Source organism: Phascolarctos cinereus, unplaced genomic scaffold, assembly GCF_003287225.1.
Source record: "Phascolarctos cinereus isolate Bilbo 61053 unplaced genomic scaffold, phaCin_HiC Scaffold_4;HRSCAF=312, whole genome shotgun sequence".
Taxonomy (NCBI): domain Eukaryota; kingdom Metazoa; phylum Chordata; class Mammalia; order Diprotodontia; family Phascolarctidae; genus Phascolarctos; species Phascolarctos cinereus.
In genome coordinates, this window is record NW_027555847.1 from 350,448,352 (window position 1) to 350,565,406 (window position 117,055).

At 38.7% G+C, this 117,055-nt stretch overlaps 1 protein-coding gene across 4 annotated transcripts; it reads left to right on the forward strand.

Annotated features, from left to right (window-relative positions):
* The first annotated feature begins 4,327 nt into the window (after positions 1-4,327).
* MROH2B (maestro heat like repeat family member 2B) lies at positions 4,328-91,883 on the forward strand. Of its 4 annotated transcripts, XM_020996294.2 has the most exons (42): positions 4,328-4,925; positions 7,651-7,712; positions 14,629-14,739; positions 14,885-15,044; positions 16,160-16,258; positions 17,574-17,725; positions 18,677-18,820; positions 19,405-19,497; positions 19,592-19,661; positions 27,707-27,820; positions 29,751-29,824; positions 31,319-31,441; positions 32,464-32,577; positions 39,194-39,347; positions 39,530-39,570; positions 41,394-41,535; positions 42,803-42,846; positions 45,914-46,021; positions 47,838-47,954; positions 49,497-49,604; positions 56,172-56,324; positions 57,846-57,872; positions 58,200-58,322; positions 58,702-58,781; positions 59,581-59,716; positions 60,232-60,327; positions 61,013-61,102; positions 61,492-61,612; positions 63,437-63,534; positions 68,378-68,530; positions 71,561-71,718; positions 74,884-75,010; positions 75,582-75,769; positions 78,360-78,500; positions 79,399-79,513; positions 80,918-81,064; positions 81,322-81,504; positions 85,460-85,615; positions 85,971-86,105; positions 86,735-86,837; positions 89,067-89,132; positions 91,377-91,883. In XM_020996294.2, the coding sequence occupies exons 1-42, from the start codon at positions 4,898-4,900 to the stop codon at positions 91,481-91,483; spliced, it is 4,761 nt and encodes a 1,586-aa protein (XP_020851953.1). In that variant the 5' UTR covers positions 4,328-4,897; the 3' UTR covers positions 91,484-91,883. The 4 variants fall into 4 exon arrangements, with proteins under 4 accessions (XP_020851953.1, XP_020851960.1, XP_020851971.1 ...); XM_020996301.2 differs by lacking the exon at positions 58,200-58,322; XM_020996312.2 differs by lacking the exon at positions 68,378-68,530 and having other exon boundaries at positions 4,329-4,925; positions 91,377-91,882.
* Positions 91,884-117,055: the final 25,172 nt, after the last annotated feature.

The following is a 117,055-nucleotide window of genomic DNA, read 5'->3' on the forward strand; positions in this document are numbered from 1 at the left end:
TGTTCTAGAGATGAGGCTATACAAAGGCTTGAACATACTGAGATCTTTGCTCACACTCACAGGTACAGGTCCATGTCCATTTCATCTCTAAGTAGATGTTACCTATCCCACAGATGTAGACTGTGTCTATATTTTCTGGACTAAAAGTCATTGTTTTAGGAGAAATATTATTATTATTAAAGCAATATTTCCTGGAGAGGGAGTAATCCAAAGGCAGGAGAAGAATCTCAGCAGTGGGCATGGGGTTTGGGCAGAGCCACTTGGAGTACACCGAGTTAGGCAGCTCAGTCCAGGGTCTTGTGTTTTGGGAGACTCTACCCACAATGAGTGCCTGGCTAATAGTAAGTGCTTTAAAAAATGCTTGGGTCCCCCCTTCCGTTTTTAGAAAAAAGAGACAGAAAACTTTAAGAAACCTAACAAAGAGAAAAGAAGAAGAAAGATTTTACTTAGCAATGGAACAGAAGGAGGAAGAGAGGTAAAGAGTTAGATAACCAGATAAAACAAAGTAAAAGAAATTAATGTTAGGAAAACTTTAAAGCTGGGAGAAAGGTAACAAAGTAGGGAGGATTTGAGGGTTAAAGGAAGGTAACTGGTAGCTATAGGGTTGCCTTAAAGTAGTTAAGCTAAAATAACTAGAAAGATAAAAAGTACTATCTTTGCAGAAAAAGGGAAATAATCAAAATCAGAAAATAAAATGACATATGGAAGAATATGTAAACCTAACTCATACTTTTAAATGTGAGTGGATGAAACAATAACAAAAAAAGAATGACAAATTGGATATAAAAACAAAACCCAACAATCTGTTGCTTACAAGAAATATGTATAAAAAGCAAAGACATACGCAGAATAAAAATGAGGGAATGGAACAAAATTATTATTCATCAAGTGAATCCAAGAAAGCAGAAGTTGCAATCGACAAAGCAAAAACAAAAATTAAAGTACTCCCCATGTTCTTAGTTTTTCCCCTAGCTTGGGACTTTTACCTAATATTAATTTCTTTGTCTTTCATCAAGTTATCTAACTCTTCCCCTCAGTTTCAAAATCTCATCTTCCTTTTCTCTCCAACTTCTTTTGTTAAGGTTTTTTTGTCTTTTTTTTAAAGAGGGCAAAAAAAAAATCAGATAAACAAGGAAACTTCATTACACTAAAAGAAACCATAGACAACAAGCCAATATCAATATTAAGCTTATAAGTTCCAAATGCACCTAAATTTATAAATGAAAAATTAAATGAATTATATTTGGTATATATACATTTACATATGCACACAAATACAATGTACGTAACTAATCATAACCTATATGTGCACAACTATGTACTCATATACATGTATGTACAAGTATAAATGTGTATATATGTGCTGTATGAATATGTGTGTGTGCGTATACAATTTAAAATTTTTTTGTTTTACAGTTAGCTGTAACTTCAGAAGGAAAGTCCATGGGGTCAGAGTTCCAGCCTTGGAGTCAGGAGGACCTGAGTTCAAATCCAACCTCAGACACTTGACACTTATTAGCTGTGCGACCTTGGGCAAGTCATTTAACCCCAATTGCCTCACCAAAAAAGCATTTAAAAAAGGAAGGAAAGTCCTTATTCTTTCAACCTTTTTGGAATATCATTCTTATTATGTACCAGTACACTTTTCTGCCTTGGAAAATAGAGTAAACTGACCAGGAAGGATAGCAGGGCTATCGTTGAGTACCAATTTTCATTGTTCTTTACTGTAGGTAGCTCACACTGAGGTGTGGCTAAAGCAGATATGGAACTAAGGCAGAATACCTCCTCTGCTTAGGTCATACCCTGGCATTTGAAAGAGTGAAAAAAGTAGTGCCAACATAACTCTTGGTGAAATGCCTCTTTTTCTTCAAAGACAGGCACAAGGGGGAAGGAATCTCTTCTACTTGAGGATTCAGGTTAAAGTTTTACCGAACTGTAAGTTTCTTTAATATTTTTCCATCTCTTTTTTATCTAATAGTTCATGAACAGATTTATAGGGGGGAAAAAGTCATTTTGATGAAACTATCTGGTTTTAAAGTTCTCTGGTTTTAAAGTTATGTGTAAAATACATTATGAAAGCTTTTGGGGAAATGTCTAGCATTTCCAAAAATTTTTCATGTCTGATTTGTGGTTGTTTCTTGTTTTGTTGTTTAATATTCTGTTGTCTCTTAACCCTATAAATAGGTAAAAGGAGAACCCCAGAAATAAATATCATCATTAGCACTATATATTGAAATAAGAAAATAATCTTTCATTGATAATAGTATATTCCTTTTTGTTAAGTCTTAGAATTTGATACGTGCCACATACTAAAACAGAGAAAAAAAAATAAAACCTTTATTCTTCTAGTCTGGTAACATTGTAAACACTAGGAAATGGATGTGGCAAAGAAGCTAAAAAGAACTCTGATAGAGTCCTAATAATATTTACAATTCAGAAGATGAGGAGGGGGTGGAAAACCCATATGCAAAGTTAAATTTTAAAAAGAGAAATGGATGAATGAATACATTTTGAAAGGATATGTTATTTCTTGGCTTGAAAAATAAATCATATATAATATACATATATTTATTTATATAATTTAGGGGAGGCATTGTGGCATAGTGGATAGAGAATTGGCACAGAGCCAAGAAGACCTGTGTTCAAATCCTGACTCTATATGTATTGACTATTTAATACTGGCAAGTCATTTTAGTGGTCTAGACAACTCTCTAAGATTAAGTTGCAGAATAAATTTCAATCTGCATTGGTAGGCAAATTTCCTAGTCAACACTTCCCTGATCAGTGAAATTACAGGTCCTGCCTCTGTTCTAATAAATTGATAATAACCACAACAATGACAACAAAATTAATGTTATATATGTTCATTTCATATTATATTGTAATGTGTTATATTTTATTGTAAATGTAACTATATCTAAATTTAGATATATAATTTCTTTGTCAGGACAACTAAACATATTTTTTTCTAAACAGAGTCAATAAAAAGCCATATGGTAGACAGATTTGCGATGCAGTAATATTACAAATAACAACTTGTGCACGAAAAAGGGGCACCAAAAGATAGCATTCAGGTAGACCAGATAAAAGAGGTAGACTAGTCATGCAGTAAAAGCAAGGGATGAACAAATCTGGTTGGTACACAGACTGGAATATTGAGAGACTTTGAGGAAGGTTTCTAGCACTTTGGGTAAATACCCAAGTGGAGGACTCATAGGACATGGTCAAGAATCAAACTGAATGAGAAGGTGTGACAACCTACATTAGTAGAAGGGTACTCACAATGATGAAGTATTAATTCATTGATGAACTAACATAGTCAGTGTAATTAAGAAGGCTCTACCAAATAGCTGCCTTTCTGCTGTCTAAAGTAGATGAACTCTGCATGTATAGTCAGTCAAAAAATGACCATTTGTCAACCTTCCCAAAGTTGCTATGAGATATATCATAATAAGTACATAAATTGGTAGCTTTCTTTTTGTTGATTCCTATTACAGACACAGCGTTGATTCAAAAGTCTTAAAATTTCTAAGGAAAGATTACAGATGGACTCTGTCTTACCTCATTAGGGATAAGCAGCACAGAGTCCTCTAAATTTATTTCCAGACACTCTTTGACATATGCATTTCACAACTGGCTCCCTAACCATAGAAAAGAAATATGGTGGGTAGAGAAGGCAAAGGGAAGTTGCTTTCCAATTATCCTTTAGTTAACTGTCCAATCCTTAATTCTTCACTGGATGGTTCAAGGTAAGGAACTAGACCCAGGGACCCGAGAAAGAATCTGACCTATTGCCATTGATCATCTTCTAGACTAGATGTTATCATGTAATTGACTCTCATAATACAAGAGTACAATAGTTAAGTAGAAGTATACTGTCTCTTTGTCCATCAGAAAAACTTCTGGAGGCCATTGAGGCCCTTAGGGGATCACAGCATATGAGAGTGGCTGCCTCCTCCTCCCCCCCCCCGTAAACTTATCCTCTCTTTCCAAACCCAGTCCTGTGGATGGCCCTCTACTACCCTCTTCCAAACCTTATCACTCAGGCATGCAACTCAAGCAACTGGAGGAAATTATGAATGGGCAAGTGTTGTGGCCAGAAGTGGGGCTATAACCATCTCTAGGGCCAACAAATGAAAGAGACAAAGACCAAAAAAGTATGACAGGGGAAGCCAAGAGGCTGACTGGGAACAAGGGCTGGGAGTAGAGTTAGGGCTAAAGGGCTGGGATATTAAGGGGTTATCATAGTAAGATTAGAAACAAGGCCAAGGGACAGTCACTGAGAGATCCGGGGAGTGGACTTTCCACTGTGCTGTCAGTTACACATTCCTCTCAACTGACCACCCTAGAAATTCTATTCCCACTGAGCAGGTTGTGGGACAGTCACCAAGTAGAACAACTACAAGACCACCAGAGAGGCTGCCCGAACACTCAAGCCAGGAAAAACAATCACAGAAAATGATCCCCAAACCAAGTTGTGTCTAATCTCTCTCTGTTTTCACTCGATTAATGGACACAGGCTCAAGGAGAAGAGCTCCTTTGTCTTGTGCCCTGGGTCCAAGACCCACTCTCTACACTATTATCGTCTTCTCTGGATGCTGTAGTCTCCACTAACGGGACAACGCAAGGTGAAATGCAGCCATTTTGTTGGTCAGCAGCAGCTCAGAAGCAAGATGTCTTAGTGGTACCATCCAGTAACACTTTCTTCTCCAGCAACCACATCCCAGATGGACCTTAGTGTCAACCAAGTGGAGACAGGTCTTACTGTTAGAAAATATTGTGAGCAATTTGTGAGAAACTTGTGAACCTGCTTTTTTTGATTCTTTAACCTAATCATTTGTGTTTAAAAAAGCTGCCTCTGGATTCAAGTAAAAAGGGGACAGTGAAACAACCAGATATGGCCAGCATCATGGAGGAAACTGGAGGTGGGGAACTCATCTTCTGAGACATATCTCTCTTGTGTGTGTGCTTGTGTGTGTGTGTGTGTGTGTGTGTGTGTGTGTGTGAGAGAGAGAGAGAGAGAGAGAGAGAGAGAGAGAGAGAGAGAGAGAGAGAGAGAGAAACAGACAGACAGACAAAGGGAAAAACTGAGAGAGAGGTGGGAAGGAGAGGGGAGAGGAGAGAATGTTCTGAGCCTTAAATGTTTTAATAGATTATGTGCTAAAGGGAGGTTGAGTACACAACTTTCCTCCTTTTGCTCCAACACCTAGACTGTTGTTGATTTGTATGCAACCTTAAATACTTCAGGCACTGTTTGGGGCTTTCTTCCAGCACTACCTCTTTAAAGGTTTGCAGCCCACTGGAGTGTCAAGTGGTTAATTTTTTTTAAAGGAAAATTTCTGATCTCATTTTAACTATTCATGTCTCCCCTGGAGATAACTACATAAGGGAGAGAGTATTCAGAAGGTTTTTAAAGTAGCGAGTAGAGAGGGATTTTAAAGAAGAAAGAAATTATATAGTCAAAATAATTATGAATGTTCCAAACCAGTGGGTCAGTTTCCACCCTGATTCTCCCTGAAATATATGGCATGCAGAAAGAGAAAACAGTTTTTCAACCAGTACATTGTTAGAAGAAAATATGAAAAGAGAACGTGAAAAAAAACACTGGTCCACCTTGAGGAAGTGTGTACCTGGTTTAAGTAGCTGTGGAAATTAACTCTAAATGAAAACTAGAAACCTATCTTTCTATCCGAAAAAGAGCATCTCTTCTCCCTAGGGAAAGGGTCCTTCTTAATGAGATATGTGAAGGACTTTGGGGACAGCGGATTTTGAAAATAAATTGTTTAAACCAGATTTTAAGCAAAAATATACTTCCTACCTCCAGTCCTTCATGCTTCATCGGGGGGAAAAGATCTACCCGGTCTCTACTCCTCCCTTAATTCATAAAACAGTGCCTGGCTCTAGATTTAATCCCTAGTTCTTTTGTTAGAAATTTCCCCCTAAGAATGACTTAAGAAGAACTTCATCATCACCAGGCACCCCACTTCTTTACACTTAAACTGAAGTTGTAAGTAAAATGACACTTCTGCTTTGTAATGCATTAATTAGCCTCTACAATTCCTCCTGGCTTCCAAATGACAAAATTACTTTTATGTTATTTACATAATTGCTAAGCTTAAATGTATGTTTTTTTTTAAGATGTTCAATATTGTATAGAAGGTTCCAGTTTCAGAAAACTAGTAAATTAACGAATGATCATTTGCTTCCCAGAAAGCAAATTATTAGATTCCTTTAAAAAGTGAACTTCCCTACAAAACTCGATCCGTGATTTGATTAATCCACAACCTAAAGGGACATATCTATTGTACACAAGGAAGTCCAGCCATATCATTGTGCAATGGCAGTCATGAATTTTATATCTCTTGGGTGAATTATATATCTTGAACAAAAAGAAATGTGTTAGAAATTTTATTGTCTCCATTGATTAATCTACCTTCCTTCGGGACCAATAAGGACCAGCCTTAAAGATAGCTAGAAGAGGCCTATGTGGTCTGATATTAATGGTTTCTTTAAGGGGGTTCCTTGTCTCCAAATACTTCTCTTAACAGGCATCCCAGTGCCTGAAATTCCAACATTAGAGATTTATTCCTTTGGTCATTGAAGGTTATCTAGTCTTCCAGAATATTGTACTAAGACAGTAATATCCATAGAGAGTTTATACATTAAGCTATTATCTACTAACATCAATGATGATTGGTTGATAGCCAGAGGAGAGCAAGAAGCTACGGGAACAAGACACAGAAGAGGTGCCTGGGCAGAAGTTGAGAGCGGGGAAGAGATGATGAAGGAATTATATTAAAAGGGGGAGCTGGGAGATGGCCAGAGATAATTTTACTCATTTTTCTTAAGGATAACTATGACTAGGACTAAAGTAGTCAGGGATAAAGCTATGGACAGAAGAAGGAAAGATCCCATGGGGTGTCAGTTTTAGCGCCTTTTGAATGTAGGAATAAGGAGAAATGAGTAGCCACTTATTTGCCCAATGGATAGAAATTGAGTACCTTGTCTATTCTTTTTTTTTGGAGGGAGGGGCAGGGGAAGGCAATCAGGGTTAAGTGACTTACCCAGGGTGACACAGCTAGTAAGTATCTGAGACTGGATTTGAACTCAGGTCCCCCTTTCTCCAGGGTCAATGCTCTATCCTCTGCACCACGTAACTGTCTGTACCTTTTCGGTTCTTATCCTGGATACCTTGACTTATAAATTGCATATCCCCCAAGTGGCCTCATGACGTAGTAGATCCAGAGCAGTTCTTGACATCAAAAGGCTTAGTTCAAATGTCTCTAGCACACACCAGCTGTGTGACTATGGACAAATCATTTAAATTTTCAGTTCCTCAGGTTATGCCCCAAGACTATGCTTGGAGGTGTGCTTCTGATCCGAATTGTTGAAGGGAGCTTCAGAACTAAAAGTTCCCTGCACTAATGAAATCACGGGTCTACACCAATATGTATCTTCATTATTATGCTGTGAGCTCTTTGAAGGCACAGACTATGTCATAACTACTTTTCCTGGTATACCTATCACACAGATCATAACTTTAACAAATATTTGTCAAACTGTTTGCCAGATTTAAATAAAAATTTCATAATGATTATCCCTGGAACATTTCAGCAGAGATCTCAGTGTTTGCTTTTGGTTACATTGCAGGAATTTCCAAAGATATTCACCTCACTCTTGGTATGCTGGACAAGGAAGACGATGAAGGCAAGGTATGGTAAATTTACAAAACCATACAATTGTAGAATCATGGATTTAGAGCTGGCTGATACCTTAGAGATTATTTGGTGAAAAAAAGAAGAAAAGAAAAAGAAAACCTTCATTCTACAGATAAAGGAATGGAAATTTACAGAGAAATGCATCCTTGTTCACAGTTTTCAGATCTGTTGTAGAATTTCACACCATTCCTTTTTTGCCCAGGCACTGTAATTTCTTTCCAACTTCCATTTATCTCCAGATTAGTTATACTTCACATGATACTATTTTTTCCATGAAATAACAGCTTTAATAGAAATCTTAATTATATTTAAATTGCATTTAATGATATTTTAACAATCATAGAATCCAGTTGTCTTCAGAATTAGTGCAAAGGGCATCCTTTTCAGTGCCATTATTTGATGTCCTATTTCAAACCACCAAATTCATGCTCCAATTGGTCCCTCATCACAATGTTGAGGTGCTCTTGAGTTTTCAGAAGTGTGGCCAGTGGAACATAAGCTCTAGTATGTCTTATCAAGGTGGAAAAGATTGAATATGCAACTGGCAATGGCCAAGTTTAGATACAGGCTCACCAGCAAAAAAACTGCCCATCAGATGGTGGTTATTTTATTTATTTTTAACTGCAACTCATGAAACAATTAATAGAGAAGCTTTTGTCTTCTTAGAAGGAAAAAGTACCCACACTGAAAAAAATCGCAGATCTTTTGAGGCATGGAAGTATGTGAACTGTTGAGGCGCTGAAGTGTGTGAAAACTATATTCTGTGATGATTAAAATATGATTAAATGTAAAATTAAGACTTCCATTGAAGGTGTTTATGGCAGGAAATGGGAGAATAAGCCAATCTTATAAATAAGTCAAATTGGAGCCTCTTAAGTTTTGTAATTTAAAACGCTACTGGGAAGGTCCCAAAATATCTTCTTACATGGGCTTGTTGTAAATCTCACCATTAGACGTTCATTACTTTGGGTCTGCAGGTCAGTCCAGAATCCAAGAGACCCTTCTTCAATCCTTCAAAGTATTCATGATTTCATTCATTGATGTAAACATTCCCTCTGTCCATTAGTAGAGATTACAACTCTTGTAACTCTTGCCCTGTTGTCCTGGGTGATTCTGGACCATGTCCTGCCATAGGTCTGCTGCAAAGTATTTAATATTTCATGGCTACTAGTGTATCACCCAGACTGTTCCTATGTTTTCCCGGGCTCTAATAGACCCACTTCTCTTCCTAGTCCTGGATGATGTCTCTTACACCAGAGGCATTACTGCACAGTGGGTAGAGGCCTGGCCTAAGAGTCAGGGTGACCAGGTTCAGACACCTCCTGAATATGTGATCCTGGAAATGTCATAGAACATGTCAGTCCTCCAGGAAACTAAGGCTCTAAGTTGTAGAAGAGAACGCTGCATGGCTGAAATCTCAAATCTCAACTACTTCTTGTATAAAAAGTGTTGAAAATGCAATTTATTTCTCCATTGTTCTTTGGGTAACCTGCAACTTTCCTTCTTCTGAGCTGGTGGTATCACAAGACTCATAACTATATAGCATCATAAGAGGAATATTTTTGCTTAAAAAGATAGATTTCTGTTTTGAGGAGCAGGTTGAGATCATTAAAAACACTGCGCAATTTAGGCTATCCAGGCTTCTTTCTTTATCTTACTCAATTCTAAGACCAGCTTCTTATTCATCTTCAGAGTCTGGTTGAGGCATATATACTACAGATGGGATAACTAAATGTATTGACCATTCAATTGCATGTGATAGTCTCAACAACACATTTGCTTTTTCTTATATGAGTTGTTAGGTTGATCTCTCTTGTATAATCACAGATCTCATTGAGGAGGCCCTGTAATGTCTAGGGACTTGATAACAATTATCATAATGCTGTCCACAAAAAAGAAAATCATCTGGAAAACTTCAACAGTCAGATGCCCTTCATTGCAATGGTGAAAACTCTGGCAAGCATATATCTGCCTGAATTATGCCTCAATAACTAGGAGGTTATTGAATGGAATGATCTTTGTAGTTGGATTTATTAAATAATCTTACATGATCTCAGTGTCAGCATTAAGTAATGTTGGAGGAGAACCTTTAGAGCTGTATTTTGCTCTACCAAGTCAAATGCTTTTGGAGCATGAGGGTAATTAAAAAATAAGGAATGGACTTTCGTATTCTGTCTCTCTTTTAGTCAATGGTGTGACCATGAACGTGTTATCTGCTATAAGGGATTATTTGTAAACATCTGCCTATCGCCCTCCTCATATTTTTGTCACCAATATCCTAGATACATTTGTAGATCATTCTTATAAAGAATATTATATTAAGATGAGAAATAATGAATATGAATTAGTAGTTATGGATGTCCTCTTTGGCATATTTTTAGAATAATGATGTATAGTCTAGTTTCCCCCATTCTGCTAGTATCTTCACCTCCCTAAGATATTATATAAAATGAACACTCAATGATTTCACATTTGTATTGTCTCTAATATGGAATTCATCTGTGTACTTCAACTGTTTCTCCCAGTTTCATCATCTTGTATGCTTTTTTTTCTCTCTGATATTTTAGAGTTGAAATATAGGTGCTGCACTGTCATTAATGATGAAAATATATCATTATAGGATCAATGGCATATAGGATCAATCTGTTCTATTTTTCACTTATTTGTCTTCCTGACAGCTTCATCTATGAATGCTTCTCTTGAAATAGTGTGGCTTAACTGGTTCTCCTGCAAAGCTTTCTGATGACTTGTTTTTGCCACCTTTGACTGTATTATGAGGCAATATTGCTTGTAATCTTCTACCATTCTCTTTAGTAATGGTTAATAAATAAGTTTGTATACAAAACTAGTTTTGTCTTTGACTGCTATATGTCTCTTGAGTCCATTGTCCCATTCTTGGGTGAGACTGACAGAGCTGAGGCCCCTGCACCATTGGCTGTCTGAAATCACTATCTTCTTTTTTGGGTTCTCTTCTGCTACCTCTGGCTCTGTGATCCCAGTCCACCCTTTTCCCACATAGTTCACATTGTGGGATCACACCATGATCACTTTCTTCTGAATCAAATCTATGATTTTGTGCTGAAAAGAGGACCCACTATGGTTGCTCCTTAGATTTTTAATCAGAACTTGGCCTGGACTTCATTGGGCATCTTTGTTCAAGTAGTTGTTGGGAGAGCTGGACTACAGTATTTCCTCCTATTCTACCATCTTGGCTGGTCTCCGTATTTCTCTATTTAGTCAGTTTGCTGACTAAGGTGGTTTCTGGACAATTTTGACCTCCTTTTGTGGAAACTATTTTATATCCGTTAAGCCCATACAGGTAGCAGTGAAATCCAGATAATTATCTTTGCATTTTGCCATTTCCATTGCATTTAGTATTTATTTAGGTTTAAATTATTGCAATTTTACAAAATATCTTCTTCTTATCTTTATACTTTATTCTAATTTGATGTTGATATTTACTTTTGTTCTAATTGATGATTTGACTACAACTAATACTGATGCAATTCCCACACCAGAAACTAATAGCTTCTCATCCATTAAGATGCAGTCACTCATTTTTTGAATTATCATTTGGTGCTTGCCGTGATTATCACCTCCTGATGTTTTTCTTAAAGAAAGTAGTTGTGATACATTGGTTTGAAACTTCTGAGTTCTCTACAAGTCTTTGGTCACTTTGTTTTCTTAAACCCAAACCATATTTTCCAATGTACTTTTCAATATCCTCCCCTGTACCTATTTTCACTCTGAGTGTCATTATATTTTGACTTGGTTTAAAGGATCTTAACACATGCTTGATAGAATTTTCTACTTCTAACAAAGATGTTAGCACAACAGCACTACTTCTCTTGGCTGGATTTCTTGCTTATCCTCACCTTGAGCACTTTAAGACAAGGTGACCTAGTATGCCATAAAATGATATTTCTTAACGTCTTTGGGCACATAATAGGAGCAAGTTCATCAATTCCTTTGCTTTTATCTACATAATGAGAAACTGTCAGTTATCTTTCCATTTGGTTGCATTTTTTGTCTTCTGATTTTGTTTATCAGAATAATGTCAACAGTGATGCAGTTACTTCTTCAAACAGTATGTCAGTTAGTTGATCATTGGAGAAAGATCTCAAATTTTTAATGCCAATAATGAAATTTTGGATACCAACAATTAAGTTAATATTTATTTATTGTTGTTGAGTTGTTTTCAATAATGTCTGACTCTTTGTGATCCCGGTTAGGGTTTTCTTGGCAAAGATACCAAAGTGGTTTGCCATTTCCTTCTCCAGCTCATTTTACAGATGAGGAAACTGAGGCAAATAGAGTTAAATGACTTGCTTAAAATCACACAGCTAGTGTCTGAAGTCAGATTTCAACTCAGGAAAATGAGTCTTCCTGACTTCAGACTCCTATCCACTGTGCCACCTAGCTACCCTTAAAAAGTATGTCATTCCAATTCCAAAGGACTTATGATGAAAAATGCTATCCATCCCCAGAGAAAGAACTGATGGTATCTGAATACAGATCGAAGCACAAATTTTTACTTTATTTTTCCTGAGGGTTATTTTTTTGGTTTATGTTTTCTTTCATAACACGACTACTATGTAAATGTTTTGCACAACTACACATGTATAATTGCTTGCCTTCTCAATAGGAGTGGGGAGGTGGGGAGGAAAGAAGGGAGAGAATATGGAACTCAAAGTTTTAAAAACAAATGTTAAAAATTGTTTTTACATGTAATTGGGGAAAAATAAAATCCCAAATAAATAAATAAAGTTTTAAGTGTGTCATTCTTAGCACTCTGTGCCCTATTTCCACCACTCCGTTTTTATTACAGAAGCATAAGGGAGACACATGAGATTATGACATTCTCTACTTCTTTTGTTCCATGGTTTGTCATGGTGAAAAATTCATCACCCAGTGGCCCACCTACTGGTGATGAGCCTCTTTGTCTTTAGCCAGATTGGTCCTCAGACTTTCGACTCAATGTCATGGCATTAGGACTGCACTGGAAACTAATGTGGTGGACCCAGCCACAGCTTTAACATCACTAACATAGTCTTCAGTGATTCCAGCTCACCTCCACACTATTAGGCATCAGAGTAGGATTTTATGGAGGAAACTTCCCTATTAAATGTTAAACACTCCTGAATGGGGGGGGAAAAAACCAGACTTTTCCGCAAAGATGGACTTTGCTTACTTCACAGGTTTGCCTTGAATAAATAAGCTGGGTGATGGGGTGGTGGATAGAGGGGCAGAGCAGAAAGAAAAATGATTCTCCTTGTATGAATATGTATAGTGAAAGTGACTAGTCCTCTGTGGTCTTTTCCCAGCAGCCTTAGTACTGAAAGTCCAATCTTCAGTGTCTGTTCATTGTTACTTCAACACATCTTCTTTACACCTCCAGGAAAACTGAACAAATTGAGGATAAGAATAAAACCAAGAGAACTGCTTCAAAGCAGTAACCACATCTACAAACCATCCCAGGCCACCTAGCCTGAAATATGTCTGAGAGATATAACCCTTAATAAACTTGTTGCAGCACTCACCAGCCCTTTCACTAAACTTACCTCTCAAAGAAAGTTTAATAAACAGAAACTTAGCATTAACATTGGTGCAAAGACCAAGCGTCAGCTTGTTTATGCTTATTCACATTCATTGATATCATGTTATAATCTCATTAACTAGTCATTTCTTAATTGAAAAAGCTTGCTCTCCTCCCCTGTAGAATATAAGCATCTAAAGGGCAGATTGTTTTGGTTTTGCTCTGGTATCCCCAGGACCTATGGTTTCTCAGGGACACTTGAGAAGTGTTCATTGAATTTAATTAAATTGAATTGAATTGATACCTATACTAGGAGCCTTATTCACACCTCAGGTCAATTAAAAAGAATTCCCTGAAGAATACAAAAGTTTAACTTTTATCAGCCCCACTCTTGTTTAATAAAAGTGGAAAAAATCCTTTGGCTACATGGCATAATACCCCAAAATTCTGTTCTGCTCCTTCAAATATCCCTCCTTAGAGGAGGCTTTCTGACTGGTTTACATATCATTTCAGTCTTGATTTAAATCTATTAACATTTCTCTATCAAAGAGACTTTTATATTTCCACATTGCTGACACATGTTTAGGTAAAAGCTCTTGTCTATTAATTGAATATAAAACTGAATTTACTGTGGAAAATGCTGAAAAATCACAAAGATTTTTGTGGTTTTTCTGGCTTCTATTTTGTAGGAAATCTAAAGTTTGTCATTTTTATGTTTTCAGTACTTCCCATCCTAACTAGGGCCTGAGTCACATTCTGAAAATAAGCTAGTTTCTTTGGGTGGCATTAACTAAGCTCTAGTAAGCATTAAATATTTGTTGTTAAAAGTTCTCTGTTGGGTCTTGGGTTGAGAGAGAGGGAACACTACCAGCCCACTGGGAAGCCATTTAAGATCATAGGATTTAGGAACTATAAAGGAACTTAAGGACTACCTATAGATCCATCAATCAATTCACAAACATTTATTAAGCACTTACTGGCTAAGTGCACAGCTAGATGGTGTAGTGACGGAGTGCTGGGCCTGGAATCAGGAGGACCCAAGTTCAAATCTGTCCTCAGACACTCACTAGCTGTGTGACCCTGGGCAAGTCACTTAACCATGTTTGCCTCAGTTTCCTCATCTGTAAAATGAGCTGGAGAAGGAAATGGCAAACCATTCTGGTATCTTTGCCAAGAAAATCCAAGTGAGGTCTCCCAATCTACAAATATAAGCTATTGGTTCCTAAGAATATGTCAAGGAAGCAATAGAAACCTGAGAGTATTTTTTCTGGTGGAGATCAATAAGCATTGTTATCCATATCTTGGTTCTGAATGTCATCTGAATCTTACGATTTTGCACTACTAGTTTCTGTTTTCATGCTTGTGTGTTCACAGGAAGACATTTATAGTAGTCTTGCTACCGTTATCCAGAATAATGACAACTTGAATCATCTCGCTATTCAAAGGATGATTTTTCACGCCTCCAAGGACGTGAGGAACAATGATGTGAGTGTGGTGCCTGTACCTCCTAAGAATGTTGGAAGGATCCACTCAGATAAAATAAGTAGCGTCTCTGTAAGCCCTAGTGTTAACATGGAGCTGTAAGATACTATCTCTCTCATCATGGCCATCAATGATGGTTATTTCACAGGCCTCAAGAGAAATGAGAATGTTAGCTGGGGAGGTCTTAGTGTCTCTTGCTGACCATGATTTCAACTCTGTGATGGATGAAATACAAAGACACTTCAAGATCATGGAGCTCCCAGATGAATTCACTGTCCTCGCCCTGGCTGAACTGGCCACCAGTCACGGTATAGTCCTTCTGCCAGTCTTGCTATCTGGTTGTTGGCAAAGATGAGGAAATGATACTTTCTCTAGGAAATACCCCAAACTAAACTAATTACCAGTAGCTCAGGTACCTTACCATGCCCCAATCCCCAGCAGGGATAGCAAACTATGTGTAAAAGTAGAAAGAAAAATCTGCTTCCATGTTATAGTATAAGATGCTAGGATAGAGATGTTCCATGCTGCCCTTTATGTATAAAGATGACAGTGCTAATACATCATCAATAAGGTATGCAGATTTTCATTGGACAAGTACTGAGGATATATTTTCTGAACTGATTCCTTGATTCTCTCTATCTGGCCAAGTTCCAGTGGTGTGTATTTGCAAAGTAGCTGGCTAGGGCTGGAAGCACTTACATGTCATAGTGGATAGTGCTAACCCTGAAGTCTGGAAGGCCTGGGTTCAAATACTGCCTCTGAAACATCCGAGATAGGTGATGTTGATCAAATCACTTAATCTCCCAAGCCTCAGTTTCCTCATCTGTAAAGTGAGGATAAAGATACCTATAGCACTTCCACATAGAGCTGTAGTGAGGCTCAAACACTTTGTGCACTTCAAAGTGCTTTGTCATTGCCAATTATCATTACTACCACAGAATAAAACAAAGCTCACTACCTTACACCACAATCAAGCTAACAACCTAACCCTTATTAACATGGCCCACTGACCAATGGAGCCAATCGTCCGTGAACTAACAATCCTCACTTCATTTAATCAAGAACAGGCCACCCAAGAAGAGGCAGAGAAGTAGCTTTCACGTACGTCTGCAAAGTCTGGGGCCCTAGCTTAGGACTTTTTTGAATTTGTGCAAAATACACACCTGGTGTACCAGATGTAGCTAAGGTCCAATTCATTCTCTAATTAGAGAATGGCATGAAGAGGCTCAGGTAGAGAATCCAAGGGAGTCAGCAGTTAAACTCTTCTGCCCTCTCTTCCAATCCATCCTCCACTAGTCCCTCCTGTACCAGAAACGATGTTGCTAACACCTTCCTGATATTAACAGAATACTCAGGTCCAGGGAGAATAACGTGAAGAACCATCCATTGGAAGAAGGTAATGTCTTTGATCTCTTCTCTGCAGTATCTGAGAGCATACCATTCATGACTATGACCTTACTCACCATGCAAACCATGGTAAAGTTAGCTGAAGAAGAAAAGATGAAGAACGCATTCTGTATCGGTGAGTATTTCCTCAGCTTCCTTCTTATTTAATAAAATCTCATAAGATACACAGGTTTTTTTCTTCTTCTGAGTAACAGGAATGGAAGAGTTTATATTTATTTTTAGTAAAAATTATAATCTTCTATTGCTCACCTTTACACTCTCTGCCATCCCTCATCCCTCAGTTTGACCACAAAACATTTTTATCATTATAGTTACAGAAATCAAGTGGGTTTACAAATTTAGATTGAACTCCGTATCCAGCTCAGAATCTGGCCATTTGACAAAAATAATTAACTTACACAGATATGATACTAGGATATTCAAGTGCAAATTTTACTCCTTTCTCTAGCTGTGGTCAAAAGTGGCAATTCTGGATGCCTGAGTAGTATAAGTGAATTAGTATAAGGAGAATTCTAGCTATCTTCAAGGCTAGAAAAAGTAGTTAGTCATTCTCCAACTCTACTGAGAATAAGACAGGTCATGGGCCCAAGTTTAGAAGAGTATATGTGGTTTTGTCAAACGGCCAGATTCAGTTGCCATTAAAATAACTAAGATGATACAAGAGGAGGATTTACAAAGATCCTTTCTGATTTTTCTAAAGGAAACTTTCCAGGGTGAACTCTGATCCTAATGTGAATTAGTCACAGTCAATAAATAAAGTTTTTTAAGCACTTACTGTGTGTCAGCCATTGTGTTAAGAGCTGGGGAAATATAGAAAGCACAAAACAGTCCCTGCCCTCAGAGAACTTACAATCTAATGGAGGAAAGACAACACGAAAAAGGAGGAGGGAACAGGAAGGGAACCTGGATCTAGAGCTTGATGAAGTCCTACAGCTGGGGTAGGAAATTATCTGAGAAAATATGAATTACAGAGTGGCATCTTGCAGATCAAATGAGTTTCTAGAGATGTTGGAAGCAAGTGATTTTGCAATAAGTAACTACTGCTCAACATTATTATTGAGCAAAAACTCAAAGAAAACAAGACTCAAAGAAATTAGGTTTCATGCTGAATGAAAATCAGCCAGGACAGTTAATATTCTTTACCTTGCCTTTCTTTTACTATTTCATGGGAATCTATGTTTGGAGGTGAACGTCCATGTGTTAGCTATCAATTGTCTTTTATGTTTGCTAGTGGCTGGAGAGAGCCCTTATTAATAAATAAAGAAGGTGCTAAATGCCAATTTGATGGCCCTAAATGTTACCTTTGCAGCCCATGATCTTTTTAAAGCCATTTGTTGCATTTATTTATTTATGATCAGTTCTCTTCCTCCCTCTACCCACTTTTTTTTAACCCTTCCTGATTTGTTTCTAATTCTCTCTTTGAAACACAGCCCTTGAGACCTTCAGTAAGGCCATTTTCAAATATATCAACCACTGGGAAGAATTTCCTTATCCTAAAATGAATGCCAATCGGCTCTCTGATAAGATCTACATGCTTTTTCGGTTCATAATGGACAAGTGGACAACCAACATGACCTATGAAGTAAGTAGGAGATGTAAAGTGGCTTTAACCCTACTTTTCAGCAGCATGACCTAGTTTCCTTGTCCTTCTATGATGCTATCTACCAGTGTTCAATTCCATTCAGAAGGTATGAGGTTTGCTTTATTAATTACACCAATTTCTTCATTTTTCCTTCTGTTGTATTTGCTATAATTTGGTCTGAGTAATGAACCAGACATAACATAATGACAGTAATACATCAGTTAAAGGAAGCTCCAGCCATTTAAACCCAGGTTTGAGAGGATGTACTTGTTCAACCTACACATGCTTAATTTTGTTTAATTGCTGTAAAATCTTTGAAGAAAACTTAATTATATCTTATGAAGTCATCTAGTTACAGTACTTCTATACTTTTTCTCCTTTTATATTAGAAATAATGAGAATCTATATGGGAGTGTTGTCTCTTCATCTATTTTTCACACTTTAAGTCATCAAATAAGTTCATTGGGACATCTTGGGCTCTTTTCACACATGAACAGAAACATTTCCTTTATTTCCCCTTGGGAACATGAAGAAAAAAATATCTTTTTAAAATATAACTATAAAAAATGGAATGTCTGGTAAAATTTCAATTATGATTTTATATAATGCCAGGGATAATGATCAAAATATTCATTTGTAAATTATTTTATACATAGCACTTATATTTTGAGTTTACAACAATATTTTCTTCCTTTGCTAACCCCTCTACACTATCTCCAATTATATAAAGGACCTAGCCTAAGCATTATTTTAAAAGTCATATGCTCTTCTCTGATTGGGTCAAGATAATGACCTCTGATTTCACTGGCCACAGATATCAAGGAAGAATGATAGAGGTTGAGTTTTGGAGCCATGAAGTCTTATGAGGGCTGTAAAAAAAAAAAAGTTGTGTCCATTTAGAGGAACAGAATAACTAAGCATTAGACATTTTTCTTATCCCTATTTTTACAGACCAACCAAGCAATTGTCAAGGCTCACGGCCCAGCAGTGGCCCTCTTACTTCACCGGGAAGACCTCCAGGAGTTTGCTTTGCACCATGTGCCTTGGCTCTTAAAGCAATATAAGGATGTTGAAACAAATTTCTATGTCATTCAGGTAGGTCAGGAGTTAGTCTCTGAAGGAATAAGTTCTAAGATCCACCCACAGACCATACTGAGAAGTAAGGGGTGGCATTGTTGGAGTGGTACAGTTTTTGAGAAATCACACTGAATTTAAAGGCAAATAGCCTGCACCTGTATTATGGCTCCACCACTTACTCTATGACCTTGGAAAGTCATTCACCCTCTCTAGATTTCAATTTCCTTATCTATTAAATCAGGACATTGGACCATATTTCTCACTTTAAAAAAAAAACTAATGTTCTAGCGATTGAAAAACATTTTGGACAGTTGTATTTAAGATGAATACAAGAGGTGAAGCTAGGTGACAGAGATGTTCAGTTCCCTTATGTGGTCTTTATCTGAGGCTGCTAAGGGGGGGGAAAATATTCTGGAAATGACCAGAAGGAGCAAGCACAATCCCTACACCCCAAGAGGGTTATGTGTGTCTGTGCCTACCAAAATGATATTAATACACTGTCATAGGTTATATTCCTGTTCCACATACATCTGCCAGGTAACCTGTCTGAGCAACTTCCACCTTAAGAAGTTCTGGGTAAATATGAGTCATTATTATTTCAGAGTCTAAAACAACTATTGGCTGCAGCCAAACTTTATGAAGTCTACATTCCAAAGAACATAAAAAGGACCATCTTTACTGTCTTACACCAACAGGTAAGAAGTAGATGTGTGTTTTTATTTCTCTAGCAGTATTGCTTTCCACTACCACCCCACTTCCATTTCATAATTGTGCCTCTCCATTCTACAGCTCTGTGGCATCTCAGAGCCTAAAGCTAAGGAAAATGAAAATGAAGCTGTGCAGTGTTTCCTCATTCTAGGTAAGAAGAATATCTGGTAGAAAGCAGAGTGCCAGGTACTTGGTATAAATGGGCCCCAGTGAATCCTCAATAAAAATGTTGACTGATGGTGATGAAGAAAACACTGGCAGGCACATGACTAACTTCTTTTCACTTATTACTGTCTTGACTCCTTTGGATTCCTTCTTATCTTCTTCCATGATGCCAATAGTTCTCTCCAAAGCAACTCCTCATTTGTTCAGTGCTTGCTTCAGACCTTCATAACCAACCCAACCCCACCCAAGAGGTGAACACCTCCAACCTGAACAGGGGGCCTTCTACCACATGCCTGAAAAAGTGTTCCTCCAACCTCTGCTCAGAAGCTTTCTTTTATGGGAAGCTCACTACCTGTCAAGTCAGCCCATTCTACAGTTGAGCAGCTCTAAAGGTTATGGAATTTTTGCTTACAGTAATATGAAATCTGCTTCTCAGTGACTTCCACCAAAGACCTCTTCCATATGGAATCCCTTCAAATATTTGGTAATAACACAATCCCCCTAAGTCTTCTATTCACCAGGTTAAACAAATACAATTTCTCAAAAGAGAATTCATTTAATATCAATTTCAGTCATCTCATTATCTCAGATGTCCTTATTGGATATTCTCACATTTGTTAGTATCTTTCCTAAAACATAGCACTAAGACCTGGACACTAAGTATATCCTGACCAGGGCAGAGTACAGACATACTACAGTTTCCCTTTTTCTGAGTGCCCTGTTTCTATAATGCAACCTAAAGTTTCATTTGAATTTTTGGTTGCTATTATTCAACTTTGTTGATCAATACTGAGTTTTCAATCAAATCAAACCATGAAATCCTTTTCACAGTAACTGTTGTCTAGGCATCCTTTTCACATTCTGTTCTTCCATAGACGACTCTTTGAATTAAAGTGTAGGACCTCATATTCATCCTAGTCTCATTTCACATTATTGGAATCAGCCTATTGTTCTAATTTAATTAGTTTTTTCCCTTAATTCTGTTGTACATATTAACATTTCTTTTTAGCTTCTAGTAATATGCATACTTGGGAAGCACACCATCCATACTATCTTCCAAGTCACTGGAAAAATCTCTCAGTGCCCTATTAGTTTTATATGAAGTATAAAGGCATTTCTCTGATGGAATTGGAAAAGTAGCTTGCCATTGGCTAACAAAAGTATGTCTGTGCCCCTAATAGCCTTTATTTTTTTTCAATTAAAAATCCAATTTCTCTCCCTCTACTTGGCCCACAGTGGGAGGTAGGGGACAGAAGGAAACCTATAACAAATATGGATAGTTAAGTAAAACAAATTCTGGCATTGGCCATGTCCAAAAAATATATGTCTTATTGTGTACCCTGAGTTCATCATTTCTGTCAGGAGGTGAGTAGCATGCTTCATCATGGATCACCTGGAATCATGGTAGGCCATTGTGTTGATCAGAGTTCTTAAATATTTCAAAGTTCTTTGTCTTTACAATATAATTATTATAGAAATTGTTTTAGTTCTGTTTACTTCATTCTGCAAAGCACAAATCTTACCAATTTCTCTTCCATTATAGTCATATGCTGTAATTTGTTCAGCCATTCCCCAGTTAACATGGACACACTTAGTTTCCAGTTCTCCATCACCACAAAAAGAGCTGTAATGCATATTTTTGTCCACGTGTAGCTTCTTTTCATTTTTCCTTTATTTGGGGGCACCTAGACGCAGCATGAACTTCAAATTTGCTTTCCAGAATGAATGTCTGAACCAAATTCATAGCTTTGCCTATAGTGAATTAATGTTCCTGTCCTTCTAACATTTATCATTTTCCTTTTTTTGTCAGCTTTGCTAATGTGGTAGGTATGAAATAGCTTAGATTTATTCCTAGGAAAGCTCTTGGTTCATCTTTTTTGACTGAAAATTATCAAACTGGCCATCCTTAGAGGCAGTCAAGATAGTTGAAGCAGGAAGCAGCTTGTGTGTCTATCAGAAGGCAGCAGAAGAAAGGGAGCACTCTTTTCTCCTCCTCCCCCAATCCATCAGTCATGGCATCTCACAAAAGAACTACTCATTCAATAGGAGTCACTGAATCCAGCAAGAGACAGAAAGTAAAGAACACTCCAAAGAGTGTTGATTCCTGGTAGCAGAAAAGAGAACCAACTGTGGAAAACATGAGAAATAAAAAGACTTTGGGGTGCTGAAGTGAGAGGGGTGACTTGCTTTAGCCACATGTATTCCCAACATTTGGGCCTAACTTCCAGGGCAGTTTACATTCCTACTTTTCCCAGTGACATTGTGTGCATATGTGAAAGCATCTCAGGAAAGGTCTTTACTTTGAACTGATTGTATCTAGTGGATGACTAAAAAAGGTCAGCACACTGGTCAGTGCTCGTGAGCTGTAGTTTCAGGAGTCTAGATCCAGAAAGAACCTATGAACCGGAAGTAGAAACTACCCTCTGAAAACACAGTCAACCCTCAGAGGAATCCAACCTGAAAAACTGTGAGTGCTGAGTTGTGGGGGACGGAAATAGCTCGCAGAAGCAATGCTATACATGTATACCCTTCTATAGCTTGTGAATCACACAACTCATCTGATACCTGAAACTCCAAGTTTAACTCTTTGTCCAAACTGTCTATCCTTTCCTAGTCAACCCTAACTCCCATTATCATCACGATTAAACTTCCATTCCAGATAAACTAGTCCGCTTTTCCCTGAACATCACCCATTCATTCCTACTTTCACTTTTGCCATACTGTTCCATCCTAAAATCCCAAGCAAATGTGCTGCCTTTTGAAATGCTATGCTGCTCCTTCAAACCAAAGTTGAAGTCCTCCCTCTTGCTTTAAGCAGGACTCCAGCTACTTTGGTACACACTGTGTGTCTCTGAATTCCAATAGGATCCTATCCTGTTTTACCATTGAATGACATAATTACCTCCTTATCTATTTGACTTAGGTATTTCCTATCTCCCCAATGAATTAATAACGTAACATCCTTGAAGAGCTAGGAACATCTCTCATACCATGGGTTTTTTTTTTTTATTCTCTGTTGGGACTATTGTAGGCTCTCAAAAGGAAAGAATATAGAGGTCATGTGATCTAACCTACTTCATAAAAAAAATCTCATCTATAATACAATTGACAAATGGTCATCCAACACTTATTTAAATTCTTTCAGTAACATGGCATTCACTACCCCTGAGGGTCTTCCCCTCCCGGACTGATTTTTTTTACTAAATAAAAGAGGCCATTCTCCACCTCATTTTTTACCTAGCCTTAATCACTGAATGGGCATTGCCTCAGTCAAACTGAGACCTGTTAAAGACCTTAGCTTAAAAAGGCCAACGCCTCTCACTGCATCCAGGGCCATCTCTAGTCATCCTGATCTATGTCTCGCCACTGGACCCAGATGGCTCCAGAAGAGAAAGTGAGGCTGGTGACTTTGCAGAGCCCTCCCTCACTTAAATCCAATTCACTTGCATGTCGTGCCATCACCTCCCTGATGTCACAGTCCTCTTTGAGAATGAAGGACGAACAACTCACTTCTTTGTGAAACTCTTCATTCCTTTTTTGAAAATATTTAGGTGTTGGGGCAACTACGTGGTGCAGTGGATAGAGCACCAGCCCTGAAATCAGGAGGACCTGAGTTCAAATCCGGACTCAGACCAAACACTTGACACTTACTAGCTGTGCGACCCTGGGCAAGTCACTTAACCCCAATTACCTAAAAAAAATTTAAAAAGGAAAAAAAGAAAATATTTAGGTGTTGGGAAGTTTTTCCTCACATCTACCATAAATCTTCCTCCTTATAACTTCCACTCACTGATCTTTGTCCTGAAACCTTACAAAAGAGTCAGTCCTTCTTCCATTAGACAGCCCTTTAAATATTAAAGGGCAGTAATTATGTTCTATGCTTGCCTTTCTCCACAATAAATATCTCCAAAGTTTGTCAACCTTTCTTCTTTTAACACAGTTTTGAGTCCCTTTATCATCATGATTGGCTTCCTCTGGATGTATTCCAGTTAGTTAACAACTACTTTAAAATGTGGCACCCAGAGCTGAATGAACACAATATTCCAAATGTGATCTGATTAGTGGACAGCGCTACAAAATCACAGCCGCCTCTGTTTTGGATACTGTAATTCTATTAATGTAGCCTAAGTTTTCATAAGCATTTTTGATAACCATATTACACTGCTGACTGATACTGAGCTTTCAATCAGATCAAATCCTTAAGACTTTAAACCAGGTCATTCCATCCTGTGCAGTGTCTTCTAAAAATAATGTGTAGGATTTTAGATCTTTCTCCAATAAATTTCATCTTATTAGATGTGACACATTGTTTCAGCCCATTGAAGTCTTTTGGGATCCTGATTCTGAATTCCATTTAATTAACTATCTCTCCCAGCTTTGTGTCATATGCAAAGTTGATAAGCATGTCACATCTTCCTCTAAATCATTGATAAAAAATCATGAGCAGGACAGAATAAAGGACAGAGCCCAAAGTGTGCCACTAGAGATGTCCCTTCAGGTTGGCATCAATTCATTAAAGTTACGGTCTGAGTAGAGTTGAGTAGTTATTCAACAAGATACAAGTACACTCAGTTGTACTATTATCTAGTCTACATTTCTTCATCTTGTACACAAGAATATTAGAAAATAATTTGTCAAATGCCTTGCTGAAATCCAGATATGTTTTATTGGTAATAATCCTTTCATCTTCCAGTCTGCTATCTCTAAACAAAAACAAATAGGCAAATGAATTAATAAATACATAAATAAAAGGAGATATTAATTTGCTATTACTTTTTTTATGAACCTATTTAGTTCTTAGTTTTTACTTTTCCCCCTTCTTAGTCCTTGCAGATAATACATTTTATGATCTATTATGGAATATTTCTAGGTATTTATGTCAAACTCATTGGTCTATTCTATATTTTTTCACTTTTAAATAATTGAGACAATATTTGTTCATCTCTAACACCTCTTATATTTTCAAAAATTCCTCAATGACTATCAAGAGCAGTTATTATATCTGCAAATTTTCTTCTTAGATTGGGCTATCATTCATTGGTAAGGTAGTGTTATATAGTGAACCAGGTGCCAGCCTTCATGTTCAGAAGTGCTGGGGTTAAGTCCCACCACTGACACATGGTGGCTGTGTGACCCCAGAGAAGACACTTAACTTCTCAACACCCTGGGATGCTCTCTAAGATTGTACCTCAAGGAGAACTTTTAGATCTTCATTGGTAAAATAAGTCTCCTTTTTGGGAGTTCCCTACATCAATGAAATAAAAGATAAGCACAAATATAATCATTGCCATCACTTATGCTATCTTCTGGGCTTTAATTTCCTCTTAACCATGTTGTTTTCACCCTTTTCAAATTGGAAGTCATTCTTCTCAATAGAGAAAACAGAAACGAAATAGAAATTGAAGAGTTGTACTTTGTGCCAAACATCATGTCACCTTCCTCAAGTTATGGGGCTGTCCTTTCTTTATTCTTCTTTCTCTGAAAATAAACTTAAAAGTCCCTATTGTTTCTTTTGGCATTTTTTTCAGGCCTCAGCTTGTTCTAGGCATTAGTCTTCTGGAAACCCTTCTTACAAACCCATCCCTCAATTTTGAATTTGTCCTTGGTTTAAAATCTGAGCTCATTGGTGGCCTCCTTATGAAACCACACATCTTGTAGTTTTTTTTCTTCTTTTTCTTCCTCATTACGGTAGGTAGCAATTACATTAGAAGAATTTTGTTTCAAAGGGCCTTTCATCCCTCTTCATCAAGTTTTCTTTTTAGAGTTTGAAGCCATGAAATCATGTCTCTTACTTCTCTGAACTTTTTGAAATTTCTTTTCCTAAAGGAGAAGGATATTTAATTGATTCTAAGCAATCTGCTGGGAAAGACAGGGTGGAATGGGATCACTTGCATGCATAAGAGTATAAGTGTAGCCAGTCCTGAAAAGAGTGGGCAGGGAAGCTGTGTTATCCAAAGGGAATCAGGTCTCAGTGAGTACAGGAAAAGGGAAGGGGTAAGAAAGTAAGAATTTTAAGATAGAAGCAAGTTTGTTTTTTTTTTTTAAGCTATAAAGCAGGCATCCCAGAGAGCACAGTGGGAGGGATAGGCAGATTTGGAATGCGGTTTGTGGGGTTGGGGGAGGGATAGTTGTATTGAGGATAGAAGGAAGGGAGTGGGCAGTGGAGGGGGCCATAGAATAGTATTTGTACAACGATAGATGGGGGTTCAAAGTCACTGGAATGAGTAGGATGTGATGGGGTGGCAGTATGTTAATTACTGAAGATTAAATTCTGATAGGTTATCATCATCCCTAAAGGAGTAGGTATGGAGGTGGAGCAGGTTGGTAGTGCAGAGTGAGCAGTGAGGCTGGACATTCTCATGATATAGAGGTTGCAGTCAGGGTCTTCACTAATCATTGTCAGCCTCAAAGTGGAGGTGTCCCTAAGCATCAGGCAACTGGTCTATAACTAAAAGGGGAGGGGGGAAACGGTGTGGGGAGAATACCCATGTAGGAGCAAGGCAAACCAGTGTGTTGTGGGAAGAGAAAATGAGAGGTAGGTAATGGAATGGTTGGCTCAAGCAAGGCACCTCCCTCAAAAAATTGGTTAAATAGGTTGATAATGCCTCAAATGAACACTACATCTTATTTTTCTATGTTTCATGGAAAAGAAAACATAATGCTAAGGGCTCAGTATGATAGGTAGATAGTCCTGGTCACATAACTAGTTAGGACCGGGTTTGTATAAGTGTTAAGTATACTTTTCAAGTTGAGTTGAATCGAATCCTGCTTCTCTATCCATCCAGCTTTAACCACAGCTCTCACATCCTTCTTCAAAACGCACATGCTTACTTGTGACCTTAAAAACACTCGGATGGAGGGCAGCCAGGTGGCACAATGAGCTCTGGCCTTGGAGTCAGGAGGACCTGAGTTCAAACCCAGCCTCAGACACATAACACTCACTAGCTGTATGACCTTGGGCAAGTCACTTAACCCTGATCGCCTCACCAAAAAGCAAAAACAAAAACAAAAAACACTCCAGTGGCTCCAAAAGAATCCAGTGAATTGCATATTGTTTTTTCATAGGCAGCTTGATGACTTTTAACTTCTGTCCCCAAATCTTTGGCCAACGATACTGACAGGTGGGGTGAAGGCACCCTGGTTGACTGCTTCGTTATAGTCTGGGGATGAGAGCCACGCCCGCACAATATCAGTCCAGTGAGAGAAGTACATAATAAATTCCTTCCTTCCTCTCTGGCTCTTCCATCAGTCAGTGGAAGGATGAATGTACCCTTACTGGGAGCAAAGTATTGTTTTGATTGTTTTCTTTGTAACCACCAGAACACCACTAAGCAGAGGTTGGAGGTGGGAATGGAAACCCAACATGGTCCCGATGACTCTGCGATATTAAAGAAATTGTGATTCAATGTGACAAAATTACTGGGAAAGGAACAATGCTTATTCTGTGCAGCCTTAAATGGAAGAACGAGGAGATTGGAGGAAAATGTGGGCTGAACAAAAGACAAAGCCTCCTAATAATGAGATTCTCCGGACGTGGAATAATAAGCTGCTAGAAGACTCTGGCAGGCATCTGGCAGAGGCTGGGTTGACAGTGGCTGCAGATGTTGTGGGCAGAATTTCTGCCTTGGCAAAGAACACCGACTTTGGAATCAAGTGCCCTCTGTATGAAACTTTTGTATCTTATCACTACACCTTTCTCATCTTGTTTCCTCCTCCTGATAAATGGAGTCAAAGTCCTGAGAACAAATTTTGCCTTGGACTCTTAATAGCTATATGTTGCTTTAGAGGTTGTGTTTAGAGGTCCCTTTGACCTCTAAATCTGTGATCCTATGAACTAAGTAATCTGTAAGATCCTTTCCAGCCATAAATTCCTTTATTTCAGAGGTAACTTCTGATTCTGATTCTGTAATTTTTGCTCACCATAATGCCACAATCTGGGATTTTGTTTTGGTTATCTGCTCTTTTCTTCATATGGATAATTTGATATGAGGTGAAGTTCTCACTGACCCCAGGATTCCTCCCCTCCTACAGTGCATTCCAACACAGCAGACCTGCTGGAATTTTTTGAAGAACAAGTGAAAATTAGCGACGAGAACATCCGAGTGAGAACATTCTCTTTTTTAAGATCTGCCATCTATACTGATGGTAAGTAAGAGAAAATTGAAATTTGAAAGGCTTCTTTTAGTTCCAGAAGCTTGCCACAAAGCCTAACATACTCCCTTATATTCTTTTCCATTGAGACAAGGACTTATTTTTATCATTTCATGACTCTAATGTTATTGAGCTTCTAATTCTTGGCTTCTTCAAAACATACATTTTCATTTCACTTTTTCTTCTATCACATTCATGGAAAATTGTTAGTTTGAATAGCTAGCGAGAGCTTTGCTTTTCCTTCGTAAAGACCTATTTTCTTTTAGAAACCATTCGTCTCTCCCACTCACTTCCTGACCCCCTGACCACTGACTCCCTTCCCTACATCAAGACAACTGCAGAGCCTGCTACTTCCCCACCCCATTCCCCAAGCAAGTGTAATGGTTACCAGCACCTGCTGACCACTCCACCACACAAAGATCCAACCATGTCCTCTGCATGTCTGTATGATGCATTTCCATTTGCAAAGAATGGTTTTCAAAGCAGATGTGGGATTTTCACAAGTCTGAGCATCAATTGTTTGTTGACATCCCCACTGGCATACACCAGCTGAAAAAAAAATTGCTGCCACTGCTACAGCTGATTACAAATCATTAAATAACTTTTAGTTAACTGTTTTCAAAGCACTTTTACATATAGTATCTAGTTGAATTGTCATAACAGCTCTTGGAGGAAGGCAGGATTTTTATCTCTGTTTCACAGATGATGATACTGAGGTTCAGAGAAACTTCCCGAGAGCCCACACTTGAGTGAGATCTAGAAATGGAGGTGATGAAGAATGTTAAATGTTAAACAAAGTACTTTATATTTGATCTTGGAGCCAAATTGGGAGTCAGGTTTTCATATAAGCTGGTCATGCACTGAAGCATAGGATTAGAATTCAGAAGGACAGAACATTAGAGAAATAGGTAGAACAAAAGAGGATGAAAAAAAAGGAAAGGAAGGGAAAAAAATCTTTTTTTTTTGCTTTTAGGCAATTGGAGTGAAGTGACTTGCCCAGGGTCACACAGCTAGTAAATGTCAAGTATTTGGTCTGAGGCTGGATTTGAACTCAGGTCCTCCTGACTTCAGGGCCAGTGCTCTATTCACTGAGCCACCTAGCTGCCCCTGAAAAAAAATCTTTTAAGCATTTAATACAATGGGGAGTGCAAATAGCCAGTACCAAGCAAAGTCAGGGGTAGCAGTGTGATTGTTTAAAGAATTAAATAAGAGGGGGCATCTAGGTAGCACAATGGATAGAGCACTCGCCCTGGATTCAGGAGGACCTGAGTTCAAATCTAGCCTCAGACACATAACACTTACTAGCTGTGTGACCCTAGGCAAGTCACTTAACCCCCATTGCCCAATTAAAAACAAAACAAATAAAGAATTAAATAAGAACCAAATTATATTCAAATGAACAGATCAGGTGCAGACTATAAAGTAACCCCCTTTCCCCCAAAAAAACAGCTGAATGAGATGGCATTAGGGGACTGTGTATGATTTGGGGCTGGACTTTAGAGTCACTGAAAAGACAAGGGGCTAAAAGTTCTTCCAATTGCAGCCTATTTATTGCTGAGAAATTAAGCATAAGTCATATATTTAAAATCACTGTAGTATATAGTTACGGGAGCTTAAATAAAATTAACCACTAAGAGGAACCCAAAAGAATAAAAGCAGTCACATCACCAAGCAGCACCTCCTAACATGCATCTATGATACCACACTTCAAAGAGATTAAGAGAAATTGAGAATGGGTTCAAAAGAGAACAACCAAAAGAAGTAAAGAATTGGGCAACTAAAGCTAGAGAAGATGGCAGTAACAAATATTACTTTTGGTTTAGAAAAAGAGACTGTGATTATTTTCAAATCTCTGAGTTCTCTTGAGTCGCAGAATAGTTTAGGCTTCTACTTACTAGTGCCTCCCTGTCTTTGTGTTTTTCAGAGCCCAAATTGAGGGATTATATTACTATGATTGAAAGGACAGTCAAACTCGTCATGGATGATTACAGTGTAAAAGTAAGAGGTTGGATGGGATATTTTGTTTGCTTATCAGAAGAGAAATGCATGAAATGGTCATGAGACTCTGAACTGTAAATGAGAATGACAAAAAGAAGTGTCAGAAGCACAGTGCCCAAAATGCAATTCACCTTTTTCTTAAAAAAAAAAACACTCCATAAAACTTAAATTCTATAGAGAAGAAACGGACCTCAGAAGGAAACATGATAGGATACATTTGGATTAATCGTATCACTGAGTCATTTCAATTGTTAATAAATTGCCTACTACTTTTCCTAACACATGTTCAGAATTTGGTTCAGAAGTAAGTACTGAAGAAATCTCTGAAAATGAGACTTTAAAATTTCCTCCTTAATACTTAGTAAAGAAACTTTTGTTCTTTGTTCTTATGGTAAATAGAATAAAGTACCTCGTGAATAGGAGGTGCTCAAATAGTGGCTTGATGGCTGAAGACCTTAACTGTAGAAAATATAAGGCCTTATACTAGGTCACGTTAGGTAAAAGTAGTACATCAACCCCCACCCCCACCCCAGATTACCTATGCACCAAAATTCTTCTGAGAGCCTTTAGCAGCCAGTTTCTTCCTGGTATATGGTGACTGCTTTTAAAACAATCATAGATAGTCCACAAACAGTTATTGTTTCATTGACTCCACACAGTGGTCAGGCATAGTGAGTAGCCAGATTATGTTTCACGGAATAAAGATCAAAGAGAGTTCTTGGGGAGAATTTGGGACCAAAAGAAAACTCATTGAATCTTTAAAGGCAAAGCTGATCCAAGGAAAAATTGTAAGGTATAGGATACTATCCCAGCTCCTCTTTCTATGCATAGCATTCTTATGCTGCTCACTGCAGTATCCTAGCTGGCCTTGCCCTCCCTTGTCGGTGTCCTATGCTCAAATATTCTCCTGCTGTCCTCCAATGAAGTGCTCAGATTTCAACTGGTTGAGAGGAAAGCATCCAGATAAACTAATTCACTATTATGTAGTAAATGTCTGATAAGATTTGAGCATGCTACTACTACTTTAAGCATTTGTAAAGAAGAGGCAATATTTTATCCTGCAAAGCAGGTGTTTTCTAGTCATAGAATTCCAGATGATATGGCAAAGGGAATTGGCATTGAGGGATACAAAGAGGGCCTGCTGTCAAATAGCATTCTAATGAGGGTAAAGCATGTGATACACAAAGCAGATGAAAGTAGGGGACCAGAGGGACCAGGAAAGGGCTTCTATAGCAGACAGACTTTGAGTTAGGTCTTGTTGGAATCCAGAGAAGCCAGGAGGTAGAGGTGAGGAGAAAGAGCATTCCAGGTATGAAGGACAACCAAAAAGGGATTGAGATGACTTATAGAGGGTCATGTTTGAGGAATAGGAAGTAGTATTTTCTCACTATCTACATTACTTTTGAAGAATACTTTGAGTCATTCAAGAAAGTAAAAGAAATCAAGTCTTGTCCCATCCAACATCGTAAATTGTGTATGTTTCCATTACTCTAGGTGAGGATTTCTACTCTCCTCCTCATCCAGAGCATGTGTGACAAGGGCTACCTGGAAGCAAGTGAAGGGTGGGAACTGATTGAATACATCTTCTTCCAGTTTGCATTTTCCAGATGGAATTTGGTAGGATTCCGAGTGCTGTGGTTTCAGTTTATTAGTGGGCCAGAACTCATTACAATGACTGATTCATCATTTATGACTGAATCTCCTCACCCCCCAAAAAGAAACATCTCAATGAAATAACTGAAGCTTACTGTAAGCTCTCTGAGATTACAATTGGACCCTGGCTGACTGACAATTCTGTGGTCTAGTGCTGTGTAAGAAAGACTATAGACAAAATAGTTTGAATTCAGATGTTTCTCTGTCTCAATAAAAACTATTTTCTTTTATTCTCTAATGTCTTTTCGCCACACAAACAAAAAATCACGAAATCCACGTCCTTGAGTGGACAGATTGATACAATCTTCTAGGCAATTATAAGAAAAAGATCAGACATAGCTAAGCTTCCTGAGTGTGCAACACCCACTTCTTCTGGCCTCATCAGTTTGAGCATCAGAGAGAATGGTGTGTGTGTGTGTGTGTGTGTGTGTGTGTGTGTGTGTGTGTATATATACATATATACATATATATGTGTGTGTGTGTGTATGTATATGTGTATATATATATATATATATATGTGTGTGTGTGTGTGTATACATATATAGAGATATAGATATAGATGTAATTGAATCACTTCTCTATGCCCAATTTTTTATTATATGGTAAATCTCCTAAGGCTAATGATTTGTCAGGGATATCATAAGAGGAATTCATTCTTCAGGTTGGACTAGATGACCTCCCAAGTCCCTTTCAATTCTGGGATACAATAATTCTCTCATTCTGTGGAGAAATGCCACAAAATTTCCAATACAGAAGGCTCAGCATAAAAAGGCATATATCAGATAATGATATAATTTTTTAGCCAAGTGGGGATCAGGCACTGGGGACGAGGTTCTATATCTACAAAAGCATCCATGACTCTTCAACTTTTTCAAACCTAGTCTAAATTCTTGACCAAGTATATCCTCTACCAAAGCTTTGCCAAAGTGAAAGACATTTTAAAGGATCTGATTCTTAGCAAGTGACCAGTTTTATCTTTATTAAAGGTGGATCCAGAAAAGTCCACCATCCAGGAGAACTTAATGGCAGAAAATTCTGTCCTAGAAACGGCCCTCAAAGTCCTACAGGGATTGGACCCACTAGTTAATGGAATGCCTCAAGTAAGTAATCTCTCATTGTTGTCCTTGGGCTAGAAATTAAACTTTTTTTGGTGGGCAAATCCCTTTTGTGTGGACTGAGCTGTTATGGACAGTTCAACTCATCTGGAGATATATAAACACTTTCATCATCTATCTGGTGAGCCATAATCTGAGTTCCTATCATGACGTAAGCGGTCACATTGATGTTGGAATCTTGGATCTGATTTTAAAGTGAATAAAAGTAGCTTAGTCACCTAATTTACCTTAGTCCCCAAACCCTTCTTAGCCTTCTTTGAGTCCTTCCCATTTTCAGGCTTTCTCCTTCCCTTACTTACCTTATCTAGATCCTTCTCATTGTTGCCTATAGATAACTGATCTACTAATTTGACAAACTGCAGTTACCCATTTAATCAAAATAGATATTAATTGGCAATAGAGGATTCATTCATTCAATATTTCAGCATTTCTTTTTGTGTATAACATTCTTCAGGGTTCTTTGAATCTCTTCTCTCTTTCACTCCAAAATTTCTTGAAAAAAGTAGGTCAACACCTAATGTCTCCACTTTCTCACCATTCTTCAGCCTACTCTAATCTACCTTCCCTCTCCACACTCCATTAAGGCTGTTCTCTCTAATAGCACTTTCCAGCCATCATTGGACCATGCCTCCTATACTTAGACTACCTAATCTCCTCTTTCTCCCTACTGGGACCATGAGCTGTGCTCTTGGAACCATCTTGGGCTCTAATTGGTGAGCTCTCACCTTATCTTCCCTGAAGCCAGGCCTCCACCTCATTGCCCAGCCATCATGTTCCTGTGTGCATACTGCACCTCCCCCTTCCCATCTTCACTTTATGTGCTATCTTCCTTCCAAACTCCTTGATGTCAAAAAATGACTTATTTACATGAATTTGTATCCTAGCTCTTAGCACAATGCCTGACACAATCAGAAATTAATAAATGTTTCACCTATGTGATATCATCAGTAATCCTTTCATTGACCAGAACATTTGATACTGTATAATGCTCCTCCTTACCCATACTCTGTACTCTCTGGCTTCCCTAAGAATGTGTTCTCCAATTTCTCCTTCTGCTCTTTCTCTGCCTTTTTCACTGGCTCTTCCTCTTCTTCCTCCTCCTGGCTCTTTGAAATTTCCTAACGTTGTGCTCCTGTAAACACGACTATCTGTACCTGATCAAAAATCCCTTCCACATTTCCTCTCATCAAGTGGTCATTCAGCCTTCCCTAACAGATCTTGAGTGAAGGGAAACCCACTCCGAAGGCACTCTATTCCACTTGGGAATAGCTTTAATTATTATGATTTTTTCCCATACATGAAGCCTAATTTGCCTTTCTGAAACTTTCATCCACTGATCCTAGTTTGTAGCCCTCCTACTACTCCAAGACAGCTATTAGACCTCCCCTGAGTCTTCTATAATCCAGGCTAAGCCTCCTCATTTCCATCAGATGATTCTCATATTGCATGATCTTGAGCCTCTTCTCCATTCTTTAGCTTCTGAACACTCTTCACCTTATCAATAGAACTAAACATAGTTGAACAAGGGCAGAATACTATAGACCTACCAGTTCCTTCATAGTGGATGCAATGTTTCTTTTAATGAAGCCTGAGAGAGTATTAGCATTTCTCACTGCCATATCACACTGTGGAGACATTATGACCTTGTGTTCACCAATATTGCAGGGATTTTTTTTTCTCAGATGAAAAGTTGTCTACTCCCTACTTGTTCAGATGTACTTAGAAAGTTTACATTCAGCCCTATTAAATTTAACATTATTAGATTTGGTCCAAGGTTGTAGTTCAGGGGTGGGGAACCTATGACCTCAAGGCCACATGTAGCCCTCTAGGTCCTCAAGTTCAGCTCTTTGACTGAATCCAAACTTCACAGAATAAATCCCCTTAACAAAAGGATTTGTTCTGTAAAACTTGGACGCGGTCAAAAGGCTGCACCCAAAGATCTAGAAGGCCACATGTGGCCTCAAGGCTGTAGGTTGCTCACCTTGGTTCTAGTCAGTCAAACTATTTTTAGAATCTTATTCTGGCATCCAATGTGTTCCTCATAGCTCATGTAATTTGCAAACTTGATTAGCATGCCATTCTTCATTCAAATATTTATTAAAGTATACTAAATAAGGAAGGAACTGATCTTTGGATTATTTCCCTCAAGATGTGCTTCCATGTGAACTTCAAGTTATTAATAATTAATCTCTTGGTCCGATTATTCAACAAGGTCTGAATCTACGTAAGTGTGCCATCAGCTAACCCACATGTCTCCATCTTGTCCATAAGAGTATCATGAGAGACTTTTTAAAATTCCTGGCTGAAATTATAACTACAGAATTCTACTTCTCTACAAGTCTAATAAGCCTGTCAAATAAAGAAAATGAAGCCAGTCTGCTATGACTTGTTCCTGATGAATCCATACTGGTCCCTTTTGTTCACAGCTCCCTCTTCTAGATGTTCACTAACCATCTGTTTGATAATACATCCTAGAATTTTACCAGGAATCCAAGTAATGCCTACTGGGATAGAGTTAACAAGTTGCATTTTCTTCCCTCCTTTTTTTTTTTTAAAGTTGTGGCATTTGCCCTTTTCTGATCTGTAGTATCTATCTTTTTAAAATAATGTCTGTTTTTTTTATTTTTCTGACCTTGATAAACATGAGCTTTTCCCTATAAAAAGACTAGCAAAGAACACATATGAAATCATGAATCTCTATTAATACAGCTTGCATTTTCAAAATGCTTTCACAAATTCAACATGCTAGTTTCAAAGCTGTCCTGTTTGTCTGTGTCTCTTCCTGAGCTTCCTGTTCTCACCACCTGTGTACAAAAAAGAAAAGGAAAGGAAAAAGAAGGCTTCAACAACTTCCCTTTTTTGGCATCAGTATTGTTAGTACCTCTCACATACATCTACCCTTCCTCTCCCTCCCCCCCCCAAAAAAAAAAACTTCAGAAAAAATAAATGCACTGAAGCAAAACAAAACAGTGAGACTAGAAAAGGATGGACAAATTGAAATATTGCAGGAGCAAAATCAATAGGATTTGTGCTACTGACTGGCTAATGAAGGAAAGGGGAAAAGTAGAAACAAAAGACAGCTGCAAAGTTTCAAGCTTCAAGACCCAAGTCCCTTTTTTTCTATGAATCCTTCTCAAGTCACTGAGACCATAATTATATAGCCTTCCTCTGAACTCCTGTAGCGCTTATTATGTATGACCCTCATTTGGCTCTTAGCATGTGTGGTGCTACTGTCAGAATTCTGGCCATTGCTTCTGGAGGTTTTAGGCCCTCAAAAGGCCAAAACAAAAATCAAAGAAAGTGAAGATTTTTACCTCTGCAGCTGGGACTGATCCATATTTTGGTAAGTGACTTCAAAAATTGCCAGAGTTATATAGGATGTCTTGCAGAAACGTAATCAGAGTATTTTGCTCTGTTTTCTAACACTGTTTACAGGTTTGTGGGTAGATAAGGAGAATTCCCACTCCCAGAGGGACAAAATTCACCTGTATATTGTGAATATTTTCCTGGTGATGTTTTAGATGGCTCAAAATAATGGAATACTACAGTCTCAGAAGGCTAAAAATTGCAAGTACCCTAAGGAGAGGGAGAGATCTATGTTGGGTATACATAGGTTGCAATATATAACAATGATGACTTGTATATAAGATGTGGCATGAAAGATATTACCAAGGACCTCCAGCAAGAAAGTAAAGGATAGCATGAACAATAAAGGATAGATAGTCCAAGAGTTATAATAGTAGCCACAATGTATATATTTGTGGATAAGAATCCTATTGGATATGAAGGTATGGATGGGCTGTTGATGAAATCAAATCCTTTAGATTATTAAAATATTCCATATTTCTGTACAACAAAAAGGATGTAGACATTCCTACATTCTCTAGGAATTTGTTGTAACTTTACTTGACAGAATCTGACACAAATTTGCTAAATGAAATATTTGTAAAATTCTAATTAAGCTTTTTTTCCCATTGAGCAAATATTTCTCTTTTAAAAAAAAACACCTCTAGAGGCAGCTAGGTGGTGCAGTGGATAGAACTCCAGCCTTGGAGTCAGGAAGACCTGAGTTCAAATCTGGGTTAGACATTTGACACTTACTAGCTGTGTGACCCTGGGCAAGTCACTTAGCCCCAATTGCCTCACCAAAACAAAACAAAACAAACAAACAAAAAAACAAACCCAAAACTCTTCCAAATGTGTTTTATTTATTTTTTTCCTCTTATTTATTTATTTTTAAAGAACATTACAAAAGCAGCCAATTTTGGAGGGTCTGATAGGAGATCAGAATATTTTAGGAACATTTTCACCCATTGTTTTCCAATGTGGCTCATACTGAAAAATATGCTTCAAAACTTTAATTTAAACAATTAGGGTAATATGACTGTTTGCAACATGGACTATTTTCAAATAACCCATATATTTGCAGTTATCATTATCTTTGAAACATTTCTTGATTCCCTTGCATCACTTTCATTTCTTTTCTCAAATTTTCTTTCATCTCTTTTATTTGATTTTTAAAATCCTTTTTGAGTTTTTCCAAGAGTTCTTTTTGGTCCTGAGACCAATTCACATTTTTCTTTGAGACTTTACACGTAGCTTTTTGACATTGTTTTTTTTCTGAGTTTGTGTTTTGAGCCTCCTCCATCACCATAGTAACTTTTTTTTTGTTTTTTGCTCATTTTTCCAGCCTATTTTGTGACTTTTAATTTTATGTCAAAGTTGGGCTCTGCTCCTGGGATGTAAGGGGCACTATCCCAAGTTTCTTACACTGGAGGAATGGGGCCTTGCCCCTAGCCTGCTGTGTGAAAGGCACAGGGCATTGTCTTCACCTGCCCTAAGGCTCGGATCCCCATAGCTGGCTTGCTGAGGTATGGTTTGCTACTGACTTGCCTGGACAACACCTGAACTGGATTGCCCTCTCCTTTTACCTGAGTGAGACAGACCTTTCATGCTGACCTTATGAGTTATCTTGAGCAAGAAAATGTTTTCACCCCATCTTTTTGTTGGTTCTACAACTCCAGAATTCATTTTGAGGGATTATTTTATAGTTGTTTGGAGTTGAATTTGAGAGAGTTCAGGTCAGTTCCTGCCTTATTCCACCATCCTGGCTCCACCCTTTGCTTTGAAACATTTCTTAGGTACTTTCCTTTTGGTATGCAATTCTGTGAGAACAAGGAGTGTGTCTCTCTCTTTTTTTTTAATTTATTTTCTTTTTTTTTTTTAATCATGTGTTTTTAAAACTATGGGTTACAAATTTTCTCCTTTCCTCCCTCCCCACCCCCCCCATTGAAAAGGCAAACATCTCAATACAGGTTATAGATGTGTAGTCATGCAAAACACTTCCATAGTCGTATTGTGAAAAACTAAGTATATTTCCCTTCATCCTATCTTACCCCCCATTTATTCTATTCTCTCTTTTGACCCTGTCACTCCTCAGAAGTGTTTGCTTCTGATTATCCTCTCCCCAAATATGCTCTCCCCTCTGTCAACCTCCTGCTTTCTTGTCCCCTTCCCCCCCTTATTTCCCTGTAGGGTAAGATAGATTTCCATACCCCATTGTGTATGTTATTCCCAAGGAGTGTGTCTCTTATACTTTATGCTTGAAACAATAATTTAATATGGGCCTAATATGCAAGGTACTAGCCTTGGTAGTAAAAGAATTAGAAAAATAAGTGAACAATCTAAGCTCAAAGGGTTAATTCAATCAACAATCACTTACTGAGGATGGCTGTTACTGTTACATATTTATGTCAATTCCCTGTATGTTTTGACTAACAGACCTTTACCGGTGATTTTCCCACTCTCACATTTCTTTTCTGATTTTATCCTCACTGATCATCTGAGATTAAAATTTTTAAAAAATCAGAGCAGTCTGTGTTGGAAGTGTTGTGGGAAGATAAATGTACTGATGCACTTTAACTGTTCTGGGTTTCGGTTTGGTAGAAATGCGAATAAAAGTGACTAAATTGTCTATACATCCCCAAATATCTGAAAACTATAAATAAATGACCACACTATAAAAATGTTCCAAATCACTTATGGTAAGTGAAACGCAAATTAAAACAACTTTTAAGTTTTACCTCACTCCATCCAAATCTATGTTTTAAAAGGATTATTTTCTTAAGTGGAAGGGATGGAGAGAGACTAGAAGAGTCTAGAAGCAGGGAGCCTAGGTAAGAACTATAGTGATCCAGATTCAAAGTTCAGCGCGAAACAATGAGACACTGGACTACATTGATAGCTGTGGGGAAGTGAGAAAGGAAAGAACTCTTGGAGAGACAAGAATTGTCTAGACACTGATCTATAAGCTATGGAAGACAGGAAACAGAGGAAGTCCAAATGAATACAATGTTGAAGGTCTGGATAGAACAAGTTGTGTATTTGAACTTTCATAGTTTTTTCCAGAGACCTAGGCTAAGCTGACATTCAAGGTTCCTAACCTGTAGAGCTGAGAGATCCCCTTGGGGCCATCAAGAGAGCGACAAAGGCAGAAAAAAGTGAATGCTAATGAAGCTTTCCAACAGGAAAGGAAGCAAACCATAGAGACAAATGGAAAAGTATAGCCTAGCCTTGATCTCTTGCACTATTTTTTCTACAGGTGCTATGGCCCAAACTCCTGACTTTTGTGGTGCCAACAGAATATACTGGAGTTCTGCCCTATCTGTTTAATATCCTTAGGATCCTGCTGATGGCAGAGGAGAAGAAGCAGAAAGTTGATGAGTCAACAGCTCTTGTCATCTCTGCTGGACCAGGTTTGTACTTAAAACACACACACACAGACACACATACCTTCTATTTGCCTCTTCATAGATACATCCCAAGAAAGAGCATGGTTCTTTCATGTTATCCAACTAAATTCAAGAGAAAACATGCTCTGAATGTAATCAGAATCATCCCTGTCCCTCTAATACTACTATTTAATTTCTCTTTCTAGTGAAACTTCCGTCAGCCCAACAGCTGCTGGCCAGACTTTTGGTGAGTGCAGTTTAACAAAGGAGGGGAGGAACGGGTGGGGAAAACACTGGAATGAAGGTCCAGGAAGTGACTTTAAATCCCAGGTCTGTTGCTTATACGATGTATGGGAGACCTTGGGGAAATCATTTAACCTTTCTAGGCATTCATTTGTTCCCTTGAAAAAGGAAGGAATAGAATTAGATGGTCTCTAATATCTCTTTCAGTTTTAAAAATATGACTTCACGATCCTACATGGATATAGGCCTTTGTACCAAATTGGTTCTGTTTGGTGTTACATAAATAGAGTTGTCATTTGTACCAATAACACTGATTAAGAATTATTGTTTCTATAGCCTAGTCAGGAGTGACAGGATCTTTCTCTCATCTACTTATTTAGGTTTACCTATAATAAATTAAGTTGCTCCACATAAATCTTACTTCAGGGTTTCATCATGGTGACCCTGGGGTTACAAAGGCTATGGCCAGTGGAGTGCAAACCCTGGCAGGTGCCACCAAACTTGAAAGGCTTTGCTTCAGGGCCTTGTGATAGAGTATGAGCTTGGCATTTTTGTACCCAGCTAGCTGAACCTAGATAAGCTAGGCTTATCACTAGAGGATTGCCATCAAGAGGGGAATGGGTGCAATCACGATAGCTCATGAAGACTTTCTCCTAAGGCCTAGATTTGAATCTGTAGAGAGAGGTTCCACGTCAATGAAATCACAAATCCTTGAAGTGATATGAAGCATTAGTGAACAGTATAGGATGACTACTAAAATAAATCAGTTAAGAACTCCAGTCATGCAGTGGCTAATCATATCTCCAGAAGACTGATGGTGAAAAATGAGACCTACTCCTGACAGGTGACAGGTTCAAGATGCAGAATGGGACATATTTTGGGACACAGCCAACGTGGGAATTTGCTTTACCAAGCTATACATATTTATTGCAAGTTTTTTTTTTTTGTACTGTGGTTGTCAGAAGGAAGTGAGAGAGGAAGGGAACAAGCATTTATTAAGCATCTACCATTTGCCAGACACTAAGCTAAGTGCTTTACAAATATTATCTCATTTTATCCTCACAACAACCTTATGAAATAAGTATTATTATTATTATTATTATTATTCCCATTTTATGGTTGAGGACACTGAGGCAGATAGAGGTTAAGTGCCTTGCCCAGGGTCACACAGCTAAAAAATTGCTAAGACTGGGTTTGAACTCAGATATTCCTGACTCCAGGCCCAGTATGGGGGCAAAGGGGTAAAGAGTGAAAGAAAGAGAAAATGCATTATTATTAGTTGAAAAAATAAAATAAAAATTCCAAAAACAAAGTAAATCAGTATCTGCCCAAGCTGTTGGCTGGTTCCCCAGTGCTGCTGGTCAGCTCTCCCGTTGAAGGATGTGTTTTCTGTTATATATCTAGCATTGATTTCTCAGATGCCCTTTTTCAAGCATGAAAGTAGATATGTGATGATGACCCCCAGAGTAATTCACATTTGCATTTTTCCTTTTTTGATCCTAGTAATTCAAATCAATTCAAAAATACTTTTAAGGAAAACTCTGTGCTAGGCACTAGGAATATAAAATCAAAAAGGAAAAAAAAAATTCCTGCCTTCACATTGCCTATATCCTACTAGAAACTTTCATAGTCCTATTGGGAGGGGAAAAGAAAGGAAGGTGAAACTAGATTGTTAATTGGTTGATCTTTCTCCTTTGAGTAATTCCTTGGCAAGAGGAAAGATCAGACATTAGGATTTAGGAGAATACAAAATAGAATTTATGACGAAAAGCAGATGGACGTGCTAGAAGAGAACCATTATAACCGTTTTCTTTTTCCCCTCTGTAGGTGATTGCTGTCCTGGCCAGTGAGGGCCTACCATGCGGGACTGCAGCAGTAGGTCTTTTAAAGAACCTGTCCAGTATAATCCATCCCAACCTGACAGAACTGTGGAAAGAACTCATCCCTGATCTGCTTCTCCCTTTGGGAGGTACAAAGGAAGTGGGGTCAGATTCACTTTCAAAGAAAAAAGAACCCAAAAGAATTCAGCATCATGTGCTGAACTCTAAAATAATCTTATTACTTTTAGATAATAATATCACTGGATTTTTATGTGAGTTGAATGAATCCAATTGTTTCTTCTAATGGTTCCACATTTCTCTTTCCCTGGGGATAAGTTGCCTATTCACAGGAAGGGAAAGAGGTCTGTATTTCTACTGTTTTCTTCTGGATTTGCGGGACTCTTGATTTCAGCAATCCAGGAAGTGGTAATTGAAGGAGACAGGTAGAAGCCATGGTTTTAAGAAAGCACTCCTATCATGATGCAGATAACAGGGTCATTTTTATGGTCCACAGAGAAAATAAGAAAGGAAATAAGAAACCATGGGTTGTGATATGGATAGAGGTTCTCTTTCCACCTGGCCAGCATTTCAAAATTTGCCAAATTGATATTATTTGAGAAGTTGTTCTTAAGCAAGGAGGAAGGTGTAGAATGAATGACAGTATTCACTGGGTGAAGTTGCCTGGCTAGTCAAGGCCCCTTCCACTTCCACCAGAGGAAAGAATAGGGACAAATAGACATAAAAAGACAAAATGGCTCATGATTCCATAAGTGTAGTTCCTGAGCACCGAAAGAATTTTACGAACCCCTATTTGTATCCATAACAAACTTACTAATGATAGATGTATTCAAAGGTGCCGTAAGGTCAGCTTACTTTAGAATACTGCATTTACAAAAGGCTCCAGATACACTGGTCCTAGAAAAAAGAGATCCAATCCCCTTCAAAGAAACCCCCCCTTCAGGGCATGAATTTTAACGTAGAAATAGCCGCATTCCCTTTCATTGACTTTTATAACAGGTTTTTTCCCCTGAGTTTAGGTTGAATTTTAAAAAAAAGAACCATAAATACTGCAAAATATAAATGAAATTTTCATGCGCCCAGTTATGACAACATTCAAAAAGTTACCCAAGTCAGTATGGAATCCTGACAAAACCGGACAAATCCGGATTGGGTTTCCTGGGTACTGTGGTGTGATCCAGATCAAGATAAAAGGAGACCGAGGTTAAGTCACAAACTGTGTCAAAAACTACGTCCTTCCTTTATCCTTTGTTGTAACATCAACATCTAAGTTTCCCCTAAGTATGAGCTACCTTCCGTAGATAGAAATAAACCACTATGGAGGGACATTGGAAATTGTGAATCTGCTCTAATTGTGATTACATTGCAGTCATTGATTGAATCAACTTCTTTTTCTAGGAGACTGTTATAAAGTCACACTGTGGGAGGAAATGTTGCTGGAGGTAAGTGGGGTTTGGCTTTTAGTTAGAATGCCAGAGATTTTCAGGTGAAATCAGGTAGAGATTAATATTTACACAAGAGAATTCAAATCCAAAGGGCAAAAAGTGGGGTAAACTCCCATCTAAAAAATGTAATTCCATAGAATGTGACCTCAAGTCTTTCACAGAATTTTATATTTGAAAGGACCCCAAAAAATTATTTAGTCTGATGAATCAAGAATCTTCTCTACCCACAAGGTGTTCAAGCAGAACAAGTCTAATCTCTGCTGCGTACAACAGTCTTTCAAAATACCTGAAAAAAGCTATGGTGCCCATGTAAGGAATTTCTTCTTTAGCTTAAACATATCCCGATCTTTTGGCCTTGTGTGGCATGATTCCAGAACCATTTTTGGCACTAGCAGTTCTACCTTTTTGTGTCCTTCCTAAAATAGGACACTTACAAATGAACAGAGTATTATTGCCCATGCAGTCTGACCAAGGCAGAGTACTAAGAGACAATTGCCTTCCTGCACCTGGCCACTCTGCCTCTCTGAAAGCAACTTCACATCTCGCTAGCTTGCGTGGAGATCCTATCACACTGTCAGTTCATATTGACTTTGGGGTCTACTTGTTTGCTGAAGGATTCTCTCAGTTGACACAGAGTTACACAATTTGTACATCAAGCTACAACCTTCACATTGATAAAGTGAGTGAGAACTTTGAAGTTAAATGTCAATTCACTCTCTCTATACCTTTGTTATGTTTTTCCTCTTTGTTTTCTAGGTTTCTCCTCCTTACATACATATTCTTCATCCATTCACATAAAGAAAGGAAATGGGTTCAAACACTTTATGATAAACAAATGTATGTGTATACATGTATATATGCATACATACATCAAACATAATGTGCATGTGTGTGTGTATACATATATATTATATATGTATACACACACACACACACACACACACACACACACATATACAGCAGCTAGGTGGTGCAATGGATAGAATGACAGGCCTGAAGTCAGGAAGACTCATTGTTCTGAGTTCAAATGTGCTTCTGATACTTACTGTGACCCTAGACCCGTCCTTAACTCTGTTTGCCTCAGGTTCCTCATCTGTAAAACGAACGAGAGAAGGAGATGCAAACCACTCCAATATCTTTGCCAAGAAAAGCCCCAAAGGGGTCACAGAGTTGGACATGACTGAAAACAACTGAACAGCAATAACCAAGAAGTGTTTGTGTGTGTGTGTCTGTGTGTGTAAAATAGGGAATGCAAATACAAAAATGAGGCAGTTCTTTTCCCTAAAGGAGCTTAAACTCTTACTTTTAACTAATTCTCTACTGTACCCAAAAACCAAGAAGCACAGAAAATCACAAATCCAAACTCCTTACACAGAATCTTCCTCTCTCAAGCACAATTCTCAAAACGGCGTTTTGGAAGAATAGAATAGACCAAGAATGACATCCAAATCATGACAGTATGTTTGACTGCTGACAGCAGGAGGATGTTGTGTCTAAAACAGATGTGATGATTCTGTGGCAGGTCAAGAGAGGATTCTCACCTCTAACCTTCTTCTACTCAGCCTATGGGGTCTAAAAATGGCTCTGTAGCCTCCATGACCAGATATATGATGTATCCAGTCAATGTGTCCTTCATTTCTATCCTCTTTCTTCCTTTATGCAAAATTCCAGCCCTGCTTTCCCTAGAGACAGATATTCTATCATAAAGGGAGCATTTTTGCCAGACATTTTCTCTTTTTAATCTTCTTAGTAAATAACTTTCCTTTTTCTTAACGGTCTATAAATAGCTTCCTCAGCAAGTTATCATCCTAAACTGTTCATGAACAATCTCCATAGACCATCTTTCCTCTCCCCTACTTAGAAGATCCATAGAGTAGAGGATTTTCATCTGCAAATAGCCCCACTACCTTTCATTTTATAACAGGTTTCTTTTTTTCTGAGTTTAGATTGAATTATTTTAAAAGGAAGGATCATAGATTTTGAAAAATACAAATGGGATTTTCTTACCCTAAATGAGACAAGAGGTAAACTCTTTTGAGAGGAAGCATTGTTTTGTTTTTGTCTTTTTTATACCTAGCACCTAATATAATTCATGACAAATGCAGGATCATTGAACTGAATTATGCTGTGAATGAACGAATAGATGGCATTTATTAATCACTTACTGTGTGTCAAGTACTGTGATAGGCACTGGGAATATAAATACAAAAGTAGGACATACGAAGTTACACTTTAATGGGGGAGAGGACACACGTAGGAGAGTAGTGGTCAGGGAAAGCTGGTATGGTCTGGGAAGTCATAAATAGAACAGGGCAGTTATTATTAGATGAGTAATGAGGACTTTTTTTCCTTTATTTTTCTTCAGGTTTTGTGTGTATGTGTGCTTTCTTTTGCAACATGGCTAATATGAAAATAGGTTCCACATGACCACATGTATAATCAGTATCATATTGCTTGTTTTCTCAAGAGATGGGGGAGGAGCAGGAGGGAGAATATTTGGAACTCAAAATTTTTAAAAATGAATGAAAAAACTGCATGTAATTGGGAAATATTTAACATATGTATTTTAAAAGGTGAATAATGAGGTCTCTAATTGGTGAGTGAAGTTATTTATATAAAGTGCTTAGTAAGCCTTGGAGCACTATATAAATGTTTGCTATTACTATTGTGATTCAAAACTTTTTCTTCCTTTTACGTGTTTAAAAAAACTGATCTCAAGAAATACATTTTCCCAAACTTATTTCCAACTTTGATAAAATTCAACTTGATTTTGAAATTAAATTGGGCACTGTTTCTAATCCATTTGCCAACCTGTCCCAAAAGAAGCACATTCACGATGAGGTCTCCTTTTCATTTTTGTCCTCTCTATATGAAACCAAGTCTTACCAGGGAAAAGTCTGGGAAACGAGCAGAAGAGCTACAAAGTGACAGTTTCTTTCTCTAGGATTATTTATATCTCTCATTTCTTATATTTGTAATTTTTAAAACCAGAGGTACCAGAAAAATGAAAATAGCCCACAGCAATAAACATTGCCTTATTTCCAACGTTGGCTTCCTTTAACAGATTCTAAGGGAATCTTTATGGAAGATCAATGATAAAAATTGGAGTATTCAGCTGACCCATGAATTCATCCAACAGATGGGAGCCTATTACAACACCTCACTTGAGAAGGTCAGTTCTCAACTAAAATTCCCAAATTAGCCCCTGATGTTAGCAAGCTAGCATTCGAGAAAAGTAGTTGCAATGGGACCTAGCATTTTATTTAGAATGTAAAATTATTGCTTACGGTTATCTACTGTCAAAACTGAAAATAAAACTCTTCTTGATGACAACCTCTGTTCTTCATCATTCTAATTTAAGGTAGCTCATTCTCAGATTTAGATGGGCCAATTGAAATAAATTCGTAGACTCTTAGACCTAGGAAAAAAAACAAAGAAGCCATCAAGTTGAGTCCTGGGTATCCAAGAACACCTGTGCCTAAACTATCTTAGGTTCTGTATCCACTGCATTACTGAAAAATTCCATCGAAGAGTATTTCCTAAACTCCATAAGTGTTCCTGTGAGGAACCATGCTCTGTGAAGGTTTCTGAGAGGCAACATGGTATAATGGATAGGGCACTAGACTTAGAGTCAGGGAGACCTAGGTGTCAAGCCTTGCTTTTGACACTTACTAGCTATATAATGCTGAGCAAGTCATTTGACTTGTCTATGCCTCAGTTTTCTTACTTGTGCAATAAGAGGGGGTGATCTCTAAGTTCCCTTTCAGTTCTAAATCTATGATTCTTCATCCTATGAAGGTCTTCTGCATCTCTAACCTCATCAAGAAAATAACTTTTTAATCTATGGTAGGACTTTTTTTTTTTTTAGTGAGGCAGCTGTGGTTGTGACTTGCCCAGAGTTACACAGCTAGGAAGTATTATGTGTCTGAGTCTGGATTTGAACTCAGGTCTTCCTGAATCCAGGACCAGTGCTCTATTCACTGTGCCACCTAGCTACCCCTAAAACTACAACTTTTTTTTTTATTTAGGCAATTGGGGTTAAGTGACTTGCCCAGGGTCACACAGCTAGTTAAGTGTCAAGTGTTTGGTCTGAGGCCAGATTTGAACTCAGGTCCTCCTGACTTCAGGGCCAGTGCTCTATCCACTGCGCCACCTAGCTGCAATGACAGGACCTTATTAACAAAGGACAAATCTTTCTTTGGTTTCTTATGCCCTAGCTCTGAATACTTCATGGCCTCTGGTAGAAGGGAAAAAGAAAACTTGGCTTCTTTCCCTCCAGAAACTTGCAGAAGCAGCTGGGACAAAGCTAGGAACAGGCTGAAGCAGATGGGGTAGATGAAACCATTACCTTCAAACTTGCAGTCATTTCTAAAGGGGGATTTTTCCCCCCTTTTTAGGAAGAGTATTTCATATCATTTCCTCACTCTCAATTGCTCCTCTGCTATGGACTTTTCCCTCAGCAATGTCTATCATTATAATGAGAGAGATGATTTGCAAAACAGAGAGATGGTTTCCATGTGGCACATACTAGACTCTACCACCACTTCCTGACATTTCCAGCTGCCTTATTCCTCTTCCTGGGTAGAGATGGATGTGGAGCTGTCTATAGTCATATATGATCATCAAGGCTAAAGTAACCAAAATCTCTCCTGTCTCAAATTAGGCTCACATTCCTATTTTTACTTGTCCTCAGTAAAGATGGAGAACAGCTGGTAAAAATTCTGCTTAAAACGATCCTATCATCAAACATGTATTAAGTTAAACCACAGACTTCTCTTCAAACAATCATTCCAACTCTTTGCTTTTCCTCTGACAACCTTTTTTATCCTCAAAAATGATTATATCCCCCACCTTCTTCCAAAAATATATTAGAGGTGGTTTACAGAGCTAAAATAAAGCAAGTAAAGGCATAAGGAGAACAGAACAACAATTAAAAGGCACAAAAGCATTTGTCTTCCTGATGCTTGTCTTTCCTCCCCCCCCCCCAGAAATTCCTTTGGAAGGCTCTGGGAACCACATTATCATGCTGCCAGGATGCGAACTTTGTAACTGCCCAGCTGAAGTGCTTCTTACTCAATGCCAGCCATCTGGGGGACCAGAGAGAGGTAAGGAACCTTCTTTCTCTGCCCCCCCACACCTTATTTTTGTGGGTTTGAGTCATATCTTCCAAACCTCTCACTGAAATGACAATAAAGTCTTATGCTTCCAGCTATCATACATTAAGTAATTTTCTAGGAAACTGAAGTATACCACTTTGCACAAAATTTTTCATGGATAACATTCTAAAAAGGTATCGCTTATCTTTCTGTGTTCATAGGATATAGTTATCAGCAGTATCTCAATCATTCAATCCTTATGAAAAGAATTATTATCCTTTATTGTAATATAGTGATGCCTTTAAGGATTGATGAAGTTTGGAGAACTCTTCTCCATCAAATGCACCCCATCCCTAACCCCCACCCCAGGTAATAGGCTTTTTGTATCTGCTTTTTCGTAGATTTTTTCCCCTGCTTCCTCTTTTACTAATAGACTGCCAGCTCTTACTTTTTACTGTGGTCAGTGTACCTGTCTACAGCAGAACCCCACCTAATCTGCTTGTACTAATCTCCTGAGTTGTGAAGCCAGATAATCAAGCTTTTAAAATTGTGAAGTAAATGGTCTCTGCTTTCAAGGAGCTTGCACTAATTTTTATACTAATGACATTTAATTTTTTTTTTGTTCTGAACTTAGACATCAAATAAAATGAGTATTTTCATAAACATAGTAGAATGATAAGAGAGTTGTACATGAAAGTGCAGATTTCTAGTACGTATAGTTTGCTTTTCTGTTTAAGTATATAAAAGCTTTCAAAGCTGCCCTGTTTCTTCCTGGCCTTCCTTCTTATCTCCGCTTTAAATATATATCAATGCCTCATTGACCCTGTTTTCTTTATTTTTTTTTCTTTTTCTCTCCTTTCCCCTTTTTTTCAGTACTATTCTTATCCTTCCTTGCCCCCCCACCCACTCCAGCCCCCAATGGAAAACAACAAAAAAAAAAGAAAAAGAAAAAAACAACCAAAAACACCAAAAACACTTAAATCAAACATAAATAGGTGAACAGGGCACATTGTCATTTCAGCTGTGTCTGAACATTTCTGTCTTATTCTGCCCCTGAGTCCATTACCTCTCTGGAAAGAGCTGGTTAGCATGCTTCATCACCAGTCCCCTGGAATCATGATTGAAAGAATGTGAATTCTAATAGAGAGGACATTCAAGTGGTGGCCAGGAAAAGACAAGTGGAATGAGAGGGCAGTCCATTGACATGGCCTCTCCACAGGCCATGGTAATGTTGACCTGATCATATTTTTGGAGAGAACCAGGAAAGAAAAGGGTCAGAATAAATAGGAAGCTGCATAGTCCCAGGGAGTTCAGAGCTGAGTATATTGGGTCCTTCTGATATGGTCTTCAGAGGTCCTATTTAGAGGGTAGAATGGCAGCAGCAGGGGGGGAAATGGTCAGGATGAGGATGAATCAGCAGTGTCCAGGGGAATTCAGAGATGAGTGCAAAAAGACTTATCAAGTGTAAAAAGGAAACTACCAGCCTCCCAAGCATAAAATCTGGTATGCATTACGTTAAAAAAAAAATATTCTGTGATTCTCAATTTCTAGGGGACTGTTTCTGTTCTGGGATATTGTGCCAAGAATCATATGGATATTGTTTTAAAGGTTCTTAAAATGTTTCAAGTGGATCAGAAGTCCTTCTCAAGTCGCTGTAAGGTAAAAGACACAATTTTCCTTTAAACTGCTTTGTAATGCCAGGCATAAACCATAACTGTTTCCTTAGGCTAACATCTAAGTCCTTATACCATGTCAGAGACATAGCCAAAAACACAGACTTGGAAATGAGAATGGGAAGTGGGAAGCTGTGCATATTTTTTATTAGTCTCTCTCATTTACACTTGTGGTCAAGATAGGGGAATATAAAATGATACTGTCAAGTAGATTGGTAGCCAGTTAAATGATCTAAGTCAAAGTGCTTTGACTGATGAATCACTGTTACCTAGAGCAGGAATTCTTACCTGGGATCCATGAACTTGTGGCTTTTAAAAAATTTTTTTGATAATTATATTTCAATAAAAAATTATTTCCTTGATAATTCCATGTATTTTATTTTTATGCATTTAAAATCATTCTGAGAAAGGATCCATAGGTTTCACCTGACTGCCAAAGGGGTCCATGATGCCAAAAAAGCTAAGAATCTCTGACCTAGACAGAAGCTTCTAGGGATTTATTATAATACTCTAGCTTTTTGTTTGTTTGTTTGTTTACTTATTCCTTGCAAGAAGGCATAGGTGACATACAGTTGAGACTTGTGGATAATGTGAAGCTGGGAAATAGGCTTAATTCATTGAATGACAGAATAAATATCCCAAAATACCTCAATAAGTTGGAAAAATAGGCCAAAGCTGTTGTAGAAATCTCAAGTATTGCACTTCAAAAAGCCAAAGTGTGAGTACAGAATAGTGGAAATATGGCTAGATAGAGTTCCTATTAAAAAAAAAAAGGACATCTGGGTTTGAATTGACTGCAAACTAATGGGAATTAGCATTGTGAAATTAATACAATCATAGTCTATATAAATAGAAGTCTAACGTAAGGAAGGAAATATTCCTATTGTATTCTATTTTGGCCAGTATGTATCTCTTTAGTATTGCATTAATTTCTGAGCACCATATTTCAGGAGGGAAGAAGTCAAGGAGGAGATTGTATCAGACTTCTTCCTTGTTTTGGCCATGACACCAAAGATCCCTGGACTTCAAATTTCCTCACTTGCAAAAGTAAACAATTGGACTAAATGGCCTCTATAGTGATTTCCAGATCTATGCATGAAACACTGTAATTTTCTAAGAACTGAATATGTTTACCCTTTATAAGAGAAGCCTTAAATGGGAAACCAGAGCTGTCTTCAAATTCTTGAAGGATAGTTATATGAAAAAGAGAACCATAAAGTAGAAAAAGTCAGGATGATGTAATAGAAAATCTCTATGGCAGCTGAGCAGAAGAGGGATTGAAGTAGAGACAGACTTAAAGAAGGAAGACCAATTAGGAGGCTACCTCAGCAGTCCAGGGGACAAGTTATGAGAGCCTGAACTAGGCTTGTGGCTGTGAAAGTAGAGAAAAGGTGTTACAGACCAGGGCATGGGTGGAATTGGGGGGAAGCTCTGGTTAATCTTCCATACCACCAACAGGGGTTATTGTGAGCCGAGAAGCTGTAGAGTACCATAGGTTCCCAAAGTGGGCAATACTGTCCCCCTGGGAGGGCACTGGAATGATCAGGGTGGGGAGTGGGGTGGTAGTATCCTTGGGTACAATTGGGGGGGCAGCATTGAGTAAAAATAAGGGGTCAGTGGAAGCATAAGGAAAGAAGAGAAGATAAAATTTTGAAAAACCTTTTGTACATGTTTCATTAGTTATGTAACAGTTAAAGTCATAGTGATTACACTATTTTTTCCAAATAAACACACAAAATTCAAGTTGTATGCAATCAGTGGTCAAGTACGCTGACAGGTCTTAACAAGCACGTGTTAGCAGAAAAGCACATAATACATTTGTTGGGAAGTCCAGCATGCATTAACAGGAATATGTGCGTGTAATGACTTGTTTACATTACAATACTATCCGGTTACATGATGCAATATTGCATCATCAAAATGTCAATGCAGGAAAAAAATCCATAAATTTACAATAAAGTATTGAAGTTAAGATGTATCATTTTTTAAAAACATATTACATATCTTTTGAAATGATACAAAAAGCTAAAGTGTTAAAGAAAGTAGATTTTGGGGGGTGGGGGGCACCGAGTGATTTTTTTTTAAAGGGGATGGTACACCAATCAAGTTTGGGAACCTCTGGAATAGACCTAGTTCGAGTTAACTCTGCCTTAGAGCTAACTTTGACTTAGAATCAGAAAACAACAATGTCCATTTTCGTCACTCCTGTCTGACATAGCATTAGGAATGCCTGCATTAGCAATAAGACAAGAAAATGAAATTGAGGGAATAAGCATGGGTAAGAAAGAAGGAAAATTATCTCTCTTTTAAGATGACATGATGGAGTACTTTAAAAAGCCCTAAAGATTCAACTAAAAAGTAACAAACAATAACTTTAGTAAACTTACTGGATATAAAATGTGATGGTTGGTTTGACTATGTATTGCCCACATAGCTTATGTGTGTTGACATGGGTCAGTCTTTCTAAATGTGGATTGTAAGGAGACATGAATAGATACCATTAGCATCTGTTTCCTGCAAGGAGGGAAAGAAGATTAGTGCCAAAAGCTTGCTACTCTGATCTCCTCAGAGAGAGTGAGTACTGGACTAGAATTATGTCTGTCATCTCCTCTAAGTATTGTTAGTGTAGGGAAAGTAATTTTAAAGTTCAAACTGAACTCCTGATCACTATCACTTAAAGAGGAAGGAGTACTCTAAGTTACATACCCAATACTTGACTCCCTTGATACCAAGTGCCAGTTCCACAAAGAAAACACAAAGCAAATAAATGTATTTATCCAAACCAATAACAATCAGAAATCAGAGAATATATGCAAATGATAATATACCCAAACAATACACAGAGAGAATGAATTCTCCTACTGGGAATGGAATATCTCAGCTCAATCAGGACAAGAATCTCAGATCTGACCCACAGGGAAATACCCCAAATTCTCTACCGCAGTAGACTGGGGATGAGGACATGATCAAGATGCAGGTTCCTCTACATGTCAGCTTATTCCTAGATTACTAGGGTCTGTCTGTTTCTGTCTGTCTCTGTCTCTGTCTCTCTGTCTCTCTCTCCCCCTCTCTCTCCAGGGAATTCTCCCTGAAGAGAATGTGTCTAGAACTAGGTCATCTCTTTGGATGCCAGAAACCAACCAAAGCTGAAGATATCTCCTCTCCCAAGCTCTCCCCAACTCCATCCCTCAAGCCATAAGGTGCAGGGTGACGTGGTCAAACATGTGCTTCACGGAGATCATTCTGATGCAGAATGGAGGATGAACTAGAGTGGAGAGAGACTTGTGCCATGGGGAAAAAAATCAGTAAGCCATTATAATAGTCTAGATTTGAGACGATGAGGGCCTACACCAGGATGGCCAGCAGGATCAAAGAAGAGAAGGAGGCACAGAGGAGAGCAGCTATGAAAAGAAAAGTATCAGGCCTTGGCAACAGATTAGAAAAGGGGAGGAAGAGAGGGTGAGGAGTTGAGGATGAAAAGAACCTCAGTTGAGAACCTAGGTGAGTGGGAAGATGGTGAAAACCTCAAAAGTAATAGGGAAATTAGGAGGAAAAGAAGGTTTGGAGGGAAAGATAACATACAGAAGCAAATGTATCTAGTACTCTAATATTTAAAAATCACAAAACTCAGCTACTAGGATAAGGACTTACTATTTGGCGAAGACTGCTGGGAAAATTAAGCAGCAATATTAAAGAAATTATAATTATAAGAACACCTCAGACCATATATCAAGACAAACTCCATTTGGATACATGACCTAAATATAAAAGGCCATATGACAAATGAATTAGAGAAACATGGCAGAGAACATTGTGACCAAACAAGAGACAGAAAATGTCACGAAAGATAAAATGGATATATTTTTTACAAATAAATCCAATAGTAAAATTACAGAAAATTGAATTATAATCAAGATTAAAAAAGAAACAACAAAATATTTGTAGAAAATTTCTCTGATAAAATTGTGGTTTCTAAGGTATATTGAGAACTGAGTCAAATTTATAAGAATAAAGGCCATTCCCAATCAATAAACAGTCCAAGGCGGCTGTTGTGCTGTTCTATGATAGGTCGCTCTCAAGGAAAAAAAAAAACAGGTTATTTGTAGCCACATCAAAAAATGTTCCAAATCACTACTATTTAGAAAAATGAAAATTAAAGCAATATTGAGATTCTGCTTCATACCTATCTGACTGGCAAAGATGACAATAAAGAAAACAATAAACACTTGAGGGTCTCTGCAGAGAAAGTGGCACATTGATGCACTGTTGGTGGACCTGTGAATGGGTGTAATCATTCTGAAAGCAATTTGGAATTATACACAAAATGTTATTAAACAGTGCACACCCTTTGACCCAACCATACCACTATTAGTTCTACATTGAAAAGAGATCAAAAAAATAGGAAAAGATCTTATATGTACAAGAACATGTGTCTCATGTTTCTCTGTAAATGCTTGTAATGTAAAAACAAAACATATCAATACTTTTTAAAAGTTTTTTTAATCCAATTGTTGTAAACAATGTAAACAATGTTATAAACATGTAATGTCCTTCCCATTAAAATATAGTTCCTTGTAGGTAGGGACATTTTTTTTTTTAGCCCTTCTTTGTAATAACACTTAACATGGTACCTGGCACATAGTTAAGTGTTTAATAAATGCTTGTTAACTAACTTGGCTGGCTGACTGTTGAAGGACAGAGCTTTGAGGTATACCAATGCATAGGAGGAAGCACATGGATGATGGTCCAGCAAAAATTAAAAAAAAAACAATAGAAAAATATTTTAAAGCCACCACCAAAAACCAAACAAACTCCAAAACAAAAACCCTGAGAAGCAAGGGGCAAATAGATAAGGGGAGTACCAAGAGAAAGTAATGTCCCCAAAAATTCAGAGAGAAGTGAGGATTCAGTAGAAAGGAGGGTAATTAAGTGTCAGAACCTGCAGAGATCAATAATCATGGCTAAGAGAAGAGTACTGGATTTAGCAATAAGAATATTGTTGTTAACTTTAAAGAGAGCAGTTTAAGTTGAGTGGTGGGATCTGAATCCAGATTGCAGAGGGTTGAGAATAGCATGGAATGTAAAATAGGATCTTCGTGTCAGCTATTATTAGCAAGGATCAATGGTCTGAAAATACAAGAGGCCCCTCTAGGTTTACTACAAGGAAGAATGTCCTGATGCAAGTGCTGCCAATTTGGAATGGATGGCCTCAGGGAGTAGCAGTATGTTTCCACCACCTAAGGTATTCAGATAGGAAATAAAAGACTACTTAATGGCAAATAGAAGCGAGGAAGCCTCTAACGTTCCTTGTAAATTTTGGATTACAGCACCTTAGTGTTTTGGTATAGTCATAATTTCACCAAGGTGGGTACTCCCTCCACCAATGCAGATCAAAGTCCTCCATACTATCTCATCCTATGCTATATTTGTCCATTTCTTTCCAGACAGACTCCACAGAGGGTCCGCTTAATCTACTGGAGGCCTTTCTCTTCATCTTTTAACATCCATGAACTCTACACTTGAGTGAAACTACCCTACTCTCCATGTTCTATTTTCCTGCTGTCTTCTTTTGTGACATTTCCCAGAGTATCCGCCCTGCTTTTCTTAAAATTCCTCTTTATCCTTTAAACCCAACTCACATCCATCATATTTTGTGCCATCTTCCCTGATATCTTTATTGGGTGATGAGTATCTCACTTAGGCCTCAATGCAGCATTTTGGTTTGCACTTGATTAATGCACTAATGTACTTTCTTTAAAAGTTTCATTTTATAGTTATCTCTCTGCGCTTCTTATTCTCCTACCAGTCTATAAGACCCTTGAGGGTAGGAATTGCTTCTTATTTAAATGTTGCTTCCCATCCACTGCCTAGCACACTGTAGGCACTTAGACACAAATATCTGTTTGATTGAATTCTCTTATTTGCAATAGGAGAAGCTACTCCTCTCTTTTCCAATCATAGGTATCATAAAATATACTACTGAGGAAGCTTCCCCTTATAAAAAAAATGGTTGGTAACATGTGTAACCTGTTTATGCCCACCATTTATCTTTCTATTGTCCAGTGGGTTATTTGTCTTTTTTTTTTGCTAGTGTTCCAAACGCTGGTATTTTCCCACTTATATGGAATTATGTTATATGGATGTTATATGGAATTATGTGACAAATAATGAATTTTCCCTTCTTCTCTACTATTAATACTAATAAAGAAAGCCTAAAGGAGATTGGTATGTGTCTGTCTTTTTCTGAGCTTCTCAGGAACTACGAAGCCCACTTAAATATGCATACCACTTTCAAGACCTCTCTGGTGAAAAGGGTTTCAAGTGTCCCAATTAGTATAATTCTCATTATTAATTACCACGTATTAAGTGTATACAAACTACCTAACCTTGAATAGGTGCTATAAATAGGAGGATAATGTTTATACTACCTCAACTCTTCTTGGGGGAACTTTTATAGTTAGCAGGAAATGGGGATTTCTAAATTAGAAAATAGTCTGAGAAAAAAGAAATTGACTCAGTGATCTTTTTCATATTTCCCCTTCCTAATGTTTAGTCTATCTTGTACGGAAAGAAGGCATTGACCAAGATTGACCTTATAGCAATTTATGGATGTGTGGCTCTCCAATCTCCTAAAAGACAACTTCTCCCTATTGTGGAAAAAGACATTGTGATCCCGGTCCTGAATCTCTACACTTCCAGCTGTCAGGTAACAACCAGCAACATCAGTATGCTTATGGGGGTCTAATTCAGGGTTTTGCCCAGTGAGGTTCAAGGAACCATGTGGGTCTTCAGTTCCCAGGCATTCCTTAGAGTCAAAAAGGAGGATTACTCAGGCTATGACTCCTGATGGCTCAGCCTCATGAAAATTGGGATAAAGAAGCTACATGAATGGGGAAAATGCTCTGTAAGAAAGGTTGGAGGCTTACTGAAGTCCTTCAAAACCCAGGTTTCTTTATGATGTTGTCCCAAAGGAATTTGGCACACATTGCTCCAATTTTACTCTGACCTCAGCACTTAACGTGTGTATATAATTCCCTCAGCAATGAGTCTTTTACTGATATGTCTTATATTGTGGGGGATTTTTTGCTTAACATTATAGTCTTCCATATCTTGTCCACCCAACTCCATTATAAGGTCCTCGAGGACAAAAACTTTATCTTATTCCTCACAGCATAAGCACAATGTACTAATCACTATTTATGTGCTGATTTTTTGGTGTATGATGAAAAAGTGAAAATATAGATATAATAAATATTACTTGAAAAATATGGAAGGAAAAAGTTGATATGTTGCATGAAATTTATCCCTGCTAAAACCATGGCCTACCACACACACACACACACACACACACACACACACACACACTGAAAAAATCCAGCTTAAATTTTATAACCATCAATAATACTGGAGTCAGGGTAGCTAGGTAGCGCAGGGGATAGAGCACCAGCCCTGGAGTCAGGAGGACCTGAATTCAAATCTAACCTTAGACATTTGACACTCACTAGCTATGTGACCCTGGGCAAGTTACTTAACCCCAGCTGCCTCCAAAAATAAAAAATACTGGATTTATCCCTCCCCCATCGTCTATAGTCCTATAGCTTTAAAAAAAATTACCTGCCAGAAAGTCATCCTTTATAACAAAAAAAAAATTGAACAACACCAACTCATTAACCAAGTCTAACTTTATACACACTATTCCATAACCATAGACCATACCACCACTTCTACAAAGAAGTCAGGAAAGTACATGCTCATTTCTCTTCTTCAGGACAATGCTAGGTCATTGTAATTTTATAGCTTTGGTTTTATTTGTTTCTCTTTTGTTCATTTACCAATTGCATTAAATTTCACAAACTTCCAGCTCCATTTTTCTTCCCACAGAGCATTACCCTTTCCCCCCCATTATCAGAAATAGTTTTTTAAACTAATCATATGGCACCAAAACCCAAAGGCTCACACTTGTAATTTGACTCTGAACTATGACATTCTTAGAGTAGTTCTCTAACTTGCATTTCACTGGTTAGTGAGTCAAGGATTACCCTGAGAAGTATATTTAACCCTTGATACTTTGGCTCTCAAGATTCCAAATTAGAGAGAATTGAGAAAAGCCACTGATAACATAGAATGATGCTTTGGTGTTCCCTATCAGGAACTATCAGGAGCTAGTTTCAAGAAGACTTGATTATTCCATAACCAGTCATTTTTTCCTTTCTCTTTGACTTTTCAGATACTGGGAATTACTGTTTTAAACAAGGTGAGTTGTAATTCAATGCTTTTGCTGTTCTATCTATGTTAGGATCTGCTATAAAAAAAATTAGATACCATCTTGATTTGGCTCCCAACAATAGGATCAGCAATTAGGGATGTCTCCTATTTTGGAGCCATGGAACTTAAGGCTTCACAATTTTTCATTCAGTAGATTTGAAAGTTGAACTCTTCTATGTAGAAGCAAGGCAAAGAACCTAAAACATGAAAGGGGTGGGTTGGATTTTCTTGGGATAGACATCAAAGGTATCTTTTATATCCAGCACCTCATTACAGGCATCTCATTTATCACACATAATGCTTCATTTCCCTTTAGAACATGGATCTGCAAATGAGCTTCACAAAAAGTATCACTGAAATTTGTATTGCTATTCAGGACACTGAAGAACTACTAAATTTTAATTTAACCCATAAGGAAGTGCTCCTTGGATACATACTGGTGAGTGTACAAAGGTGCACTGGACAATCTCTTTGATTTTTGTTTGTTGTGGCTCTTGTTTCTGTTTAACCAGAGTTCAGGGTTTCAACAAATATGAAATAATGAAACTGATCAGCCTCACAGGAGGAAAGGGGGAAGGGAATAAGTATTTGTTAAGTGTTCGCTATGTTCCAGACACCGTGCTTAGAGCTTTACAAATATTATCTCATTTGATGAGGTAGCCAGTGCCTCATTAGCTCCACCAATATGTTCTCCTTGAGGCTGCAAGGAGGCAGCAGCACCTGGGAGACCAAGATAGTTGAAGTAAGAATCAAAGGGATGAGTCCCCCCCTAAAAATAATTCTTTATGCTCCATTTCACCTCTTTGCTTGTGTTTCAGGATTTAATCAGAGAAGAACCTCTAGATTCCTTAGCTAGCCCGATCCGTTGGAAAGCATTAATTGCTATTCGATGCCTAAGGTATAGAGCTTACTCTTACTGCTCTTGTCCTCCTTCCTTATCCCAGATCAGTGGGTTGCTTGTTAGCCCTGGCCAAAAATAATAAATAATAATAATAACAATAATAAAAATAAACAGAATCTCATAAAAGTGATTTGGATAGGAAACTGCTTCTCTTTCCAAAAGGGTAACCAACTAAATGTATGGGAGAATTATCAAGAAGCAAACAGCTGGTCAGAAGAGTCAGCTTTAATGAAATACAGAGTACAAATACACATTCTTTATAGGGTTTGCCTGGGAGTAAGCTTTAATCTTCTAGGTTAAAAGATGTTTGTCCTGTTCACATTCCTTTAGATTAGCTTCAACACCTTCTGCTTACCTAAAAAAGGAAAACTAGTCTGAACTTTATCATTCATTATATACACGCATTCATTAATTACCTGCAGCATCCATAACACTAGTGTAAGCACAAAACAAATAGGGATCCTTGTTCCCAAGATTGTATAATCTAATCTTTAATGCAACACAAAAGTGTACAAAGGTGAGAAAATTAGCCGTTAAAGAAATAAAGCTGTGACAAAAATGTGTTAAGGAATGCAAAAGGATTCGGTGTAACCCTCTCTTCAGTATCATCTGAGGTCTCTCCCCAGTTTATATATTTACTCCTGTCCTTAGAACTTCCTTCCCCATCCCCACCCATAAGAAAATACATCTTCTTCTTAGGATCAGGGCACTGACTCTTGTAAACCATTTACCCCATCTTCCTGCTTTCAGTGATTGCTAGTCTGACGTGCGTCCGCCTCCATCTTTCTCATTTCAGCAAACTGAAGCCTCAGTTACCCCTAAATGACAACCTAAATATTCTTGAAGAAAGCCTTCAGAGTCTCATTCTCCTTCCCCATCTAACTCAAATCATAGAAGACGGACAGACTTCTGAGGACAAAGCGCACATCCACGTATGAAGGAAGGAGGAATGGGTTCCCAAGCCAGGACAATAGTATCATTGGCTTGATCCTGGAAGGGACCTGAGAAATCTTCTAGTTCAGGGGTTCTTCATCTTTTCTGTGTCAATAGCTCCTTTGTCAGTCTGGGGGAGATTCTGAACCTCTGCTCAGAATAATGTTTCTAAATTCATAAAATAAAATACAGAGGATTAAAAGAAAATTAATTACATTAAAATACAATTATCAAAGTTTAAAAAAAACTTCATGGATCCCAGGTTAAGAACCTCTGCTTTCTATTTCAGCCTCATTCTCTTACAAAAGAAGAAACTGAGACCCAGAAAGATTAGGTGACTTGCCCAAAATCATACAGATAGTAAATTGAAGAACCGGTATTTGAACCCAAGTCTTCCAGCTATAATTCCAGCAGTCTTGCTTTTATAATCTTTAGCATTCTCTGAAAATGGTAATACAGTTAATACAGTTGTCTTAGCTCAAGCTGAGCCTCACAGACTCATTTCTGGTTTCAGTTTCTCTATGGAAGATCCATGGATGCCCTCGGGAAACTCATGAGAACTCTGGTGTGGAATAACTGGGACCCGGAAGAATGTCAAGAAATGTTTAATGTAAGTTGGCCCCATTGGAATTGATGGCTATTCTCTTTCATTTGCTTTCTGACTCTCCACTTACTATCCAAAATCTATTCCACTCCCTTCTGGTCCCTCTCTGTCCAACTCCCTTTTATCTCTACCTATTTCACACCACCTATTTCACAGGCTTCTCTCACTTGTAGGAAAAGGGAAAAATAACATCCCCCTCCTTTCATATGATATCACTGCTCCTGCCACTCACTCATCTGTCCAACAAGCATTTATTAAACCCCTATTTCATGCTCAGCATGATGTTTCGTGTTGCATATAATGGATGATAAAGGGGAAGTAAACAACACTGTCCTTTCTCAATTCTCACAACCTATAATAGAAGATAACACATTTGTACAAAGAACAATTACTGTCAGCCTCAACCTTCTCCCTCCAGTAACAGATAGTTCCTTTCACATGCACAAAAAAAAATAATGAAGAATACTCAGAACTTAACAATGCTGAGCTTTTTCCCAATGGCCACAGTTAGAGAGAGGGCAAGGCCAGGGGAGACAGGGGGAAAACAGAGACACGCAGAGAGACAGAGAGACAGTGGCACACAGAGAGGAAGACAGAGAAATGGGAAGACAGAGAAACAGAGAGGCAGAGTTCTGTGATGAAGAAAACTAAAACTAAAAAAGGTACTTCTTTTTTGCTTAATTACCAATAGCTTTTGCGAATCTGGCTTCTTTCATCAAAAGAATGGGAAAGAGAAAGAGCCTTGCAGATCTGTTCAAAGGTGTTGACCAATAGCAATGAAGTAAGTATCCTAGTCTGTTTTAGATGAATGAATCTGAAGAAAACTTAACCTAAAGCCTTTAGGAAAACATAAAATGCTTTTCCAGTTTGTTTATTTTTTTCAAATCTCTATTCCCAAAGGAAATAATTTTTTACTGAAGAGAGGATTTCCTTAAACTCATGAGTCCAAGAATGACAAACACAGAATGAGATGACCCTCCCCATGGACCTTCAATGGTTTCTGCTATGATAGGGAACCACTAACCTCTTTTTAAGTGAAAATTTGCATCTCATTTTAGTCCTTGGGGTTTGTGGGAAAGGAGTGGAATTAAATGTGATGTCCAGGGTATGATGGAATGTCATTTCTCCTGTGTGAGAAATCTTGAGGTTATTGTTGTTCTTTTTCTATAGTCACCAGAGAGACTTAAAATTGGCCCTCTTCTTGGACTTTTTGCACCTCACTGCTGTGACACCCTGCCCACCAACCGTCTCTGGGCTGCTGATGCTGTTATTGGTCTGTTATTTCTCAAAGGTGAGAGGAAAGTCGTGAGGGATCCGCTTGACAAAAAGACTATCGCCTTTCTTCTGCTGTTAAATATTCTTTCTCTCCGCCTCCTCTCCCTTCTCCTTCTTTCTCTTCCTAACAAAGCATTGTAAATTACTACTAATATACATTAAATATTATAAGTTTCAAATTAAAGTACAGTACAGCTGGCCATATTATCATAACTCTCTCTGCTACACGGTTTTGTTTAATAGAAAATTGCACTACTTTTCAAAGGTTAAATGCATTTCAAAGTTGAATATGGAAAAAAAAATCTTTGTGGGTTCTTTTTACCTGAATAGCATGACCCTACACAAATATTGCTGAGTGTAGGCAAAGAAACTCTGTCTGAATGGAGCAAAGTACAGCACTGGACAGAGGCCAGATGTAGAATCCAACATCCAAGTAGAGCTTTCTATTGAGTCTGGCCATACTAAAGAGAAAGGTCTCCTACTTACAACTTCTTAATATATATTGGAATGTGCATATTGCACCATTTATTTAGACCAAAAAGTGAGGAACTGGGGGAAAACACCAGTTTCTCCATTTAATTGAAATCTCACACTGTATATGTGTGTGTATATATACACACATATACATATATTTACATATACACGTACATATATAAATGCACACACACATACATGTATGTATCATTATCCAATGACATATATATATGTGTGTGTATATATATATATGTGTGTGTGTGTGTGTGTGTGTGTGTGTGTGTGTGTGTATATATATATGGGGAAGATGTGAAATTTCAATTAGAATATATTTCAATTTATAGATATAATATATACATATGTGATTATGTATATATATAGGTATATACACATGAATATATGTTTATGTGTGTGTGTGTGTATATATATATATATATATATATATATATATATATATATAGAGAGAGAGAGAGAGAGAGAGAGAGAGAGAGAGAGAGAGAGAGAGAGTGTGAGAGAGAGAAAGTAAATTTCTGGCACACAAATGGAAAGGACAAACACCAGTGATCTATCCAAGTGGTGGTGATCACTCAGAGGTATTGATGTTCTAAGCTGAGAGGTGTTGGAGATGACTGAAGAGTAAAAGAGGATAAACAGACAAGATTCAAAATTTCCTTGGGAAATAAGGCTATTATTAATTGAAGAAATAGTTTTTCTAAGTCATGAAAAAAAAAAGGAGAAGAGAAATAAACCAGTGAATGACATAGCAGAGAGGGACATTTGAGGGACTCATCAGGAAGAAAGTTGAAATCTCAGTTGGTCTTGACTAGAGTAGAGTATTTTGATCAGCTCATATTTCAGATAAGTTGGCAAGGTACTAACTTGCTTTGTGGGGTGTGTGTGTGTGTGTGTGTGTGTGTGTGTGTGTGTGTGTATTTCTGGGAAACCAGTCTCAGAATGACCTTTGCCTACTTATCTAATGCTTTCAAAACAGGTCTCATGTGTGCCACTGTGTTCAATAGAGACTACAAGCACAAAAACCAGCCCTAAGTTGAGATGCCAAAGTCTTGCTACAGCTGACATATTGGGAAATCATATTATGAGTAGTCCTTCTAGCCCCATGGGTTCTTAACTTGGGGTCCATGAATTTGGGTTTTTTTAATATTCTAATAACTGTATAACAACATAATTGGTTTCCCTAGCAATTCAAGGTATTTTATTTTATGCATCTAAAAATATGATTCTGGGAAGGAGTTGGTAAGCTTCACCAGACTGCCAAGGGGGAACATGACACACACAAAAAAAGGTTAAGAACTCTTCTAACTTAACAGACTCTGTTCTGATCTAGTTTTTCCTCTGGTGATTTTAGATGTGCCCCAGGAAATGGAGAAACTAAGGCAGCTGCAGGAAGGACTGCAGTCTACTGATAGCCAAGTCCAGCTCTGGATTGCATCTAATATGGCGAAGGTAACTTTGGGGGAGGAATGGAGCTAGAGAACAAAGGGAACTCTTTCTTAGCTCACAAGATACTTCTTTCACCCACAGTCATTTTTAAGTTGTGCCTCTGAATGACCTAGAACACAGCTTTATTAGTAATTGTCCCACAACTCTAAATGATCCACTGGATTAAGAGGGATTACTGCGCTGCCCACCAACACATGAAAGCAAAATTCATTCATTCTACAAATATTTATTATATGCCTATTATATGTAAGACAAAATGCTAAGTGCTATGACATAAAGACAAAAATAAAAGTTTCTTCACTCAAAAAGCCTACATTCTACCCAGGTAGCCAGTAGAGAGGATATATAGTTCACACAAAACCAAATAAAGACAAAGTAATAGAGATAAAGTAATTTTAAGAAGGAAAGAATCCTAATAACTAGAGGGACAAAGAAAGGCTTTATATATAATATAGATTCTGACCTGTGCTTTTAACAAAGCTACAAATTTAAAGAGGCACAGGAACCCCAATAGTGGGAACCATTTATATGAAGGCATAAAGAGAGAGGATGAGATGTCAGGTATAGGAAACAGCCAAAAGGCCACAAAGAAGGTAAATATAAAGATTAGATGGCCCTCAGGGGTTAAATGCTGTAAAAAATTGATATGTGTCCAGACCAGTGAGCAAATATCATGATAAACAAAAAGTGATAAAGTATGGGAGGGACATATTGAATTATTTAACTGTTGAATACAATGGAATACTTTTTTAAATTCAATTTTATTTTCAGTTCCAAATCTCTCCCTCTCTCTCTACATTCTCCACCCATTGAGAAAGCAAGAAAAACAAAACCCATTATAAATATGTATAGTACTGCAAAATAATATTCCACATTAGCCATGTCTCCCTCTCCCATAGAAGGGAAGAGAAAACAAAGAAAGAAAAATATGCTTCAGTCTGCACTCTGAGTCTATCAGCTCTCTATCCCAGTGTGGATAGCTTGTTTCATCATAGGCCCTTTTGAGTTGTTGTGGGTCATTGTGTTGATCAGTCACTAAGCTTTTCAGAGTTGATTCTCTTTACAATATTGCTATTATTGTAAAAATTGTTTTCCTGATTCTGCTCAATTCACTTTGTATCAGTTTAGATAAGTCTTCTCAGGTTTTTCTGAAACCATCGCTTTCATCATTTCTTATAGCACAATAGCATTCCATTACATTCATATGCCATAACTCGTTCAGCCATTCCCTGATTGATGAACATCTCCTTAGTTTCCAATTCTTTACCACCACAAAAAGAGCTGCTATAAATATTTTTGTATATATGGGTCTTTTTCCTCTTTCTTTGATCTTTTTAGGGTGTTAGCAATACCTTTCATACCTTTGGGAGCACAGTTTCAAATTGCTTTCCAGAATGGTTAGACTAATTCACAACTCCACTGACAGTGTGCTTATTTTCCCATATCCCCTCCAACAGTTGTAATTTTCCTTTTTTGTCATTTTAGCCAATCTGATGGATATGAAGTGGTATCTTAGAGTTGTTTTCATTTGCATTTCTCAAATTATTAGTGATTTAGAAAATTTTTCGTATGGCTATTGATAGATTTGGTATCTTCCTCTGAAAACTGCCTGTTCATATCCTTTGACCACTTATTAATTAAGGAATGGCTCTTAAATCCTGGGATACTATTCCTGCTTAAATCTATAAAAGATCATCTGGATGAAGGGTGGGGAACCTGAGGTCTCTAGGTTTGGATTCAGTCAAAGGGCCACACTTGAGGACCTGGAGGGCCACATGTGGCCTTGAGGCTGCAGGTTCCCCACGCCTGATCTAGATATTTATAAACTAACAGCCCCTTGCCTAGAGGCAGTCAGGCTTGAAAAGAACTTTTTTTATCATTAAAATCGCTGTTTGGGAACAGCTAGGTGGTACAGTGGATAAAGTACTGGCCCTGGAGTCAGGGGGACCTGAGTTCAAATTTGGCCTCAGACACTTACTAGCTGTGTGACCCTGGGTAAGTCACTTAACCCCAATTGCCTCATCAAAAAAAAGAACAAACAAAAAAATAGCTGGTTGTGGATATCATCACCCTCTTAGTTTCACACTTCTTCCATCCGTAAAATTCAAGGATCAGACACCATGACCATTAAGGTCTCTTCCAGCTCTAAATCTACGATTCTCTGATCCTCTAGAAAGTTGCTTGGAATTATATTGAGACAGAGCAGAGAGGTGGCACAGTGGATAGAGCACCGGCCCTGGATTCAGAAGGACCTGAATTCAAATCCAGACTCAGACACATAACACTTACTAGCTGTGTGACCCTGGGCAAGTCACTTAACCCCATTGCCTAAAACAACAACAACAACAACAAAAAAAGGAATTATATTGAGATATTTCCCTGTCCCTACTCCTAACCCAGTGTTAAATGCCAACTCCTCAGAACCTGTTTCTTCATCTATAAAACTTGCCAAAAAAAATACTCCACCCTACAAGTCATACAAGTGATTTAGGGAATAAGCATTTTTTTTTTTTGCTTTTTGCTAGGCAATCGGGGTTAAGGGACTTGCCCAGGGTCACACAGCTAGTGAGTGTCAAGTGTCTGAGGCCAGATTTGAACTCAGGTCCTCCTGACTCCAAGGCTGGAGCTCTATCCACTGCACCAATGTGCTGCCCTGGGAGCAAGCATTCTTCAATGTCCTCTGCACACACAATTCAGCAGTGTAACTGCTTTAGTCTTGACTGGTTAATGATTGTCACAAACACTGAAGGAGAGTTCTAGGTGGCATAGTGGATAGAATGCTAGACTTGGAATCATGAAAACCTTCGTTCAAATCTTTCTCAGACGCTTACTACCTATGTAACTCTGGCCCAGTCACTGAACCTTTCACAGCCTCAGGTTTCTTCTCTGTAAAATTGAAATGAAAACAATAATCTCTAACTCCCAGGGTTGTTGTGAATATCAAATGAGATGATATGTTAATTGCTTTTCAAGCCATAAAGAGCTATGTAAATGCTAATGCAAAGATGGGGTGAAAACCACTCTTAAAAATGTCTTCAATTTTTATTATTAGACAGGATAAAGTTAAAGTTATCAACCTTCAGTAATCAAACCGCATATTTTACTAGGTGTCCTCAGTTCTCCTAAAAAAATTTTGTCCCATCTCTAGTATTGCCTAGTTGGAAATGGCTCCTGAAAGCTTCACAGGATTCTGCTTTCATCTGCCAAGACAAGATCTTAGACCAAAGAACCCATAAACATATTCCTCTGGTCCATATGGAATATACAATATCCAATCTGTCACTTTTCTATTTTATTGGATTGTTCAATCCATTCATACTTAAAGTTATGAGAGTAAGGTTTTTGTTTTCTTCCATTTATGTCTACTTTTTTCAAAATTAGAATATATTTTTGTTTGTCTTCCTTTGTGAAGACAATACTTCAACTCTATTTTTTGCTTAATCTACTTTAGACCAAACCTATTCCCATTGGCTCTTTCCCCCTCACCTTCAAGTCCCACCCTCTCTTGTTTGTCTCCTGTTTCCCTATTTTGGAGTATTTTAATTTAATAATTCCATTTATTTTCCCTCTAATCTAGTTATTTATTTCCCTTTTTTCCTCTCAGCTAAATTGTCAAGTAAAATCCCACTTTTTATCCTCCCCTTTAACTTATTTTACTTATTAGATTTTTTTTTATTTCTGTTTTTTTTTTCTGAAAAGGGATTTATTTCTCTCATTCTCTTAATTATTTCTCTTCTCTTTCTGTCTACTCCATCTATTTTTATTCTTTGATTCATGGTTGTTATACTTATTTATTCTTTCTTTAATCTCTCAATTCTGCTTAGAATTAAAGCTACCAAAGTATTTATTTTGAGTTCCCTCTTCTAAACAGTTTATATGTTATTGCCTTATAGCTCTTGCCCCTTTTTCCTTTCCAGAGGAGAGAGGCAGAAATGTTCCTGTGTCCCTGATTATGCAACTCTTTACTACCCACTGCCCTCTCCATGATCATTTCTTCCCATTTGCCATTAAATATCTCTGTGCCCATGCCTTCCAACCCTCTATCAGTTACCTCCAGGAGCTCTGATTCTCTTTCTGAGAAAAGATGTGGTCCATGAAAACATAACATTATCTTAGAGGCAGAGGTCTCTTTTTAAACATCAAATCCCTCCAGATTATATCCATTGTTAAGAACCCCATCCTTCCCTCCCATTATAGAATGTATCTCTCCCCTTATGGAATATACAGTAGCTATAAATGTTAAAAACCACCCTCCTCAGCCTTGTTAGCCTTCAATAAATCTGAGCTTATATCAGAGCATGATGTGGTAGATACAGTAAGTGCTAGATTTGGAGACAGAAGGCCTCTACCTTGAAGCCAGTCTCTGCCATGTACTGCTGTGTTGCCTTGGATATATTATTTTAACATCTCTGGATTTCACTTTCCCCGTCTCTAAAACAAGGGGGTAGACTAAATGACCTTCCACCCCTCTTTGATTGTGTGAAAAGCTACTTAGAAAAATCACCTGTAATTGAGGGATATCTGCCAATCCTTTCATTGCTCCAAACCTTGAACCAGAAACCAATTACCTTGAACCTCAGTTTCCTCATCTATAAAATGAATGTAATAATGCCCTGTTTTTTCCAGCCCTTTTATGAGAATCAAAGGGTATACTGTGTCCAAAATACCTTTTTAAGTTTCAAAGTACTATATATAATATATGTATATATATATACATTTATATACATTTATACATTTTACATTCGTAAAAATCAAATAAATGTTAAAAAAAAAAGCAATGTCAAATTGAATCTAGGGAGAAAGCATGATTAATAACACCAATCAATATCTCTGTCTGAAATGCTAGATTGTTAGCAAATACATACCCAGTGAAGAAATCCAAGCATTTCTAGAAGAATCACTAGGTGGTATGGAGAACCTCAACCCTGAGTGTTCAAAGGCATGTGGTGTGTGGGTAATCACTATCCTAAAGGAACAAGGAGCTGCCTTGGAAAAAGAGGTAAGCCTGAAAGATGTTGTGAGAGAAGGGCAGGGGAGAGTGGTGGTAAGGAGGAAGAGAAGTAAGGTGAGGAGAAAGGGGTGGAGGGAGAAGGGGGTGAAGGGAAAAGAGAGTGGGGGGAGAAGCATAGGGAAATGGATGTGGATTTAGGAAGACAGGTCAAAGCCCACCTCTGATACTTAGTAACTGTGTAACTCTGAGGAAATTGTTTCACTTCTTTGTGCCTCAGTTTCCTCATCTGTAAAATGAGAAGTTTGAATTTAGCTCCATGATCTCTTCCAGCAATAAATTTATGATTGTATAATCTTTGCCTAGGCACAATATTGTTAATACACAAATTGTTCTGGTTCTGCTCACTTCACTTTGCATCAGTTCATATAAGTCTTCCCAGGTTTTTCTGAAACCATCACCCTCATCATTTCTTACAGCACAATAGCATTTCCTCACACTCATATTCCATAACTTGTTCAACCATTCCACCAATCGATGAGTATCCCCTCAGTTACCAATTCTTTGCCATCACAAAAAGAGCTGCTATAAGTATTTTTGTACATATAAGTCCTTTTTCTCTTTCTTTGATCTCTTTGGGGTATAGACCTACTAGCAGTATCACTGGGTCAAAAGATATGTTCAGTTTCACACCTTTTGGGGCATAATTCCAAATTGCCCTCCAGAATGATTGGGCTAGTTTGCAGCCACACCCCAACCCCAACAATACAACAGTGTGCCTATTTTCCCACATCCCCACCAGCACTTGTCATTTTTCTTTTTTGTCATCTTAGCTAATCTGATGAGTGTAAAGTAGTTGGTTAGAGTTGCTTTTATTTACATTTCTCTGATTATTAGTGATTTAGACCATTTTTTCATATGGCTATTAATAGTTTTTACTTCATTCTCTTAAAACTATCTATTCATATACTTTGACTATTCATTGGGAAACTACTCTTATTCTTATAAATTTGACTCAGTTCTCTATATATTTGAAACATGAAACCTTTATCATAGAAACTTGCTGCACATTTTTTCCCAATTTCCTGCTTTTCTTCTGATTTCACCTGCATTGGTTTTGTTTGTGGAAAACCATTTCTGAGGTAATCAAAAATTGTCCATTTGACTTCCTGGGAACCCTCCTATCTGTAGTCCTGAACTCTTCCCCTATCTGGGGTAGTTCTGACAGGAAATTTCTTCCATGCTCCACTTATTTACTTATGATATAACTCTTTATATCTAAATGTCTCTCTAAACCATTTTGTCTAATCTAAACCATTTTGTATAAGCTAATTATATCTAACCTAAACCATTTTGAACTTATCCTGGTATACAGTGTGAGATGTTGAGGTATGCCTAGTTTCTGCCAGACTACTTTCAGGAAGACTGTTTTGATGCAGATTTGAAAAGGTTTGGGATGCCAATGTCCAGTATGAAGAAATATGGAACTCCCAAGACAGTAAAGAAAGCTAGCTTTATTGAGGAAAGATATAAAATGAAGGGCAATCAAAGTGAAAGATGGAAACAGATTAGGTCCACTGGAGTCCTGGGTGGAATTAAGTACCCTGATGGATCCCTGGAAGGACTGGGCAATCTCTCCCAAATCTGTAGTCTGATAGATTTTTATGGGGTTCTTAACCTGGGTCTAGCAGCACCAGGCACTGGGAGAAGGGAACAAGGAGCACAGACCTGAGGACTGGAGTTAATTCATAGAAGTGATAAAAAGGGAAGACCACTCCCCCAGGGGAACTGGAGGCTAGAAGAAGGAGCTTTGGGTCATTACTGCTGGTCTTATTCTGACAGAATGACTCAGTTTCCCAGTCAGGGAGTTTTGAGCTTTCCTGGGGCTTCCAAGAGGGAAATCAAGAAGAGAAAAAATATAGATAGAGAAAGGACTGGGGAGGCTACTATATTCCTTCCAGTGAACTGGACCTTTTTGGAAGAAGCAGCTTCTCACAGCTTCTCAAATGAAAAGTCATCCAATAATTGGCAGAAGAAGAGTGGGAGTGATTGTGGACTCTTTCTTCAGGGATAGCCAGGCAGCTACTTGTTGACCTAATGGAAACAACAGAGAGGTCTGCTGTCATCTGGAGAACGCACCTGACACAGGACAGAGAGAATTCTAAGAACTAGCAAACCTGAAAGCCGTCACCCTCTTCTGGTGATTCATAGTAGCAGTGGCAGCTGGCTTCCAGACACTCCCTCCATCTCTCTCAGTCATTCACTTGAATCATGAACCCAGCTTTTATTCTCACCCCCACACCTCTGTGCACAGTCTACCTCTAATGAGATCCTAGCCTCCATGGCAAGGGGAAAATAACACCGTCCCTTTACCTTAAAGGCATCATTTCTTGGCATCTGCCAGAGGCTCACATAACCAGACACCGAGGACTTTTTCCTGACAGTAGAAAACATCTCCAATTCCCAGCTATATACATACATAAACAGTGATTATTATTCGGAAGTGAGGCATAATCTGTAAATCCATCTTGAGCTTTAAGATCCCTAAAGATGTTTCCTTTACTTGGCACTAAAAAGAAGAAATACCAAGTAAAAAAGTAAGGTATTTGAGGACAGACAAGCCCTTCACTATGTCCAAGTACCATCCTAAAACCAGACAAATGAGATTTGAGATGGGAATGACCAAAAAAGTGCCAAAGGTAAGCATGACATAACAACTATCCCCCAAAGCTAGCTACGGACAACAGTCATCACAGATGATTTGACAAGAATGTTACAATAAAGTGAACTTGCATTCAAGAACCTTGCAAAGAATAGTGGGGGTTTTGGTGGGTCACAATCTCAGTTACTGTTACTTCAGATATATTTGTCTGGAGTGCAAATTGTTTGTTCAAGAAGAAGGCTCATCACTGAGAAATATACCTACCATACGTATGGATAACTCTCATTATTAACCAGTTATAGATTATTGGACCCAGAAAATGGATGGGACTTTCAGAAGCTCAGCAGTTTTTCATTATTTATATACAAAAATTACATTCATAAAAAAGTAGTAATTAGTTTTATTTTTTTTCCTTGCAGTTGTTGAATATCTTGAGCTCAATTTATCATCACATGCCCATCCTCAGACTTAAGAAGCAAAACTTCAATTTTGTTCTACAGGCTGTCACCCAGTTAGCAAATTTCCACCTCAAGGAAATTGTTTGCAATCTCCTGAATAAGCCTCTACCCTTTGATAGGTAGGTATTAGTTGACACCTGTCCTTCTGTCCTAGTAGGGGGCCTCTATCTCCCCAGGATTAAAAAAAAATGAGTAAATTATTTGAGAAAAGGCAAATAACAATAGATACAAAATATGGGAAAGCTTCTCAGTAATTAGAAGGAAAATATCTCATCTGAATTATTGATATGCATGCTTATTAGATGAGATATAATGTAATATAAAAATATATCCTGAGATTTATCTTCAGCAGTTTGTATTTCTCCTCTTTCATAGTGTCATGCTTGATAAAGATTTTTGTCATAAAATCTTAGGATTAGGAGTGACCTCATGATTCATCTAGTCCAACTCCTTCCTGAAGCCTTCCACAACATTGCCAAACAGATGACCATCTTGCCTTCCTATGATGGAGAACTGGTGCCTCCTAAGGCAGATCATGCCACTTTTGAACAGTTGGGAATTGAATGGTTTTTTTAATTGCTAGGAAGTTCTTCTTGTTTTGAGCTGGGATTTGTCCTTCTATACCTTGAACTGTGGGTGTCATCCTTGCCACCCCAGAAATACAACCAATAATCTAGTAAGCATTCACTATTTACCAAGTGCTTGGTATACAAATGAAAGCAAAAAACACAAAACAAAACCCAAAACCAGTCCCTTCCTTACAGGAGCTTATATTCTAATGGAGCAGAGAATATGTAAATTGGTAGTTATATATAAGATATGGAGAGATTAAATAAAAGGTAATCAGAAAGGGGAAGGCACCAGCACCTGGGGGACTAGAAAGGGTTTCTTGCAGATGGTGAGATTTCCATTTAATCTGAGAAGAAGCCAAGAAATCAATAGGCGGAGATGATGGGGCAAAGCATTCCAAGAAATTTAGATAGCTAATGCAAAGACAGAGAGGTGGGAAATGGAGAGTTATGTTTGAGGAAAAGCAGGAGGATCATAGAGTGCATAGGAGAAGTAAGAGGACTGGAAAGAAGGGAAGGAGTCAGATTATAAAGAGCTTTAAATGACAAACAGAGGAGTTTATATTTCATCCTGGAGTCACTGAGAGGCAGTCGGTCACTGGAGCTCATTGAACAGGGAGATGATGTGGTCAGAATGACACCTTTTTAAAAATTACCTTGGTAACTGAGTGGAAAATAGATTCAGAATGGGAAAAGACCATCCTACAACCGTTAGGTTAGAAGTCAGAAGGCTATTGCAATAGTCTAGAAGGGTAATGAGGGCCTAAATTATGGTGGTAGCTATATGAATAGAAAGAAGGGGAAATATGTGAGAGATGTTGCAAAGATAGAAATGAAAAAAATGTGGAAACATTGGATCTATGGGACGAATAAGAGGTGAAATGAAAGTCAGGAAGAGAAGAAGGTTTAGGGAAAAGAATAGTGCATTCTATTTTGGACATGTTGAATTTAAGATGCCTATGGGAAATCCAGTTCAAGATTTGCAACAAACAGTTGGTGATTCATAATTATACCTCGAGAGAGACTAAGTGTGGACATATAGACCTGGTAATCATTTCTTGTCTTATTAATAAATAATGATCCTTGGGAGTACTCTGGCAGGTTGAATAAAAATCCTCAGTATCTCCCATGTGAAGAGCATGGTCCATCTCTCTCCTCAAAATGTCATTAATAAATTATACGTATCCTTTGACTGGGTGATAACATGACTGGGCTTGCACACCAAGGAGATTAAAGAAGAAAAGATTCTATATTCACAAAAATATGTATAGCAGCTCTTTTTTAGTGGCAAAGAACTGGAAAATAAGGAGGTGTCCATCAATTGGGGAATGGTTGAACAAATTATGGTACAGTCAATCTTCAACATTCGCACACCTAACTTTTGTGACTTTGAGCATTTGTGTGATTTCATTAGTAATCTCATTTTCACATTGGCAACTATGTACATTTGTGGCTATGTAGGAAAAAAATAAGAGGCGTAATGTGCACAAGTTTATGAAGTGGTAGGTATACTACTAGACATTTCACTAGTCTTGTTCACTTTACTGTTTTAGAGTAAAAAGCTACCTGTGCATTTGTTGCATATTTTCATTGTTTGCCTTTAAAACTCAAATTCTGTGTTGCAGTCATACCCCCAAATCACAGTGCAAATCCTTTGGCTTTTAAGGTAATGTCGAGACCTCACCAGTCTCAACATCTTCCAAAAGCAGCAATTAAAGTCCCAGCAACTTCTTCCTTGGTCTTCAGAGGGTGGCCAAGGTAGAGAGGTTTATAGCAATACAGGACAATGCCCTCACACCACCATCTGACACAATAAAAAGTAAGATTCAGGTTTAAAAATGTTTTATTTAGTTTTAAGAACAGTATTTGCTGTATAATATTTATGATACTGAAGGTTTCATGTGTGTGAAAAGTGAATAGTCTGAAATCAATGTTGTTTTTACTGAGATGTTAGCACAGAAGATTATGGAATTTTAGGGAATTACTATTGAGAAAAATGTTTTACTTGTCACCAGTTTTACTTTGTGTACTACATCTTATGGGATATTTCAGGATTACCGTGTTAAGAAACATGCATATTATCAGAATTAATGTTTTATAATAAAGATAGGTACACAGAAAAGTGTATTTTTAGCAATCTCTAGTGAAAGCTTAAAGTTTTTGGTGGTCATAGGAACCTAACGCCCATTTCCCATAGGTTCAGTGTATCAATATTTGCATTTTTGACTTTACACCATTTTCTAGGAACATTACTCCTGAGAAAGTTGAGGATTGACTATATATATTTATACAGCAGAATACTATTATACCATAAGAAATAAAAGAGGACCCTGAAAAGTCTTATATGGATTGATGCAGAATGAAGTGAGCAGAACCAGAACTACCTGTATTATAACATCAAAAAAATTTAAAGGCTTATGAATTCTTATTAATGAGATAATTAATCATGATTCCAGAGGACCAATGATGAATATTACCTACCTCCTAACAGAGAAGTGATAAATATATGGAATGATACACATATTGGCCAATATAGAAATTAATTTTGTTTGACTGTGCTTATATATTACGAGAGCTTGGTTTTTCTTCACCTTTCCTCAGGGGAAAGTGGGAAGGAATTAAAAAAATAAAAAACTAGATAATTTTTAAAGGTAATCAGCAACTTAATGGTAGGTTTTATGGTACTCATGGATTTTCCCTTCCTCACAATTCTAGGGACATAAAAGCACTGTGGAAGGCGCTGGCTGAGGATAGTTCCCTCAATTCTCAACTCTTAAGAGCCTTAATAGATAAACTGGAGAATGGGCTGGAGAATGACGCAGCAGAATCAGAGACAATTGCAGTAAGTTAGACTACTGGTCACGAAGTTGAATGAGTACCCAAGCTCAATCACCTCCCCAGTCCTGTCTACTTGAAACTTCTTGTTATTCGTACCCTTTCTCAAGAGCCGATCTGATTTCAGCATCAACGTCTATGGAACAAGTGCAGCAGTAATTTTGTCTGATGATTCACTTAGACAAAGTCCCCTCACAATTCCAATTGAGAAGTCAATTTCTCCATCAGACCAAAGAAAGCCTATGTGTTCTGCTTCATCTACAACCCTATTTTAAAAGCAAACAAACAATGATGACAGCAATGGCAACCTCAAAAACCTTTCACTTTTCAAAATTTCGAGGAATGGGAAGAACCCCTGCTGGTATTGATTAGACTATTTTCAGGAAAAAAAAAACTACAAAAAGGCTACCTTAGTTAAGAGTTTTTAGCCTGAGATGAACATGAAGGGCATAGAGAGGTCTGAAGATCAAGTCAGAAAGTGTCAAAAGCCTTTCATAAGTAGGATAAGTTGTTCTTTTCCCCAAAATTTCCCAGAATTCACCGACCTCTTGACAAGGGGATTCTTTCTCTCCCCATAGGTCGCCTGTGCTATATATGAGGTGGTATCAACAGAAGTACATATCAGGGAGTCATATGCCAAGCTTTTCTACCTGCTTTTGAAGCTCATTAGCTGCACATTGGGTCAGAAAATGCCAACCTCAACCTTGAGTGAGAAAAAGAAGGTCTTGCCACAGGGACAGAAACATCAGGAGGTGGATCCTTGCAGGTAAATGACAAATATGTGTGTGGGGGGGTTCCTATAAACTGCTTTCATCACATCATAGGATCATGAGATTAAGAGCTTGAAGGGATTTTAGAAATGAATCACCCAACTCATCCAATCCCCTCATTTTACGGATGAAGAACTAGAAGCTTACTCTGCCTATACTGGCCCAAAGTCACATAGGCTGTCAATAGCACAAATCCAACTCAAACACAAGCCTTCTGATGACAAACTTGCTCTTTCCAGGATACTAGATGATAATCTTGTCTCTGTCGTGGAATAGAACAAATATAAGGGCCTGTCCATTTAGGAGGCAGATTAGTCATGACCTCAGTGGTTCACCATGAGGGACCAGATGCCCTATCCATACCATCTTTCCCATTCATCCCTCTCTAGCCTCCCACACAGCCACCAATCTAATTCAAGGCCTCATTGTCTCTTGCCTAAACTACCATCATCACTTCCTAGTGGTTTTTCCTGTCTGTGCCCTCTCCATTCTAGCCTCCACACAGTTGCCACCACCTCCAGCTGTATGGCAGCTCCACTGACTGCTTTAATCCTGTCTTTGTCTCCCCAGTGCCCAGCACAATGCTTTATACATAATAAGTACTTCGTAAATTTGTGTGAAATTGGCTGGGACTTCGTAATCTCAGGCTATAATTTTTCTTCATATGCCTGGTTGGCGACATAGAAACCTGGCAGAGAAGAAGAAATGATCAAAAAGTGCTAGATTTTTTAGAGGGAAAGAGAACAGTGCATGGTCTCTGACTATCTCTGTCCATGTGAGTTGGTACAGTAGATGTTCCTCAGGGGACCCTCATCTCTACTTCAGGACTTATAAGGCACATGGTCCTGCAATAAGTGGAAACATTGGTAGTGGCTATTATTGCTCCCTTCTGTTCCCCCACCCCTATCCCCTGCTCCAGGAGTGCTCATTCACCAAAGGACATAGTTCTCTCCAGACGAAGAGGTGTCTGACCCTTTGAGAGAGATGGATTCTGGGTGCCAGCTACAATACACTCTTTCTGTGCCCAGGAGTGGAAACAGCACTGGTTACAGGGTCAAAACGCTGAAGTTCAAATCCCATCTTGATCATTTACTACTTTTGTGTTCTCAGCCAGGTCACTTATATTCCCTGGCCTTCATTTACCTCATCTGTAAAATGAAGGGGTTGGACTAGATGACCTCTGAGGTCCTTTGCACCCCTAAATCTATGATACTACAATCCTATCACCCAGTGAATTTGTTTCACGTCTGCAGAAGCTGCTGTTGTTTCATGCTAGTCATATTCCCTTTGCGAGGGTTTACTTTGGTGTTTCGTTGTGTCCCAAGAAGAGAGAATGATCCCCAAGCAAGGCTTGCATTCCAGTCTTAAGCCCTAGTGACCATCCTATCCACATTACAGTGCTACCTTGCCTTTTATATAGAGGAAGATATAGATATATATACATACATATATATACATACATGTATATACACATACATACAAATACATGTGTATGCATATATGTATATATGGAGATATATTGGATTTTTCTTTACCTTATGCTTCTAATTGAATAGATCCTAGTAACCATTTGTCTTTACTAATTACTAACAAGAGTTACGACATCCTACGTATACAATAATAGCTAGCATTTATATAGTGTCTACTATGTGCCAGGCACTATGCTAAGCACTTTACATGTTATTTCACTTGATCCTTATGACAGCCCTGGGAGGTAGGTGCTATTTTATTCCATTTTACAGATAAGAAAACTGAAGCAAACAGTGATTAAGTGATTTGCCTAGAATCATACATCTAGTCAGTATCTGGGACTAGATTTGAACTGTGGTATTCCCAACTCAGGGCCCAGTGTTCTAACCACTGGACCACCTAGTTGCCTCCAAATACACATATATGATAAATTATATAATTGTCCATATCATATTTGTGTGTACATATACAATTATATGCATTATAAATTCATATCATTTTCATTGCCTTGTTAGTGACCACAAATACCCTCTGGCGTTTGCCTCAACCTAACCCGCGGAACAATGTCTCCTTTCTTTCTCTCACCCAGGACTGATGCAGCCTTGTAACTTAATGCAAATCCATCTGGTTTCCCTTATGACTCTCCCTTTTTGTTCTGACGGGCTTAATTCATTTTCTTCCCTTTGTAATCATTAAATCTCATAGGTAGCTTTCAACTCCTCTTTCCCCTTTCCTCCTTCTTGCCCACTCCCACTCTTTTCTTTTACTTGGACTTAGAATATTCCAGCAAAAGGTTTTCTTCATGGAATAGCATTTGGCATTTCCTTTTGCTTCCACTTTCCAGATCAGCTACATTTTACTGCTAACCAAGCATTCCAAAGGAAGGAAAAAGACAATATTTTGTTCATTCCATCCTTGGAGCTTTAGTGACTTCTAAGGCTGGTGAAAATTTGTGATGTTGTTTACTGCCTCCACTCCTCTCAGCAGGTCCATCTGGATCAGTCTGGTTGTATTTGCTACCACACATCACTTACTAATCCTAGATGAGAAATTATATTTGTGAAAAGAGCGGAGTCTAAACCAGCTCATTTCTCTAATTCTGGCTGTCTTCTTCAGGCTTTCAACTAACACCCTGAGATGTGTGCAGAGCCAAGCCATAAAAGAGGGCCTGGCTAAAGAGTCTGAAGAGGGGGACAACTTGTGGAATCTACTCAGTAGCCGTCATTCGCATCACTTAGGAGTGTGTGTGCTGGCCAGGTAATGGTTAGATACTCTAGGGTTGGTGCTGGGGAGAAAACATGAAGCAATTATACACTTCCTAGTGCCTCCACCCTGCTTTACACACACTAGATGCTGAATAAATGTTAAGTAAATGAATGAGTAAAACAGGGAGGAAAAACTTGATGTACTTGGGTTTTCAATTAGGGATCTCAATTATCTTTATTTATATTGGTTACCTCACTCAGGATCAAGAAAGACAAATTTAGGGAGGATAATGAAAGGAGTGGAAAGAAGCAGAAAAGCATAAGGGTCGGCAGTCAAAAACTATTCATCCACGTAGGAAAAATAAAAGTTATTACTTGTGGGCAATTTTTTACAAAGTTGATTTCAATTTTATAAGATAGGTCATTAGAAGTTCCACACCTGACATCCCTTTCCTGAGGTACTCTTGTGGAATGTTTGTCTGCTCCAAAGTATCCAATGTTTCCCCTAACACAGGGGTTCTTAGCCTTTTTTGTGTCATAGATCCCTTTGGCATTCTGGTGACACCAATAGACTCCTTCTCACAATAATGCTTTTTGTTTGTTTATTTTTTGGCTAGGCAATGGGGTTAAGTGACTTGCCCAGGGTCACACAGCTAGTAAGTGTTTTTATGTGTCTGAGGCTGGATTTGAACTCAGGTCCTCCTAAATCCAGGGCCAGTGCTCTATCCACTGTACCACCTAGCTGCTCCTTGACAATAATGTTTTTAAATAATTGAAAGATATAAGAAATTTCTGTTAGAGGTTAGGAAAAATACAGATACAATTTTTCCCATCCCCTGAGACTTATCCACAAACTTCTTGGGGGTCAATGGATGCCAGGCTAAGAAGCCCTGCCCTAACTATTTAGAAATGTATTCTCTGTGTTAATATCTGGTTCTTGCCTTTTCTAGGAGCTTGGCAGTCTGGCAACAAGAGATCATGATAGGCATCATGGAGCACATGTTCCCTTTGCTTTCCTCATCCTCAGAAACCTTCCGAATAACAGGCACAGCATTGTTCTCTGAGGCAAGGCCCAGCACAAGCTCACAGAGTGCTATTTTCCCACTTTGAGTTATTTTTCAGACTGTGAGACTTCTTTAGCCACTGAGATTCAGACCATTGTGGCCAAGTCAGAGACAAAAATGATGTCATTGACTACTATTCCCCTACCTTGTCTTCCAAGTTAGACTCTGTGAATTCTGACAGTGGAACACAGAAAAAAATTTAGAAAAGATAGAAATACTCTGAAATTACTGGTGAATCTAAAATTGTCATTGACATCATTGTAGCACAAAGACATCATTGCCTAGCCCTTTGGTGGAAGACATAAAAGCCCAGGCCACTTATAGTACATTCCAATGCACAAGATTTTCACTGGAAACACACACACACATACACACACACAGCCTGAAGGAAAACACACATTTTTTTTGGACTTTTATTTTTTTATTTTTTAAACTTTTACAAAGGGAAATTTACTTCAAAGATATAGCAAAAACAAACACAGAGATATTTTGAGTCTTAGGCCTGTTTTCTCCTTCCTTCTTGCCTCTCTCTCCTAGACATTCTCTAGATTCACCTTTCTTTTTTTTTTCTTTTTTAATTTTTTAAATTAATTTATTTTTCGTTTTCAACATTTACTTCTACAAGATTTTGAGTTCCAAATTTTCTCACCATCTCATCCCTCCTCCCACCCCAAGATGGTATGCATTCTGAATACCCCTTCTCCTAATATTCCCTTCCTTCTATCTCTACCCGCCTTCTCTTATTCCCTTCCCCTTCAATTTTCCTGTAGGGCAGGATATGTTTCTATGCCCCATTTCCTGTATATCTAATTTCCCAGTTGCATATGAAAACAACTTTTTTTAACTTTTATCTTTAAAACTTTGGGTTCCAAATTTTCTCCCTTCCTCCCTCTCCACCCACCCTCACTGAGAGGGCAAGCAACTCAATACAGGTTATACATGTGTAGTCATGCAAAACACTTCCATAGTAGTCATGTTGTGAAAAACTAAGTATATTTCCCTTCATCCCATCCTGCCCCCCATTTATTCTATTCTCTCTTTTTAATTCCCTCCTTAGAAGGGGAGAAAAATTGGTGCCCTTATTGGATTTCTTGGCAGCAGCCTGTTCCACAGATGTATTGCTATGCCTTCCTGATTGCAACAACACTAGCAAATCCTGTCCTATCACAAAGTTTCTGGAAAGAATTCTATATGGACCCTCATCCTCAGGAGTGTCCATATCCAGAAACCTGCCTTCTGCCAACAACCATCAAATTGCTGACCAACATGTCAAGATCCAGCTATTCCCTCCTCTGTCCCCCATTTCTAAATTATGGACTAATTGATTCCTTTGCTTTCTTGTCTTCTAAAAAAGGAAGGAAAAACTCTTTAATTCTAAGGCTAATGCTAAGTATGTTCATTTCAGCTCATGAAAGAGCCACTCCTTTGGAAACAGGGGAATCTAAGAGAAGTTCTGTTTGTAATAGACCAGAGTGCCTGGGATACCAACACCACTTTGAGGCAAATGGCGATCAGAGGGCTTGGGAATGTGGCCCTTGGATCACCACAAAAGGTAAGAGAATTTATGAGGATTAAAGGGAATTCACATCATCTTGTCACTTTTTTAAGCTGAGATTTTTAATATTTTTCTCAAATGTATCCACTGGGCTGCCAAAAATTTAAGTAAAGACACTGCCAAATGAAATGGTGAAACGGAGGTCATGAATCCATGTGAGCCCTGATAGAACTTTAGGTTTCTTACTCCCTAATTCCTATAGCCTCTGCCCCTTTGGCAGTTGTTTAGCATTAAGAGGCCTCTTTTCTCAACAGGTAAAGAAGAATAAGCAGATGCTGTTAGAAACAGTCATCAGGGGTCTGTACCATTTGACCTGTACAGAAGTCATCTGTGAAAGCCTGAAGGGACTGAAGAAAATCCTAGAACTGCTCACAGACAGAGATGTTAGCTTCTACTTCAAAGAAATAGTGCTGCAAACAAGAACCTTCTTTGAAGATGTAAGTGATTCAGATCAGGACTCCTCCCCCAGGAGGAGCGAGATGACAAGTGTGGAGGCCTAACAGAGGCTCCAGGAGGGGCTCAGTGCACAGTGAAGGGCCTGATGGATGGCATCCCTCCTTCTATTATTTATCCTAGCTCTTCCTCCTCCTAAGTTTTCATCAGATCATAGAACCGGGGAAGTGTTCATCTACTCTACATCCCTGCCTTCAGGAAGTATCACTGAAACATCCCAGGCAGGCGAGAATCGTTCTATATTTAAAGTCTGCCGGAGGAAAAGATTCAATAACTTCTCTTAGTAATCCATTCCAATGTTTGTCCTCCCTCAATATCAGGAAATCATATATTTGTCTAACCCAAATTCTGTTTCTTCCTCTTGTTCTGGTATAAGTAGAGATGGAAAACAGCTAGTCACCAGTCTCTAAATAAGAGTTAAAGCATTTGAAAAGTATAATTAAATCATTCTGCCTACTTTTAGGATTAAAAAGTCTCATATCCTTTCTATTTTCGCCTAGCACCAATTGCCCAGTCCTTTGTGGTTCTCCTCTGAAGCCTCTCTGAATTCTCCAAGTCTTTCTTTAGATCTGTAGCCAGAACTGGACAAAATAATCTAATTAAGGTTGGAGTAAGACTGAATGTAACATGTGAGGTAAAGTTCTTTCACAATTCCAATCTTCTCCTGTTTATCAATCAATCAACAAGTTCCTATTAAGCACCTGCCATGTTCTAGGTACTTTGCTAAGCAGTGGGGCTACACGTACAGAGAATGAAAGTATCCCTTCTCCTCCTAATTTCTTGTTTGTTTTTGTGGTGATGGCTCTATAATCCTGATTTATGGTCAGTTGTTACCCTCTATGACCTCTCCATTACTGTTTGCTGTACTTATACATAGTCCATCCTCCAGTCAATAGTCATGAAATTGGATTTTTTCCAGCCTATGTGTACTGTCCAGCATTTAATTTAACCTCAATAAATTTCTTTATTTTGTTTGCTTTTAACTATCTCTCCAATTTACCAGGGTCATTTTGGATAAGAATCTTGTCCTCCAGGATGGGTGGCCCATATCCCACCCAGTACGGTTTGCTCTCCAAAATAAATGAGCATGTTTCTTTTCCTTCATACAAATAACTGATGACCAGATTCCAGGGCCCAAGACTGACCCCTACAGAGAATCATTTGTTATACTCTTCCCCTGTGGTTTGACACCGATCCATTGATAACAACTCTCTGGGTCTGACCCTCCTGTCAATCATGCAATTACCTAGCAGTTATGTGCTCTAGAATAGAGATGTTCTCAGTATCATTGAAGAAGATAGAATCTAAAGATTCACTGAAGTCAAGTTAGATTAATTACATCCTATCATTTCGCCTAAATCTAGCTAGGCTGTCAGTTTGTCACAGAAGGAAATTAGATTAGTTTGATAGGCCTTGGGCTTTCACAGAGCCATTTTGTTTATTATGCACGTAGCCTGTTTTCTTCAAAGAGTTTACAAATTTATTTTGTGATTTATTTCAGCCTGTATTTTTCACTGTCTCACTTAAGTTTCTGGAATAGATCTGTAATTTTGAATCATCACCTTTCTTTTTAAAATACAGATACAGCATTACTCTTTTCTAATTTCCAGACATGATGCCCTGCCTCAGTCCCCACAGCTCTAGTTCTCTAGGATTTCTCAAAAATGGTAGTTATGCAAATCACCCTGAGTCAGGAATTGGTTTCTTTATAAGTAGGAAGGCAGAGCAGCAGACTGGGGAAGCAGGAGACAATGGGAGGAATTATGTGCAGTAGATTGACCTAAACAATCTTGTCCTTTTTAAAGTTATAGGAAATGTTGGATTAAATGACTGCTTTTTCTTGTATCATTATCTCAGTTTGCTCTCTTCTTGTAAGAAAGAGGGGCAGGCTTTTTTTTATCCTGTTCCCTTCACAATATGTAAATTGTACAATCCCCAATTCCTCCTTCAGTTTTCTGCTCTGGTTGCTATTTCTTATTCCTTCTTATGCCCTCTGGATGATCAGACACAGCTTCCTTTATATTAATAGAAATAATCATTCGAATGAATGATTATGAAGTAGTATTTGTATTACCCCAGTCCAGTGTGAGAGAAAGAATACTTTATGGAAAAATTAGACCTGTCATTCAGGGCAAAGCAATAGACCTCTATTTGGCACATTTTGACTTGCACAGCAGAAGATCTTGAAGTAGCTTAACTTGAGATACCCAAAGGTGGAACATGGAGGGTTAGACAAAGATGACACTTGGGCAACAATTGCCTTTCCAGAGCAGCAAGGGAAGGAAACCAGGGCAATACTCACCCTCAAACAAGGGCAGCAGTCAACACCTTACAAAGGCCACTGTTGATACTTCGTACACTGTTGCACTAAGCTCTTAGCCTTCCCAGGTTCAGTGGATAGGACTCTTAGGTCTGCATCAGGGCAGCTCAGGGATACTGAGAGAGCTATGGATTTTACAAGGAGGTACAGGTTCTTTAGCAGGTACACCTGATTGGCTTCCTTATTCATATGCCGCAAGCAGGGAAGTACCCATTAGGGTGGATGTTTCTAAATTGGAAGTATCCAAGCATAAAAGATTCCAGAACTGAAAGGGGAATCAGGAAGGAGTAGGTTATATCTATAACCAAGACAACATTTTTCAAGAAAAACTAGGTCCCAAACTAGGTCAAAAACAAAACAAAACAAGACTACCATGATTTTTATTGTACTTTTAATAGTTTCCTTTAAAAATGCCCAATGCTCTGACCATTTTTTGCCTCTTGCTTCCAATCGGTCATTTAAAATACTTCTCAAAATTTGAAAAAATCTTTCAAATATACTTTTCTGTCTTTTCTCTTTCCTCTTTTTAGGACCCTAAGCTCTGACTACGAAACATTTTTCTGACAAACCAAAAATCCCAACTTGAATTACGCTGCCCTTTCCCCACTTTCCCCTTCCCCATTCCATTAAAGGTTGTTCTAATTATTGGCTGAGATGTTATACAGAAGACCAAAGAATAATTTGTAATTTAGGAAGATCCATAGAATCACATTCTAGAAAGGTGCAGATGTCTAAATGGCTGAATTCTCTCACTCACTGAGCCCCTACAAATCGTCTCTTGAGTTTCCTGGACATCTATTGAAGATTATTTAGGATCATGTCTGTTGGCCAGCTTAGAACACTTGGTCTCACAGATCCTACTATAATGGTAAAAGCAGATAAATCAGTACCAAGTACAACATCAGAAAGGCCTTAGAGAATCCAATAGTTCAAACCCAGCATCTTGCTTCAACTGTAGCAATGGACTGCCATCACTATGGCCAAGATCTTCCTTAGCTCCCTTAATGGCAAAAAAAACCTGTGCCTCCCATTTCCCTTACATCACATTTTTCCACCTCACTTTCCCCCATTTAGACCATTCCCCAATCCCTAATAACCAGATCCAGTTGTTTGGTTTTTTGTTTTTAAATCTGTATGGAGCTAGGTTGTTCATGTGGGAAGAGAACAGTTCCTGTCTACTCCAGGGGTTCTTAACCTGTGGTCAATGAATTTGCAATAGATAGATAGATAGATAGATAGATAGATAGATAGATAGATAGATAGATAGATAGATAGATAGATAGATCTAGAAATGGATAGATAGATCTAGAAATAGATGGATAAATAGATCTAGAGATAGATAAATAGATCTAGAAATAGATAGATGTAAATAAGATAAGATAGAGGTATATTTCAATATAATTATCTTCCTGCGTAATCTTATGTATTTTATTTTTTGCTTTTAAAAATGTCCTGAGAAGGGGTTCATAGGCTTCACTAGACTTCCAGAGGGCTCCAAGTCACATAAAAGGGTCAGAATCCCTGGACTAGTACCTCCTTTGCAGATTGCAGGGATGGGTGTGAGGAAGGACCAGGAACTGAAAGTCTCACTCACCTAGAGGATGTGTTTGTGGCTACAGGAGCAGGATAATGTGAGGCTGACTGCATTCATCTTATTTGAAGACCTGGCATCTCTAACAGGAAAAAGATGGAAAATGTTTTTTACTGAAGAAATCAAAAAGAGCATGATTTCATTCATTCTCCACCTCTGGGATCCCAACCCAAAGATAGGAATGGTAAGTGAAATAGCACAGAAACCCACCCCGTCTTTATTCTCTTTCCCCCTATGAGAGAGAGTAGAGAGCCTGCGGACCCCCTCCACTGCTCAACTGAAGGATCAGCTCTGCTGTGCCACTCAGGTGACAGAATCTAAAAGCACCATCTGTGGCCTCTCCAAATCTCCTTCAGGGTTTCTTCCTCCTTCCATCTTTACAACTGGTACCAGCACCAATGAATGACAATAAGTTTCCTAGTACCATTGGCACTCCCTGTTTCTGACTCCCTTTGCTCCCCAGAATTCTCTCTCAGCTGGGATGGAGACACTCTAATTGTCAGGGGTCAAAGAGTAGAGCAGGAAACTTTATTTTCCAGGCCTGCCGTGATGCCTTGGCCACCTGTATCCCATTTCTTGGCATCCAAGATTTACGTGCTCTACTGGACCGCTTTGTTGACTGCCAGGAAATGCCAAAGAACAGGGAATTCTATAGAGATCTATGTATGAAGCTGGTGAGTAAGGGGCAGGGATGTCAACGAATGTTTTGGGTTCTAAGAAAGAAAAGAAGGCCCATCAGGCTGACAAGTCACATACTTCTCCAGAATTATTAGGGAAAATTGCAGCTAGAGTAGATGAACACTCACCACAGTGAGAATGGTCATGAGGGATAGTGGTACCTCCTCTCCATCCTTGCCATCACTACCCTTCCACCCTAGCTAAAGTTAGTGTTCTTTCCCTCCCCAAGCCCAGTGTGTCACTACAGAATTTAGGACAGTGTAGGGATAGAGCCTATACCCGTGAAATCATTCACTGGTACAGGGGGCCAGCAGGTGAAGGAAAATCTATCAATGAAGGATGCTATCTTCTCTGCAACTTAAAGTCTGAGAAGATTCTCCAAAAACACTGAGACATTTGTGTGTAGTCTCATCTCAGAAAGTATGGAGGGAATAAAGTACAAGAAGACTTGGAAAGAGAGGAAGGGAAGAGGCACTGAAGATCTTTATGTGCCAAATGGGAGCTATATAAGGATTCTCTTATTTCCTTACTCTCTTTTAAATCTTTATTTGTAGCACTTGTGAGAGGAAGAGAGCCAATTAATCTCTCTTCCAGATACTACTAGTTCAATGTTCATTTCTTCTAGGCAAAGAAGAACCAGGACCTGCTATGGATCCTACACACACACACATTTGCCTACTTCAACAGTTCCTGGGAAGGGATCCGAAGTGGTGCAGCCAAACTAACAGGTCAGGTCAAGCCTCTTCTATCCCTCTCATGTCTCACCTGCTTTTCCTGGTGTCTGTCTCAGTGAAACCCCAGTGTGATAAAGAGATCTTATCCCAGAAAAATGGGCAAAATCTCCTTTCCCCACAAAGAGATCCTGGTTGTCTCCCTTTATGGGTACCTTTTGTGTATCCCCAAGTCAGAGAATCCCAGAACCTTAGAGCTGGAAAGGACCCTGGAGTCAGCTTACTCCAACCTCGAACAAGAATCGCCATTGTATCACAGTGTACCTGACAGTCGCTGACCTGTCTTTGCTTGAAAATTGCCAATGATGGAAGCAGCTAGGTGGTGCAGTGGACAGAGTTCTGGCCTTGGAGTCAGGAAGACCTGAGTTCAAATCTGGCCTCAGACACTTGACACTTACTAGCTCTGTGAGACCTTGGGCAAGTCACTTAACCCTGATTGCCTCACTAGAAAATTGTCAATGATGGGCAACTCTTGAAGACAGCACATTCCTCTTTGGGCTGGCTCCAATGATTAGGAAAGCTTTCCTACATCAAAACTAAAACTGTACTTATGTACTTTCCCCCCATCATTTGAAAATGCCTTCCCTCAAAAGGACTTGTTTCTTAGATTATAACTCAAATGTGCATATTTGTTCTTATTTCCCAGCATAAACTCCAAGTTCAATTTAGATCTTTCTCTTCACTGTCCTTCTGACATACCAGGCTCATTGCAATCTCCCTGACTTTATTCATGTTGCCCATACACACACAAACCCTCCTACAAGCCAAAATGCCTTCTTTCTTAAGACCTCCGCTCTCAGTTATGGAAAGAGCCCTATCGAGGAAACCTAGAAGGTACCTAGGTATCATCCTCTGCTCCTCACGCATACCCCTCACATCTAATCTACTGCCGAGTCTTGTTGATTCTTCCCTTTAGTTATGAGGTGCATCTTTCCTGTGAACCCCCTTCTCTCCACGGACATGGCCACTGCCCTGGTGCGGGTCTTCATGGCTTCATGCCTGCACTATTGTGATACTCTGCTTTGCTGTCTGTGCCATGAGTCTCTGTCCACCCCAGCCCATCCTTCATTCAGCTGTCCAATTGATCTTCCCAAAGCACAGGCCTGACCATATCACCCCTATACCACCAGTCACTCCCTATCATCTTCAGGATCCCATATAAAATAAAGTTCATCACAACCTAGATCCTTTCCAACCTTTCTAGTCTTCTTATACTTTACTCCGTAGCATGCACTGTAGGATCCAGCAACACTGGCCTCTTTACTGCTCCTCAAACATGACAATTCATCTCCCAACTCTGAGAATTTTTGTTGGCTGTCACCCACGCCTGGAATATTTTCTCTCTCTCCTCATCTCTGCTTCCAGACTTCCCTGGGCTCCTTCAAGTCCCAGGATCTATCAGAAGTTTTCCTGATGCCTCTAAATGCTCATGCCTCCCCTCTGTTGATTACCTCTAATTTATCCTGTATACAGTTGGTTGATACATAGTCATTTTCATGCTTTCACCCCCATTAGACTGTAAGCTCCTTGAGAGCAGAGGCTATCTTTTGTCTGTCTTTGTATCCCTAGCACTTAGCACAATGCTTAACATGCAGCAGGCACTTAATAAATGCTTATGGACTAAGTGGAAAACTGGGTTCTCTAAGAATAACAGCATTTGTTATGTGATTGGAAAAATCGCTTAAATGACTTTGATCTCAGCTTCCTTCTCTGTGAAATGTAGGGAATGATCTTTTCAGGGTCTTTGCTGGTCCTAAGATTCTGGGGTTCAAGTTCCATTTTTTTCAAGTTCCTGCTCCAATTATCCCCCAGTCCACATTGATATCTTCCTTACCTGAATTCCCACAGCATCTTTAGTTAATACTTAATTGTTCATAGGTATTAGTCTAATCTTCCCTTGCCCAACTGGCACTTGTTTGAGGACAGAGAACTTGCATTACTCTTCTTGATTGCACCCCCCCCTTACCCTTGGCACCTTGCATAGTACTAGCCATATAGAAGCCACTCAATATTTGTTGAGTGATTCCAGCTGGAGCATTCACCCTCACATCTCCTTGAAAAGGAAAGTCCAAAGTAAAAATTTGCCTTGCATGTATATAACCAATATTGTAGCTCAGTTTTTAATAAGATCCCATTTCTTCTTCCTCCTCCCCTACTACCACTCTGTTTTTAACATTTGTTACCTCTAGCAATAAAGTAAATGTTCGCTCCTCCTCTTGCATTTAGATGCCATTATTCAGAATGTGACACTTCAGTTCTTGGAGATGATGGACCAAGAGCAAGTGGACTCATGTAAGTACCAAACACAACTTTTGCCTAGCTAAGTGCTGTATCCAAAAAGGAAGCAATATTGTGCTTTCTTGAATTCTGAGTGAACCTAGAAGCTGTAAAAAGATAGCACTACTTAATGTACTCGAATCAAAGCTAAAGGATCCTTCAAGGATGAAATTTCTCAAGAACTCCAAACTCAGATTAGAGTCCAAGACCATTTACTGAGCCCCACTCCCAGTAGTCAGTGCCAACCTGCTTCTACTTTCTAAGATCTAAGGCCGGGCTTTTCTCTTCCTCATAACCCATAAACAGAGGATCCTTTCACCCACTTGCTAAAAGGTTAAGTGAGATAATGAATAAAGGTGGGATATTTAGTGTTTTTGTGATTCTAGGCAATTCACTTAACCTCTCTGATCCTCAGTTTCCTCATCTGTAGAATGGGAATAATAATAATAACACATATCTCACAGGATTGTGACAGTCAAATAAAATAATGACTACTTTGCAAACCTTAAAGTGGTGTGTCAATGTGAGTTGTAGTGACTACTAAGGAGGCAGGACATAGCATGTGAAAGACTGCCACACAGTGACCACAGTAATGTAAAGAAGAGCAATACTGAAACACTCAGATCAACACAATGCCTAGTCTCAACTCCCCAAGAATGATGATACAATCAATATGCCTACCCCAGAAAAGTGGTGGAAGATTATAGGTACAGAATGATACACCCAGAGCCAAGCATTCTTAGTGTTTTGGCTTGTTTTGTTACTCTGTACCTTCTTTTTTCTAAAAAAAAAAAAAAGGTTCTATTTGTGGGTGGAGGGAGCATAGGTTCCTACAAAAACAGGAAGAAAGGAGGAAGGGAGTGCAGCTAGGTGGCACAGTGGATGGAGCATCGGCCCTGGATTCAAGAGGACCTGCATTCAAATCCAGCCTCAGACACATAACACTTACTAGCTGTGTGACCCTGGGCAAGTCATTTAACCTCATTGCCTACCCAAAACAAACAAACAAACAAACAAAAACAGGAAAGGAGAGAGGGAGAGAGAGAAGGAAAGAAAAACTGAAGGAAGAAAAAGGTATGAAGAGAGGAAGGGAAGAAGAAAAGGAGGGAAAGAAAAGGAAAGAATGGAGGAAAGAAGGGAAAAGGGAGGAAGGGAGGAAGAAAGGAAGAGGTGAGAAAAGAAGGGAAGGGGACAGCTAGGTGGCACAGTGGATAGAGCACTGGCCGTGGAGTCAGGAGGACCTGAGTTCAAATCCGGCCTCAGATCAAACACTTGACACTTACTAGCTGTGTGACCCTGGGCAAGTCACTCAACCCCTATTACCTAAAAAAAAAAAAAGAAGGGAAGAAGGGGAGGAGGGAGGGAGGAAAGTAGGAAGGAAGTAAAGAAGGGAAGAAGACAGAGCAGAGAAGGAGGAATAAAGGAAAGGAAGGAAGGAGGAGGAAAGAAAGGAGGAAAGAAGGGAGGAAGGGAGGGGAGGAGCTACACTTGGAATCAGGAAAATTTTGTGAGAGATTTTTTTATTAGTTTATTTTGATATATCAACAATCACTTCCATAAGCTTTTGAGTTTGAAATTTTTCTCTCCCCCTCCTTCCACTGCTCCCTTCCTAAGACGGTGTGCAATCTGATATAAGCTATACATAAACATTCTTATAAAGCATATTTTCACATTAATGATGTTGTAAGGAAGAATTAGAACCAATAGGAGGAACCACCAGAAAGAGGAAAGAAAACAAAAGAGGAAAAAAATAGCAAATACTATGCTTCAATCTGCATTCAAATTCCATAGTTTCTCTGGATGTGGATAGCATTTTCCATCAAGAGACCTTTGGAGATATCTTAGATCCTTGCATTGCTGAGAAGGGCTGAGTCTATCAACATTAGTCATCGCACAATGTGGCTGTTACTGTGTACAACATTCTCCTGGTTCTGCTCACTTCACTCAGCATGATTTCAAGAAAGATTTATCTCATCTCTGGTTTCCTTAGTTGAATGACCTTGTGCTTCAGTTTTCTTCATCCATAAACTAGAAATTATTCTTTCAGTACCTACCTCTAAGGGCTGCTGTGAGGAAAGTGTTTTGCAAAACTTAAAAGTATTATATAGATGTGAATTGTCATCATTAGTACCTGGGACCTGAGCTGGGGAGTGAGCCCTGCAAGGCAGCCCTGGCTGGATCTGGTTTTATGTTGCCCTTCTGATTATGATCTCTAAATGCCTCCTCATTCATTGACCTTTCCTTTTTCTTCTCTTTCAGGTCTCCAGGCGCTTAGGAAAGATCCCTGTGTCAGTGTCCAGAGAGCCGCTGAAGCTGCCATGCAGACCTTCTTGAGAAGATGTAGAGAGATAAGCAACTGTTCATAAACTGTCAGGAAATAAACTGCTGGGCTTTTTATATGAGTGAACCTAGTCTTCATCCTAATCCCTCATAACTTTGCAGAGTCCCAGGAAAGGGCTAGCATGTGAAAGCTGGGGATCTTGTCATAGTAGAAGCTTAATCCTCTTGAGATTCAGGTGCCACCATGCCAATATGACTCCTGGCACAATTAGTGCCCCCAGCATTTCATTTCTGGGGCATGTCTTTGACTCACCTGGTAGCACCTCCTTTCCCGCAAGCTTTTGTCACATTTGTCCTTGCCCCCCAGAGCTCAAATCCTAGAAAATTTCAGAAAACCCTGTAATACCAAAGCATTGTTCTTAAGGCTCACAAGTGGAAGTCATGATCATTCTCCACACATTATCTTTTCCTCTTCCATCTTTGTCCCCACTGGAGACAGCATGACCCAGATACCTTTCTCTCATTTAACAAGTAGTGTTATAATCCCTATTAATTTGCCCTAAATCTTCAGTAGCCCAAGGATTTCTGATTTTGTCATCATGAGATCTACCTACACTGACTGAGATACCAACAAAGTATAATTTAATAGAACAGATTTGCCTGGGACAGAGAGGTCAATCAATTTTCCAAGATAAATCTTATTTGTTTTGAACAAGCTTAGTAAGTAACAGGATTTGAACTCATATCTTCCTGACTACAAAGTCGGGTATATCATTCTCTCTCTTCTCAGATGTAATTTATAAGCTAAGATTTATCACTTGTTTTTTGTGAAAGAAACTTTTTGCTCTAAAAGTCATTCAGTAAGCATTTATTGAGTTCCTCCTGTGTGCCAGGCACTGTAATAAGTACTGGGGGTACAAAACAAGGGAAAAGACAATCTCTGTTCTCAAGGACCTCACAGTCTAGTAGACCTCCTTTTCATTTGCATCCCAAAACTTCTGCCCTCTTTATAATCTACAGCTTGGTAAGGGATTTTTTTAGGGGGAGAGGGGTTGTTTTTACCTTTTCTATTCCTCCAAGACTATAATCTTTCCTCTACTCCTCACCAACCATCATTGATGATTGCTTTCCTATGTTGTCCTAATGTCCTTCCTAGACACTATTACTAGCTTGAACCCCACCTAATTATCCAGCCCTGGAAATATGTTTAGCCCTCCCAGAACTTTCAGTGGACCAAGTAAGATTCCCTAAGCGGGACCTATCTTAGCAATGGAGGCAAGGAACGCATATGGGTCAGGCTGACCTGCCTCACAGGTTGGTTTCCGTTAGATGATCTTTAGGAATGACAAGGTACAATGTGAAAGCTATTTATGTGGTTTTGCTCAACCCTCTTGGCCCAACAGAAAAACCCTAGTAAGACCGTAAGCACCTCAAGGACATGTTCCATGACTTAGATTTCTCCTGTAAAGCCCCACCATGATGTAGCAGTCTTGTGCACATAAGAACTGCTCTATTAATAATTATGGCATATCAGGCTAGTTGATTCCCCCATCCACTTAAGTCAAAAGCTGTTCCGCTAGTCCAGGATCTAATAATACTCTCCCTACAGATTTCAGTTCCATTTAGTATTTATCGAGCATCAGAAAGTACTGTGCTGCATATCCATTCACTTGACCTTAGGACTTTTGGGATATCGTAGAATTAAAATGGACTTGAGCCAAATAACTGCTTGCTTTATTTTGTTCAGTCATTGTATGTGATTATGGTGCTGATATGGTTTGAGCAGTTCAGGGACCCCCCAAGAACCCAAGTACATGACAGAGTCTGGAATGTATTCACAGATTCAAGCATTCTTTAAGTCAAGTTGGCAAAGGTTTTCAGCCACGAAAGATCTTAAGGAACCTGTGATCTTAGAGGGGTATAGTTAAAGTTTATATAGGGAAAACTATAATAAAACATGTGCCAAGTATGTTAATTAGGTGGTGCAGGGCGGGATTAGGGAGTGATTAAGGAGTAGTCAATTCTTAAAGAAACATGCACTTTTTGTATCTGCTGCGCAGGCATTTTACCCAGAATTCACCAGGAAAAGGCCCAAGCCAGGGCCACATGGAGGTGTGGTTTTACGCCTGCTGTGCAAGTTAACTAGAAGTCAGGACCAGCTGAGGGCTGCCCAGTCTGCCACCTATCAATGTCTCATTTGACAAGACAGATGTAGGGAGTCTACATATGTCTTAAGTCTAGTATACACATCATGAGGAGTCCAGATTGCATATAATGAGGTAGGGCATTGGTATAGGTAGTCCAGTGGGTATCAAATATCTTGAGCCAGTACAAAACCAATTCAAAGTAATAATTCTTACAGGTCTGGTTAGTTACTTCACCAGGGAGAGAGATAAGTGTGTTGCTGAGGCCTACTCATGAGTAATTGCTAGGCATGATGTCCTTGGGCTAGGGAGAAACTGCCAGGGATAATGTTTCTTAGGCTAGAGAGAAATATGGTCTTGGAATTGCAGTCCCGAGCACAGGTACCTAAGCAACCCATCAGTACCCTGGGCCATGGTTATATCACTCTTCTAGATAAAGTACACTGGAACAGAAGTATCAAACATAAGGTGTGGAGGTTGCCCACAGCACTCCTGCTGTGGTCTGAACTAGACTAAAATGTAATTGGGAAATATTTAATAAAAATAAATAAAAATAAAAGAAAGCATAGATAACATTATATTTTAAAACTAAGTTACTATGCAGCCACAGGAATCCTCTGTGGATGGATTAGAGGGCCTATTTTACTGCTGCAGACTACAGGGCCTCATAGACTCATGAAGCAGGCAAATGAGCCACCAAACACAATGTAAAAAATTAACCCTTAGCCACAATAGCCCCTACACAGCGCCTGAAGTATACACTATTGGAATCACTGGGTGTTAAAGTTGGAGAAGACCTTAGAGATCATTTGGTCCAATCCTTTCCTTTTACGGGAAAAAAAAAAAACTGAGGCCCACAGAGGTTACAAAACTTTCCCCCAAAGTCACAAACTAGTGTGTGACAGACCCAAGACAAGAATTCAGATCATTGGATCTGAAGCATCAGAAGCAAGATCACTAGCTTTAAGGTGCTGCTCCTGATTTTCTAACAACTTGCCGTATCACTGCTTCTTTTGGGCATTTGAGTTAGGCCTCTGAGGTGCTGGAAAATACATTTTATACATTTAGATGACAGTAGAGTGTCCTTCCTAGTTGTGATGAGGGACCAGGTGCTGGCGACACTTCCTTAGTCTCCTCCTTCCTCTTGGCACTTGTACACTCCACTCAACCCCAGAGGTTCCTGGAGATAACACCAAACTTGTTGTGGCTTTCGGGGAGGAGTGGTGAAAAGCATCGATGAGATATTTTTAAACTGTATGTAGTCTTTATGCATGACCAAGGAAGTAAAAGGTATATAATTTAAAGCTATTAAAACAGCTACCCCACAGGATACGTGCATGCTTCCTTCTCTCAGATGCACATTGGCTCCTCACAACCTGTCTACACATGTCCTAAACCCAAGAGTTCCAAGGCATAATTCACATGCCTTGATCAGGTCCCCGGTATTGAATTTTTTTCCCATTTGTGGACTCCAAAGGAATCATAGTCAAGTTAGTTGGGAATTCAGGAACCAGCTTTTGCTGAGCTTTCTGCTTTGCTGTGCCAGCAACTTCTAATCAATTTATCCATCGTTCGATAAATATTCATTGCTTATTCTATCCCAGACTAGGTGAGTCATTAGGGGATGCAAAAACAAACAAACAAAAAATACTGAAACAGCTTGTCATGGAGCTGACATTGCACCAGAATTCTGTCAGGCCTGCTCTCTGACTGCTTCCTGGCCCAGCTGCTCATAGATCGGCCTTTATAGGACTCCAATGCCTCCACAGTTGTTTGTTACTAGTGATGTCATATAAGATAGTTGAGGGCAGGTTAGACCCAAAGAGAAATTCCTTTGGCTATTATGCTTCCCTCCCAATTTCAAGCCACACAGTCTTCAGATGCTGGGTTGGCCCACATCTCTTATCATTTCTATCTCATCACTCTCACTCCTTCACCTCTTCTGCCCTTTTTTTCTGCCCTGAGCTTTATGGGCTGGCCAGATTCAGAGGCAGTACAGATGAGCATAGTTATGGTTGTGTTTTATATCCAAAGCCTTAACCTGCAATGTGTAACAACTCATTCTCACCCTTTAAACCTTAGGGGCCAGAAGATGGCAAAGTAGCACTAAGAATTACAGTTGAGCTTTCCCCCATAACCCCACAAAGATCTAGAAAACCCACCAAACTGAGCCCTGACTAGGAAATCCAAGAAAAGTCACAGTGAGTGATTTTTCTACACTAGGTTTGCATAGGAAGATGCAACAAAACATCTTCAGACACTTGGGATAGGATCTAGTCAGGACCATCCAGGACCATTCTAGCACAAGAACTGAAAGAGAGCTGAAGCTATGCAGCAGGCCAAGAGGAGGTCCTAGACCTGCACAGAGGAGCTTGACCTTGTGCAAGAAGCAAGAACAGATGCCAACTGGAAGCTCTGTCACTCAATCCACAGTTTAGGGACACAGATACTGGGCAGACTGAAGAGGGGACCTATACCTAGAAGTAGCATTTCAGGGTGAGGTGCAGTGGTGGACCTTAAACTGTGTACTAAGAAAGGAACAAATTCAGAAGCAAGCAGAAGCCGTGTGGCTCTAATTCTGGTAGCAAATCAGATCAAGGCTTTCAGTTCCAGTGTCTAGTCCAGTCTGAAGCCTACAGCAGAATAAACAGTGAAAGAAACCAAAGTAAAGTGCAGCCTTTAGTTCTGTCATTTTGAACTAACAAAGCTTTGCAGCTGGCTGATGACAGTAGCTGAGTCCAGCAGCAGTCTACCAGAACTACTAAAACAAGCAAGCCCATGGATGTATTGCTCAGAACCAAACCCAGGTCAGGAACTTACAGAGCTCAAACCAGGAAGGCAGTGATCAGATCATTTAAAAGCACTGAAAATTGGCAAGTCCCCAGCCTTAACTGTCTCTGAGGTCCTGAACTACCACAACACTCAATATTCCAAGAAAGCAACAGTAAAACCCAAGAGAACACAAGTTCAGCCCATACATCCCATCAAGAAGTATACATGGCTCAGCCCTAACAAAATCCCAACCCAGGAAGTAGTCTGGAAGAATGAGCCAACAAATAATACCATCATAAAGAACTATCACAGTACAAATACAAAAAAAAAATAGAATGACTCCAAAACACCTACAGGCTAAACTTAAAATAATAATAACAATAACTAGAAATAAAATTAGCAGCTTGGCACAAGAGGTACGAAAGTTTACCCAAAGAACAAACTTCCTGAAAATCAGAATGGATCAAATAGAAACCAATACCTCAATAAGACATCAAGAATTATGTCAAAAGACTGAAAAGAAATTGTGTGTATATATAAATGTGTGCACATGTATATATATATATATATGTATATATATATATACATATATATATGTATATATATATACATATATATATGTATATATATACATATATATATACGTATATATATACATATATATATATATATGTATATATATACGTGTATATATATATATATATGTATATATATATATATATATATATATATGTATATATATATATATATTAATATATATAATATATGGTGTCTCATGGCCAAAACAACTGACCTGGAAAGCAGATGAAGAAGAAATAATTTAAGAACCACTGGACTACCTGAAATCCACAATCCACCCCTCCCCTCCCCCCAAAAATAGACATAATTCAAGAATTTTTTAAACCTACCCATATCTCTTAGAACCAGAGGACAAAGTAGAGTAGAAAGAATCCCAAAATGTGAGCTCCTAGGAACATTATATCTAAAATACTGAGTTTCCAGTTCAAAGGAAAAAAAATAGGTGACATTCAGACTTCACTCTCATCCAAACTGGTCAAAGGAAGGAGGATAACAGACACATACACACATGTACATACACACCCAGAACACAAAATACAAAAATATATTTCACCAAATGGAGAAATGGGGGAGAGGGGATGGGGAGGAAGAGTGAGGGAGATGGGAAAAAGGAAAGGGGAGAATAAAAGGGAGGTATCAGTCCTAAGCAAAATTAACTCTAAGCAGAGTAGATCTTGAAAAATAATTTAAAAGGAAAGCAAAAGTTTAGGAACCTGTAAATGGTATTTAGGTAAGAGAAAGAGAAGGGAAATAGAAGTAGACTATACCAAACCTAGAGCACCGATACTGAGCACACTCCTTCCCTCTCACCATCTTCTCCTTATTTATAAAGAGAGGGGAGGAACCAATGAGAAGGAAAAGTATAAGAGAATAAGATGGAAGAAAATATATAACCATGACTATAAATGTGAAAGGGTTAAATTCACTCATTAAACAGAAGAAGATAGCAGACTGGATTAGAAAGCATAATTCAGCATGTTGTTTACAAGAAACAGCCTAGAAGTATAAAGATTCTCACAAAGTTAAAATGAGGGGTTGAAGCAAAATTAATTAGGTTTCAGCTGAAACAAAGACCTACAAACTCTGATAAATGCACAGACTAACCACAACTCAGGGCATATGACAGTGGAGTGTACATGTGACCCATCTATTGACCCTTAGGTGATGGACTCAAGATGTAAAATAAGACATATTTTTAGGCATGGACAGTGTGAGAATTTGTTTTGCTTGTCTATGCATCTGTATTATGAAAGTTTTGTTTTTTCTTTTATTTCCCCAAAAGAGAATAGAACATTAATGCTTGTTAATTAAAATTGTTAAATTTCCTTAAAATTATTTTTTTTAATTTGACAAAAAAGTAAAATAAAATCAAAGTTAAAAAAAGAAACAAACCTTAGACATTCCTACAATAAAGTAGACAGTTGAAAACTTGAACACAAAGTCCCCTGGGAACAGGGCATAGGAAAGATAAGATTTAATAGAAAGAAAAAGTTAGAGAAGGTGGCCTTGATTTTGGTCCATAACTGTCTTGAGGCACCACCAAAAAAGGATACCCAAAGCACTACTCGCATAGATATAATTTGCCACAGTTAAGTTCCTTGCAAACAGGGCTACCAGCAAGTATCTTTTCATAGCATAGTGAAATCCTGCCTGCCCATTTACTTAGTGGTAGGTAGACTCTATAAGAACAAGGAGATAGATCTTACCTATTGCCACTTATCATGTTCCCATGCCCAGCAGCCTCAGTACGCCAAGGTCACCCAGGGAACCATCAATGAGCATAGACTATGTCTGCAATGTGACTGTCAGACTGGGTAAGGAAGTAACACAGTCAGACCAGTAGTTTAGGACAATTGTTATGGCAGCTGTCTGGAGGATGGACACATTGGAGTGAGGAGGGATTCAAGGATGGTAGACCAGCTAGAAAATGGCTTGAACTAGTATAGTGGCTGTGTGAGTAGAGAAAGGGAGATCAATGTGAGAGATGTTATGGAGGTACAAACAGGAAGATGTGGCAGTTGGTTAGATACCTGTGGTGAAGGAAAGTGAGGGGTGGAGGATAGCATCAAGATTTTGAATCTGAATGATTAGAAGAATAGTGTCCTCAACAGAAATAGAGAGGGTCAGAAAAGAGATGGGTTCATGGGATAATGTGATGAGATCAGCAATTCAGATCACAATCCAGCCTGCTCAATCTATGAATCAGTCTTTATCTGCAGAACACTAAGCCTCCCCCTTAGAGGCACCAGCTAAAGCCACAAGGTGATCTGGGGGTGATGGGTTGGTCTGCTAGGAGTCAAGAAGCTTCTGCTGTGGGTATTAGGGAGGTGGAAGCTGGGAGCTTACACAGAGGAAGTGGGGGCAAGGGGAAAGGTAGTTGGAGATATAAGAAAGTGTAGTTCTATTAAAAATAGGTCTATGATTAGCCACTGTAGGGATGGCAGAATGAAACCCATTTTCCCATCATCAGGTTGGTTGATGACACACATGAGTCAGACCATGGCCTCTACCTTTGTAGATCAAAACACTTAGATCATAAGATAATTGATTTAGGACTTGAAGGAATCTTAGAAATTATATCTCTCAGTTTCTACCTAAAGAAACTGAGGCTCAAAAAAGCAAAGTTAGAATTCCTGCGAAGCGGAGGAATAAAATAGTGAGGACCAGTTGTGATGCTAACAATGGTCTGTCCAGGGAAAAGACGCTGCTGGGTCATTGTGTCAGTGACCTGAGAGACATGAAGGCACCTGAAACCAAGCTATGCTAAGGGAACCATCAAAGTGGAAAGTGAGAGGGAGCTGAAAGCAAACTTTACAACAGGGGTAAGGGAACGCTTTGTTTGGAGATGTAGGATGATAGAGGGAGGGGACTGATGCAAGCTGACACCATAAGTGCAAAAAAAGAAAAGAACAAATATTTATTAAATGCCTGTTTTGGTGTTCAGTCGTGTCTGACTCTTTGTGACCTCATTTGGGGTTTTCTTGGCAAAGATCCTGGAGAGATTTGCCATTTCCTTCTACAGATAAGAAACTGAGGCAACTGGGCATTAGGAAGTGACTTGCCCAGGGTCACACAGCTGATAGGTGTCAAAGGCCAGATTTGAACTCAGAAAGATGAGTCTTCCTGACTGTAGTCCTGGAGCTCCATCCACTGTACCACCTAACTGCCCCTATTTGCCACATGCTTTCCAAATATTATCTCATTTGATCTTCACAACAACCATTTAAAACAGGTGCTATCATATTATTCCATCTTATAATTTAGGAAATTGAGGAAGGCAGAGGTTAACTGACGTGCCCAGGGTTACACAGGTAGTATGTGTCTGAGGTCAGATTTGAAGTAAGGTCTTCCTGATGGAGTCAGGAAGGCGCAGTGCCCCATCCACTGCCACACCTGGCACTCTCCGTTACAAAAGCAACCCTGAGAATCAGGGATGTGCATGAGCTCCCTTTAAACTTTTCTTGCCAAGTGACATGAGCCCAAGAGCAAGATTTGTGTTGAGGCACCATCCATCACATGATGGCCCCAGGAGCAACTGAAGCCCTAAATCCTCTCCTCTGCTCTGTCTTGATTCTTTTCCTCTGAAATTTCACTTTCTCTCCATTTCAACTATCACTTCTATGTGGGTGACATTAAATTTTATCTCCAGCTCTGACCTGTCGCATTTCATCCTATATCTCTAACAGTCTGCTGGCCATTTTCACTTAAATATCCTTCTGCCTAGAGGCAGCCAAATGGCTCAGTGGATAGAGCACTGGACCTAAGTCAGGAAGACTTGAGTTCAAGTCTGATACTTACTAGCTGTAGGACACTTGGCAGGTCCCTTAACTCCTGGCTGATTCAGTTTCCTTGAGTATAAAATGAAGGTAATACGTAGCACCTTCTTCTCGGGGTTGTTGTAAGGATTGAATGGGATGTTTGTGAAACATTTAGCTTAGGGCCTGCAACACTTTTGTTGTTCAGACATTTCAGTCATGTCCTACTCTTCATGACCTCATTTGGGGTTTTCTTGGCAAACATACCAGAGTGATTTGTCCTTCCCTTCTCCACCTCATTTTACAGATGAGGAAACTGAGACCAACAGGGTTAAGTGACTTGCCCAGGATCATACAGCAAGTAAGTGTCTGAGGCCAGATTTGAACTCAAGAAGACAAATCTTCCTGACTCCAGGGCCAGCACTCTATCTACCACACCACCTAGCTGCCCGATTTGACACCTAGTAGGTACTTAATAACGTTTATTTCCTTCTTCCTATTGTCACCTCCAGCTCAATATGCCTAAAACTATATATAACCTCTCTCCCCTGAAACCAGCCCTTTCTTGAGTTTTCTATTTCTTTTAATGATACCATTATTTTCTCAGTTCACCAAGATTCCTTTCTTTCCATGAGGGCACTTCTTCAATATTTCCCACCACCCTTTACATCTACCTGGAAAGCAAATTAGAAGTGACCCTCAGGACTACTGTTGTGGGTTTAGTATGTCTTTCATGGGTAGTTTTCGAAGCAACCCTGAAAATAAATGCATAGTGACCCAAAAGGTGCAGATAAAAGCTTCTTTTAAGGCAACATATAGTGAACTCTGTGGGCCGTGTAGGGAGTAACTATAATTCCAGGCAAAATTGGGAGAGAAACTCAGACTTCCTCTACTAGTAACTGGGGTGTCCAGATGCTTATGCTTGAGAAGTGATGCCAATACCTGACAGCAAGTAGTAGAGGATTTGACAGCTGATGGTAGTAGGAAGCACAGCAGACCCCATGGGATCAGCACAGAGGATCGAATTACAGAGAAGTAATACAAGCACTGTGTGTGATACTGAAAATATTAACTGTCAGTTTGAGTGAGACCTCTTCTTTCAGGATTAAAATAATAACACCTTAAGGCAGTGTTTTTAAAATTTTCACACACTCTCCTCATGGGAGGCATTTTACAATGATAAAAGTAAAATTCAGAGAGTAAATAACTTGGTTGTGGTCACATAACTAGCAAAAGTCAGAACCAGGACTCAAACCTAAGTTCTCATGCCTCTAACGCCAGTGCTCTTGAATAGAGATGACTTGTTGATTTCTCTTTCTTTTTAATGAAATGTTCTTCTGAAACCTTGTAGTCAGCCTGATTGCAAGGAAGGACTGGTACCAACCTACTAAGCTGCCCTGTAGGAAAATTTTCCCAGGGTTATAAGGACAATTAAAAAAAAAAAAAGCAAAGATAAGACCTCCCCCCAAGAAAAAAACTGAGACTTTCGTGCCACAGATATCTGAAAAACAAGATTTATTTGTCCTCCAGGACCGCAGTAGAGATAAGAATTATATAGGAATTTTGCTGAAATTTATAAACAGAGATACTATATTCACTTACTCCTGAAGAGCAGCCTTGTTACTTTCAGTCTCTATTATTGCTTATCATCTCATTTAGCCCTTTAATGAGTTTATAAATAACGTTTAGGTTGGACTTGCTGTGCTGTGTGTGCTCAGACAACTTACAAGTTCAGCACAGTCCCAGAGAGCTCTGCCCTCATGTTATTTTGCAATCTTTCACTCTGCCCTTTAAACCCACAGTGAGAGATAGGAGTCTTCTCGTAAATCACAAGTATTTGGTTTGGCTGACCTAGCTCAAAAGGCAACTCTACTAGGAAAGAAGAGACCAAAGGTCCAGAAAAAGAAAACAGAACTATTGCTTAATTGGCCTTTCTACACCCTTTTTTCCATCATTTCCAAAATAAAAGTACATGAAAATGAACCTTTTCTGATGCCTCATGTAGAAGCCAAGAATGAGTCTACAGACAGAGGCTTCTAGTTGGCATTATTTGACCCATTCCTTGCCCCATTATATCCTTAGAGTGCTTAGAGCTAGAAGGAATTTTTAAGATAAGCACAAGGCCACTGAAAGCCCAAAAGAAAGGCACCCTGACAAGTGTACAATTGATTAAAGGTTGTCACTTCTTGGTTTCTTTCCTTTACTACTAATTTATTAAATTAGTAATTATTTTTTAAATTTAATTTTTTTATATTATATATTTAATATTATTTATATTTTGTTAACATCTTTAAACTATAATGAAAACAGAGAAGGGAAACACAAAGACCCAAGATCTAGTAAAGAAGAAAGAATTCCATCCAAAACCAGCGCCCAGTTAGGATTGGGAATGCTGCCTAGCCTTTCTACCTCTTGCTTTTCTGGGCTCATTTACTCCTTGTTATTGTTGCTGTTCTGTCATTTTCAGTCCTGTCCAACTCTTTGTGGCCCCGTTTGGGGTTTTCTTGGCAAACACCCGGGAGTGGTTTGCCATTGATCTCCTTCAGGGATCTTTTCCAACTTCCATTTATGGAATTCCATGGTTAATCCTATTGGGAAGCTAATATTAGAGACTGTATTGAAAACAACCTTAAAATGCTATACAAATGTCAGCTATAGAGGAAACAACTTTTCAAATGACAGCCAACCAAGGGAAGAGAAAAAAAGAGGAAAGGGAAAGAAAGAGTGAAGGGAGGGAAGAGAAGTGAAAGCGTGTTCTGGGCTTGGCTGGTTCAACAAACCTGAAAAAGTTTTAAGTACAGTCTTAGCCAAAAAAATTCTGGTTTCCAAGTCTCCCCCAAGCCCAGTATAAAAAGGCTCATCATCAACAAGTTGACCAATATATTATGGACATTATGACCCATGAAATGGTAAAAAATATCCTTTGATCCTATGTGATTCCTTTCTACTTCAACAGTGATGGTGGTAAAGAGTATAAAAGGGCAGTTTCTGAGCTCTTTTGGCTACCCTGTAGTGGAAATTATTTAATAAAACAATAAAAACTGTGGCTTTTTTTTAAAGGCAATTGGGGTTAAGTGACTTGCCCAGGGTCACACAGCTAGTATGTGGTCAAGTGTTTTGTCTGAGTCCGAATTTGAACTCAGGTTCTAACTTCAGGGCCAGTGCTCTACCTACTGCGCCACCTAGCTGTCCCAACACTGCAGCTTTTATATTACCTATAAATATTAGTTAGTACTCTAAATGTGAGACCTTTTTCCAACATATAGCCACATTAACATTCCCTGTGAACGAAACCAGAAGACACAAAGAAATTACATGTATATAGAAGGATGGCTCACAGGTTCTCCAGGGAGAGGCAAGGAAGTCCATAAGAAATATCACTACATGGAGTACTTGGTCCTCTCCACTGCTAATGAGCGTACACAAAGGTATCATAGTCAATACAGCTACAGTTTATGTATCAAAACTGATTGCAGATGATGAATTACTAGAAAAATCCTGCATGGAATTTGATAAACTCCTTCAAACCAACACAACACGTAAGTTAATGGATATTCAGTGACATCAATTAGAAGATGAGAGCAAGAGAAAATATATTGGAAAATATGGATCAGAAGTAAGAAAAAAAATCTTGTAAGTTACTCAGAAATCTCATGACTATGTATTACGGAAATTTTCTTCAGGAAGAGAGTGCAAAAAAGGTGAATCACACACAAAAATGAAATTGACTATATCTTCCCAGTCAAGGAACAGCTTTTTCCTAAGATGTGAAGTATTTCAGAATCAACTTTTTGAATTCAGCTGACTTGTTAGAGCAAAAAAAAATTGTAATCAAATTAAAAGAAAAGATCAAAATAAGAATTTATCTTACAAAGCAGTAAAAGTTAACAGAAAAAAAAATAAGCTTATAAGAAGCTTACCGTGAATCTCTACTCAGTATCATGAAGCATGATGTACCTAGAATCAAAATTACACGTAACCTAAGAAGGACAACAAATAGATGTACATTAAACTAGATCTGCCATTTCCTACAGTAATCTGGTTTTGACAACAACGGTGATGAAAACACATTTAGAGACTAACATCCGAGTATGAAATCTTCTATATATGAGAAAGTAGAAATGGCACCCAAGAAAATGAAATCAGGCAGAGGGGTTGGAGCTGACAAAATGGAAACAAAAGAAATCCATGATTTAAGAGAGCATAATCTCACATTCTATTTTTTTTTCTTTTTGGTGAGGCAATTGGGGTTAGGTGACTTGCCCAGGGTCACACAGCTACTAGATGTTAAGTGTCTGAGGCTGGATTTGAACTCAGGTCCTCCTGACTCCAAAGCCAGAGCTTTATCCACTGCATTACCTAGCTGCCCCTGAGAGCATAATCTCAAAGGTACTCAGTGAATGATTTTTCAAGCCCCACAGGGAAAAAAAATTACGCAAGAAATTAAAACATCAGGGATAGTATTACTGCACCAAAAAAGAAACTGAAAATAAAGCCATAATTGCCCGATATATGCCTACTTTCTCATCTCTTGAAAATCTTCATGAGAATGGTCTATGAATGTATTAAGTGTATCCTGGCTGAATATATTAATAGGAAAGCTTTCATAGCTGATAACCTATAACAGACTATTTTATCTGTTGTCACCTAGTTAACTAAGGTAAGGAAAATAAAAGATCTGTGTGTCATAGAATCACAAAATCTAAGACTTAAGGCCTTAAAAGACATCTAAGCCAACCCATACTTAACTAAAAACAAAACAGCCAAACAAACAAAAAAATAAAACCCAAACCCTTCGTCGGTATTGATGCTAATTGATCGTCTAGCCTGAAGACTTCCAGTGAAAATAAATCCACTGCTTCACTTCCTTTTTTAGATCATAAATTTGTCTGATGGCATCCTTTATACTGATTTTTCTAAAAAATTATTCACTGGTAATATGTTGCGTCTTGCATATATCTCTCTTTTGACTAACAGCTATAAAAATCACTAGAAAATATTTTAAAAGATGAACTTTTCTTTAAGAGAAAAATCCTAGGGTCATTGAAAGGTCTGTGCAATTTCCCAAAAGTAATCCATCCTACTTTCTTGCTCCAATTAAATTCTGTAACCACTTTATTGATAATATGAAGTATCTATCCAAGATATATGTGTTGCTGAATCAGTCCAATGATTTGTCCATCCAACTGAATATCATAGACTAGACCATAAATATTCATTAATTGGATTTTTCCTGGGTAGATGTTTAGGTCAAATTCTTTTGAATGATTATAGATTTCACTTGGGAGGCTCTGCAGTATGCTGTGGCTGGATGCAATCAACTTAATATCCTCAAAAGATGATCATCCAGAGGATCTCACAAGCATATAGGAAATGCCATCTCCATTAGGATTCTGTACTAGATATCCTCCATGATAGCACCAAACACCTTTTGGCAAGTATACAACAACCTGTTTTGTGCCTTGCCTGATTTTAAATGCCAGATGGTCATTGAACCAAGTTTTCTTTTTTGTTTCATCTTTCAGAATCTCATATTATTTTGACATAAAAAATAATGGATGACACTTTGTTGAGGCAAAATCTGCAAGGTTGCTTTTTCAGTAATGTATCAAAGTATTTTTAAAAATAATCCTTTTTAGCAATAAGCATGGTAAGGTCTTGATCATTGGCCAAAGATCTCACATTTAAAGTGACAAAAGTTAAGTTCTAAAACCTAGGCTGTTCCTAAAACCTTATTCCCACTTATTTGTCACTCTAGCACCATCACTGCAGAGTGGAAGGAGGCATCTCAGGACTGAAGCCCATCTGGTATTTTTCTTTGTTTCATGGCTTGCCATGACGAGAGAATTCAGAACCAAATTGTGAACCTATAGATAACAAGCCTTTCCATACTTAGCTAGGTTTTTCCTAGGAAAGGAAATAGATTTTTTTATTAACCATCTATTTGAAGGCAATATGGTATAATGAGTAGAAAGCATTGTACTTGGAGTCAAGAAGACCTACCTTCAAACACTTAAACACTTATAAACCTAGGAAAGTCACTTAGCCTATATGGGCCTCAATTTCCTCATCACTAAAATGAAGGGGTTGGACTCAATGGTCTGTAAGATCCCTTCTAATTCTTAATCTCTGAAACCTGTCTAGCATTTCTAACCTTGCCAGAGCTTGGCTCTGCTGACATAGCCCTGAGAACCCAAAGTCACCTTTAAGCCAAGGCGTAGCATTGAAATTAGGACCTTGAAGGGTCTCTTTAAAATCTAATTTGGTACACGAGTTCCAAGGGCAGTTATTTGTTGTTCATCCTTCATTCTCAAAGAGGACCAGTGATTTCAGGAGAGTGATGTCTTGACTTTTAAGTGAATTGGATTTAAGTGAGGCAGAGCTGTGCAGAGTCATCTGCCTCACTCTCTCCTCTAGAGTCATTGGAGTCCAGTGGAAGAAGTAAGTCAGGACAACTGGAGATGACCTCGGATGCAGCAAGAGACTTTGGCCTTTTTAAGGTCTTTTCTAGGTCTCAGTCTGTCTGAGGCAACACCCATTCAGTAAGTAAAGGCTAGATAAGAATTGAGGCAAAAGATGGCCTAGTTTAGCTTCACAAAAGAATCGGTTTGATAGGGGTAGACCCTTAAAGTTTCTGGCCAGGACAGAAACAATTGCTATTTACACTCTAAGCCATCAAAACCCAAACAATGAGTAAGTGAGGCATGAGCTAGGACTTACTATTGGCCAGTCAGTGAGAGCCAGAGTGATTTGGGTTTAAATAGTTAAATAGGTCCATTTGAATCCCAATAGGCTTTATCAAAGCTTGGTTTCCCAAAGTTATATTTCAAGAAATCATAAATGAATACTATATGAGACAAAAGAGTTAATTAGTTTTGGGGGGGAATGGGAAGTAAGGAAGAAAAAAATTGCAAGGGCAGTCACAGCTTTCTCTTTAAGTAACTCCCCCTTTTATTACTTATCAGACCAATTTCTGTTTGTGTCTTTAGAACCTCTGTTTCAGGGCACCCATCCCTCTTGGACTGACTTCTGCTACAGAATATTCAGCCACTGAATTTTCCTATGCTTTAACTGAATCCTTTTAAATCTGGTTTCTCAAAATCTTGGGCATCTGTTAGATAAAATACGCCTAGCTTTCCCTCTCTATTATGAGTTTTATGATGGAGGGATCACTTGACCCTAAAGTTGCCATTATTTTTACTACAACAATTTATTGTTTGCTGATTACAAAAATAGAATTTGACTGCATACAATAAAAAAAAAACCCTGAAAAATCTTCCTCTAAATAACAACACATGACCAAGGCTCAGATGACTGCTTTCCTCATCACAAGCTCATGTTCTAGTCTCTATTCTCAGAAAAGTTCTGAAGCTTGAGCTGATCACGGCTTTCAGTGCATCTGATTCATTTCCATTGTAATTCAAGAGAAGAACTCCCACAAGCGCACACAGGGTATGAATCAGGCTCGACTGGTTTATTTTGGTCTCTTTGCATGACTTGCCATTTACACAAACTAAATTTCATCTGCTACTGTTTTCATCAGTTCTCCAACGGGCTGGTGTCCAAATGGAATTTCTCAATAGCTCACAACTGAAGCAATTTATTGTCATCCACATCCCTTAGGAATTCATTGCCTTCTTCCTCCACCAAGACATGAACGAACCTGACAGTACAATCCTAATCCCCATCTCTGCCCTAGTCCATTCCTGACAGGGGCCCCTCTATCTATAAGGAGCCATAAGGAGCCTAACTGTGGCCTAGATTAAAGTTCTAAGCCTGGGACCCAGGAGCAGTTTGGCAATGTCTGCAAACAGGTAGAAATTAGACAGCACTCATAGGCAGCTAACATGGCATAAGGAAACACTGTCAAACTGACACAGAAATTGGGGCCACTAATAATAACAATAACAACAGTAATAGCAGCTGACATTTATAGAGTACTTACTATGTGCTAGGCACCATTCTAAGTACTTTACAATCATTTGATCTTTACAATGACCCATGGATGTAGGTGCTATTAGTATCCCCATTTTACAGATGAGGAAACTGATGCAAACAGAGGTTAAGTAACTTGCCCAGGGTTATGCATGTAGCCAGTGTCTGAGGCCAGATTTGATTTTGGGTCAGCCCGACTTTAGACCTGGCCCTATATCCATTAATCCCTACATTAAGTTCCCTTTGGGTCATCTATTAACCTAGTGTTAAAATGTAACATAGTCTCTATTTTATTATATTTTTATTTGGTTATTTGTTCAATTGTTTTCAACTCTTTACAACCCCATTTGGGGCTTTCTTGGCCAAGACACTGGCATGGTTTACCATTCCCTCCTCCAGCTCATTTTACAGATGAAGAAACTGAGGCAAACAGGATTAAGTGACTTGCCCTGGGTCACACAACTAGGAAGTCTCTGAGGCCAGATTTGACTCCAGCAGACACTCTAGTGCCACCTAGCTGCCACCTAGGTCATGGATTTGGAGTTGAAAGGGACATTTTGAAGCTACCTAGACCAACCTCATCATTTTTACAAAGGAGAAAACTAAGGCACAGAGAGACTAAATCACTTACCTATTGTTCCACAAATATTGAGCAACAGACCTGAGTTTTAGAATCAGGTCTTCCTGACTTCTGGGGCAGCTAGGTGGTGCCATCGTGCATAGAGTGCCAGGCCTGAGGTCAGGAAGACTCACCATTCTGAGTTCAAATCCAGCCTCAGATACTTGCCAGCTGTGTGACCCTGAGTGAGTCACTTAGCCCTGTTTGCCTCAGTTTCCTCATCTGTAAAATGAGCTGAAGAAGGAAACGGAAAACCACTCAAGTATCTCTGCCTAGAAAACCCCAAATGGCATCATGGAGAGTCAAAAATGACTGAACAACAACTTCCTGACTCCAAGTCCCTTGCTCCATCTATTACACCCTGCTATTCTGTTTCTGGAATGCTCAGTGCCAATTACTGATGCTTCTACCTGGGCAACTTATATGAAGAAGAGGTGGTCAAATGGAGTTAGGTACAGTGGATAGAGCACCGGAGGCTGCATACACAGGAAGAACTGAACTCAAGCCAGCTTCAGACACTTACTAGTCGTGTGACCTTGGACAAGCAACTTAACCTCTATCTACCTCAGTTTCCTCATCTGTAAAATGAGACTAATAATAGCACCTCCCTGTCAGGATTTCTGTGAGGGTAAAATGAGATAATATTTGTAAAGCCCTTTTCAAATGCTCAAGCACTATGTAAATGTTATTATAATTCGAAGTGCTATTGACAGCCCTGTCTTATTTAGCATTTTTGTCTAAGAATGATCAAGATAGATAGAATGCTTGCTTTATCAAGCCTGCTGATGACACAGAGCTGAGAGGTAGAGCTGTACTAGGAAGAAATAGAGGGTGTAGAGCAGACGTTCCCATACTTATTTGGCCTACCACCCCCTTTAAAAGAAATTACTCGGTGTCCCCCTGGAAATCTACTTTCTTTAGCCCTTTAACAATTTTGCATCATTTCAAAAAAAAAATCAAATATTTTTTAAATGATGCAACTTAAATTTAATCATTTTTTATAAATTTGTGAGTTTTTCCTGCACTGAAATTTTGATGACACAATATGTGTCATGTAATCATATAGTATAGTATTATGAACAAGTCATTACACACACATATTCCTGCCAAGGGTTGCTGGACTTCCTGACAACACGCAGCACGCTCACCTGCTATCAGTTGCTTGTGAAGACCTGCGGGCAGACTTGACCACTGATCAGTCATAACTTGTATTTTGTGTGTTAATTTGGAAAATAATGTAACCACTGCAACTTTAACTCTGTTACACAACAGATGAAACATAACCAACAGTTTTTCAAATTTTTCTTGTCTTCTCTTCTTTCCTGACGCTTCCACTGTCCCCTTATTTTTATTCAATGCCCTGAATTGCACCTGAGGCTACTACTGCCCCCATCATTGCAGTACCCCCCAAAGGGTGGCATTGCCCACTTTGGGAACCTATAGTTTAGAGTAAAGCAATAGTTACACTGTACTTTGGGCCAGTATGACAACTGTGTTCAGATTTAGACACCCAACCTAGAGTTACCCTGGCAAACTCAAGCGTGTGCAGTAGAAGACAACTGAGATAGCGAGGAAATTAGAAATCAAGGGATATGAAAAGGATTTGAGATGCTTTGCATAAAAAAGAGCCACCTTAAAGGTATGAAGGCTTATAATCTGATATTAAATCTGATTCAATTCAACAGGTCTTTATTAAGTGCTTACTGTATGCATGTCACTAAGCTAAAGACTGAGCTGTAGTTAAATATGAAATCATCCCTACTCTCAAGAAACTTACATTCTAAGGACGTGTACATAGATAAGGAAATATAAGATATTCACTAACCATACATAGTGATCCACCTCCAGAGAAAGAACTAATAGAGTCAGAATGGAGATCAAAGCATATTCTTTTTTTTTTCACTTCATTTTTCTTGTTTTTGTTTTTGCTTGTCTGGGTTTTTCTTTTGCAACATGGCTAATATGGAAATATGTTTTGCGTGCTTACACATGTATAACCCATATCAAATTGCTTGCCTTCTCAAGAAGGGGTGAGGAGAAGAAGGGCAGAAGAGAATTCGGAACTCAAAATTTAAAAAAAAAAAAGAATGCTAAAAATTGTCTTTACATGTAATTTGAAAAAAAATTTAAATTTTTAAAAAATCATAATCTAGTGCATGGAAAGCTGGCCTCAAAATCAGGAAGACCTGGGTTCAAACCCTACCTCTGACATATACTGGTTACGTGGCCCTGTGCCAGTCACTTAACTTCTCAGTGACCCTAGACAACTGGATGAGATTTTAAGTTGCAGAGAACAAAAATATTGACTTGCATTGGTCAACAGTTTCCTTACCAGGAGTTCAAGAAATCATAGGTCTAAAATAAACAACAAAAGAGTCATTTTTGAGGAAGACACCAGGAAAATCTTCATGTAAAAGGAATGCAACTGAGATAAAACTTAGAGAGAGATAGAGATTCCAGAGGGGAGGAGGTGAAGAAGGAGAGAACTCCGGACACAGGGCTGTGCTCAAGCAAAGAAGCAAGAGAAGGAAGGAGGATTACATGTGTTCTGCTTGGTTTCAGAAAAAGACCAAAGGTTAGAAGTTACAAGATAGTGAGTGTTGTCTCATTATAGGACAGAACTTTCGCACTACTAGTCCTTCAAAAAACTGGGTAATGATCTGCTTTAATGAGAATTGAGTTCCCTATTGCTGGTAGCATTCAAGCTAAGAAGGCATGATCTCTTCTTGAGAAAGTATAGAGTAGAATGCAATTATCACCTTCCTCATCCTTGATGATATACTTGTACTAATGAAGTATAAGATCAGATTTGGTTTGTTGGCAGTCACATCAATTGTTAACGTCTTCCCAACAAAAATTACCCTGTATTTACTTTGTACATATTTTGCACCCGCTTATACGTCCACCTTGTTATTTCCTCTTTTAGAATGTAATCGCCTGGAGGGCAGGAACTATTGAATTTTTGCCTTCTTGTTCTCAGTGCCTTGCTCAGTGTATAGCCCACAATGGATACCTAATAAATACTTATTGTTTGATTGATAAATTGATTCATATCAATACTTCTCTGAATCTCCTTCTGGAGCTCATTAGCCTACTCTTTTCACCTCTGCCTCTGGGAATCCCTGGTATCCTCTGAGACTCATTTGTTTCCTATAAAAGGCCTTTCCAAGTTCCCCCTAGAACTAGTGCTATGCCCTTTAAAGTTGTTTTGTATCTACTCTGTATGTTTTTTGTATATATTATACAAGTATAGGTTTTCTCCCCTAATGGAATGTAAGCTCCTCAAGGGCAAGGATTATTTTTTGCCTTTGTATCCCCAGAACTTAATTAGTACAGTATTTGACACATTGTTAACTAAATGCTTAATAAATGTGTGTGATTGATTAAGAAAAATTACTGTGATTAGGGCTTACCCTTTAGTTTCCAGGGAGTCATCAGGAATTATTTATACCATGTAGTTGCTTAAGGGCAGGTAGGTGATGCAGCGGATAGAGTGTGGAGCCTGGAATCAGGAAGACTTAAGTTCAAATTTGGCCTCAGACATTTACTAGCTATGTGACTTCAGGGAAGTCGTTTAACCCTGTTTCCCTTGGTTTTCTCATCTGTAAAAATAAGCTGGAAAAGGAAATGACAAAACCATTCTAGTATCTTTGCCAAGAAACCCCAAATGGGGTCACGAGAAGTCAGACATGACTCAAACAACTGAGCACCAAGAAATTGTTTAACATCTCTACTTTTCTCAAGCCTTTAATGCCAGTACCTTTCTTCTGATAGCACCAGTAAAGATTTTCCCTTAGTTAGAAAAATCTCTATCATTTGTTCAGAAAATTCATTTAACTTTCACCTCTCAAGCTAGGATACATAAGCATTATTTATTGGCCCCCAGGGCTGTTATTAGAAAAAGATCCAGAAAAGGATTGCAGTCTCACAGTCCATACTTCTGGTCTATTTTGGTCACTATTTTTCTGCAGTCTGGACCTAATGCCCCATGTCCTGGAATATGGTCTCTGTCTTCTCTCCTAGAAATGTGGGGGTGTCAGGGTGCTGAGGGAGCAATTGCTGGTCTTCAGACAGGAAATTGCCCTGGGGCTATCTATTCTACCAGGCCTTTCGATGTTCTTCCTGCTCCTTTACCTGGTGCCCTCTCTAACTTCCCCCACTCTTAGAAAAATGTTTTCATCTGGATTTCTTAACCCTTAACAGAAAAAACATTTTTTTCTAAGTGATTGGTGCTTTGAGACTAACTATGGAGTCCACTGCTCGTTGGCTATGGGGATGACAAGTAGAGATGCAAGGTCTTCTGTCATAGCATCAGTTTTTTTGTCCCAGAATGTGTAAATTGCCTGAAAGATTAAAGTAATTGAAAAGCTGGCATAAACCAGCTCCTGGTTCTTGAATAGTAAAGAAACTACCAAATTCCACTGTCTTTGTTGTGAAAGGGAGCTCACAATCCATTCCTATGACCCATATAGAGCAGAACTTTGAGAAAAATCCTTATGACCCAGTAAGAAGCAAGAGCAAGTCAGTGCTCAGGTGGGGAATAGAATTGAGAACAGCGAGGTAAAGGGGGAAAAGAAGGAAGAAAAAATGGAAAGTATAAAGGGATGGGGGAATACCAGGTCAAACTTTGCCTATTTCACAAATTTACTTAGATCTGGTTCTGTACATTTTTTTTTTCTGGACAAGAACCAGCGACAGTTATTTTTTCTGCTTGCAACTTGAATCTGAGTGGCTATATGATCTTCTGGTTAAACTGGTGTGATACAAAAAAATCCACTATTAATGTAACTTCAAGGGCCCTGAATATTCAGAGAATATTGTCATCAGTACCCTTGCTACTTTTCCTAGATCTATTTCAGGTAATCCATTTCACAAATCATGACTTCCCCATGCAATGCTCTCTCTATTTAAAGACCATACAAACTATACATCCAAAAGAATCAATTTAAGCATATGGACAATGCAAATGGAAGAAATTACATGATAGAGTTATTATTTTATCAGATACACAAATGGGTACAATCCCCCTTAAAGGCTCCACAGAGATAACAATCTAGTCTTCACCTAATTCCAGTGATTCTTCCCTCCCAGCAGCCCTGGAAGAGCCAGAAAGAAACATAATTCATTCAGAACTCACAGCCCACTAATTAAAGTTTAAATTCAGTGCTATCTGCCTCATAGAAATCTGTGAAAGTCTTTCAGGAAAGGCTGCAATCTGCTAAAGCCACTTAATGTGGTTCTGGGACCCTCAGGATTCTGCTAGGATTCCGGAATTAGGGGGCACCAAGACAATACCATTCCACATTCTCTCTTTCCCATCTCCCTCATCCAACCATAACCCAACATTTGCCAGTCAAGCTCTGTTAATTTTCCCTTGGCTCTTGCATACCTACCTTCACTTTCTGTCTCCTATCCATGTGGATTCCCCTCTGTTTTTTTTTCTTTTTTTTTTCCTAGTTTACACATCATAATGTAATACCATGCCCTCCCTGGACTACTACTCCAAAATGCTCTCACATTCATGGGTTAGGTCAACAGAAAGCAGTTGCTCCCTCAAACCCTATGAGACTATATTCCTAAAACTGTGCCTCATGAGCCCCCGCCAGTACTTTTTCCCTTAACAATGGTCTAGAGTATCAATTAGCTCTGTTGTTATTATTATTCTCACCTGCCCTACATAGCATAGCCTACATATAAGCTTCTGAGATGTTTCTCACAGTTCCCAACTGCCCATGATATCCTCTCTTTTCTTTCCACCTATTTAAATACCATCCATGAAATGCCCAACTCAAATTCTGTGTCCCTTATGCTTTCAATTCATGTGGATCCTTTCCTTATCATAACTACAACTGTGTACAATTGATACACCTTCAACATTTAGTCATTTACTGTTGCCTTACCCTGCTATACATTTGCTTTGTGTGAGTATTTCCCATTTCCCCAGTGATGTGATAAACCCTCTTGAAGACAGGTACTGTTTTTCATACTTCTCTAATAACACTAGCAGTACCTAGAATATCACTAAGTGCAAAGCCGTCATTCAACAGATTCTTTGATTTAATGTAATAGAGCTGCAAGACTTCTCAGCAAATAGCAAAAATTGCTTGACTGAGAATCATCTCCTTTCTCTGGAACCCCCTCCACAAGAGGAGCAGTCAAAATTAAGACAAAAAAAGAGATAAGAACAATAGGGCTTGGATAAGCTACTAATGAAATAATTTACAACATGAATAACTTCCCCCTGAATAAACAAGAGCTAAGTGGCCATGGCCATATTGACTCGCATTCACATAAAAGACTAGTAGGCAGCTAGGTGGCACGATGGATAGAGTTCTAGGCCTACGGCCAGGAAGATTCATCTTTGTGAGTTCAAATCTGGCCTCAGACACTTATTAGCTGTGTGATTCTGGGCAAATCACTTAATCCTGTTTGTCTCAGTTTCCTTATCTGCAAAATGAGCTGAAGAAGGAAATAGCAAACCACTCCAGTACCTTTGCCAAGAAAACTTCAAATGGGGTAACAGTCAGACTAAAATAACTGAACAACAAAAGCTAGTAACCACTGAATTTGTACCCCTGAAAAGATTGCAGCTGCAGAGGATGATGGGAGCTCCATGCCTCCCTCTTTCCTAGCTCTGCACCATTGCCACCACCAGTGGCAATGCCTATTTCCCTCTGGGCTGCCATCTCTGCCCTCCAACCCACTTCACTGCCCCTTTGGTGTCTCTAGAGACAATTGTTGATTCTTCAAACTCCATTCGTTCCAAAATCTGGCTTTGCTAGCAGAAGAGTGCTGGGACAACGTGTTCTTCCTGGTCCACTTGAATAGTGAAATACCATTTGTATCTGGGTAGAAATTGACAAATGGAACAAGCTATGGGACATTCAGCAATGACAACGTAGATTTCTATTTCCTATATCAAGCTAGAGTATCCGGAATTACCTCACAGAACAGCCAAACCAAATTCAAGCCTTCAGAAAAAAGAGTAAATGTTTTGGGTTTGGATCTAAAAGGAAATTTTCATTGTAAAAGTAAGTCATATTTATACCAATAGCCAATTTTTCAGGCCTTATTACTGTGACAGCTAATATAATTATGGTTGCCAAGAATTTATAGAGGACATTTTATTTCATTTGTTTTAAGTCTACTATGATAACTCTTCTGGGCTACTACTCCAACCCTCACTTTCACTAATGGGTTAGAATGCCAGAAAGTGACTACTGCCTTGGGTCCTGCTTGTAATCCTTTGGGTGGCTATTACTACTAGTATAGTTCCTAAGCCCCTATCAGTACACTTTCCATTAACAATCAGCTAGTGGACTTAATTAGTTCTTAGCAAAGGCATTTATTACTATGATTTAGAAAGACCAATTGGTACAAAACATTCTCCAAAAGAAATAGGAGGTTCACAAGCTCACAACAGTAAGCTCAAATGGGGAGTAAAATTGAAGCGAGGCATGCATATAGGATAAACCTATGGCAAAGGATTACTCACATCTCCTGGAACAGCAGTGTTTACAAGTCTCTTCTTTCTTTATAGAGTCCTCATGAAGTTTCCTTTAGGTTCAGTGTCTCCTCTGGGCAAGCCACTTAGCTGAGGTCCCAGGATCTGCTACTTTGTTATATGTACATAGCCAGTTTTCTTCTACGCTGCATGAGGTCCCACAGCTTGAACATACGTTCTGCCATACAATCTCTTCCTCCACTCCTGTTTCACACAAAAAGATGTCCTTATTCCTTACCAAGGCAAAACCTTCTATCTGCACAAGTGATCTCATCGTATTCTGTCTCCTCCAATGGATTGCCCCCATCACCCCAATTTTATAATTTATCTTCAACCTCTCCTTATTACTC

Excerpts from the sequence above, each read along its gene's own strand:
- MROH2B (XM_020996294.2), top strand. The coding sequence starts at position 4,898 with ATGGCCAGCATCATGGAGGAAACTGGAG. Across the intron at positions 18,821-19,404 it reads CAAATTTCTATGTCATTCAG|AGTCTAAAACAACTATTGGC; the intron begins GTAGGTCAGGAG and ends TTATTATTTCAG. Across the intron at positions 29,825-31,318 it reads TGGATGATTACAGTGTAAAA|GTGAGGATTTCTACTCTCCT; the intron begins GTAAGAGGTTGG and ends CCATTACTCTAG.